The sequence below is a fragment of the Melozone crissalis genome, unplaced genomic scaffold, assembly GCF_028551555.1.
Source record: "Melozone crissalis strain CALT ecotype California unplaced genomic scaffold, PUWL_Pcris_2 ptg000042l_1, whole genome shotgun sequence".
NCBI classification, from domain to species: Eukaryota; Metazoa; Chordata; class Aves; order Passeriformes; family Passerellidae; genus Melozone; species Melozone crissalis.
Window position 1 is genome coordinate 51684290 of NW_026535820.1, and position 144179 is coordinate 51828468.

Sequence of the window (144179 nt, forward strand, 5' to 3'; positions counted from 1 at the left end):
AGGCAAATCATAGAGCTGGAACAAGTGAGGTAGTGTTGTGGGCTCAAGTGTAAAAACCCCCCCCCTATTTAAGTGCATCTCACATTGCAAGTGTAGAAAGGTATGCTTCTGAAAATACACATATTGATTAGCTCAGAAGTGAAACTTTAGGAAGACATTCATGCAGCCTGAATTTTTCAGCTTCATTTGGGGTCTACTTTGGCACTTTTGCATGAAGTGCTTCTCCTGATGTCCATCCCACACCTACAGAGAGGTGCTTCAAACCACCGCTGAAGAAGCTGCTCAGAGCAGAGTGGCCGTCAGGCAGAAGTTTTCTTCCATGAGTCGGCACGAATTCCTTGGGCCAGACTCGTGCATCCATGCTGCCCCACACTTTAACACATACAGGTGTGGGGCATGTGGGACATGCTTAAATGACTGGCCGAAAAGGATCTTTTCTTCTTTCAGGAAGAAAATGCGCAGCGAAGGAAAATAAGGGTTCAATCTGTTTTGCTTATCAGAAAAGAAAGATGAAAAATGACTCCACAATACCTACCAAGGGAGTGTATTAACTGAGAACCAGCTTAATGGAAATGAATGGCTTGAAGCAGGAAAATTAAAAGAACAAACAACACTGATAACCAGTGGGAAAAAATACCAACAAACACAGTGGATTTTTAATTTCTGGTGCTGTTCAGAGCTTTTATAGAAGAAACATCTGTCTGTCTAATACAAGCCACAGACACCAAAGAAACCCAAGGAAACTGGGTGACTTAAAACTGCACACCACTTTGGCGATAAATTCTGCCCTTCCTTTGACAAAAACTGTTTTCAATGAATCTCTCTGGAACAGCACCCATATAGAGCTTCTAATACACCATTTCACAGTAATGGCCACACTGGTATCTTCCTGTCAAAGAAATCCATTAAATTAGACACCAGCCTGACAGAACAAGAAGCTCAGAAAGAAACTAAACTTGTTAATGTAAACTACATGTACATTCTCTAGAAAACCTGCCATTCTCTTGCTTCATAATTATCTTCTCCTTCAAGTCTTATAACAGTGATTAAAAAAAAAACCTACTCAATCTTCCACACACATCTGCGCCACATTTCAGATGTGACATCCATTGTTCAAAGCAAAACTGAGTACCTCCTTTTAATTACTGCACCATTTTCTGTAAAAAGGGCCTGAACTTTAAAGCTCTGGTTTAGCAGACTCAAGAAATAAATTTAGCTGCAAAACTTAAGCAAGGTACATGCTTAAGTGCTCAACTGAATCAGTTTTTCATAATACTTTCGTCCCCCTTACAGCAGAGTTCATGCAATAACTTGGCTGATCACTGACAACACAGCACTTAGACATAGGAGACAATTGTTAAACAGCCTTTCCTCCTATTAGCTTTGGAAATTAATACTTTATTACTTCATACAAGACAGTAAAAAGAATAAAAATAATCAACAACTTTTCATAAAAATTAAAAGGATTTAAACCCAAATCTTATTAAAAAGCCAAACTTAAAACCAAACTAAAGAAATACTGTATTTGCACACACTTTTAAAGGAAGATATTACAATTTTTTTTTTTTTTTTTATATCAACAGGCACTCTTCATTCATCTGCAAGAAACTAGGTTAGGTCTCCATAGGCCATAGTCAGAGTTATTAAGTAAGTAAATATGCCACTGCTTCTGTGCCCTCCTTTTATTTCCTTGCTTCTTCAGTCTCCTCTGACTCTCTCTCTTGATGCTCTCTTTCCCACCTCAATTCTTTCAACTCTTGTCTGTACTTCCGTTCAATGAACCGTTTCTGATGGGCCATCTGGGGAAAGTTATCTGACACAAGGAGAAATATTTTACATTAATAAACAAACTGGTAACAGAGAAAGCCTCAACTTGTATTGTTTTAAACTTTGATGTTATTAGAGGTAGGGGGGGAACAATGCTGTTCCCATTTTTACTCATTTATTTCTTATAATACATAGTAAACCAGGACTGTTTCATAAGACTTTGGTTTCTTTGTGATTTCTTTACATCTGTTTCTCTTGCTACAAAGCACCACCAAATCTAATATACTCACAAAAACAAAATATAAAATCCTGGTATGGCAATATGGCCAGGTATTACCTGGATGTTACACTCTGTTCCCTTAGCAACAGGTGGTTGATACTGAAAAATGAATGTGAAACTACTGTCAATGCTGTCAGGGTTTTTTGTCTTGCTCTCACTCTGAAAAGCATGAGCCACTGGTTTCAAGCATTGCACAGATGTTTCCATTATTTTCATTATTGTTTTATACCATGCAGAATCAACTACACGCCCCACACTATGGCAGGGATCCTAATGGGAAAGTAATAGTGTAGCAAGATGGAATGCAGTTGAGTCTGCTCCTGAAGAAGTTAATGCTTGGCTATGGACCACAAGGCAGCCTTAGAGCAGTCTAAGAGCATGGATGAGTGAAGACTGCCTGAAACAGACTGGACAGGGCTGAGGTGATGGAGAAGTAGCTGAGGGGATGGATGCTTCTGCTTTCAGGCACTTGTCCATTGGCTGATGTGTAGGTACACATTAGCGCTGAGACTGCAAGAACAGCTTATGTAAGTGAACAGAATTGCTCTCACTTTAGTGCACGGCTCACAGAATGTGATGTTTTCTGCATGACCAGGGTGCTGACATCCTCATGTGTCTGTGCTGTGAGACCTGCACCCTCCAGCCAGTCAGAAAGCAAAGGGGTGGCAGAGTATGTGACAGGCTGCAGCTGATGGTGAATCCTGCTGGGATCACACAGAGCTCTGGGATCAGCACTGGCTCCCTGATCAGTCTGAGATGAATCGAAAAGGTTACTGCACTGATCTTTAAAGCCATAAATTTGGTAGATGTCTCAGCAAAGGACTGCTCTCTCTCTTGCTGGCTATTGAGAGAGAATTCAGCTGAGGCTTCTCAGGGAGGAGTACCATGGCACCAAGCTTTTTCCTCCTTGGCACCAAGCTTTTTCCTCCTTTTCCTGGGTCCCAGGCAGCACGGATTCTCAGCTAGAGAATGCAGTGCAGAAGCCACAAAAACTGCAGGAGTTTGTGGCAGAGCAGAATAACTTTCTACTGCTTTGTTTTACTGGCCAGTGAAATTTGTGCCCTTTATTATACATACTACAGGAATAAAAGGTTTATTCATCAGTTATTTACAACTTGAGCACAGGACAGTATATTTATTTAAACCAGAAGGCAATCTAAACAAAATTGGTTTTAAATTGCTGTTGTTTTTAAAAGCACTAGTGCTTTGTTTAATGGAGTTCTGGGATATTTTGTTGCTCATGTGCCCAATAAAATGAAAATCAGATTTTCAGCACTGCCTGTAACATGATTCTTTAAGAACTCAGCTTGGTAGCAACCTGTTCTAATATGTTTAGAAGGATAAGGAGGAAACTCATATAATAAATTCATCAGGGCTATCATATAAATAGGTATATGAAAACCACTTTCACTTGAAGTTAACTACTTATGCATTAAAAAACCCAACAAACAAACCAAACCAAACAACTCTACTGCACCACCATATACATAATACAACAGGACCCTTGAAGGGCCCCTAAGGGTTGTGTAACCTCCATCCCAAAAGACAATTAAAACTTGACTGGCAAGGCACAGAGAAACTAACTTGAAAGTTCGCTCTGTTTTGAATTGAAGGGCAGCAGGAGCACAGACCTCTAGAGTTCTATGGTATTTAAACAAATATATATGTCAGAAGATAGCTGTGAAGTCCTTGGATTGATAGGCCATGAAACTCACAGCTCTCTTGAGTGGTGATACTGTCACAAGAAAACTCATTCAAAGAAAACTTCAGTAACATCTTGCAGATACTCAGCGGAGAAGGGAAGTTACATTTTTCTACTTGTCAAATTTACTGGTGGTGAGAAGTATATGCTTAGCAGATGGATACAAAAACATATCTGAGCTACACAGATTCATTGCCTTCTGAAATATTTAAGCCCTGAAATTTCCAAATGCAGAGATAACAGATTAAAAACCTTTGACATCTGAGGAACTGCATGTGTCTCCTTTGAATGAAATGCAAAAAATGGACTTCCCATGTTCTTCTCAATAGAGAATTTCTGCTGCACAAAATGGTTATAATCTATTTGCTTGCACGTTACCCACACCTGAAACTTTAACCCAACTGACCAAAGTTACTTAATATAAGAAGCTTGCCCACACATTCATATCTGAGACTACATTTCAATGAAGGACTGCTCCCATGCTGGCTATGCAGCATGTAATTTAGAGAGATGTATACACAGATCCCTGGATCTGCAGCTGATATTAACCCTTCCTGAGAGATAAATATCAATTTAAATTGTTGGGGACCCGCCTCTTAGATTTTAACCTAGTCTACTGATAATCTGGGATCAAATTTTATTTTCTAAGGTCACACTTGGCTCCCCCCTGAAATAAAGGGCAAGCATCAGAGACTATGCAGTCTAATCTCACTGAATGCATAAGCATGGAAAACCTCAATGAAACACTACTGCACAGGGCTCCCTTGAAGTTGCATCCCCTGTAGCTGATCAGTTCCCTTTAACAAATACCTGTTGAGATTGTATTAACTTCAACTGCTACAAAACTGTCTTGAAAGTACTAAGAGAAAATCCTGCTGCTTAGAAGCAGACAGCACTCAACATATGTGTTCTGTTCAAAACTTATCCCCCACAAAATATGTACCTGGCCTCACTAAAGAACAAGGAAATAAACTATGAATTCTCTGTTGCCCAATATCTTACATTTTTCAAGTGCGTCCATTGCAGCTCCCATTTCTGCTTGCTGAATACTGAAAGCCAAACAAAAACATGTTACGTGAGATCTAAGCTGTACAGAATAAACTAAAGTTTCTGACAAAGTGGACGACTAGTTATGCTTTTGCAATGAAACTTTTTGGAAAACCAGCAGCTTGTAAGTCCCAGAGTGCATGATACATCAGCCATTCCATAAATATGTGGGCAATAGCATTACAGCTCCAGTAGAATATTTTTTGACTTAGACCATTAATATTAACAAAATATTCCAGTCCATTCTTCATTAAAGCATTTGCTTTTACTTGCAAGAAAAAAAGGAACAAGATCACAGATGTGCGAATGTTAAAAAAAAAAAAATTATATTTTTATAACCACCATCAGATTTGATAGCATAAAATTAGGTTTCTGGGGTTCATGGTTGAAGTCTTTGAATTCTTAGAACCATTCCAAAATGCCTAGAAAAAAAAAAGTGTAATAGTGTGGCACTCTTAACTTGCCACGGTAAGCTGCATAGTAATCCAATAGCAAATACCAAGATAAAGACACTATTTCCTAGAAGCTGTTCTGCAGTTACAAGAGCCACAAATAGTTAGCATTGCCAGCCACCTTGAAGGCAAATTCACCAAAAAGAGCATAAGATCCAAAATTATATCAACATTGAACCCTTCAGGTATGCCTAAAGCAGAGAAGTTTGAAGAAGGGTCTACAGCTTTCCTTTCCTATGGCAGACCATACAACAGTCTACCTCCATTGCTACTAATTTTGGACACCACCACACTCTAACACCATGTGATTAATTTTTTACTATACCTTGGACCTTTACCACATCCTATTCTTTCCCCTTTGAAGTAGACAGCTACTGTGTATGTCCTGGCATGAGAAGGTCCCACTGTCTGCAGGGTCCTGAAAGAAGAAATATTTTATTCAAGCAGGGAAGATTAAAACACAGAATCTGTTTGTGGCACATAGCTCACCAAACTTACAGTCTGGTCAATACATATAGTACAATTAATGCAAAACACAGAGCAAGGATGTCTGTATAGATCACACTAACCCAGAGATTACCAGAACAGTATTTATATCGATCCCATGACTTGTAATAAAGTAATAAATTATGCACAGCTGTGCAATTGCAAGTAAACACACCCATACAATTATGTGTGCACTAGAAGTTTAGTCCCTGAGAGTTTTGCAGGTAGCAAGGTTTTGTAAGGACTTTGTATTAGACATGGTAGTTCTCTACACTGAGTTATCACAGTACAAAGAAATTTTCCATCAGCTTTGAAAAGTTACTTTGTGACAAAACAAACTTTCCATTTGACCTGAAGTCTAGGACATACATCAACAACCATCTGAAAGGGAAAAACTAATTCCCTAGATGTGCAATGAATTGCTTCTTTTGCAGTTTCTCACGGCTGTCCCAAAGCTCTCCCCACTTTCAGATCAAGTTCTGTCTGCTACCTTGTTTCTTTTCAGAAAGAGCACAAATTTCACATCAATTTTTAAAGTATCTAACTAAAGCACTCTATCCTTCCATGCACTGTGACAAGAGCAAATAAAACCTACCCTAAATTTAAAAGCAATAGTACTGACTGCAGTGAAACAGATAACCCCAAGAAAAGGAATTTAACAAGATAATAGGAAGATAACAGTGTAATACTAGGTCTGAGCTGTACTATAAAAATCAATTTATCATCACAGCAAAACAAAACAAACATTTGGTACTTGATATTAAGTGGTTTTTACAAAAATGGGAAATTGTTTTTTATTGAATTCATTCCCCTCAGCCTAGACAAAGCCCTGAACCCTCACACAGAGAGACAGAGGAGTCAGACCTGCAGAGCACTGGCTGCAGTGTTAAGGGGATGGCACTTATAATTGCAGTGTGTGTCACTGTCACTAAACTGCTACACTGCATTGGAAACCTTACTTCAGTACCTGGGACAGATGCACTTATACTTTCATTCTTCATATATTTTTGATATAATAATCCCAACAACACAAACCTTGAATTTTCACAGCCTTTATCTCTTATTTTGGGGCTAACATTGCACACTTTCCTACAGTAATTGAATGGATATGGATGCAATATACAGCCTAAGGTTTATTATCTTTTTTAAGCAGCTATTACACTATTTAGCAACTGGAAGTAAAAAGGGAGATCAATCCCATCCAGTTTCAGGTAGCTAAGTTAGGTGTTCAAGTTAAAAGGTTCACTGCCCTGATCTCTTTGTCATTGAACACAGGAACATTTGCCAGCTGAACCACACAGCAAAAATGTCCAAAACTTGTGCTGCCCTTCAGTGCCTGACTGTGAATGAGAAACAGTGCCTATAATCAGCAAGTGTAACATAAGGCATTATTATTTTTGTATAATAATATCAAGAAACTTCATATGTTAGTGAAAATGGAGATATCTTGACCTCATAATAAAACAGTCATTTCTTTAACTCTTTTCATTTAATACTACCATTCCTTACATTAAAAGAAAAACAAATAAAGAATTATGCCAATTAAATACTCCACTCCAAAATAAAAACTCTATTTTTCTCTTACAACTGTAAAGGTAAAATGCTCAGTAACTCTTCCTTGTAATGGCTTAAACAACTAAGGCTTAGAAAACAGTATTATCTATCTTCAGACAAAGAAATACTATAGGGCTTGGGTAACAACAAGAAAAACTATGGGGAAAATGTAGGGTGACTGATCACATCTTGCTCCATATACAAGGAAGATTTATAATTAGCTGGTGTCCATAAGGAGCCTGTTCTTACTTGTAGAGAGGAATGTCCGGCTCTTTTCCTTCTGTTCTGAGAGTCAAGCAGCACTGCTGAAGCTGAGATTTAGGATCATTCCAATCTTGATTTAAAATAAACTCCTGCAGGAAGTCCACAAATATGCTTTTATGATTCAGAGATTGCAATAAGGGTTTCAAATACTACAATGTGTTAAAATACAGTAGCAGGAAAGGAGGAAATCAACTGATCTTACCTTTAGCCGTGGAAAAAAGCAAACATTCATGAACGTGTGAACATATTCCAAATCTTTATCAATATACAGGGCAGCAATAAAGGCTGAGGGAAAAAAAAGTTACTGTCACTCTTCCAAGGAGAGCATTATTGGCTTGCACTTTTAGAAACAAGTATCACTGGGTACTTTAAAGCCATATTCAATTACGTTTCTGAGCAGTGATCTGATGAGGGTATTATCCTGCATACTTGGAAAAAAAAAATCAAGTTGACCAAGAGATTAAGTGATTTACCCAAATCCACCCAGTCATTTAAAGTGCTAGAAACAACACTCTGCTTCTAATCTCGCATTTTAACCAGGAGACCATGAATACTTACAAATAAATCACTACTGAGTACCATAAAATAATTTAGATATAAATCTCTCCTGTTTGTGGGCTATTTCCATTTGTTTATGGGATTTTGCAAAAGCCAAGTGGTCTGAATTGCTTGCAAAACACATCAAAATATACAAGACAGGGATTAACTTTCTTTGTCGAATATTTATCACTGTTTCCACTTCATGAGAAAGAAGGCAGCACAAACTTCCAAAAATTGACTAAAAATAATTTCATTTCCATGCAGTCTTTCCTCTTGTGGAATGACCATTTTAAAACTTCCTCAAATGCAGACAAATGAAACACAGAACTATTCACCTGCTTAACTATTTTGTCTTCCAACAGTGTCAAGAACATACTAATGAAACACTGAAACTGCTGTTAAATAGCTCAATTCAGAGTATAAGCTTTAACTTTGAAGACATGCTTTTGACCTGGTCATCCTGAACCCTCAATTTCTAAGCTTTTAAATTTCTATCTGCAATTATGCCTTCTTCATGCTTTTATACAGACTTCAAAAATCTAGGTTACTCTTCAAAAATCTGGCTTTCAGAGGTATAGACATAAATCATTTGGAAACCTGAACATACATTTTTAATAGCGATTTAGGGGATTTCTAATGGCTTTCTTAAACAAGCCCCAAGGAAAAGGAAGTCATTAAGTATGAAGTTATTATAACCAAATTAACTCACATTCCAAGAGATCAGCCAAAGTCTTAGTTCGAAGAGTTACAGGCCTTTTTGTCTTGTCGTTAGTGATGGCAAACTCTTGCATGCCCAGCTCCTCTGCCACCTTGGCCTGTGTCCTGTTGTTCACCAAAGAACTTCTCAACAGCTGCAAAAGAAAGAAGTTCCATTCCTTAATAAAAATCACCAATAACAAACTACAAAACCTAGGAGAGCTGGGGAGAAAAAGTTACTTTTATCCTTGAGGTTTCTCACTTCTCTCAGTTTACTGACATTTAGATTCAGGGCATCTCAAGTGATTTATATAGAGACACACTCTGTCACTCTTTCTGCTGGTGATTTTTCTCTCTGTTTCAATTCTTCTCACCAATCTTTACTTATTCTATGGACACATTACTTCTGTATATATGTCACACATTTAAAATGCTTGCTTGTGAGCTTCCTTCCATGTCTTCATGAGTCCTGTACTTTCTCAGCTAATCTGCAATTTTCTAGTTTAAGTATTACACAGTTGTATACATTTTCCCACATAAAGAGTAAGCAAAAAAAATATTCTGGAGTCCATGGAACAGCTCCCGGTATCCACCAAATAATGAATAAATAGGTGGTGACTCAAACAAATACACATTAAAGCAAGATAGCTCAGTGTTTCAGAATGAGCAGAGGAGGAAGCTGCTCCATTCCTTTGGCCAAAGACAAAAATACACAGATGGACAGCCTGTATGCACTATTTGCTCTGCTAGAAGGCAGCACAGCTGAGCCGATGCATCCCGGACACGGGTCTGCCCTAATGTATTCCACATATGAAAAGGTCAAGGATGTGTCATGAAAAAACCTTGTCTCCAGACAGATTACTTAAACATACAGCTCTAACAAAGAGACAGAGCTCCCACACAGCTTAAAGGAGTATTCTGGAACTTTAGGGAGAATTTCTGAACCTTTGGAGAGGTCAGAATTTTTCCTGCTTGTTTGCTTTTTTGCTTTAAATGGAACAGCATTAAAGAAGTTACAGCTACTACAAGAGGTAGGAATGAGAAGTAAAGAATGTCTCTCTTTTCCACAGTTTATGTGCAATCTGGAGTTGAGATGCTGCACACACATTTTTCCCTTTTTTTGTCTTCCATATCACATTTGCTCAGCTTATTAGATACAAGTTATATGCTACCTGGCTCCAGCACATCAATTGAGCTTATGAAAAATCAAGATTTATTTGCTGCACTTGATACTTCATCTCTCAGAACAGATAAACAAAGAACAGTATGTTCATAATTTGTTTGTCAATGATGTATGAAGCAGACACTCATAACCTGATCTTCGTAAACTAGGCAAACTGCACATAGTACTATTACCCCACTCCCTAACCTTTGCTTAAACTCATTTACTACTTGTTCTATTTCAAAATTCTTTCCTTTTATGTCCTTATGATAAATAAACTATACTTTCCCCAACGATATCCTAAGTACAGCATCCTAATATGTACCCTATGAGACAGAAGTGCAGTGTCCCATGACAAAAATCTGTTTCTTGTAATGGAAGAAGAAGGATTTCTTTTGTTTTGTTTACAGACTATTTATTTTGATGGGATCCATAATCATGATTAGTAGTATCATAAAACAAAGAGCAACACATACACTACCCTGTGAATTAGAGATAGAAAAAAAAGCCCAGTTATCCTCTTAGCACTGTGGTTATCAACTTGCTCCATATTAGAATTTGCCTCCTCTACAAGTGTGATCAGGCAAGAAATTCAATTCCTCCTCATGATACAGAGAACACACAGTCCCTGTGCCTTTCCAGCAGCTTTTTTAGAGTTAGTCTCCACACTGGTAACACACAGATCACTGCAGATCCTGTGATACATGATATGCTCAACTGGAGCCTGGCTTTATTTACAAAGCAATTCTTTTCCTAATTCTTCCACCTTCACCCAACGTACCACTACTCATGACTGTACCAAAGAATGTATCCATAACTCAGCACTGGAGAAGCTTATCTTCCAACATTCAACAAAATGTCAACTTCTCTTCTGGTACATTATTTGGCTATCTCCAAGTATGTAGATGAGACTACGTTCTCCTTTCTTTTTCTTAAACATAATTATTTTACAGACATCTCTCCACAAGCAATTACTCCACACTGGGAAGCCACTGCATTGCCAGTCAAGTAGAATCCTTGACCAAAATTGCCCTCAACACACCAGACACCATTTAGTTGATGTTCTATTACTACTTCAAATTTCAGTGTGTCCCCAGATGACAGGAGAAAGAGCTTAGTGTTTGCAGTTTCTCTTCAGATTACACTTTATCAGCCTCCTTTCTCAGACGTCTCATTTCATTTGTCATCAAATTTAAAAACATTTAAGATCATTTTCTCTACACATGAACACACCTCCACAGTTCAAATTTCATTTTAGGCATTGCCCGCTTCTTTGTATTTTTAAGTGTTTTCAGCATCCACTCCACTCTTAACTTTGCAGTTTTGCCTAAAAACTGAAGTGCGCAACTTGTACTTTCCAACTCACTAATCATTACACTGAGCAACAAAAAGACATTCTAACCATTGTTCTGAGCATTTACACCCATTAACAGCAACATCCCATATTCTTCTGGCCAAACAGTTCTTGCAAGAGTTATAAGAGCACAGATGCCTACATTCTTAAAAGTCATGCAGAAAGCAAAAAATCCCACCAGGCTTTATATCTGTCTCCTCAATGGTGCAGAAGAATCCATAAAAATATAACTGAAACTTAAGAAATGAAGAAAAACTCAAGTAACTTTTAGTCACAGCCTGTCCTTTTTTCTTCCTCAAACAGCTTTAGCCCAAAAGATTCAAGAATCATATTCTTGATAACACATTGCCTGCTAGAGACTTAGCATTGTCATGCCTTTATTGATCTGAGGGAACCACTCTAAAATTAGGCTACTTCCTAACTTTACCTAGAAAACTTGACTAACATTCCTGATATATGTATTGCTTTGCTGATCAAGTAAACTAAGAACATTTAGTAAGCCAAACAAAATTTGTTACTTTCAAACAAAGCCACAACTCAACAGCTGCAGAGCTAATCAGGAAAAATCTAATACTATCATGCCGTATTTGAAGTACTGTAAATTATTGAAAGGTCTCCAAACTTAGTTGTTCAAAGTCCAGATAAGAGAGGCTAAAAGACTATAGCAATCAACAGATGACTATAACTATATTAAAATTAAATTCAAAAGCTACCTCAGGAAGTTCAGATTGAAGACGAGGAAAAGCAGACTAAAATAAATAGTAAAAACTTTTTTATCAGGATGTATAAACCTGCCTGTATGCATGTTCAACAGACTAGAAGACAGGAATCAAAAAAAGTCACATGATACATCTATTTAAATAAATGGTTTAAGACACCCATCTTTAAACAAGAACTAGTCTTGGCCCTCAATTTTATCACTGACATCTTCAAAATTTTTGATCCACTTCACAGACTGAACAGAAATTATTGCAGTGGAGTCATAAATCACCATTTTCGATTCATTGCAGTGCTCATGACTTAAAATTAACAAAGCCTTATTAAGAGCAGTGGTTGCTGAGGCTTCTTCTATTAATCAAACTCAGAACAATTCACTGGCTGCTCCAATAATTTCGGTCTCCATCCCACTCTTGCTCTTATGGAGAATATGATTGATGGCAGTCTCACCGTTAAGTGCCCTTCATGATGATCCGGGAAATGTATGAATAAATACTCTGTGGCTACCAACTGCATTATGGAGTCACCCAGGAATTCCATCCTCTGGTTGTGGCCTCTGAAAAATGAGACATCAGTGCAGCAAAATCAATAAGCACTCATGAGGAAAAAACCAAAACCAGCATGCACACACAAATTAAAATGAAGAGTGATCTGAAAGTGAGCCTTGCTCATTTTCCAAACACATTTAAGACAATTTTTCAGTGTTAATCAGGTGAGATGAAAACACAGCTCATTACTGTAGTAACATCAACTTACAGGCAAAAAGGAAATCGGGATAGCTACAAATAAATGCAATCATTAGATTACAGATCACAGACTAAATGAAGGAGAAGAGCAGTTAACATCAAATCTGTATTGAGATAAGATCTCTATCTCAAACTTGTTTTAAGAAAACGAACTAATGAATGCAATACTTCAACAGACAAAAATGTCCACTCACAAGAAAGGAAAGGATCAGGGTTTAAACTCATACAAGATCCTGGAGAGGATGAGCACTGATATGAAGTTTAACAAGGGCAAGTGCCAGATTCTCTGTCTGGGACAGCTCCAGTTGTGGTATAAAGTGGAGAATGAGATGCTGGAGAGCTGCATTGTGGAAATGGACCTGGGGGTCCTGGTTGATGGCAAGTTGAACACGAGCCAGCAGTGCCCTGGCAGCCAGGAGGGCCAACCCTGTCCTGGGGGACATCAGGCACAGCATGGCCAGGCATGCAAGGGAGGGGATTGTCCTGCTCTGCTCTGAGCTGGGGCAGCCTCACCTCCAGTGCTGGGGGCAGTTTTAGGAACCACAGAATAAAGACAACATGAAGTTGTTAGAGAGTGTCCAAAGGTAAGCAAATGTGAGGGGATGCCAAATGAGGAGCAGTTGAGGTCACTTTGTTCAGCCTGGAGGGGACTGAGGGGAGACCTCACTGCAGAGGGGAATGGAGGGGTGGGTACTGATCTCTTCACTTTCATGACCAGAGACAGGGCTCAAGGAAACAGCATGGAGCCAAGTCAGGAGAGGTTTGGGTTAGGTATCAGGAAGAGGTTTTTTATCCAGAGAGTGGTTTAACACTGGAAAGGCTCACAGGGAAGTGGTCACAGCACCAAGCCTGTTTGAGTTCAGGAAATGTGAGACAACACTCTCAGGCACATGGTGTAATTCCTGGGGTGTTCTATGCAGGGCCAGGAGTTGGATTTGATGATCCCAATGGGTTCCTTCCAACTCAGCATATTCTGCAATACTGTTTGCTTGAAAACACAGCTGGAAGCTTTGCAAGTAACAGAACACAAGGGCAGTGCTTGGATCAAAGAATGTAATTCTTTTCTCTGCCCAAATGTACCTCTAGGTATGTTTTGCTAAGGTCTCAGGAGTGATGCATAAATATCAGTCATGCAAAAAGCATAAAATAAACACGAGGATAGGTCTCTAACACCTTCTACAGTCTTTCCCAAGGTACTTGCTACTGACTACTGTCACAGGTGGCACACTGAGCCAGGCGGGCATGTGAACAAAGCTGCTCTATTCCAGGAAATAAATGTAACATGGTTTGCTTACAAACCAGACAATCTGGAATACTCTAACAGAAGGGCCAACAGAGCTACATGAGGACTCTTGCTATGTACTCACAGAGTCAGATGGTTAAAGCCTACTGTCCTCAGAGTGAATGCACGTGCTAGAAGTCGAACGTGAGTAAAGATGACTCCAATTGCCTCCTCAAACTCTGTAAGCTTTTGAAGAACTGGAGAGGTCTCAATGAGTTGCCTGTCAGTATTGGACTCCTGCAGCTGCAAGAAAAATGTTGTGTAAGTAACGACAAGCTGCAGAAATTTTCAGAGAAAAGCAAACATTCTTTAAATCAAGAGCAAAGAATACAATGAACAAGTTCCACGGACAGCTGAACTGAGAAAACCACGTTTCCTCTGCCTTTTGGTCTTGAGTAATTACCAGTCAAGGAAAAGACGAGCTCTGATGTATGCTCAGACATTTAAACTCATCCACTTGCATGTCTCTACATGTGGATGCATTGCAGCATAATACAAACTTTCACAAAATATGTACAATTTTGTATTTTTGCATTTTCTAACATTATCACATTGTTTACAACTGAGCAACACATTCAAAAATTATTAGAATAGGACTGGAAGACTGACAGCATGCCAAGATGAAACAAAATCCAAATCAATTTCTTCCACTTCCCTTAAGTATCAAAAATCAAGAATAAATACTTTAAATATGAAATCCAAAAGGGCACACTAACACAAGAAAATTAAAATTATTGCTTTGGGTCAATATCTTTTCTTATCAGTTTCTTGTCTGATGTCATTATTGTGATGACACCGTTAAATGCCTTTGTGGAGCTGAGAAATGGCTTAAGCATTTCCTCCACCCATTCTGAGCATCTCTTTGGTATAGTAATGCTTTAGAGGATGAATTATCAAGAAGGATGCCTAAAAGAAAAGTAAGAATAACCACAGCTTTTTAAACTGGCATTGAGATAATTTTTGGTTTGTTGTCTGCCCCTTTTCTATTAATCGATTACATTCAATTTGTCTTTTTTCTGTACAGAGCATTCAGTTCACACTTTCATAGAGCTACATACCCTTGCACCAAAATTCCACACTTGGGTGATAATTGTCATTTTGGAGTTCAGCTGCATGTGGAGCTGAGACTTTTTGCTTCATCATGCACAGCCCCTTCTATTTACCTACACTGTTTTTTAAAACTCCACAGTGAGTCACCCTTGCATTCTCACAACCAGAGTGCAATTCTTCAGTCTGCTGTTGTCCCTGCTACTTGAAATAATTTGGTACTGTCAACAAACTGCCACCTCACTGCTCATCCTCTTCCCTAGGCTGTCAATGAGAACAGCCTGTACTTGAGCAAAGATCCCGAGGGAAATCTGCCAGTGATCACCATTCCTTGCAAGATGTGGTCATTTCACTCCTGTTCTCCCTTTCTTATGTTTCAGCCATTCCTTTTAATCTGGTAGGGACTGACATTTTTCATTGAAGTTGCTTTTTTTTATTGCTTCTTAATAAAAAAATAAAATTTTAAAAGCCTTTCTTGACTGTCTTTCCAACAGCCTCTCAGGAAAGCCAGCAGACAGAATCATCTGCATTATCACCTGCTGTTTTTTCTCCTAAAACTTCACATACATCTGTGAGGCAGGCTTTGTCTTTACATGTTGATTCTTTCTAGAGTCCATATGTATCCAGATGATCACTAATTATTTTTTAGACCATTTCTACAGACTTGGCTACTGCCAAATACACAGAACTGAAGACCTGTAACTGTGTTATCTTACCCAGGGTTCTTTTGTTGTTTTTTTTTAATTGATTGGGATCTCATTTGGCATATCATTACAGTGATTTTTAGCAGTTTTTAAAAACACCATTTTTCAGGCTAGCTGTGCCAAAAGGCCAGCCCAAGCTGCCTGTGTTTCACCTACTGGCAAAACTCCCCAAGATGGTTTTGGGATGTGGAAGAAAACAATTTTTATCACAGAAGTCAAGGTAGTAGTAAGAAACTATAAGCTTCCTACACTGACTTGCTGATTTCTAAGCAGAGTGCAAGTCTATGTGAAAGCAGGGATGAAATGGTTAAAATAAAGTAAGAGAAAAGAAAGAAATTCACAGTAAGAACAATCTTCTTTGGAGCTGCGTGTGCCACCACACAGGACAGCTAGTGCTGAATCTCAAAATGTTATCTTCCATTAAGAGTATTTTGTATTTATACTCAGTGGTTGTAAAAATTCTTCACATGCACTGATTTGTTACTGAAGATTTTGTCTGTGCATACACTGCTCTTTTAGCAGTAACCTTGCACACTCCTGCTTGCACTGAAGACAAGGAGGCACAGTGCAGAGAGGCTCTGACACTTGCTCAATGTCTGCCCAAGAATTCAGTAAGGGAGAATGGACTGGGACATCAATCTCCCAACTTCCAGCCTCATAAACCAACAGCTTGTGAACTTGTATCCTTGGATACATGGAGGATAAGTTAGCCTTTAGACACCTTTGTAATTTTAGTGTTTATGTGGTATTAAAGTTACTGGAATCACTGCAACAACCACACTATCATTGCATGGGCACAAACACACAAAATCAAAACAGAATCAAATCAAAACTTTTATGGCATTCAATTAATATGCCTTCCTACTATTAAGGTTTCAGTCCTAATTTTAGGTTAAGAAAACACATTCATAGATTGTTTCTCACCCTTTTCCTCCAATTTTGAGAAAACAAACAAGAAGCTGTCAAAACATTATCTCTCATTTTATTTACTGTACAGGCACAGTTATACAACAAACATGAGCCAAGGAAAGGTGAATGATTAATTCTCAGAGAGGCAAAAACTCACTACTTATTTAAAAAAACCAACCAAACAAATCACCAGCCAAACACAAAGGAAAACATATATATATTCCTTTGGCTACTCTTTAGCACAATTTCTGAGATGTCATCACAATGGAAACCTATGGAAAAGCATCCCTGAAAATAGAACAGTGAAATTTATTACAGAAAGGGATACACTTACTTGGAGTGGGTGTAGTGGATAATTAAGCCATACATCCCGCAGGTCCTGCAAACATTGAGAGATGCCTTTAATGCTCAAGGGAGTCATTTAACAAATTCCACAGTACTAAATAAAATGTCATTACTTGAAATACTGAACTATTTCAGATGCTGACTCTGCTTATTGCAAATTCAATAGTGCTGGCAAACTAATTTTTAAAATCGTGTATTTGCTGTTCAAACTGCCTGTAGTTCTCCCAATTAGCTTGTGTCAAAGAGGTGGAAAAATCCTTGAACCACATAAAAAGTGGTTAAAGAAGAAAAAGATTTGTTTAAGCCTCAGGACTAACTTTATTTGCAAGTACTCCTCAATAGCAAGTTTGACTTCTCCAAAGGAAAGGACTGAAAGAGGAAAAAAAAAAAATCCCACTTATTTTCTTCTACTTCATAAAGGCTTCCTTCGCTATAGCCACCAAGCAGCAAATAAACAGCGAGTTACAATAGGCTTCCAAACACTTTTATTTCTAATAAGCTTTGTAATTTTACAGACTTAAAGGAAGGAAAATAATATACAATTCATCCTCTCACCACTGCCATCTGTGTTGCCCCAGCAGTGGGTACTTTCCTTCACCTTTACACAGAACATGTTCTAACTAACAGCCATCTAAGATACAGCCTGATCTATTCCTGCACACTGTAATTGTGCAATTGGGTAAATGCTGAATGAAACACCCTCCTTTTTTTTTCTCTCCAAACATATGTTTCAAGCTTTTAGGGAAGGATGATTTAATTGATGAAACAGAATAGTTGCTCAACAAGCGCATCATTCCCTCTGAGCCAAACACCTGGATCTGCAGCACCCATTTATGCTTTCAGAGCAGCACTTTGAATGGAAGCTGTCAGGTTTCCCTCACCAGCCACCCTTTCCCTACCCAAGTCAAGCAACTCAAAGCACACCTGAGAAAATACCATAATTTTTTTGCCTGGATCAGTAGGGTTTGCTCTCTTAATTCAATTTCCAGGAACTGCATAAAACAGTATTTCTGTTCATTTGTGATCCTTAAGTAAAACAATGGAGACAAAAGCACACCAAGTTCTTTTTGAACTGGAAATCAAATCATGTAAGTACATAAATACCTTTTCATTGAAGAGCAAACGTCCAAATAATTGTTTTGCTTCTTCTAGGCTTCCCTCTAGATAAACAGCTCCTACATGAGGGGAACAATATGTCAAAGGTCAATAATGCAATTAGTACTCAGAAAATTACTAAGCATGAGAAAGTCAAAGATCTTGGACTTCTTCATCTCCAACACATTCATTTTTAAAAGCATGCTTTCTGTAGCAACACGTTTTTTTGAGAAATTTAAAGCACGTTAAACACCAGTGTAAATCAACAGTCATAAAATGCAAAGAAAACCTGAAATAATTATATCAATGATAGAAAATTATACATCCAAAGAGCAAAGTTTATACAAATTAACCTATATTTCCAGAAGTACTTTCCAGTAAATAGCTAACCAGACAATTGTGCCAGTTTTAGCTGGGATGGAGTTCATTTTCTTTGTAGTGATTAGTACAGGGATTTATTTTCCATTTTTTTCTGGACAGAGGTTGATAAAACAGAGATGTTTTTGTTATTGCTGATTAGGGCTCACACAGAGTCAAGGGCTTTTCTCCTTCTGGTATTGCCACACTGGAGAGGAGACTAAGGGGTGCTTGGGACGCTGGGAAGAGACACAGTCAGGACAGGTGACCCAAACTGACCAAAGGGATATTCCAGACTGTTTGACATCAAGCTCAATATATAAATTGCAGGGAAGAGGGAGGAAAGGGGTACGTTGGGAGTGATCATGTTTGTCTTCCCATGTTTGTCTTCACTATTATGTGTGACAGGGCCCTGCTTTCCTGGAGATGGCTGAACAGCTGCCTGCCCATGAGAAGCAATGAAATGATTTCTTGTTTTGCTTTGCTTGTGTGCACAGCTTTTGTTTTCCCCATGAAACTGTCTTTATCTCAACCCATGACTTTTCCAGCTTTTATCCTTCTGATTCTCTCCTCAATCCCACTGGTGGAGGAGTGAGCAAGCACTGCATAGGGCTTGGCTGCTGGCTGGGGATAAACCACAACAACATTTGCAGATAGGGAAACCCATGAAATACATTTCAATAACTAGCAAACAATTACCATTTATTCTATACTTGCAATAAGATTTCACTCTGCATATAAGTGATGTGTTGGGACTATTGCAAAGCTCAAGTTCTTCCTTGAGCCTCCTTCCTTATTGGTACCACAATAATTTATTGTCTGACCTGGAAAGGGCATCTCTGCATGTCTCAGTTTCTGAAGATCATGTTTGTTTATTTTTAAACTTCACACACAGCCCTCACTAGCTCTCTCCACATGTCCATCAGTAACAAGCTCTGCAAAAACTTAACATATTTTTTGCGTACCCTATATACTCTATATCTGCACAGGCACTTCTAAAATTAGTATCAACATTTTGTCCTCTAATACATTTTACAGGAGAACTTCTGAAAACCTCAAACTTGTTATTGTAAGCACAAAAGCAAATGGAATACACAGCTACATCAAGAACACAGAGAAAGGGAGTGCATGTTCCCAGACACAGGAAGAACATGACTTGCCTTGCCTTTCCCTTCCCCTTTGATTCCTCACTAGGTCTACTACTTTCTTTGGACTCTTTGAAGAACAGTTTGGGGGTTCATAAGACTAATCCTGAAGAGGTATATTATGAGAGCACAAAATTTTAAACAATTCCTAGGCAACCTGCTCATACTTCTGGTTTTTATGTTCATCACAGGGACTTTATGATGAAGCACCAGAAGAGGCTCTTTGTAGAAGAGCCTTAAATAGGAGCTCCAGACCCTACATGTACTTTTATAGTCCCTTAACAAGCTCCCACATTTTAGCTACAGCACTGAAAAATTAACTTGCTGAACAGCTTTGTATTGGAGGCTAAACAGCAAGCCTGCTCTCTCAGCAAATCTCAATGCTTGCCAAATAGTTCTCATCACTACATCCCAGACAAGCTGAAGCCTATGAACAAAGACACAGATACATATCTAGTGTTCCTCTTCTGTTTGCTTTTTATTTTTAAATTAAAGATCAAAACGTTCATGGAAAGCAAAACAGAGTTAAAAAGAAAACTCTTATTTCTTGATAAGAGGAAATGCAATCTGGCCCAAGGCAGAATGCACAGAACTATTGACAACTAAGCCAACTCTGATCTATTTTTCAAAGCAGGACAAAATGCTTCAGGAGCTCGTGTAGTATATAAAGACCTGTAACAGGGCTAAACCATTCCCATAGCTAGTAACTTGTACAGTACATATCGATGAATATGAAGTCAAACCAGTGAGACTAACTGGCTTTCTGTACTCAAGCAAGTACAGGTTCATAAAACTTTGCCATTTAAAATAGAGCTTGTGCAGATGTAATCAATGAGATTTTCAACCTCCTGGCTTGGTAACTGTGGTCAGGCCCTGGCTTCCTCTGCAATATAAACCTATAGACCAGTGCAGCCAGTCACTAATCTGCATCTTAGTGCCCAACAGCAAATTTGGCACAACTCTCCTTCACCCTCAGCTAGAGGGTAGCTTTATTACACCAGACATATTGCCATGCTTTTTACCTGTAAGAAAAATGCAAAGACTAAAAGACATTTACTTTGCAAATTCACAGAAGGCTAGCATGGCACAGAGAAAGTAGTCTGGTAACTCAGCTGGGAATGCCTGATTCAGAAAGCAAGCTGCTGCTAAAATTCAGGGCTGAGGCTGCAGGTCTGTTCAAGCACTACTGGAAGCTGTGAACCTGCTTATCTTCTGCCAGGCCATGCTGACTGAACAGCTCCCCTGCTCCCAACAGGGGGCAGGTGTCAGGCCACGCTGGCACAGGAGAGGTGGAGCTCTGCAGTGACACGGGACAGCTTCACCTTCAGTGTGTGAAGCCAGGACATGGAAAATGAGATTTTCATGGTTGTACTACACACTCAATGTGTTTATACATGTGGGATATGTGCAGGAGAGGGGAATGGACAAAGATGATACAGGAAGCCTTACTGCTACTGGCACTGCTCAACAGGCCCACATCTCCTCCATCACAGTCAACATGGCACACAGACAGGTATAAAATGTACCTGCCTGCACACACAAATGCAAACACTTTACCTATGAGGGCTTCAAAGCAGTTGGCCATGGCATGGCGGAGATCTGACTCCCTGCAAAGGTCTGGACCATGAGCGTAAAGCATGAATCGTTCCAGTTCCAGCTTCTGCAAAATATGTAGAAAGAGTGAAAACCATGGCTTTAGAAGTACAAGAGTACCAGTTTAGTCATTAAAGTTCAATTACACTGTCACCATGCAGCAACTAGGTTTGAATGAACTATGAAGCTTTTCTCCAAAGTTTCAGTTTAGACACAGGCTAAAATGAAAAAGTTTTCTTTGTTTATGAGAGGTAAAAACTGGAGTGTGAGACCATGGAAAAACTAGAATTATCAAACCAAAAGAAACTAAAGCAGAACAGTGAGGAATAGGAACTCTGGTAGACACAATCCACTGAACATCTGGCTTTTTCCTCTAAGACCATCAACAAGTGGTAGCCTCTGGGCACTACAAGAGAAGGCTCATAATTTAATCTGCAGTGCCACCTAGCTTCCTTTGTCCTTTCAAAAGTGCATCATTAACACTCTTCTGTTGCCTGAACTATACTTCTGCTTGCCAGCCAAAATCTCAGACAGTAAGCCAGATATTTTCTATAATATATGATAATTCTGCTATAGAAATGCAGGCAAGAGCCCCTAAATTCTCTTTACCTATTTGTCTTTTTGACACAAAACCATTATTGGGATTTTTAAAGAAGAGATTTATGCATCTTGCAAAGTTTGTATGAGAACAGGCTCTTCCCAGCTGGGTGTTAAGTTTCTACTGATTAATTTCTTGTTAACTTTTAACTTCATCCTTCTAGAGTATGTTTGAGAGGTAAAGCTGGATACTAAGTTGTTTGAGATGCATGGTTTAGACGTGTTTCAATTGCCAAAAAGTTTTCCATTTTCAATGAATGGCAGCCTGTTCACTGCTCCAGAACACTGTGAATTACGACTGACAGTGTTCCACACACTTCATAATGCACAGCCACACTTGCTAGAGTCAACATAAGAGTAGAATATTAATTGTTTTATATAAAATCTCAACTTCTTATACTCATCATTTGCTTCTTAGTTATGAACAGCATTCCACAAGTTCAAGAGACATTGAGAGGCTGAGAAATATATTAAGTTAACTGAATGCAATATGACATGGCAGGGGAAGAAACTAGGAACATCATATAAGACACATGAGAGGAAAATTTGGAATTTACAGATATCTAATATTTACAGCTGCACCTACAGTTTTTAAAATATTGCAATAAAAATTTTCAAAAATTGTTCTTGTACAATGATAAAGGCTGTGAACAGACTTGAAGAATATATGAGCTTTCCTGATGCAGGTTTAAAAATAGTATCATTTATTCAAATGTCAGGCAATACTGTATTTGTAAACAAGGCCCTGATATGAAATGCTTCAATCAATCCATGCTTATCTAAATTATTAAAAAAAGACATAGAAGAAAATTATTCTGTTCATTGCCTATCCTATGCCTCTCCTGAGAGCTGAGCAAAAACATATGTTAGAAATCCTGCAGTTTTTGCCAAAATCCCAAATTGGATAAGCTTGTTTAGGGCACTGTGTGATTACAGAGAGGAAAGATTAAAAGAGCCTCCTGAAAACTATCAGCAGCACACACTGGACAGTGTGTGCACACGTGTGGCATAATCAATTACATCAGTAAGTCTCAGACTGTTTCTTAAAAAAAAAGCTAACAAAATCAAGAATGAATAAGGGAATACCTACCTATTTATGAATGAACTTTATAGGATTGAATGAACTTTATGTATCATATTACCATGCACAAGTATCATATATGGAAATATAAAAAGCTCCATTGTTCACAGAACTAAATTAAATAAAATTCTAAGGCATCTTAATTTTTCCTAGGAGATAACACAACTCTTCTCCAAAACTTTGTTTAATATCCTGCTGACTATTCTGACAGTCTACAGTGGACCTGAAAACGACTGCAGAGGTTATGGAGTAGATGCCATTTTCCCCCCCATATTTTCTAGCTTCTGTTGCCAAGTTCTCCCTACACAGTCTATCAGAAATTATAAACAACATGTTTATAAGTTTGATTCTTTTTCTTCACTGAAGGTCTACTGTCAGCTTCATTACTTGTGCAAATTAAAGGCAAGTACAGGCACACCTTCAACAAAGACTAAAAACTCATCTCTACGTCTGCAAAAATCACTTTTCCCAAAAGCATGCTTTGGAGAAAACACAAAGTTTTCCTTTATCTTTAAAATCTACTTTCAAACTGAAAAGGGTTCCTGCATCCCCAATCTTGTACACAAAACACAGCAAAGAAATTGATGCTCAAAGCAGGCAGTTCCCTCAAGAAGCAGTCCAGACACTGATAGTATTCTACCCATGGATGTGCAACACAGAGGCACAGAGAGCTGTACCTTAGCCAGCATGGCCAGGTGCTGGTTCTGTACGATGGCAGTGCGGTACGTAGCTAATCCTCCTTCCTCCAGAGTGGGAAACAGGTAGTATAAGTGGACACTGGCAACACAAAAAGCAAACCAGATGCTGTTAGCATGTGAACCACATACACCTGTAGAGAACTGTGCCCTTCCCTCAGACCCTAGGGGGTAATACAGGTGGGTCCCTTCCCAAAGTGGAACTCAGCTTTAAGTAAGGTAAAGATAAAACATTCAAACTATGCCCAATCCTCTCTCATAGGATAGCACTGGCAGCAGGCAGGAAGAGAGCTGCTTCTCTGCTGAGCAGCACATAATGTCTAAATCCCTGCAGCTGCCAGCCTGCAGTTCCCTCATCTCAGGTTTCTGTCTAGCAGCAGCAGCAGCAGAGGGCTCGGCACAGCTGACACCTAGAGGATGCTGAGGAATAAAGCACAAGGGAAGCCTCAGCCTTGAGAAACACCGTGCTGCGGGTACACGGTGCTTTCAGGTGCTGCTGCTGCTGCCAACAGGACACCTATCTGTTTATACATGTTTCTTAAAGTACTTTAACAGATGCTAATGGAAACAAAGAACAGACCTCAACAGCCTGGATTTATCAAATGTGTGAAGTCATTATTCCACCAAAAAAAAAAGTAAAAATCACAAGCTTTTAACAACTTTTAATGGTATTTGTCATCATGCTAGCAAGGTTCTTCATAAAACAGGAACAAAACAAAAGTAATTCACTGATCCCATCAAGATCTGCCTAATAAATAAATGATTTTGGATACTTTCATCTATGACTATCTAACCCACGTCAAAAAAAGTTAACACATAGAGGGTTTTCAACATTCTCTAATTAAGGCACTGTATGGCACTAATTATTAAAACATTTTATTAAGCCAGTACACAGGGAGAAAAATGCAGATAGATGCAAGATTATTTAAGGACAAAAACTGCCATAAAACTTAGAGGCAATCCAATCAAGCATCATAATTCACAACAGCAGACACCTGAAGTTAAGAGAGGTAGAAAAAAAATCAGACTTAAATAGGTGCTTACATGCTCTATTGAACAAAAATGGAGCTCATTTTTTTTCTGAATCGAGACAAAAGTTAGCTCAGCAAGTGAACTGATGGCTGATGAACAATGACAATGAAAAATGCAAGACATTTTAATCAGCTAGTCTTCCATCTTATCAGCCTGTACTGTTGTATGAGAGAAAAGGCCATGAGTTTTAAGGGCAGTGGAGACCTTTATAGGCTAATAGTTTTTAATATCACGTAGCTAATGGCTAGTGGAGAACAGAGATATAAAGGCAGTTTTGTTGTTCATGTAACAAACTGGCTTAAAGAGCAAATTAGCAGTAAACAAGACTACATCTCTATTTGAAACAGTAGAACAAAGCAGGTGAAAATAGATTATAATCTTTACATTGTGCAACCTGTTTGCCTCTAGTAAGGTGAGGTAGAACAATGGAGGTAAGTAATAATATGCCTGTATTTTTCACTGATTTCAGAATACTCAGGCCAGAACTGGAGAATTCTTTGATGAACCATGGAGTTTTTTTCACTACTTTTGAATAGATTGCATTTGTACTTAACTATTTTAAGTTGTTATGGCAGCTACAGCCCTAATTACTGGAAATACAAGAACTGCAACACATTCAACATTACCCATAAATGTTTCTCCCTTGCAACTAGACAAAAAGAACCCATGGAAACAAAATAGCATGCTAGGAAAAACATTTTTCCATTAAAAAAAGGGTAAAAAGTTCAACTTGTCTACAACTGAATAATCTCTAACCCAAATCAATTGCACTCCATGAAAGAGAAACTCTAAGTTTCTATTTTGTAATCTTTCTTGTTTTATCATGACCACTGGAAGAATTATCAAGAGAGCTGTCTGCAGGTGTGCAGGTCTAAATATCAGGCAGGGCTGCAAACATTCACAGTGAAAGTAGACACTGGAAAGTTCAATAAACACAACACTATAATAATAACATACAAAGGTGAAAACTGTTGAAGAATTCCCCATTTACCTTGTTAAGAACTCCACCACAGCATCTCCCAGAAATTCTAAACGCTCATTGTGGTTAATCCTGAAAAAGACATTTTAAAGTTCACCATAACCTAAGTAACACATACTGGTTATTTACACAACACAATTAAAACAGAAAAAAATCAGAGTTGATTGCTAATCAGTCATGATACTAATTTTTGCAGCCTCCCACATCCTTTCTGGATTACAATCCTTTCCAAAACAGAATAATAACTATGTGAATCATGAAACTCAGGACTGACACCACCACCTTCGAAATTTCCCTATGTTCTGTTCTGAGCTATTGTCAAACCTTCACAAAATGGGAAAAGGAAGCAGGACTGCTGCCTGGCACTGAGGTCAGGTTTCTCTGTCCATCAGAGGGCACCAGATGATTGAAACAAAAAGCCTGTTCCAAGTCTTGTGCATGACACTAGGGAGCTCTACCTAATTAACATCAACACCTGCAGGGCAGGATGACCCTGCAGCAGATCGTTGCTATGGCAGAGGGAATAGGAACTTGGATTTTTCATAGCACCTTTAAATGCCTTATTTTCTGTAACTTCCTCTGAGCTCAAAAGAAAGAATGGCTGTAGCAGGAGATGCATCCAAAAATGCCATTAACTTATTAGAATCTTTTATTTCCTGTTTTCTTTCATCACTGCTCCTGATTCACCTTTGTTTTCCATAAAGTTTCATTTCCTTCAAGCTGTCTGCCTGCTTATATTACAAGGACTAATAAGGGCAAGCAGCTGAAAAAGACTGTGAGCTTGTCTTTGAATACATACAAATTTCTGCTCCAGACACCAAAGCAAGTAAGCAGCACCATTTTTGATTTCACGTATGATTGTAACGGAATCAAGGCAATTGCCACAGGATTTTTTTTTTAATCCAGAAGATTCTTGTCAAGTATTTGGCAGCTTTTATTGTAATAGTCACTCCTCCAACAATTATATAATTAGTGTAATTTCTGAAATAGCAGGCCTTTGTTATGGGGTGAAAGAATTCAAGTACTTCTCCTGTATGAAACAGTAGTGTGTGAACAAATCTACAACACCTCTGTGTGGCAACATAACTGAAAACACACCTGTCTCAGAAATGTGACTTTACATTTGTGTGTTATTTCATAAGAATTAATGCAATTTAGCCTTATGTTATCTTTAGAGGATTCAAATAAGCTTGAAAAGGGCATAGTCTAGATGAAACAGCATTTGGGGAACAGTGCCACAATAATTTATGCAGAATTAAATTTCTCCTATTCCCAAGCTTCTTTCAAAATGATGGCTCTTGAGTCCAGCTAGAGCACTGCAGACTAAAATACACACTGCCATCTAGTTCATGCATTTAAGAGATTTCACATGCAACTGCTTCTTGCATTAGCTTTGTGAGCTTTGTGTATTCAACTTCAGCTCAATATGGTGCCTGTGGCTGTAAACCACACCTTAAACTATATTTATACTCACAAAATTCTTAGTGGTCATTTACGGATTATTGCATTAAACATTAATGGGTTTTGCATCTGTCTTTAAATTGGAATAGTAAATCAGCAAAGCCCATGCTCAGCACCATGCTCCTGTTAACAAGGTGCCATGCCAGGAAGGCGCTACTGTGAGAAAACATGATGAAGAATCCAATTTATAGCACTGATAACAACAACAACAAATCTTTATTCTGCAGAAAGCAAAAGGTAGCCTTTTAGTCCTCCTCATTTCAAGGATCAACAAAAATGATAGAATTATCTGTTAAAACCTTCCTCAGACATTTTCTGCAGGCATGACCAAACATTTGCTATGTCACTGCTAATGGAGGTTCAGCACACCTTCATAATATAGAAGTCAATTCAAAATGACTTTTCACTTCAACTATTTGCCAAAGCTGTTGCTGGCAGTTAGTTGGTTGTTTCTATTAAATATCTCCCACTGCAGCAGCTTCCTTACTTGCAAACAACTATTTTCATTACCTGGAAGGAGCTGGATCATCCTGTCCCAAACGGGACATAATATTTATCAGGGTGTTTATCCCTAAAAACATAAACAATGCACTATTAAGTAAACAGACACTAATTCACTTTGAATAAATGTAGAAAACAATTACTCAAAATGTTACTTTGTAATTGCTGTACACAAGATTATCCTGTTATTTACAGGGCTCATTACATAAAGTATAATCCTTACCAATGCTCTCTGCCTAACTGACCACAGTCCCACAACAACATTATTGAATTTCTGCACTCAGAGAGCCAGATAAATACCACCTTTGCATGAAAAGGACATTCTAAACATTACATAAGCAACAAATAATTTACTTCATTATCACTGAATATACTTTAAAGGGGTGAGGAATATTTTGCAGCAGACAGACCACACATTCACATTAGTAAGACACATTTACAAAATATATTCCAGTTCGTTCACCATGTTGAGCAGCAAATTAGGAAAACAGTACTTGCCAAAAATCTAAGCAAATACATCCTCCCATTTATTACCCTTGCTTGTTTTCAGCTCTTCACTTGCTGACTAATTTGCAAAATCCAGTCTTTTAGAAGGACCTCACCAGTGCCTGCATATAATTATTGAAATCCTCTACTAAAGGCATCTCTCAAAAGAAAAATGGCCAAGGAAATGATAATGGAACAAAGGGTGTTCTTACTGATTAAATGTGAGGTAAAAGAAAAATTTAAATGCTAGTGGTGTAAATAGCATACCTTTTTTTCTCATGTGTATATGGTGAACTTTTCTATCTCCATACTTGGGCTGTCGAATCCCACAGTTGGATAAGGAATTTCTGGCATGATCCGGATTCATCCCAAAATTTAAATGATGGCTTGGGTGAGTCATGGCAAGCTATAGTGTAACACATACAGGAGAAAAAAAAGGGTTAAATGTATTTTTGCAAATGAAAGAAAAACATTATTTTAGACCAGTAGCTAGTAATAGTTATTTTTCAGTTTGAAGAAAGGTTACAAAGTGATGCAGTCAATCAGAAACTTGGTTCCAGCAATTTAAATGTAGGGTGAGCTATTACAGATGTCAGAAAGAAGCAACATTTCTGCTTAATCATCAACTTAACTAATTAACTTTCATCATTTTTTTCTTTAAAGAAAAAATAGTTTAGAAGAGAAAAAGTATGAATTCTCAATTTGCCTTAAGACTTTTGCTTACCAGCTTTGCTGACCTGATTTCAATACATTTGCTTACTTAAAAACATATTCACTCTAACACTGAACTATAAATATTCATGTTAAAAAAAAGCAATTAAAAGAGCTTCTCAACCATCCATATTTACATTACTTAAGTATCTATAAAACTCTCCTAGCTCAAAAAATGAAACAACAACAAGTACATTATTCTTGGCAGAGTTAATCACAGAAGAACTCTTTCCCTCATGACTATAGAGGACTCGTTCTTCAAATGGAAGACGAATGACAGGATCAGTCCTCTGTTTTACCTTTGTACCACCAAGGATTACCAAAAGCTTACTCTGCTGCTGACATCACCACTGCAGAAATGGCAGCAGTAAATAGAACTACAGCTTGTTTTTCAGAACTCCATCCTGCAAACTCACACACTTTCTCCTTTACACATACACAGATCAAAATATCGTGCATGTATAGAAGTATGTGCACACAAAACCTGTGTATAAAAAAGAGGAAACACTGGAGAACGCAAGCTGCAGAAAGTTACTTCTGATACACATGCAGGACTGGTGCTGCAGACTGTGAGCAAAGACATTCAGTAATTCATTCAAGCATTGTCTGTTGCCTTCTAAGCACAAAAATTAAATACTAAAATTATATTTAATCAACAATAAGAACCTTCTTTAAGTCCTTTTTAATTCCTTGATAGTATTACTAAGTTTGTTGAAATTGCACATTCTCAAATTCTGCTCCATCTGGACTAGATGACACATTACAGCTTTTCTGAATAGATAATTCAGTGTAATCTTTTTTTAACCTGCCTGTACTTTAAAAAGAATATACCATGATAAAATAGGTAACAATCAATGAAGAATTATACATCAAACATTGCCTATGCCCAAGCAAATTACTGATACTATATACATTTTTAAAAAGCCCTTCCTCCTATGGAAAATAGGTTTTTAGGTTTTAAATAAATGAGTGTAGGGACAACGCATTAAAAAGCACATTTGTTATAACCAAACATGATTAACACTTTATTTTTATGCTCTCATCTCTTTTTGATTAAATTTACTGGTTGGTTTGTGTGTTTGGCCTCAACACTCAGAAAGTTTCCATCACTGCATTTTTATCTTTGACATTAAAACAAAGACAACCTGCCAACAACCAAATCCTAGAAAATGCTCACTGTTTAATGTAACTTGCAGTAGGAAAAGGCCTGTAAAACAAATCCTAGAAACCACAAAAGCTGTGAAAAAAGACATTTCCTTAAAATAATTTGGGAGTAAAATCTGTAAACAAAGACAAAAACTGCCATGTTTAGAAGTTAGCCCAGTCATTGGAGAGAGATGATGCTTACTTTACAAGAAAACTCTGAACAGAAGTCCCCATTTTCCTTCAGTAAACTCAGAAAAGGTCTAAGAGGAAAGGGGCCACCATGCAAAGAACCAGCCTCAGAGGTAATCAGTTCCAAATATGCACTAACATAAAAGGCTGCTTATGTGACATGGATGCATCTAAAACAAGTAAGAACTTCTCCTCTCCAGTTTCTGCTCTTGCTTCTTAATAAAAAAAATTCATCATGTGCTTGCAGAAATCAAGAGCTAAACAGAAGTTGGCAAATTTCTATTCACTAGCTAAAAAATGAAAAAAAGGGCAATGTTTTAACTATTCTCTTTTGGAACTACTGGCTATAAAAACAAGAAGCAGGGCACATCCACTCATCTGCAGAATAACACTGTATTCTCTATAAATACCTGAAAAAAGGAACGTACCCAGAAATGAGTACTTGACACTTTTCAGTAACTGCATTTTTGTCTGGCTACACATTACAAGCAAATCCAGATCTACCATGGGAGCAAAGGTAGGTGTAATATCTATGTGAACAATAGATATCTCTATTCAGAAGTCTCTTGGGAAAAATGAAACTTTCAGATGATCTGCAGTACAAGTAATCAGGTCCATCCAAGCTCTGGCAATGCCATGCACTTCAGCACTATGGATGAGCTCAGTAATATCATGGAGAAACCAGCAAGATGTTGGGGTTTTCTTTTCATCTCTTACCTGCAGCAAGCACCTATCTCGAAAAGTGTAGCCTATCAGTTTGTCCAAGTGCATCAGACACTGATGGTAGCGGACATGGTGGGTGAGCACAGGAAGCATCATTGCATGCTGAAAACACAAATGCAATAAGGAAAATCATTCAGCTTTAATGTACACAAAATTCAGTTGACTGAGCTAAAAATACAAACATTTCCCAATTGTTACAACTCTAGTATACTGTTCTGGTTTAAATGAGAAAAAAAAATCATAGTTTCCCATCCTTCACTTATCAAAGCACTTAATTAATCATATGTTTTCATCTCCACAGCCCTGCCCGGACTAAAGGAATCAATACATAAACCCAGTCTTCAACTTAAGCAACTTCAATGAGGTAAAAAAATGTCTGGTCACCAGTAACAGCAAATTTCAAGAAGCTATGACTGAATACAACACTATATTTGTACCTTTTCATTGAACACCCTGCTTCAAAAATGAAGAAACACCGCTTCCCCTCTGCCTCATTACATTAAGGAAGAAACACTTTACACCACTTTAGCCAGCTTTCACCAAACAACAGTAGGTACTCAATTTTCCAGTATAGTTGTGCCTTGCTTCACTTCCTTTTGAGGAAGAATTATGGGATTTTTGAAATGCTGTAGTCTGGCACATTTAATGTGCTAAAAAAATATAAGAAAGGTTGCTGTTTGTCTAAGAAACAGACAATGTTCTCCTGTTGGGGAAAGTATCAATAAAATTAAAAAAAAACCCCAACAACTCTATTTTGTAACAATGGCAGTCCCCCTCTCTCAGTGTTTCTAAGGAATTCTTCACTAATACTGACTTTGGATGCATCTGGGTTGAAATAAGCAATTAGTATCGTTTATCAGTAAAGTACTCTACAAAGTGTGATATCAACATCACAATTTTTGCATAAAAATGAAGAGAGAAACAGGAGAAATGCAGGATTTGAAGACTTTTATGCATGTGACCATTTGTGAACTAGTTTTTTCTAGTTGTTCCTATTATTGACATAACATGAATATATTCAAAACAAAGGTGTGTTTTAAGGGCATTAAAATTTGAGGGCTGTCACAATTAATTCAGGAAAAGGATTCTGTATGATTAGAGGAAATGAGTGTATAGCATGGAGAGAAGCAAGGAAAACAAGCACATGAAGTGGATGATGTATAATTTACAGAATAAATGCTGCTACAGATTTCTGCAGGTCACTAATGACAGAACAGCACAAAATACAAACTGATGAATGTTACAAGATCAAAAATTAAGACTAACGATTGGCAAGACTTTCTGTTTAAGTAAAAGACCATGAAATTCCTGAGAACTAAACACAGGGCTGGAAGGTAATCACAGAAACATTCAGATTGGAAAAGACCCTTCAGATGATTGAGTCCAACTGCTTAAGTAAATTCCACCAACTAAACCACGTCCCCCAGACCTTTATAAACACCTTCAGGGATGGTGACTTCACCACTTTCCTGGGCAACCTGTTATGATGCTTGATCACCTTATCTGCAAAGAAATTATTCCTAATATCCAATCTTAAACCCCCTGGGTACAGCCTGAGACCATTTCCTTTTGTCCTGTCACTTGCTGCCTGGGAGAACACACCATCTCCCACCTGGCTACACCCTCCTCTCAGGCAGCTGCAGAAAGTGAGAAGGTCTCCCTTGAGCCTTCTTTTCTCTCAGCTCCTTCACTTCTCATCAGACTTGTGCTGCAGACCTTTCACCAGCTCTGTTGTCCTTCTCTGGACGTGCTCCAGCCCCTCAATGTCCTTGTGGCTGTGAGGGGCCCAGAACTGGACACAGCATTCAAGGTGCAGCTTCAGCAGTGCTGGGCACAGGGGACAATCCCGACCCTGCTGCTGCTGGCCCCACAAGTGCTGATACAGCCCAGAATGCCCTTGGCCTTTCTGGCCACCTGGGCATATGCTGGCTCATGTTCAGCCAGCTTTTAACTAGGAACTCTTCCCTGGTCCTTTTCTCTCAGATGAAATAACCAGCCAATATGCAAGAAAAAGACTTCCTGGATCTCCAAATGGCAGAGAAATATAAAATCACTTCAAGTAGAATTAGGAATTGTTATTAGGAAGTTTCATTTTGTTACCATGTCACTCATTTACAGTTTTTTGGGGGTACTTGTAAGAACATCCCTTTTATCTCCATATAAACTGTACAGGTGCGCTTCCTGTGTGTTCCTTCATGGAAGGAATTAATTGAAAAGCACCAAAACAACCAAACCTGAAACTGTTTCACAGGACAACTGTGCTTCCCTGCCTCTACGTTGCACTGTACTCGACAGAAAGAGTCTCCTCAAGCAACGTTTAACATTCTTTTACCAATACATGTGTCCCTGCATTTGAGGACTGAGTTACCAAGTTTCAGACTTTTATCAGCTGTGGTACAGTGAAAAAAGAACTGACAGACCCCTGGGAGCCCACAGAAAGACTTTAATTTGACTCTTGAAGTTATATTGACAAAATGCTGCTTTCCTGGCTCTGATTGATTGACTGATTCAATCAACACCCATCATCTTGGACTATGGCTACAGAATGTTTCTGATGTTTTACGTATTTATCTCTGTAGAAGAGATATTTTTAAAATATGTATGATTTCAAACATTTTGCATGTCCTTTTCCTGCTGCAGCTAGCACAGCAAGGCAGAGACTCTCTCAAGGGCCCTCAGATAGTGCCCTCATCCCCCAGGACAGCAGGTGCTCCTGACCTGAAGCTACTAAGGGGAAGCAGGTGAGCTGAAATATTTTGGAATACATGAGATGCTGAACACTCCACACTGCTGTTGAGAGCTCACCAGCAACAATGGTGTGGGTGGAGAGGGGGAACAGAGGCGGTGTCTTCTCAGCATGGCCAGATCCTGCCACACTGTGTACTACGTGCTGCCCAGCTCAGTGGCCAAGTACTGCGCTTGATATACTGGGTAACTTCAAGTGAGCCTGTCAGAACTCAGACATTTTACACTTTTTTTGAACATTCCACTCACCATTTTTCCTCCCCTTTCAAGCAGTTCATTTTCAAGACAGCAAAGACCAGTGTCATTAGGGCTACACGGAACTCAGAGCAAGTATAAGCTATCACAAGTGACTTAAAAGAGTTTCAATCTTTTAAACTGCAATGCTTTTAAAAGCAGTAATTTTAAATCACTGCACTTGAGCTGTGCCCCCAGAGCTGATTTATGCATGTTTAGTTTTAGTCTTCTTTAATCTGGGGAAAAGCATGTAGCAACAGCAGCAATCTTTCGTTTTACAGACATACAGTTGCCTATTGTTGGCCTCTCTAAGAAATCAAATCAAAGGACCTTCGTACCAGAACTGGCTGATTTAGATGTTACAGCTACAAATGGGCACAAAAATTGTGAAACAGCTTTACTTTTATCATTCTTTGGTGTTTTGCTGTCCTTCAACAAAATGAAAGAGGAATATTCAAGACATTAGAAGATGAATCACAAAAGATATTATCAATAACACAGAACAGTTTCAAAGTGCCTGAACTGGAAACTTACTCTGTTTACTTAAGCTATAAAAACATATACAGCTCACAATAGAAAAATAGGGAATCGATGTGATGTTCCTGAGCTATGTGAGGAGATATTGTGCCACTATTCTCCTTCTACTTCAGAAGCATTAGTAGAATCACAAGAAATGTTTCAGATGGAAGAAAAGCAATTTCAATTACCAGCATTTCTCTCACTCTAGAATTTTCCCTTTTGACTTTTAAGATTATAATGAAATTTCTACCTATACCCTTGCCTAGCAACCCCCCTAATTTATACTCTACATTGTTAAGCTAATATTAAGAAGTTGCATACATTTAACTCTTAAATAACATCATGAAAGCAACAGCTAAAAAAATAATGCAAGTATATCTCTAGCATAATTATTTGGCTGTTACTACTACTCAAATTTTACTAATACAAAATTAAATTAAAATCGCATTTATTCTTACCATATCACAAAGCTGGTTGCTGTCAACTGCTTCAGAATAGGATCTGACAGAGATATGTTCCTTAGAGATGTCATGCATATGAAACAGAGTATCTGAAAGATACTTTTCTACTGAGGCTCACCTCAAAAGGTAATTGTGGCAGGGTTTCAGGTTTTTTTACTTTCTTTTAAGTAAAAAGATACTTCTTCATTCTTTGCTGTAAAACTTGGGGTGTTTTTAAAAGCTATCTAAATAGAAAAATATAATAAAAATATGAATATAATATAATAAAAATATTAAAAATATAATAAATTATATAAAACCTGATGGATTAAGAGTTCCACACTAGACTCAACATTTGGCAAACCTCCAGCCTCAAACTGGTCATTCCTAACCTCTCTCCCTTGCACTAATCAACCTCTGGCAAAGAATTTTAAATTACCTTTTTTGTGTGTATAGAAGGGTTGGACAGAACACTAGAACAGTTCCCTAGATCAATAGATATTACTGAGGTGTTCATTTCCATTTGGTTCCTCAGTCTAGAAGAAACCCTTGCAAAGGTAAATGGCAGCTACCAAGAAAGAAAATGCATCCCTCCGGTTCAGTTACCTGGCAGACATCAGAGCGTATCCCTGTTTTCCAGAAGCCCTGGCTGCTCAACTCCACTGTCACTTCACGTCTCATGGTGTTCTTCTGGCGAATCTTCTGCAGTGCTTCCTAAGCAGGGAGAGAACAGAGCTCCTGTGAAGAGCTTGCTGCAACAAAACACAGCAACGCACACACCAGTGCGTTCACAATACCCCTGTGAGGTTCACTTTTGGTCAGCAGTTTCCAAGGCTGGCACAGATCTGATAACTCCCAGACTGGCAGATGTGCTGCAACACAGTGTAGGCAGGGGATTTTGGTAGAGCAAGGAGAGAACAGAGGTGACTACATTTTCTTTGCTGCAAATGACAAAACAAACCAGTCCAACTCATACATCCTAGATGATACATGAGTAAGAAAGGTAAAGTCCTTATAATAAAAGCACTTTCTTTACCAGATGTACAAAACAACCTCTTCATTCATGTCCATCACTGTGAGTACTCCTGGTCTGAACATTCAGAAGGAGCAAAACAGGCTTTGCTTTGTCATCTTGGCTACTTTGCATCAGTTCCTGTTCAGCTATGTCATTCTGCCCAGTCTGGGAAAGGGGTCAGCATTCACCAGTCCTGGAGACTATGCTGATTGCAATCCACCAATTTTATTTCAATAAAAATTATTAAATATACGTTTTACCTTGACCACTGGCTATTTTGGTGGTGTGTAAACAATCTGTCTTTAGAAAACATGATTTAGAGGGTTTCTAGAGACATTAAATCACTAAAAGATTTTGAGAGTATAATTGAAAGAAAATATTTTCTGTAAAAATGAAATGAAAGAAAAACAGATAAAATAAATCAGCCTGGGACTAGAATCTCTTGGTTCCAATACTATAAAGCCCTGGGGTGTGCAAGCTCCCCACATAGCATGAACTAACCCCTCAGTGCTCTGCCTTCTTCAGAACACAAAGCTCTTCAAAGCTGCAACTTATCCTGTCTCTCCATCTCCTTTTCATTACAGGGCACTTGCTCAAAGCGGTCTCTTTCCAGCTCCCAGTTTGAAGCCTGTGAGCAGGCTGGGCAGAAGAGGCTCTGTTTTCTGATTTGCAGAGACTCAGAGTAGTTCCAACAGGTGCATGTGTCCAGACACAGATTCATCAAACCTCAGACACCTCAGTAAAATGGTGCCTAGGGTAGGATGCTAGATAGCCCTGGTTCCTTTTATATTCAGTGAAGGGGATAAATGGCTTCAAAAATGCATTTCTCCCTCCACTGACTTCAAAGTGAGCCTTCAGGTCCTAATTTATGCACCTGCTGTAAATGCTCAAAGTTAGGTTAGAGGAACAAAGCCCCAGGCATGACCTTGTCACAAATAATATCATTGTACAGCCTCACAGTGGTGGATGACTGATGGCAGAGGGAACAGAGATGCTGCCAGCACTGCACCCCTTGTGCATTGTCAAAGGTGTGTCATTGAGTTTTCCTGAGAAAGGTGCTACAGTGTTTGCCAGACCTGGCTGTATTTCAGTCTGACTGGCTCAGAAGCACTCCAGAATATATGATTCATAATCTTTAAAAACCCATGTACCAGTCAGGTACAGTCGTACGGCTCCTTCTGAATTACTGACACCTCTACTGACAAATATATAGATTATCCTCACATAAAGTTTCTGCTTCAGCCCTGTATGCCTCCCTCTTGGCAAACTGCTTGTAAAACTCGTTATCTGAGATAATACAGCCTAGAAACAAAAATCAGCAGTCCCCAGCAAGTGCTAAATAACAAAGGAACATATTATCTTCTGGAGCAAAATATGATCACTCCCTAACAAACAATCCACTACAATTTTACAAATGAGCTATCCATTACCCCTTAATGAAAATATGCCCAAAAACCAATGATTTTCTGCTTGCTCTGTGTGTAGTTGTGGCAAACAAAATCACCTCTGTAGGGACAAATCTTTTTTTTCCTTTACAACTGTGGCACAGTTCAGTCACAATGTTGTGGGGTTTTTTGGTTTTTTTCTCCATTTACAAGTAAGGAAGGCAAGGGCTTATTTAATATCAGCATAAATAAAATGTTTACCAACACTATTGCTCACACAACAGCATACTATGCTTTGCAACAATGAAATAATAAGGTTCAATATCATATGTATCAAACACTTTCTGCAACCAAAAGCAATTCCAAAAGTGCAATTTCTGAAACTTCCCCAATAAACTGGAGAAGTCTCAGGAACCACACTCCATGATTCTCAAGCATCATTCCCAAGGTAGTCTATGATTTTATGAATAATTAGTGTTTCTAATGAATAAATAAAAATACAATACCACTTAATTAAATACCATCCTGCACTCGAGAAGTTAATCTCTCCTCTGTGTATTCTTTACACAGGTTGTCAAATTAAGAGTGCCCAATAGACATGCACCAGAAATATTCAAAGCTTCAGTCCATGGGTTTATAGAAATAGGTTGGTTTAGGCTATATTTAGGAGTCTTTGTTTTTCTGCTTTTAATTCCCAATTGGTTGAGCATCTGCAGTTAGGAAATGCTTATTGCTCATCACTTTGCAGGAAAAAAACAAAATGAGAAAAATATCTTGTCTATCATACAACAACCAGATGATTTCAAGTCAAAGATCCTAAGCAATGTCACTATACCACCTAATAAATTATGGTTTATGCACACAAGTGTGGCAGCTTTTATTTCAGAAGAGAAATGTTTAAAATTATGAGCCAGTTAAAAGTACATTATGAAATAAAAAGTCCTTCTCTATGCTAATTCTTGAAACCATTAATGGCAACAGCTATAAGGAAGTTATGGTTCCATAACAATAATTTCTATAATTGGGTAAAAAACTTGCAGCAGTCTGACAGCTGAAAAAAGGAAAAAACTTCCATTCAATAACAAGCATAGATAAAAATAAAATCTGTGTTAAGAGTCTGGAAAGGAAATGTTTTGTAAAGGATTTCTATTGTTTCCATAAACAGGGCAGTCATATGGCTTTATTCCATCCCAAATTACAATGTTCAATTATCAGTCATAGGAAGGTCCAGAATACCTCTCTTTGTGATAATTTCTGTTTATCAGCCTGTTTGACTTTGGGACTATTAGCCAGCAGGTGACGCAGCTTCACGTAACTCTTCCACAGCTTTTGGTATCTGAAGAACAAAACCAGAAAACAAGTATTTTGGTCAGTGAACAGAAGTCTCTCTCTCCCTGTTTGTCATTAGGAAAACACCAGCTGCTAATAATGCACACAACATATACGAAGAATGTCTACAAGCATCTCTTTGCTACAGAAATAAAATAATCTCAATGTACTTTCTGATAGGTGGCAGTGCCTGGGTAGCTGCTCCAGCAGGGTGGGCCAGGAAGCAGAGAGGAGGCACTGGTGCTCAGAGTGAGGTAAAGAACAGCCAAGATCCAGGCAGACCCCAGGTCTCCCAGATACCCACCCAACCTCTCCAAAGGGCCACCTCTGCATGCTGAAAAGATGTGCCTGCCCCTTAACTCAATTCAGGCAGGTGAAAACTCCTTCTTCTCCACATGGTTTACCTATCACTCACTGCAGAGGAGTAGCACCCTTCCCCAGGAACTGTGTGTCCTTACACCAGTTCTAGCATTTCTGTGAAGCACATGAGGAAGAGCTCTACAAGTCACAAGCAACATGAAGTTACTCTGTGAAAAGTGAAGTGAAAGTTTTGTTCCCTATGGATTTCTGCTGAATGAAAAGAGCAATTCAAGTTATTTCTGTGATTGGCACATACTTAAGTTTTCTGGTTTTCTCCAACCATCGAGCCTTTTCTTATTTTGGAAGCATCTAATTACACACGAACCCAAATTACAATGTTTTCCTTGGCGGGAGTCCCTCAGTGATCTAGCACAACCTTTCACCAAATTTGTAAGAAATTACTCCATTTGAAGACAACACCCCAACATTATATTCAGCTGCAACTGACCAACAGCTTCAAAAGTTACAGTGGGAGGAGCAACAAAGAGAATTGTGACAGGGACCCTGTGTCCTTAAGAAATGTGGACCCTGTCCTTAGGACCCCGTGTCCTTAGGTTGTCCTTGTATTCAGGACAACCATAAATAAGACTTTGAATAGGAAACAGAATTAGAGGCCAGAGGAAAGAAGTTTACTCAAGTTAATTTTTACACGTATTTACATTATAAAAGACAATCTTCCCCAGCAACAACTTAGAGCAGCTGTTTTGTTAGGAAGTTCTCATGTTAGTGGCTTAGCAGTCAACGAAGCAGCAGCTCTTTTACTATTTCATAATCTTCCCAGCCTCCCACATTCACAGATACATAAACAAATCTTTTCTTATTGGCATTTTTTGCCTAGGTATTTCTCTGCAGCATTCTTGAATGTATACTCTCTGCCTCTGGAGATACTGATATTTTTTCAGTCTACAAATACATCTGAAATAGTCAATACATAGATTTTTCTCATGCTCCATTCACCACACTTTTGCAATCTGCAGAATAGCACATCTATTTTTGACAAATCATCATCCAAAAAAGAAAAATTAGTTAATGAATAAATCAACAAAAAAAAAAAAACCAAAAAAAACCAAAAAAACCAAATGCCTCGAGGAAGTTTCAACCCAAAACCAAGAACCTGAAACTGTGATCTACAATTCACATTTTTCTGCAAGTATTGACAAGGGTGAAACAAGCTTTGTTATTGCAATTAAGTTGGAGAATTAATAGACATATTACCATTACAAAAAAAAGTGTGTATGAGAACATCACAAAGAAAAGACACATTAGAGGAAAATCTGTTCTGGGTGCACATACATCAGAGTTAAGCCTGACATTTATGAGAGCACCACAGAGGTCTTTCACAAAAAAAGCTTTGTTACTTTGATAAAACAAAACATACCTGTGTTCTGTAAGCAGCTCCGAGATTAAAACTCAAAACAAAAAACAAGCCCGCAAGTAAATTTTAAAGAAAAGAAAATAAAAATGTATGGGAAGAACAATTTTTGTCTCTTTATACTATTTTCAGTGAAAATACTAGAACTTTAGAGTTATTAATAAATTCAGCATCAAAGTATAGATAATTCTTATATTTTTGGGTCTAATTATTTCCTTTTTATGGACAAGAAAACTAAAATACATATATTTAAAAGATAAAACTAATGATCAAAACCAAAAAAACCCATTTTGTTATCTGAATTAGCACTCAACATTCCTACTTCCTACCACTTTGGATTTAAAATCCTCAGCCAGCAGCTGCAAAACAATACAAATGTCATACATGCACGTGAGTGTTTGGGCCTCAAAACTGCAGATCTGTTGAGCATTTGCACATAAATTATCCTCTCTTTCTACATTTTTGTTTTTAGTACTGTTGCTGTTACTGTTTATTTTCTTGTCTCATTGCTGTTGCCAGTAAATCTTTTTTCTCTCAGCCTGTGATCTCTGCTTTTTTGGTCTCTCAGTGGAAGGGGAAGGGAGTGGCTTGTGGTTCTCTCATTAGTGGGAGCACTTAATTGGGGAATACCATTTTTAAACTACTGCACTGAGGAAAAAGACAACCTTAACTACACATACACCAGAGACAGGCTTTATACTGTCATCATGCAGAAAGCAGATGCCCCAATCACTGGAAATATTCCCTAAAATAGTCAGAGGTTAAGAAAAGAACTGAGAAAAAAATCCAATAAGCACTTTTGCGTCCTTTCTTCAATCCACAGCAAAGCAGTATTTCTTGGTCTGCCTGAAGTCCTGATTCCCTCTCCACTCCTTCTCTACATTCCTCCCAATTCCCCCTGTATCTTAACAGGATATAAAAAGCACAGAAAAGAGCTTCCAAGCTAGGAAACACTATGTAGACATGATCCTTCAAAGCACAGAAGGAGATGATTAAGTAGGATATAGCAGTATGCAAGAAACAAACATCATGAAGTAATCAAACAGAAAATGGCTATATTATTCCTTATTAGATGTGAGACCTAAAGAGCATCTAATTAAACAATCAAGCAGCAGCTCTGAAATAAAAATCATTACTTTTGCATATGATGCTCAGCAGTACTGGTGAAGTGATTACCTGAAATCTTCTCCCTGCCAGTAGCATAAGACTCAAACAGTGATTTGAGAAATTTTAAAACATCCATTCAGGGCTGTTTAACAAAATTACCTAAATACATCCTCTAGCTCATAAATCTATATGCTGCAGACATTAGGAAGATTGGGTAACTACTTGTCCTTCTCTGCCTTCCTGTTACACTACTCTGTCTCTGAAAACCCGCCACTGGCCTCTCAGAGAAATAACATGGAGCTTGAGGAACCCCCTTTTGCTGGACGCAGAAAAGCTGTTGTCAGCTTAAGAAGTTTCATACCACACATGCATGCATATTTACTTCAGCAGATCCTGAACTATTCCAGAGTAAAAGTTACTCCTCGTATTTTCTAATTTGAAGGAGCTTGTGTCCAATACCATAAGTGCTAAGCTTTATGCTGGACTCAACTAAGCACACAACCAAACCCTATTTAGGGCACAAAAGACAACAGTAATGAGTTCCTGAACAAAAGAAAGAAGGAAAAGCATCTTACTGAGGATCTCCAGCATAACTGAGTTGAGCAGGTCGTATCCCAAAGTGCACAATAATAGGGAAAGTAATTACATCAGGATTGAATTGTTCGCGGTCTAGTTGATCAATACGAACTGAGCTGGGCTTCTAGGAGAAAAAAAAACCAAAATACAACTAAATTGACAGCAGCTCCATGGAAGATTTACTGCCTCAAGCCCACACTATCCAGGAAACATGAAGCAACAACATTCCAAACTTGGTAAGATGCACATTAAACTCATCATTAATACTATTATAAACATTTGGCAACAACAACAACTGAAACAAAGTTAATTGACCTAACACTCAAAGAAAAAAAAAAACCAAAAAGGCCTTTTAATTTAAACGTTCAGAAATTTACTATTTCCAAGAACTTGAAACAACTTTCTCTGGTCAAGCATCACACCAGAAATAAAAATTAGGATTAGCATTCTGGTGTCCAAAAACCCACATGCCTGAGCAGTTTGCTAAGATCAGTTTACCTCTCTAATTTTAGTTCATGATTTCCCAAAGCAAATAAAGGCATTATTAGATCCATTCAATCACACTGACTAAACTGCATCAAAAAAAATCTGTCACACTACTCTCAGAAAAGGCTCCTAGGCTGATGTATACAAGGAGGAATATAGTCTTGTATAATGAGGAGACTTTTGCCCTTTTAACAGTTCAAAACAGAAGTTCTTTTCATTGTTAAAAAGGACAGTGCAAAAGAAGGCAACTTCTGCTTCAGCTCTCTGAACGCAGAGAGTAAGTAATTGCTCGTCACTGTGGCAGACATGCTGCTCACAGAGCTTTTGATCACTTACCCAGCATATTTAAAAACTCAGCTGAAGGTGCACAGTTTGTCTCCAAGTAAACAACTTCTCCATTACCTGTCAAGCTGCTTTGTAATGTGCCTGCTTTCTCCCCCCTTTGCAATCAGCTGGATGGGGCCAATATATTTTGCTTGTCTTAGGTTTCAGAAAAAGGGCATTACTTCTAGTTACCTGCATCTCAGAACTTCTCATTTAGCACTGTAAAGATGCACTCAAAGATGAGTTTCGGTGTTACAGAAACAGCTCTCACCATTCTCTTCACAAAACAATAAAAACTGTGTCAAGAACAAAGCTTTTACCCTCCAAACCACCTTGGTAGAACTGTTCACAGGAATAATTTTCTGCAGGGAAAAGCAAAGTCAATTCTATATATGGCCACACTTCAACCCATTCCAAAAAAAAAAAAAAACCAACTTACTTAAATGCTTGGCTTTCAGATAAAGAAATATTTTCCAAGGGAAAATGCTTATCAGCTTCCCTTCAGACAAGATGACTGAACATAAAGTTACATCTCCCCAGCAAAAAAAAAAAAAAAAAAACAAGGAAAAAAATAAAAAAATACATTTATGTTAGTTAATAGTTAACTTACTTAAATTAGTTAATTAAAGATGATAGTTTCACAAAAAAAAAAAAAAAAAAAGAGAAAAAAGGTCTTCCCCACAACACTTCTTATAAAAAAGGATTAGAACAAAAAAAGCCCTAAAGAAAATAATGGGTAAGATTTGTACCAGACAGAATGTTGTCCTCTAAACAAGAGCTTAAAAGTCCTGCTTTTTAAGGACTAGGTTAATTTTATTTTTAGGGGGTTGTTTTTCATTTTTTTTGGAGATTGCACAAAACCAGCTTGAGAAGTTTTTGTCTCCTCATAAGTTGTTTGTTGGTTCTCCCTACTCTTAATATTAAATTAAGGAAATTCTCCCATCTCTGTACCCCTTAAAAAAGCAGCCTTGATACACCACTCCTCTGAGAACCAGGTCATCAAAATACAACTAACAGAATATTAAACAATAATTGTACTCAACATATCAATTATAATCAATACAATTAAAAAAATACAGACACAATTAGATACTTCAACAGAGGCAATGAACTACTCATAAGAGCAAAAAGGACATCTTTCCCTATGCATGTAGCAGGGTCTGTGTTAAATGTGTGACCTCAGGACTACTCAAAACCAGATTCCTCTTCATTTCCATGACAGTTCCTTGCAGTTGTCAATCAGTTACACAGCTGTTCACAGAGAGCTGACAGCAACCAGACAAAAGAACTTCTCCAAGACCAAATCACAACTGCTCCCTCACTGACAGCTATGAGAGGGGTGTAGCTGGGTTATGCTTTTTTATTTCATCATGAACACCAGCCTCCTCTCCTGTGCCCTTTCTGAAGGTTAAATGAACAAACAGCAACATACAGAAACATCAAGTAGAAATTGCACACCAGCAGACAGGATGCAAGCAAATTAGATGTTATTCTTCCAGAGCTTTCTCCCTGTGCTCTTTTAAAAGTGCTTTGATAGACTATCCAATAATCACAACCTTCTCTTTAAAGTCACATCAAAACCAAAGAAATTCTAACAGAACAGAGGCCTGTTATTTTTGTTTCCTACTCCAAATCTCATCAATCAAGTCTCTGCTGACATTAGAACAAAACATGAAATAGCATGCAGACAGTACGGAAGTATATTAATATATACATATATCTACGTAGTAGCGAGAAAACCATCAATATTTTAGGAAGAATGAAGTATGAAAGATGACTAAAATTTGTGAACTTCTAAATCTATTCCAACACAAAGTTACACTGAACTAATGAAACACCACAAATAAGCAAAATAATTTTAAATAATGCTGAAATACTGTTAGTTGTTTAAGTGGGACTCATATCCTATTATAAGTTTTTTCCCTTCTCCATATTGCACATATAAACATCTCACACTAAAAAAAAAAAAACACATAAAATCTAGATTTGATCACAAGAGGAATTATTATTTCTGAAAAGATGCTGTGCAACAAAACAAAATTCAGTGTTTTTACTTTGTTGTTTCAAGTGGATATAATTGAATTGAAGAGCTGTCATTTTCTAAAACAGTTTCATATTGTCTCTCCAACAGAACTGTTTTATCTTCAAATGCCATAAAATGCATAGGTAATAGTTTCATACTCTGTTTTTCACTTACATTCATAATCAGTCCAGTATGCTGCAATGTACAGGAAAAAATCCACAAACTAAGAAGAATGTCATTGCAATCTTGAGAGAAAAGACACGTTCTAATGATGCCATTATAACATGACACTTCAAAGCGCTACAGATTTCTTTTATGCTTACATATTTTGATGTCCACATGTCTCTAAAGACACTGCCTTGTAGAATGCAAGGTATGCCAGTAAAAAAATCACACAAGATCTCAGAATTAACGCTATGGCTCACAAATCACACTGCTTTGTACATACAGACACTGAGAGTTCTGTGACACAAGCAAGGAACACATATGCGTTCCTCCATGCTAAACAAAAAAGGGCGTTTTCAGCTAGCTGAAATCAGCATATCTTCAGCAAAATAACTGAAGTTATGTGACTGCATAGCATTCACACACTGACAATTGTGGAAAGGCTTGTACCTTGTATCACAGAAACCATAGGCAAGTTAAGGCTGTTCAGGTTTTCTAACAATTTCTATTATGGGATTCTGGTTTAGCAACCATTTTAAGCAGCTGAGGTAGAATTTTCCATAGTGAGGGTTCACGTGTGTTTCTGTATTTCATGTTTCCAGAAACAGCCTAATTTTCTTGTTGTTTCAAAAGTTTTATTTCACCCAGAATGAAATCAAGGAGAAAATTATCTGACCCACGTTATTATTAGCTTATTAAGTAGTTTAGTAATTGTATGCTGCCATACTTAAAAATGTGAACTGGAAAAATGTATTTAGCATGTCACCCTGACTGTAGTTTGGGGACAGGTTTTTCAGTTGAAAAACTAGATTCCTTCTTAGGCATGGTACCAAGTTACACTTTTTCTTCAGAAACTAAGAAGTTGTGCTATGAGCAAAGTAGGAAAATGAAGTCAAAAAAAGAAAGGTATTACTACTGAAAAAGCTGCATGTTGGTCTCAAATATTAGGTCCAAAATATGCCTCTAAGATACTCTTTTGCAAACTATACAAATACAATCCTGCAGTTTTTAGTGGACATTCATCTATTCTTGTGACCCACATTTCTTAAAAGAATAATGGGCTGAATTCACATACACACCGGAGTTGAAAGGAGCTGTGTTCAGAAAACAAGCGCTTTAAAATACCAATTGTTCCAAAAATAATAAGGCCACAGGGGTTTCAAACTAGGTACTGAAAATTATTACATGCATTAATTAACATACACAAAATTCCTCAGTGTGAGTGAGAGCAGCACAGAAACAACGTGGAAAAAACTATACGGGCAGAAAACACCTTTTCCATATTCAAGCCAGTGTTTGGACAGCACACATTAAACAGAGTTGTCAATAGGGGGTCAAAAGAGGAAGAGAAAAGTAAATAGCAAATAGTTACTATTTCTCTGGTGCTGTGTCTGGGAAAAGAGAATGAGATCATGCACATCAAAACTGTCTGAGAAACCAGGAAAGTTTTACACACATAAAATACAGCTCTTCCTTTTAACATGCACATTGAAACAGTGCCATCTGAAAATATACCCTTCAGTACAGCAGCAATTCAGGGATGGAACCACTCAATAAATTATTCTTACTGCAATCTGCAACTGCCACTGGTCACCTTTTCCTGCTCTATTTTATCCTGTAACAAACTCTCTGAAAGAAGACATGTACATGTCAGTGGACTGTTCAAAAAACCAAAAAAATTTTTATTTGTTCTACCATGCCAGGGCTGGTAACGATCATCCCTTTGCATTCTTCTGCATATTTCTGCCATTCCAGTTCTTCCCACTGAAGCATGTTGGCAATCTCCTCTTCAGGCACCAGAGCCTTACTGCATCGTAACAAGTAGAGAAGAATCTGATGCATTGAGAGTACTTCTTTTCCTCCATCTTAAAACCATAAATGAAAAAATACATATTAGAGATTCATTCCTAAAGCATGAGCATAAGAGAAAATACGCAGAACACAAAGCATTTGTATGAACAAAATAAAATGCAAAATGCTTATATGATTTGACAAATATGAAGGCAAATGTTTTACTGATGAATACTGCTCACACATAAACATAATTGCTAAATTAAAGCAGTAACAGGAATGGTGGCAAGAGGAACAGTTCCATAATACTGTAAACTTGAAGTTCCTAACTTGCCTGAATAAACTTTAAAATGAGTAAGCAGAACAATCAGATATGCTGTCCAGTTATACCTTCCTTTTCACAATTTTATCATTCTTTTCACAACAGCAGTTAAAAAGCCTTTAGGCGTTAGGCAGCTTTTTTTAAGTACACTCAAAATTTTACAGGATACTTCTGGATGGATGTAGTAAGCTATCCCTGCACGTTAAACTCATCTGTAGTGCTTACATGCCATAACTGCAGTAATGAAGACTAAAGAGCCTCATGCTGTCTTCTGTCACTAAATGAATCAAGGGCATGTGAAAATTACTTAACACCTCTGAGTTCCCAGGAAAAATGCACAGCAAAGGCTGCTTGTAATAAAAGAAGACACTGTAATCTGCCTGGCTATCTGAAGCCAGGTATAGATGTGAATATGCAAACAGGGAAGGTGAGTGATGGTTCTGACAAATCACCACTCAGTGATCATTCAGACCACTGACTATTCAAATCCACTAAGTCTGCTCATGTCAGTGAAAAGTCACTGCATGTTCCCACAATGCTTTAATTTTTGACATACATCTCTCTAATTCCCTCCCTTAATAACAGGGCTAATTTGCAGGCATTTCAGCCCCACAGAACACAAATGCTGATTTCCCTCCCTCAAGGAGCAGACACAATCGAGTCCAGTCACTGAGAATGTTCTCTCTATCACTACACCCACGCAGAGAAACGGTGACAAACCAGGAGTAAAACCTTAGAGCAATATGGGGGATGACACCACAGCACAAGGAGTGTGATCCCAGGCATGATGGAGAAGCCTTGCAGAGCTGCTGCACAACAGCAGCACTGTGTAAAATGATGTCCTCTACAAGGCATGTGAGGGACCAAGCCCTTCTCTTACTTCTGCTGGGAGTACAGCACTACTGCACAGAAATGATGACAGGCAATGGTGTAACTTGGCCTCTCAGAACAGCTAACTCACCCAAACTCCAAGATGGAATCTTAAGTGGGGAAAATACACCCCAAACCTCACTGGAAATAGAAAATACTTCTAAATAGCTACAGGAACAGATTTTTAAATGTGCAAAGTTTTCCTTCAAATTAAAGGGGGATGCCACTTACAAGACTGTTCCTTGTCAACAACTGGATTATACTCTTATGCAAGAGTAGCCCCCACACACCAATCACTACAATATAAGTTTATCCTTATCCATGGAACAGTATGTACAGGTTGCTATAGATGGCTGTGCTAAGTAAAAGTCAGAGACTCTTTCTAAATCAGAAGATGCAGTACTTGGGACCTCAAATGTGTTTTTCCTAGGCTTTTTTTCTCTGAATATATTTATCATCATAAAGACCTATGAAAATGAATACAATACAGCAACTGCTCTGCATGCTGTGAATCTCAGTAAACTGGATATGACTAGGTCAGAGCTACTCCAAGGCCTGTGTCTAAGAAAATCCACACAGAAAACCTGACACCCCAAACCTCATTATTTTTAGACAATGTTAGGAAAGTAAGAAAGAAAAAGTAGAAGGGATGGGAAATCAGCAATTCATTCCTATCTTTAAAGGGAGAGCGGATGGATGTGTGGAGATCTGATGCACCAACATCATCTTTGATTAGACTTAAGAAGTGTTCTGCAAACACACCTGAAGGAAATAGATTTCTACTCTCTGAAAATTAAAAATCTCCAAGGATACTTCAAAAAATAATCAATAAAAAATGAAAGCTTGATTAAAAAAAAACCTGTCAAAAAGATGCTAAAAGGCAACTACATATCCAGGAATATCAGAAAAAAGACATTTTTTAAAAAGAGTTAGAAGGCTGGGGACCTTAAAGAAGAAGGAGCACACATACACAGGAATACATATTACAGAGACTTATCTCTCCCTGTCAGTAAACAACCCAACAGCACAGAAAGAGCTAACTTCTAATCTAAAATAAAAAAAAAAAAATCAGAATATTAAACCCTGAACAGGAAAGCACCTTCAAGCTACACAAACTAGGCAGGACAAACTTGTTCTCATTTTGTGATGAGGTCAAGTTAATCAGCCACATGTGGCTTGATGGCTTATTTTGTAAATTGCTTCAGCAAAACCAAATCAATGTTTGCTAGCAAGCCTCAGAGCTCTGCTTCTGATTGAGTACTGTGTATCCAGGAAGGAACAACAATTAGAAATAGTCATCTAGCCATCAGTACTCTCCACAGTAACAAGCCAAAATTCATTTTGCACCAGCTATAATTAATATCCCAATAAAATTTCAAAGCCCAGACCAGAAAGCACCTCCAGGTCACAGCCCCCTTGACGAAGGCTGTTCCTTATTTCATCTGCACCCTAAATCCCACAGCCAAAACACATCCTTCTGTCCACACAACCCTCCTGGAGCAATCACCACCGGCAGGATCTCAGCAGGACATTTCCAATGGAGCCATGACATTTACATCAACTGAAAGCCTGTCCTGGTGTCTTAGGACGCGTTAAATGCCTACGTAAGCTGTCCGCTCAAAATGAGCGCACTGCTCCACATGGAATCTTGTCCTCTGCTGCCAGGCCAGGGCTGAACTGCACAGGAATGATGGCTTTTGTCTTTCACTATTTGCTACAAGGTCTAAGCTTGCATTAGGATAAAGAAACTATCAGAAAAACATGCTTGGGGGTGCCAGTGATGCTGACCCTTGCACATCAAGAACTGTGATCTAACCACATGGTACCCTGATGAGCTGGGGCCACATGAAATGTGCAAGATTAGGTAACAGCACTCCTCAAATGTCACAGCTCCATCACAAAGCATGCCAAGGAGACCCAGCACTGCCTAAAATGACTACACACACAAAAGCTGGAAGCAGGACTTAGCCTGCCCATCTGAATCCCAGTTCTGAGTAAACCATCCACATTGCCAGCAAGCATTAAAGACTTCAGGTAGAAGAACCAGATCTCTGCACTGACTGAAATATTTGACTTGCAAGAAAGGTTTTTTTGTGCAAGTTTTTCTTCTGGGGGATAGGGTTGTTTTCTGTTTTGTTTTTGGTTTTTTTATATGATTTTTAGATCTAATTTGTATAAAGCTATACAATAGAAACATTACCTGGGAGAAATCTCACAAACCGTGGCATGAAGTGGTATCTGGGACAGGAAACAGAATCATTTTCAAGTGAAGGACCTTAAATATGAAAAATATACAGAAAATTCATGACCAGCAATATATTTGCAAAAGGAGAAGAGAGGCAAGTTTGCTGCAGAAAAAAATCAATGAATGGTGATTACATTTGATAGGGCTTAAGTTTCAATCCAAAAAGTAACAAAAAAAAAAAAAAGAACAGAGAAACAACTTGTAGTGAAAGCTTCCAGAATGACAATTTAAAAGAAATGGAAATAATTTAAAAATAATACGAACCTAACAAAAAAACCCCATTATTTTAAATAAAACAGTAATAGAAAAAGATTGGTTATATAATCAATTATTATTACACTTAAGCCTTACAGGTACAAGCACATGTTTATCTTCTCCCAATTAGTGGGGTGGTTTTTGTTCACCATAACAAAGAGAACATGGAAATTTCCACAGTACTGTTTTGTGAGGTTTTGGGTTTTTTTACTTTCCTATTCATTATTTAAAGCTTTGCAAGAAAATAAAAACTAAACCTGTAAGTACCTGGTGTTAAAAAAAGAAAGAACAATCAGAAGCAGTGACAGGAGAGACAATATTGATATTAGAATATATTTAGTATATATATTTAGTATCAAACCAAAGGCTGCACAAAATCTATTAAACCTGTGTTCTCCTCTGCTTAACTACATAAAGTGCAGAGTGAAACTCCACAGACAAAGTCAAGACACCCTACAGATACTGAAATGCAATTCCTTAATACTCTCATTTCTCTTTTAGACCATTCTCCTTTGTTGCGGTCTTCGCAGAAAGAAGCATTTTCATCTTGTCAAAAGACACAAACATTCAGCTGTAGTGATAACCTTAATTCTCCACAGCTGTCTGTAGGACACTGCTTTCTGAGTTGACTGCCAAAAAGTACTGTATGAGCAACTTGTTGTTAGCTTGTAAGATAAGAGAATACTCTACCTGACACATTGACTTTCAAAATACCATGCACATGATACTCTGTAATATTAAACATGCAGTAATATTCACTGTTTGATTAAATATAAAAGTTCTTGATCAAGGCAGAAATTCAGTTTATTTGTGAGACTACAGCGCCAAGTTTGTGCATTTTCATTGCAACAGCTCACACTACTGAACTCAAATTTCATCTTCTTGAAGAATAGATGAAGTTTGTCCTTCTCATGGAAAACAAGTTACATTGCTATTTTGAGGACCCTCTCAAAGAGAACACTACCTTTAAGATTCCAGTCATACAATTCCAAAATATCTTTGAATAGATATGAAGAGAACAGTTCAAGGCCTCTCACACAAAAATTCTGGGGAAACAAAAAAATAGAATAAAACTATAAATATATAATACTGTAATACAAATAATGCCATTCATATATAGTTAAATAAAACACAATAAAAAAACCCCAGTGTCTTCATATCTGCCAACCACTAGTTACTGGGCTCTGGAATATTGCTGAGTACTGATTTATTTGTGATCATCTACTCTAATGTAGCACAGTGGTCTCTTCAAGAAAGCATTGTCAAGAAAGAATGGTATTGAACCCTTTTTACTCAATGTCCAAATCAACAGTATAGGCAAAAATTATAAATCTGCAATAATATGCCAAGCACTAAAAATTATAAATCTGCAATAATATGTCAAGCACTAAAATCCCTTCCACCTGAGCAAGCTAAGCAGAAGAAACATTTCTGAGAAATATTCTTTTTCATAGTTCACTTTTTCCCACATGCTCATAATAAATATTTATAAATCATGATCTGTGGTATCACGATCACTTCCATAGCAAGTACAACACAAACTGAGGATTATGGCCTAAACAGCCAACAGAAGAAAAAGAAAAAAGATGAAATGGGGAAAAAAACCCCAAAACCAGATTATTTTCATCAAGTGAAGAAGTGGCTCCTTCAGCGAATGAACATATAAACTTTCCTGAACAAACAGAATCAGGCCAGATTGACATAAAGTGTGCATGTATGATATCGGCTGTAAATTCCAAACTCCACATCATATTCTCTTTCAAAAATCATTAGTAAAGACAGTCTGCAAATAATGCTGTAGCCATTTACCTAGAAGTCCTCCCAAATGGTGACTTCCCTATTTTGCTTGGTGGCCATTTGTTGTTTCAGTTCAACAAGATCTGCAGACAACATAATACATCCACTAACAAGAAATTAATTCTTTGATCACATTGTTCTTTCTGAGGCATTTCAGGGCTGTTGCACAAATTTAGATGTCATTGAGCAACAGAAAAGGGGATAACTAGAAAGAAAAATGTAAATATATCTGACTAAATTAAATACTGATCCAATCTTTGTAGTAAATATGCAGGGGTGCCTCTGTACACACTGTTCCACTGCAGCAATTTACTTCTCAAACTGGCTCCACCAGGCATTAATTAGTAATAAAAAACCCACCACAAACAGATTATAAACTCAATGTGCTTTGTTTGTATCCACAGGAAATTTGTTTTGGCAACAGCTTATATTAAGTACTGATAAGCAATCTTCAGAGCTTCAAACTTCTGATTAAGCTTCAGCTCTGCCATTGTCTCATGCAGTCCTGGCAAAGGAGTACCTCCACAGGCCTTATTTTTGTCAGATGTAAGAGAAGGGTAATGCCTACTTCAATTTACAGATTTTGCATATAACTTAAAATGAAAGGAACCTATGATATAAGCACTTCTTATTGTTTGATTTTAATATATGATAGCCCAGGCAGATGGATTTATGCTAGTACTTATAAATTCAAGTTCTGTTTCAGCCACTCGCTCAGAACAAAGCCAGTCTCTTAAGATCTCACAAGGTGGGACATTACCAACAACTCATAACCTACTCTCACTTTTAGACTAATTTTCCATCTTACCTCAGGCATCATCTCCTCAATGAAATGAATTGTATAGTCAATGTTAAACCTGATTACTTTGCATAGAGGAATCTGGATGAAAAGAGAAAATTTTCAGCATTAAAAACTATACAGCAACAAATGTGTTGTTAACACAATTTTGTATGCAAAGGTACTACTGTCTGCTGAAAAGGGCCCTTACTAAAACAGCTGCTCTGGGGGATCATGCAAAGACAAGAACACAAGCACACGTAAAGGGAGCACTAGCTCCAGCCTTCACCTCAATAATGAAACACAGGAGTGATGGTGAAGGAAAGTTAAATAATGCCATCTGCTGGAGATGAAATTTTCTTTGGGAGGAAAAGTACACATGTAAACCTCAGTAAACCTCTATCTTCTCTCAACTGGATATTTGCAAGTGAATTTGTTTGTGACACGGCATGTCAGATTGATAGAGTGTTCTGAAAGCAAGGTGTTTTTAGCACACTGTCAATTGTGTCAGCTGTACTGTCTTAAAATGCAGTTTCAAGTCAAACGTTATAGCTTAGGAATGAATTGCAGTTTTATACTAAATTCATGCCATAAATATTCTCAACTTCTTCTGACTAGCTAGCAAGACAAACATTTAATTCCTTTTTCACCTTTTTACAGTCCATAATTTGATGAAGGTGCTTCATTTTTTTAATGGGATTTTCTGAGGAAAAAAGCTAAATTCCTAAAAGAGTACAAAAATGCTTAATTTTCCCTTACACATCTACAGCTCTCACTGGCCTCAAAAGTATGAAAGAATGTTAGAACAATTCCATGATCTGCGAAAGTGAAGCAACCCAAGGTTATTTTACATTTATAAGCACACAAATAAATATCTGAACAGTGCTGGGGTTGCAATAAAATCAATGTACATAGCTTAAGTGCAATATTCTGCTTGCATCTTCTTACAGCCCACTGTCAAACATTACACTATTTTGTCTACAAACATATATTGATATCTAAAAAAATCTATTGACAGATTGAGAAATTACAAAGCTGCACCAAACAAAATTGTATTTCTTACAATTTGATAGAGTATTATATGTGAATACAAAACCCTCCTAAAACCTTGGAAGCTAAATATACCATTTAGAATCTGAGCAGATGAAAACCTGTCACACTTAAATCAGTGAGGCTTTAAAAAAAGCACAGATTGTTTACTTAGTTCCTAACACATAATTTAAACTAGAAGCTGAATACTTTAGAGAAGTGACCACAACTAAGATCCCCTTGAACTGGAGTTCCATGTACACAAGCAAATACACATTAAAGGAGCACATGGTTGGTACTGTAAAACTGGTTTGGTATTTAAATATAAAAATTTTTTTTTCTACGACTGTACTAACCATTTTCCTAATACCTGAGCTGCTCAATTATTACTCAGTAACAACAGTAGAAATTCAGTAATAACCCTAATTATGCAAACTTAAGATTACATACTACAGATATTGATGTTGGTGTTCAGATCTCTATTTTTACTACCTTTTGCTCTATTTTACCAAATATGTTCTGAAGTGTCCCTCAAAGAGCAGGTTTTATGTTGTATGCCAAAATCATCTCATGTCATCAAGGGATTCCTTCCAAAGGGCTTTATATCTGTTATTAACAGGAACTGGCACCACAGTGTGGCTTTGTATTCAACTCTGTCAAAAAGAATCATTTGTAGCTGATCACTTCCCCTATCTGGAAATGCATGTGAACATGCATTTCACAGTAAGCTTAACAGCTTCACCAACTACTCATATCAAAGAAGAGTTTTCCTTGTTGCCTCTGTATTGAAGATTTCCATAACTATCTGCCTTCCTGTCATACAGTAGACACAAAAATTTTAAAGATAAGGGGATCTCTTTATTATTTAATGTGAGTAAAACAAAACTGCTCCTTTTTGCTCATTTGCAAAGTGAAAACATAAAGCCTTGAGATAAATTTGCCTTGAATCCCGAGGCTGAGTTAATGCTACTGGGTAGCAGTGCTTCCCATTGCCATGCCAGAGGCTGAACTCCACTCCCTCATTGACTTCTCAGCAAGACTCCCTTCCCCTGACCACCAGAAGTGAAGGGTTATCATATCCATTGTGTAAGCAAACTGTTCCATCCTGTGTTCGTAACCATTCTTACACTGAGTTGTGGCATTGGTGATGTAGCTAGTAATAGGTATAACAACTACAGAAACTAACACACTCTGAACTTTTTGAGAAAACCTTGAAATTACCAAGATGACAAAAAAATCTTCAAGTGTACTGAAATTAAGAATCTGCATATTTTCCATTCATGTTTGGCTAACTCAGCTTATATTGAAAGCAAGGCAGTTGGGTACCAATTTTCTTGTTACATGTGCTTTCAAAAGACAAAATTAAAAACCTGTACATATCTACAACTTTTACAAAAGATTGTAACTTGCTAGATCCCGAAGAAGCTGAACAGCTGTTACAAAGTATTGGATACATCTCAGTAAGTTTTTTAAGAGAGAAAACCCTTTAGAGTGGATGTCTGAAAAATTTCATTTGTCACTTAAAAGGAAAACCTTTTTTTGTTGCTATTGCTATTTTTTTAAACTTTGCCTACTTAATAAACCCACTCAGCCAATTTAAATCCAATTAGCAGTCTTGGAAAGTTCTCCCATGGTTTAGTTCACTTCCAAACTGTGAAACACATAAAAACATTTCTTCGATGCACATCACAGCTTCAGTCACAGTTCAAAGACACTGCCTACCACAATCAGTCAAGACAAAACCTGAGATTCATTAGCACAAGTATCTTTCCCCTGTACCCAGTGCTAGTAAGATGTTTGTAGCATACATGTATTGTTGTTAGAGAGATGTTTTGCTTCAGGAGAGAATGAGCACCTTCTAAAGAAATCCCCTGTTTGAAACTTGAAGTATGTAGCAATGGCCATACTTACGTTTGTCAGGGGGGCATGTGCAAACATGGAGAACCCTTCAAAGATATATTCATGGTCATCATACTCAATAACAGTAGGTCTGTCTGTCTTAAAAAAGCAAACAAAACCACCAGGGAGTAAGCAAGAAGCAGTATGACTTTTGTCACAGAAAACAAAATCAAAGTCCTAGTTTGAATTATTTATAAAGTACTTACTAAGAAATTTGTGGGAGGTGACACAGTAATTCGGTAGTGGTACAGCCTTCCAGCATTGTTGGTCATGGGACGACATGGTTTAATGGGCTTAAAGAAAGAGATAAGTAGAATTATGTGTAGAGTCAAGGCAAATTTAGATTAAAAGAGAGAATAAAGCATTTCTAATAACCATGAAATATGCATTAGGAAAAATTAAATAAAAGCAGGTAGTCATAATTAAGCATTCTGGGAAGGAGGAAAGTGTGGCCTTTTCTCCATTTTCACATTAACAAATATTTTTAAAGTTATTCAAAAGCAAAAAAGGTTTTTGTTTTTTTTTTTCATTTAACTCTCCATCTCTCTTACACAGAACAGTTAGCTGTTCCAGACTGATTTCCCCTCCTATATAAATCTTTTTCAGGAAACACATTTTAAAAGCGCACAAAGAGGAGCCTGGACATCACATGAGAAGATCTCAAAGTACATCATCAAGATAGACAGGTATCAGCTCATCTGCTTGGGGGAAATCTGAGACCTGAAGAGATTAGTCTATCATCACAGAGGTGGCTCTGGTAATGCCACTCTTATCTCCCAGGTTGTAATGCTTCACTTTGAGATCCAAAGGCAGCCAGACACTTGTGATTTCGTGTTTCCTTCCAGCTTGTTCTGAAACAGTCCTGTGTAAAAGACCTAAACCCCTCAACAGTCAGACAAAATCACTTTTTCATATGCCCTACATACATCTTGTGGTTCAGAGGCTGCCACCAGCCTGTTTGGAATACACTAGGAAAAAGAATAAAACGACTGCAGTGAGCAGGGTGCTCTTCTGAACTGCAGGACAAAAGCTGGCCGGTGGTGATGGCAAGACAGCTACACCACTACGCTGCTCTGGCAGTAAGGAAGGTGGTTCTTAAGCCCCAAAAAAAGCTTCTCACAGCTTCAACAAGGCAGCTGCAAACAAGCTAGCTCAAAAGTAGGCAGTTCCACCTACTGGACACTGTGAAAAGCAGTATATCCAAGAAGATTTTGTGAAACCTGGGATTCTCAGATGGCATTGTTCCAGGGAGCAGCTGCCTTCATGCAGCAAGTTTTATATATAGTAGTTTTCGCCTCCTAAATTTTGTTCCTTTTCTGCAAGAACCCTAGATGCAACATGGGGAGGAACAGATCCTGAACTGGAGAAATTTATAGTAAGCTTCAGACCAAAGTGAATTTTCTGAATTCAAATAATTCACAGAAACGTTCATAACTCCTTAACTGCAGACAAACAAACAATTGTTTCAGTAAATATATGTAAGAAGGCCAACTGAAAAATAAAATTTTTCAAGAAAAACTATGAAGATAAGCAGTAAAGCCTACATGCTAAGGCAAGAATTCCTCCTGACAAGCCTCCTGCTTCTTTCAGCAGCAGAATTACTATTTACTTTTCTTTTAAAGCAATCACTTCACAAAGTGGGCCCTTCACAACACATTCATCCATTTGAAGATAGCAGATCTTTGATCACAATTCTTTTCTATTAACACAATCATGTTTCAGAAACTCAAAAAAAAAACCCCAAACAAACCTAAAACTAAACAAACACAGGCAAAAGTTTTCTGTATTTCCAGGTGGATTTCATTACCAGTATTATATTATAAATATGAGGTTATGCAACTAAGTGATTTGAAGCTGCATAAGAGGTTTTTTTCACTCAGCCCATAAATCGTGGGAAAACCCCCTCAAATCAACCCAAGCAGGAGTATACAGCTGCAAGTTTGTATTCATAATTGCAATCCTTAGAATTACTAATACCTCTTCACCAGGATAAATGCCATGTCTTATTCCTGTTCGCCGGGCTTTAGCACTGCATTTGCACAAAGGTCCATCATTCATCTGTCAAAAACAAAATAGGATTCTGGTTTATTGAAAAGTGGTTTTGGAAAAGTATGTTGGTTTTAATGCCCTGAGTGCTGATGCTTCTAAAAGCCTGTCATGCTTAGATTAAGTGGATGTTCTTAAGCCAATAAAACCAAAAACACTGAGGTATAATACACAGCAGCATCAGAACTCCATCACTGTTTCAGAAGCACAAGATGGGAAAACATTCACAGCAGAATTCTACCACCCTGCTATAATATACCTCTTTTCCATTGCTTATACACAAACAGCATGCTGACTGCCTAAAACAGAATTCAGGTCCTAAACATGCATGTGTCAATATTTACATGCTGAATTCTCCCTATTTAAACAGTTCCACTGAGTTCTCTGATGGAAAAACCAATCCTCGACTAAGCCCTCTGCCATGGAACATGGCTATCCTCTAAAATGCAGGCCATTCAAGTATTTCACTTGGTGCTTTAAAGAACTGATGGGAACACTTCAAATCCATCCTGTGAAAAGATCAGTAAAAAAGATAAAAGAGGAAAAAATACCACTTGAGTATTCTGTATGGGTGCATCAAGTGCCTATACCAAAAAGGGCCAATGCAATACATCATAAAGCTGGTGTCTTTCTTTTCACTTTTATGACAAAGATCAATGCAGACTATCAACTACTGCAACAGCCTTAAGCTTTCTGCTCTAACATTATGCTCATTGCAGAAATCCAACATAAGAAGCCCAGAAACAAACCAGAAAAGCAAATTAAGTTCCCAACCCCAGTTTTTAATCAAAGCCTGAATCCAAGAAGTTAAACTTTGTTGCACACATCTTTTCATTAAAAATCCTTCCTTAGGATTTTTTCCTTCTGAGAAGCTGAGAGGCCTCAGAAACAAAATGTAAACAATGACTATCTGCTGCTATGGAATGCAACAGGTGGATCTGTGATTGGCCTCATGTGGATGTTTGGAATTAATGGCCAATCACGGCAGAGCTGGCTCTCTTTCTCTTCAAGCCACAGACCCTTGTTATTCATTCCTTTCTATTCTTAGCTTAGTTGGCCTTCTGAGATGAAACCTTTTCTTCTATTCTTTTAGTATAGTTTTAATGTAATATATATCATAAAATAATAAATCAAGCCTTCTGAAATATGGAGTCAAATTCTCATCTCTTCCCTCATCTCAAAAACCCTGTGAACGCACAGTCACAAAACTTCTTTTAGCCTTAGAGAAAAAAAAAACCAAACAAACAATAAACTTGCAATGCAATAGAAAAACCAGCAGAACTTTCCATTCAGACAAGTAGTCTGAAAACATAAACAGCATCCACAGTGGGGCTAAATGGCATCATCACATGTTAGATATAACATGAAGATACCACAGGAAGGAAGAATCACAAAACCACTGTCATTGTTAGCTTTAGGCAGCTGGGATACGGATGCAACATTTAAGTTTTGATGTTAACGTCAGTTTCTTCAGACTGGCACAATGCATATGTGCAAAGGAGTATAAGAAGCAGGACACTTCCCTACTCCTTTGAAAACTTAGTCACACAATCTTAACAATGGGGTGACGTGACAAGTTGCTGTTCACACAGTTTTTCCCATACTCTGAGACCCTCGAGGAAAGAACAGGTTCAAAGAAATAGAGTCATGCTCATAGGCAGAGGCATCTTTCTCACTGGCTTGTACTGCAACACGACAGAAGAGAATTAAAAAAGCAGTCAACAGCTAATTGCTCATCATTGCTCCAAAACCAAGCACCCACTGAGGCTATTTAAAAAATCATCACATATTTCTGAAAATTGTCATCCTTAATTCTTAGAACTGCTCCGCACAAATACAGCCTCTGTTATTTCAAATGCACAGGTCAACACTGAGAGAGATGTGAAGCACCTGTAAAGCCCAAGACTTGAGAAGCAATCAGATACATATCTATCTTGTCCCCAACAACACTGCTCATAGAAAAAAAAATGCAGAGATTGCAGAGGGTCATCATGAATTGATGGTAAAATGATGGTGAGAGATCACAAATTTACATAGGCAATGCCTTCTCTGACCAACAGAGCAACACAAACAAGCAGATCACATTTGTAAGGCAAAAGCCACTGTGGAGGCATTGAATTTAACAATTTATTTTCTGGAAACTCTCAGCACTGCTGGAGATTATCCAAGTTAACAAACAAGCTTCTCAGATTGAAGGGTTGGGAAGATCCATCCCACAAATCTAGTTCCATGTCAGATGGTGTACCTGTACATGTCAGAGTGCATGGCAATCATTCCTGTTTTATTTATTGACAGAAAGCAGACAAATACCTATGAAAACTTCATAAAATGTTTTCAAATAACATCTACACAGAAATAGTACAGCACTGACAGGCTCACCATGATTGATTTTAGCCTTTTCAAGAAAGATCAAGAGTCAGTCTCAAGAAAGTTTTTGGTAAAGTACGTTTTTCAGCAGGAAATTCATATACCAAACATTCCTGTATCTATTCCTTCTACAGCCATTTCCCTTTTTTTCTGCTAATATTCTTCACAGAACATTACTTTCAAGTGTGCCCAAGAGCTACGTAATTTTTTCTGTTAAATATCTGAACAGTTTGCTAATTTTGTTTTCCATACAAATAAAAACAGCTAGCTATGCTCAATCATTTTTCTAACTAGAAGCATAAATATGAATCTGTAATAGAATATTCAACAGACTTTTGAATTACCACAGTGGCAATATGCATTCCAGTATCTCTTCACATTATGATTTGTTGCATGCTAAACTCATACATCCCACAAAGTGACAGAAAAATAAATTTCCTGAGGTGCCACATGAAATAAGAGAATAGATTGTAAAATACTTAAGTAAGAAAGATGAAGAGAGTGGATTTGCAAACAAAAACTACTCTTCTATGCAATGTGTACATTCAAAACAGCACTTCATGAGCTCAGCAATTACATTTAATGAGAACTACAATCTCCATGCAATTACAAAAGAACCATTAGACAAGAAATTAGAAGCATTAACTGCATATTTAAAACATTATTTATCATTATGAGCCAAGAGCTTAAGGTGAAAAATTTGTAAAGGATGTAAACACATTGCCTTTTCTCCAGTTGTGTACCTTTATCTCAAGGCTAAAAGGACAGCATTAGCACATTGTTAGCATTCAGCTTTTATTAACGCTGTCAGACATAATTCCAACTGAATAATCCCCAGGATTAATTAGCTGGAACCACACTGTTGAAATCAAAAGTGAAGTGCTTTGAAGATGAGAGAGAAAAGGGAAAACAGGGGTAAAGAAAGCATTTTGAAATGCACTCTGCATGTTTGACAACAAAATTTTCAATGTATTGGGAGAATGACCTTTGGACACCCAGTACTTTTCACTCACACCCTACCTGTCCTGGATCATTGTACCACAATTCCTCATGGAGACGATCAGGGTGTGCTTTTTTACGCTTAATTTCTGCAATGACGTCAATAACATCCGAATCTGAACTGCTGGAGCAGCTGCTGTCATCTTCGGAGTCACACTCTGACTCACTGGAGCTCTCTGATTCACACAGAAGAAAGAAAGATGGCTGAAAAACACTTCCACATGCCCTCTTCTCCATAGCAATGTACTCTCTATCACGAATTAAAGTCTGGAGTTAACATTAAAAAAAAAAAAAGAAACAAAAAAAAAAAAAAAAACCTACCCAAAAACCTTGAACTCAATATCTCTAATCTCCTGTGGTACCGTGGAATGACTCCCTTTCTTTTGCATGTAATTGTAGTCACTCATTTCCACAGATATCCTCAGCTACAATTTAAATAAATGCCTTCCTAGCAAAGACATTTACCAGTATGCAAGTAAAGCTTATTTTATTCTTGGAATAAAATGCAAAGTTTCTTCCATTTTTTAAGTTTTGACATCAGAGCAAATATATTACTATTCAAATACTGTGAAACTGTGGTTTCAAAGTACACATTTTTACTGAACATAAGACTCTCCTTAGTTGAAAGAAAAAGGAGAGAGAGAAAATGAAAGAGCATCACTAGGAAAATGTGTCCCTTTTTTGTTTTCAAAATGTATTTTTACAGTTCATAATTTGGCATAAAATACATCCTTGGAACACATGGTCTACATAGGCCATCTATGCCCAGCTGAAATAGGTTCCTCACGAAGTGCGCACGTATATTCATACAAATAACTTAAATTTCAAAAGTTTCTGATATACATCTGATTAATACTGATGTCTATTTTCAGGTGCAAAATATGCATGGAACCTGTGAGAGTAAGGTGGAGTTTCAAAAGACTAACACAGAACTTTTCAATGTAATGTATGGAAATTATGCAATCATAGTATGGTTTGGGTTGGGAGGAGCCTTAAAGACTGTTCAATTCCAATCCCTTTGCCATGGAGAGGGATACCACCCCCTAGACAAGGCTGCTCAGTGCCCCATCCAGCCTGGCTTTGAACATTGCTAGGGACAGGACACCCATAACTTCTCTGGACAACCTGTTCCACTGCCTCACTGTCCTCATAGGAAAGAATTTGTTCCATCATCAGCCTTTCATGATCCAAATGCGTTCTTGAAGGGCACTGCTATCCCACTGCAACACATGATTGCTGCTAACACAAGCCAGAACAGAGACAGCCTTTAATGAAGTACAAAATAAGACAAACTACTAGACACGACATGGCTGTAGGAGAAGCTGGCATCGACACCAACTCAGCCCAGGGGAACAGCGAAGACATAGAGCCTGAGGGTTCTCCAGAAAGAGAGGAAAAAGAAAATGCAGAAGTTGCCCTTGGCTCTATCATATTTTAGCCTGGAGCAGCAGGCTTTCTTCCTCAGAGATCTAAGGAATAAGGGATTTACACAGGTATGTTGAGTGTAGCAGCCATATCCTTGATTCATCCACACATAAAAAAACACCTAAAAAACCCTACAGCTAACTTTGCTAGAGATTCTTGAAGGAGTTTAAATATACGCAAATTCACTCTTCAAAAAGATGTGAAGAACTCCTTTACAAAAGTAAGTCCACATTTTATTTCATCTGTATTTAGTTTTTTTCTGTCCTCTTCACTGCATCTTTTTATACCATCAGCATGTAACCATGTAATTATGCCTGTATTTTAGCTTTGGAATTTTTGATATGCAACTTTTTAATGAGTTACTAAGATGAGACCTGAGAGTTTGAAGCAGCTCACCTGGCCAACATGAAGCAATACCTAAAAAACAAACCCAACAGAGCATCTAAATTATCATGATATGCCTACAAATTTCTTGAACTAAAGCAACTGACTAAAAAACACACTATGAAACACTAAAATGCTGGAAGTATGAAAAGAACAACAATTTTCACAAAACAAAGCAAGAAAAATAGCTTTCACTGATTTCTGAGGAGACAAATTGCTATAAAAACCTCTGGCCTGCTAATTCAACCAGTACTTCCTCAGTACTTGATGCTGCTGGATTTTCACTGTCAGAAGATCCATACAGGATCTTCACTGTATTTCACTGTCAGAAGATCCATATAGGTGGAACAAGATAATGCAGATGATGTATGTTATGAAAAGTGATACTTCTGCAGATGTCTGACCATACTAAGCAGAGTTGCACAACAAAAATACAATACTGAAGAAAATCTCAGATGTTTGCTTCTACAGCACAGAGTCTATCACCACTGCTCTTGCTCGCTCTTTAGAAATGTAAAACCAGGAGCTCCTTAAAGCCTCTCAAGTGCCATTCTCTGGACTATCTGATCATGCTCGGGGTGTTTCATGCCATGGAAGAAACTAGCATTTGGTAGTGCTCAGTGCTCCTTATTTCCCCCTAGGCTTTCTGGGTAAAGAATCTAGCCCTACTTCCATCAAAAGCTACAGTAAAACTCCCATGGATATGATATACAAAGGGGAGATTTAAAATGACTTACCAATGTTATTAAACACACAAAGCTGCCAAAACAGGTTAACTACAGATTAGTCAATTTCAGACCTTTGTCACCATTTCAGCCTACCTAAATCTTCATCCAGCTTGGTTTTTGGTGGCTCCCATGGTGGCCTGGCTGCTTTGGCCTTTGCCTGTCGCTTTCCTAACTCCTCGTCAAACTTCTCATACAGATCCCGGAGCTTGCTTGTTCCTACCACAGTAGAGTCCCCCTGTTAATAAAAAAAATTAGAACAACAACAGAACAAGAAAAGGACAGTGTTAAAATAGCACAAGAAGTCAACATCTATCAGCATTTCATGAAAAAACCCAAAAAGGTGGGAAAGACAGATCTTTCAGTGAAACATGGGAATACCTAATAAAGCTCTAGCATATTATTACATTTCTTCACCAGGTGAACTAGCAGAGAAATTATTTCATTTGCTGGTATAGCACTTCTAGCAAATTTGCAGGAATATATGGTGCTTGAGGCATTTTTGCTCACAGGTTAAACACAGGGTATAACAGGGAAAAAATAGATCTCTCCCCCGTGAAGACAAGAAAAAAGGTATGCCTCTTCCATGTACCACTTATCTGAATGCCAACAGACAGAAGGAACTGACAAAAACAAAGAACAACAACAAATGAAGCCCTAACAGGATTAAAAGACTGAGATGATTGGGAAGAGAGAAGAATTAAATGACACAAAATTATGATCCTGCTGAGAGGTTCATATTATAAAGGACTGTCTGCAGTCATTTTAGAGTTCTCGCTGACATACCACTTGATCCATAGGGTCATTGGAATAATAGTTTTCAGAATGGGTACAGCGAACCCAGACTGGCTTGAGCAATTCCTCATCTTCCTCTTCATTTTTTTCAGATGCATTCTCTTCTGATTCTTTGTCTTTGACAGCAGTGTAATTTTTCTCTTTACTGGAGCTCTGGTTCTCAGACCACCTTTCTCTGTCCTCCTCCCACCGGGTTCTCTTTCTCTCTCTGCTTGGAGACCGGCTTAGTGGGAGAAAGCAAACAAAAGCAATTCTCTTTATTATTTTAAAATGAAAACCAGTTTGCTTCAGATCAGTAAGTCATTCTATCATATACATTGTAGCAAAATCCAGTTGCCGCTCCAGTTTTTAAAGTTTTTTACTTTTGCACCATAAAGAGTACAAGAGTAATTTGTAGTTTTGAACTACTATAAAAATGACTTAAAATTTGATGTGCTTTTTATTTTAAGACATGTTCAATAAATAAAATAAAAAATATATGCCATTTTAAATTAAAATTCCTACTTGCACTCTAGGTGAATTCCTTTTAAGTTAGGAACTCATTGGTAAAAACTAAGTCACATCAGTCATAACTGGAAGTTACAGCAAGAAATTTCAAAGCACAGCCCACAAACTATTGGTATGACAAAAGAACTTGAGTTTTATTAAAAGGACTCTACAGAATCAACACTTTTGTTATTTTAACACACCTTTGAACAACACAAAGTGCATCACAAGAGTAATGCTTTTGAAAGAGGAGTAAGGAAACTACCTACTTTTTTTCATCTCCTCTGCCTACAAAACGAATAATGTTGCAAAATTTTCACCTTTCAGAAAGGAAAGCAATATAAGAAAAGCCTCTAAAAGATAATCTAGAATGACTCTAAATAATTTTGGTACTTTACAGACTAGAAGACTTAAGAGAAAGTCTTTAGGACACAGCAATGAAACTCCCTGTCTCCAGAGATTAATCCTGTTTCTAACTCTACAAGGTCTTGAGATAACTGGCATGTATCAGTAGATGATTATGAATTTAAGACACTCATCTTTTCTGGGTTTCACATGCATACACAAAACCTCACGTGAGTGGATGCACAGAGCCTCAAATGCTCATGAGACCACATGCAGCCTTCCTTACCTTCCTGCTCTCTTGTAATCCTTTTTGTAGGATCTGTCTGGTGATGGTGATCTTCTGCTGTCACGGTGCCGATGCCTCTCCCTCTCCCGCTCCCTTGAAAAGTTCAAAAAATGAGTTAAATGAGAAATCTGGCATTTCATACATTCTACACCTGAAAGGAACAGAACAGCAGCCTACGATCATGTTATACAAAATGACATCCACATGCCGACTGCTAAAAACCCAGATGTTCTTAACACTGACCTTCAAGAAACTTGTAAAAGACAGCCAAGCGTCCGTGTCCTCCCCCTTTGTCACAAAGCCAGCTCTCTCAATACTAGGGTTAATTCACACCATGCAGAGGTGACATCTATGAATTCCCCACGGGACTTCTTACCATTTTTCCTCTTCCCCTGTTATAAATGGCAAAGCAGCTGAGGGAGCTGGGGTTGTATTCCCTGGAGAAAAGGAGGCTCAGGGAAGACCTTGTTGCTCTCTACAGCTGCCTGAAAGGGGCATGTAGCCAGGTGAGGGTCAGCCTCTTCTGCCAAGTAACAAGCACAGAATGAGACAGCCTCAAGCTGCACTAGGGGAGATTTTATTTGGACAGCAGGAAAAATTTCTTCACCCAAAGGGTTATCAAGCAATGGAACAGCTGCCCAGGAAAGTGGTGGTATCATCATCCCTGAAGGCACTTTAAAGAAATGTAGGTGTGGCACTTAGGGACACAATTAAGTGGAGGAGTTAGCAGCATTAGGTCACCGGTTGGACTTGATGATCTTAAAGATGTTTTCCAACCTAAATGATTCCATGAAATTACTGTATTTATTAGGCAGGAAAGACCACACAGGCAGCTTTATACTCTGCTAACAGCTGGTAAGTCATTGTGCATCTGTTAAAACTTCTAGTCTGCTGATACACTAAGAATTATAAACAGGTGCCTCAAGTGGCTTGGTAGGTTAACAGAATATGTAAAAATTATTTATGGACATGTATATATGTTTGTTTCCACACTCATAATAGGAAACAATGCAAATTTACAAAGCAGAAAGTTCAGATAAATCATCTATAGTTTTTCCCCAGCCCCATTTATCCTTGTTTGTTGGTGTCTTGTTCAGGCATGGATTTCCATCTTCAGAGAGAGCGTACTCTATGCCATCTAATTTGCTTGAGAGACAGATGCTGCACAAAAAAATCAACCTCAAGTCTGGCAAACAGTTCTGAATCAAAATAAGTGGATACATTATCAAGTAGGTCTGGAAGCTGTTGGCCTAAAGCCGCAATCCAAAAGTGTTTGAGAAAGAAGCTACTGAAAACATGCATTTTTAAAACTTAAAACTGAAGTTTGAAATTATGCAGAAAAAAGGAGAAAACTCCACAAGCATGTCATACAGAAAAGGACAGTGTCTTAATGCCAGTTGCATTCAGTTCTACAAAAATCCTTTTTCAAAAATCAAAGTAAACTTACTGAGTGTAAGGCTGGTGTGGTTTTTTTTGAACACAGGTGTCTTAAAGTTCTGTAATTAAGTCGCTGCATATCTAAATCAAAAGGGCTTCACTAACGCAGGCTTTATGTGCAAATTCATGTTTTACAGGTGGTATAAAAAAATTCTGAGCTTTTAAAATTAAGAGCATGTGATCCAGGAACCCTGATAAATACTTTACTTTCCAGTAGCTCTTTGAATATTTTGGCAAAGCTCATTAGACACATAAAGGGCTACACACAGAACAAATCTAAGACATGAGAAAGATTTAACTGATGATGGTTTGCTCTAAAACACACCACAGCAGATTACATCAGGTCAGCGCATAATTTCCAAGCTATTTGTGTCCATGAAGAAGAGGGAGAGACATTTCGTGATAAATCCCAAAAGAAGTAGTGCACAGTCTGAATGACATCAGTGAAATCTACAACTCACCCATACCCATTTTCACCTCAGTCCTCTTGAGATCATGGGTTGGCTTGCTGAGGTTTTTACTCTGAACATAGCATGCTCTTCACTAAAACACCTTACTGAAAGGATTAGCTATGGGCCCCTATCAGACTATAAACCTCACTAAGTCAGTATTCTCTGCAAATACAAGGCTTACTGAAAGAAAGTATCACCTGGCACCCTAACTCTGGTTTCTAAATCTTGAAATCTGAAGTGCTGGGGGTTAATTGTTTGGAAGACTCAACCTTCCATAGTTTTAGAGTACCAACTCTATTTTCCTGCCACATGTGCATAAATTTCTAAGGTAAATATGTTGAGCACTGTTGCAGTGTGAGCCTACTTCCTGTTTTACTTCCCAGGTGTGGCAATACCTCTCTCCCTTCCCCCTCACCTCCTTGCTGAGTGAGTTCTGTCAATCAGTCTTAACATTACAGCAAGGCCATCATGTAGTTGGTCAAGTTTGAAAGATGCCCCCAGGCCTGGGGTCATAGGCCCGTCTATGTGTCCCTAGTTCCCTGAGAACCTCCTCCTCCCACCTGGTTGGTGCTCACCTGTCCCTTCCCCTCTCCCTGTTCCTGGGCTTAAATTCAGCCAGGACCATGCGGTGAGTATTCTGTTGGAGCTGTTACCAAGATTCAGATGTCTGTGACCATGGAATAAAACTCTGGATCAAACCCTCTGCAGAATCCATCTCCTTTTCCTCTTCACCATCGCCTGAAGCCCTTCCACCTGAGGTAAACTAAGTTTCTACAAGCCTGGGTTTGTTTCAGTGCCCAGCTGCAACATCCAGCCAGCCAAAAGTGTATCTGAGGTGAAACACCACAGTTGCCGCCTTTGGCCCAGAAGCAAAGGTCAGATGAGCCCAGGCACAATCTACCTGCTAATACTGGGATCTTATTCCAATAGAGCACTACTCAACAATCCACTCAGTGGGATGCAACAAAGCTCTTGTTTGAAAACTATCTTTGTGGACAAGAGCAACAAGTCTGCCAGCTCACAGCCGTGAGGCAAAGCAGTGCACCTGGAAGGTGTCTAAACAGTAATTTTGCCATGAGACCTGACTACTGGCTACTTCCCGAGCTAGAGGGACGAACAAGGGTAAGGCAAGAACACTGATGCAAACACATACCGCTGATGACATCTCCCCCCTGCAGGCAGAGGCAGATAAGAGTTACCTGTTTCGCTCATAACTTCTGTGATGAGGCGATATCCTTCCTCTGTCATAATCCGCGCGGTGCCGACTGCTCTCCTGCCTCCTCCTATCCGGGCTGCGGCCGCGATCCCGACGATCGCCGTGGTTGGCGGAGCGGTGCCTGTCGCCGTGCATGTGCCCGTGCTCGCGGTGCCGGTGCTCATCGTAGTGCTTGCTCCTGTCCGGGGAGCGCCGCTCGCTCTGGGCCTTCTCTGCCTGGTACTGCCCCGTGTGCCGGAAGTGGCTGCTGCCGGCACTGCTGCTGGCAGCGCTGCTCGGGAAGGAGCCGGAGCTGTGCTGGTAGCTGCTGAAGCTGGGCGGCGGGAAGGACTGCTGCGAGTACCCCGCCGAGTACACGGGCTGGTAGCTGACCTGCTGCGGCATGACCGGTGGCGGGGGAGGGTGCGGTACTGTGGGGGGAGGCATCATGTAAGGAAAGGTGCTTTGTCCAGCAGGTGTTCCTGGCACAGGAGTGTTGCTAGGGTTTGGCACTGGTGGAGGAGCGGGAGGGAAACACGGAGGCACTGGGAAGCTCTGCCGCATCTGGTGGTTTGGAAACGGTGGCCTCATGGGACATTGGCTGATGGGATTTTGCGTGGAAGGGGGCACTGGAGGAGGATAGGGCACAAAGTCTGGCCTGGGAGGCATGTACCCGGTGGCAGGAGGGTTGGAGTAGGTTGTCGGAGGGGCGGTTTGCTGCTCATACTGGTACTGCACGGAGGGCTGCTGTGGGTGAAGCTGCCGCAGGTTCTGAGGGCGGTAGGTCTGTGTTGAAGTTCTTGCTCCTGGTCCCCCCTGGCCACGGGGACATCCTCGCCCAGAATGGAAAGACATGGCTCACCTTTATTGAGGAGAATAAAAATCCAGAGTCACATAATTTTTCTAATATGTCCTCAATGCATCTGCAGGAGCTACTCCTGAAGTGCTGAAACTGCAGTTTCCTTTAACAGAAGCAGTAAATGATATCCACTTCCACTGGGAGCTTTGTGCTCCTCAGACCTTTAGTGCAGGCCTTTTATGCCCCCTTTGATTCCTTCAAGCCTCTAATCCATGAAAGCACTTACTGTCTTCAAGCCAGAACCCAAGCTGGATCATGCTTTACGAGTAAGGGCAATGTAATTTCAACAAATTCTTGTTTTGATGACAGGTCAAGGATACAAGCACCTCCACCAGTACTTCGACACTTTGATATAAAACCTCTGGATACCCCACACCAAAGAAATCACTCATTACTAATAGCTGCAGTAGTCATCCAAAGTTGCATAACAAAGAGTTCTCCCTAGAACACAATTCTAAACTTTGGGCAGAATGACTTGACTAATGCCTCACTGCATGCCACCTGGCCCAACAAATCATGTAAATTTTTAAATTAAATACTAGCAATTTACACTCACTATTGAGTCTCCAATGTACTAAAGGACTGAATTCAACAGACTCTTAAAATTGTTTTAAGTGAACTAGTTATATTTTTATAGAAAAACAGGTTACACATCTTATAGGTTATGAAAAGAAATCATGTAGACTGTGCTATTCTTTAATTTCTGTTGAAATAAATGATTCCAAATAAATCCCCCAACGGCCTTCTTGGCCCTGCTACCCTTGAGAAACTATCACTGCTTAAAGTAGGCTTAAGTGTTGTGGAAAACTAGGCATGTATTTAAGGCATTAACATTTATAAATGAAAGCACTGTGCTTCATTAAAGTTTAAATTGATTCTTTAATAACAATGTTAAGTTTCAAAACATGAAAACAGGGGAAAAACACTAAAGGAAATCTACGGTTGGAATGGAAGGAGAGGTGAAAAAAATGACCCAAGCACTTCCAGAAGTCAAATCCTGTTTTCTGTAATGGAAAGTGAGAAAGAAAGGGGAGACATACATACACACAATTGGAAAGATGACCAGAAAAAGGAAATAAAGCCTCCCTTTTACTGAGGCTTTGCTGATGCTGAAGTACATGCACAGAACATTCTCCCACCTGCTATAGTGCAACATGGCCAACCTGGACTGCTCAGAGCACTGCTCTCAGCTGCATCCTGGTGACACTGCAATAAAAGAAGCATTTTCTGAGCATTTTCTCTCAGCACTTGCTGAGAGAAAGCAGACAGCTGCTGGTGCACTGGAGGGAGAAAGGAAAAGAAACACAGAGGAAAAGGACTGATATCAAAGAGGAGGAACCAAGAGGACTCTTACGCATGCAGGGCTTAGTGGAAGTAACTGGAATTTGTAGGGGTCTTTCCCCCTGCAGAACAACCAAGGGCAAATGTGAGTGAGAATCCCACACTTTGAGGAGACAGCAGCCATGATGGTATAAAGCCACTTGTTCCTTCCAGTCAGCCTGTACCTGCTCAGTACCCTCCGATATTGTAAGGGCTCTCAAAAAAAAAAAAAAAAAAGCCACTGCAAACCAGGGGAGCAAAAAAGAAAGTCAATGTCCATTTTGTGTGGCAATAGGGCACCCCTTTGGTATCACTAATTATAATCCATCAGATGCTGAATTACTTTTGCTTTGGTTCTCCTGTTGTGCTCTTACACAGCTCAGGCTTGCAACAGAAGACTGTTCTAGGCTTTGCTAACGTTCACATACACATTTTATTTAAACAGGCTGTACCACAGTGCTTTGTCTTTAGGTGTGCTCCTTTCTAACTCGTCACAGCATTCAAACAAAGGGTCTTGTTTATCAGCTCTCAGGTCTGCCTGACACCAGAGAACTGCACTTGTTCTACCACTTCAATTTCAGTCCTTCAGGAATGCACAGAATCACAACTGTGATCGAAGAAGAAAAAAGATTCAAGAAGACAAGAAACTATTTTACATGCCCAAATTATTTTAAAGCTCCATCTGCTGCAAACTCAAGTCCCATTCAACTTTCATTTAAAGTTAAGTAAGTTCGAAAACACAGAAAAGGGCAAATTCCCCTTCCCCTGTCACCTAAAGAGGAATTTTATTGCACTGACGGGAGCCATTGCATTCTAAAGCAGCACCGGTCCCCTAAAAAACACTGAATAAACTCGCCTCTCCCTGCAGATGCCCTGCTGAGAGGAACAGGGCACTGACACATGGAGAAGAAAGCACTGCAGGTGACATCATCAACGTCTGCAAGTGTCTAAGAGAGGGAATCAAAGAGGATGGAGGCCGGCTTGAGTGAATGGGCACAAGAGCGAATGGGCAGAAACTGATGCACAGGAAGTTCCACCTGAAGCTGAGGAAGAACTTCTCTAAGTGTGCGGCTGCCCGCGCACCGAACGGATTCCACAGAGAGGCAGCGGAGTCTCCCTCACCGGAGATATTCAAGAGCTGTCTGGACACAATCCTATGCCATGTGCTCTGGGATGACCCTGCTGGAGCAGGGAGATTGGACCCGATGACCACTGTGGTCCCTTCCGATCTGACCCATCCAGCGCCACCCGGCCTCACCCCACCGCCGCCCCTCGACGGCCCGGGGGCCGGGGGCACGGAGCCGCTGAGCCGCCCCCGGCCGGGCCCCACTCCGGGCTCTGCTCGGCCGCACGGCCCCACCAGCCCGACCCCGCCAGCCCCGCGGAGCCGCCGCGCTCCGACCCCGGGACCGCGCTCCCGACCCCGGGACCGCGCCCCCGCCACACCACGGCCGCGACCCCTGCGGAGCCCCGCGAGCAGCGCGGAGCGGCCCCAAGGCGGCCCCGCCGCCCCTCGCCGCGCAGCCCGGCACGCCGAGCCCACCTGGCGCCCCCGCCGCCGCCGAGGCCAGCGCCGCCCGCAGCGCCCCGGCTCCGGAACAGGAAAGCGGTGGGAGGCGCTGCGGGCGGAAGCGCCGCCCGCCCGAGGGGAGCGGCGGCATGAGCGGAGCGGAGCCGGGCCCGGGGCCCGGCGGTGCCGCCCTGCCCGGCGCGGCCTCTCGGCGGCATTACCCGGCCCTGCCCGTGTGGGTGGTGGAGGACCACCAGGACGTGAGTGCCCCGCGCTGGGCTGCCGAGCGATGGGGAGTCCCCCGGGTGGGGCATGGGGAGCGGTTTCGTTTCCTCCTGTTTGTGTGAGTTTGTTGGTGGGTTTCTCCGCGGCGCGGATGGAAGCCAAGAGAAGTGCCCGGTGCGCTCACCGGCGGCCTCTCCGGGAATTGCGCTTTCCCGTCTTGTGTGCGGGTTCTCCGGGCGCTTCCTTGGGAACGGCCCTCCCCTCCGCAGCCGCGCACAAACCCTAGCTAGAACTGCCTTCCCTTCCGCTGCTGAAACATCAATGAACTTCAGCGCCCAGCTGACCTGATTTTCCTTCCCGATTCAGCGACTGAGCTACTTATTGCCATGATCGCATTTTGGCATCTTTTAAAGCCAACATTGTTGAATGGTATTTTGTCTTCTTTGTATCATAGATTGCTGTGATTTAAAGGAGATAATACCTACGTTATACTGCTGTTATAATTTGCCATCTATTAGTGGAGTGCTTGGAAACTCAACCCTACCCAGTGTATGGCATGTCAGCAGAGGATAAGTAAATATAATCCCATCCCAGCTAGTAGATTGACTCCCACTTGACGAGAAATGTTAAAAATAAGGAGCTATGCTTTTTTTTCGTGGAGTCTTTGAAAAAGGAAGTGAAAGAGGAATTGCTTTTGGACTGCTGCATCTGGTTTCTCATGAGGTTTTTTATAATAGCATAAACTGAGGCTTTAATCCTAAAATAACAGATTCTTTACTAGATTCTTTCCAAAGATAAAATGTTAGTGTAGTAAAGTTTATTAAAGACAATAATTTTACAGATTTGAAGTACTTTAATACAATTCATTTTTGCTAAGACTCAGTGACTATGTGATGCTGTGACAGCTGGTTTTTCTTGGTAGCCAAGGACTTGGAGTGTCACTGTGATACGAATTCTGACATAATGCTTCTTAATGGTCCTTCTTTGTTTTAGTCTCTATATTTCTTTTTTTAATTAGCTTAAAGTTCTATTAATACTATATATTTAATTTAAAATGTTTTCATTGTAGGAATGTGGATGAATTGGTCTATCTTGCATAAAACATAAATGGCTTTTTGTCCCAAAGTGTAAGAACTTCACAGAAAATTTTATACTTTATATCAGCCTTGCTGACAGTGATGTTCCTCCAGAGCAAGTTGTCAGTAGCTTCATCATGCATGGATTAATACTAACAGCAATTTGTTCTAATCCAAATCAGGAGAGCTTGCAAGGTTAGAGAACTTACAAGTCTCTCTTGTCTCTTGCAGTCGGTAGTTGCACTTACCTGAGGTAAAGCTTCAATTTTAATTGTAAATACTGTAGGTTGTTTAGTAGGCCAGATTGCTTCTTTTTTACAAAGAAGTAAAAGCCATGGGTCAGGGAACCCATGTTGGTTTTAGTCTTTTCTTATCTACTATTGCAATAATATTAATATGTTTTATGGTTATGCCTATGCAGTATGCAGGGTTTGTCATCTTAATCAGTTTTATGCCAAAAAAGTAGATCAGTTGCTGTGGTAATGCAGAGGTCACACATAATTTTTGTTGCTTTTTACAGTCTTCACATTCCCTGTATAATAGGGCTGTGATTCACAACCCTTGATGAATTTGCTCTGGTAGCCAAGGCAGTTGATGCCTTCTAACTGTGGAAGAGACTCTGTGTACTGCAGCTCCAAGAGGAATCAGCCATCAGTTTTCTCATTTTTACCACCCTATGTTATTGCAGTGCAGTGGTTTGCTGTGCTGTAAATTGGTGAGTTGCCTCATCTGTTTTTCACACTTCTGAGTGAAGAACTTCAGCAGGGAATAAAGTTGGGCAGTTGAGAAAGGTGGTCTCTATTGCAAACAGTCATGGAGGGATTAGGAATTAATTCTTCAAGAGGAGTAGGTTTAATGGTCAGCTAAATTTTAAATCATGGTGGGGTCAGTTTTCAATCTGTATCACTTAACTTATAAGGAGCAAACTGTTTTTATCTCCATAGCACCAGTGCATGGTGAGGAAGCTTTATATAATGGAGAAAGAAGTACACAGTCAATGATCTGCAGAAGAGGAAAGGCATTCCTGAGTCTTAGTTGTAAATGGAAAAATAACCTCAAACATCTAGGAATTGAGTTGAATGGCTAGTGAGAAGAGCTGCTGCAAGCAAGACATCCTATAAAGAAGGGAAAAGGGTGTAAAGCTGTGACTCTTCAGCAATTTTTCATCTGGAACACTTGGACTTAAATAATGATTACTGTTCATGAGTTGTCTTGCCACTGGAGTTATTTCCCCTTTGTATTGTATTCTGTTTCCTCCTCCCTCTAATCCAAATTTAAAGGAACTAAAGTGGTACTGGTGGTTTTGCTGCTAAAGCTGTTGCATTTTTCAGCCCACTGGCTATCATTAAAATGTTTTTGTTTCTGTTGCTTTAGGTGCTGCCTTTCATTTATCGTGCCATTGGCTCAAAGCATCTTCCTGCCAGTAACATCAGTTTTGTTCATCTTGATTCCCATCCAGACCTTCTTATTCCTGTGAATATGCCTGCAGACACAGTATTTGACAAAGAAGCTCTTTTTAGGTATGTCCTGGGTACTGCATCAGAGTAGACTTTAATTCTTGCTGCCTTTGATTCACACTGAATATTGCTATGGCTGCCTAGGAAGGAACAAAAGAGATATAAGTCAAATTCAAGTTGTATCTTCTTTCTTTTCATTTTTGCTGAAACTTTATTTTTAATGGCAAAAGTTTCCTTGCATATCAAGCAATTTAAGATATATGAGTTTGCTTTGTGTATTGGCTCAGCAGTGTATGATGGTATTATCCCAAGTAGTTCCTCTGGATAACAGGAAAGCACTTTGCATGGATGCTTTGTCTGAAAAGCTCTAGCTATTAAACAGTCTTTCTCTCTTCACACTGAATAACTGACTTTGAGATTGAAATAACACATCCTTTGTTGGTAAGCTGAATATGTGAAGTAGAACAAGATGTTCCTATTGCAATCATAAAGAACACTATTTTCCCCACCTAAGGTAGATAGGTAATAAGCCACTATGGTCTCTGCTATTTTCTTGCTCTTCCTGTTTTAAAATAAATAAATGTTTATTTTAAAATTTATATTTTTAAATAAAATTTAAAAATAAATAAACAGTATTTAAAATACTGTTTGCATCAGTATTATGGTGATTTACAGCAATTACAAGCTGATGCATTTGATATACTTGAATCACCTTAGCCAGAGTCAATATTTTGTTCTCTTTATTGGATGAATAAAAGGTTTTGTGGACTCTATCACAAAATCATTGAATGCTTTGGGTTGGAAGGAACCTTAAAGATCATTTAGTTCCAACTCCCCTTCCATGGGCAAGGACACTTTCCACTAGACCTGGTTGCTTAGTCCCCATCCCACCTGGCCTTGAACACTTCTGGCCATGGGTTACCTACAACCGTTTGGACAGCCCGTGTGTCTCACCACACTCACAATGAAGAATTTCTTCCTAATATCTAATCTAAACACACTCTCTTTCAGTTTAAACCTTTGTCCTATGACTGCATACCCTTGTAAAAAGTCCCTGTCCAGCTTTCTTGTAGTTCCTTTTGAGGTATTGGAAGGTACTATAAGGTCTCTGTGCAGCCTTCAGGCTGAACAACCCCAACCCTCTCAACCTGTCCTCACAGGAAAGGCATTCCAGCCCTCTGATCATCTTGGTGGTTCTCTGGACCATGTAATTGTTATGTGGGGGGCCCAGGCCTGGATGCAGCACTCCAGGTGTGTGGTTTCACAAGAGCAGAATATGGGGGAAGAATCCCCTCCTGTGACCTGCTCATCATGCTTCTTTTGCTGCAGCCCAGGATACAGCTGGCATCATACACCTAAAAAAATAGGGTCTTGATAATGAGGAAAGATATTAATCCTGTGGATATGGATTGACTCACTTTAATTATTGGGATGATATTTAAAATACACTTGGAGCAGTTTACAATAAAACAGTCGTGAGGTCAGTTTGAGGTTATTTACAACAAAGTTGATGATGTTCCTTGCACTTTCCTCTGTCTGATGTATCAAGAGATAAAGGGCATAGAATCACAGAATCAGTAAGGTTGGAAAGGCCTTTAAGATTATCAAGTCCAGCCATTAACCTAACACTGCCAGGTCCACCACTAAGGAGTTTATAATCAAAGTGCCACTCCAAGAGTGAAGCAAATTCCACTGTAGGTCTGAACTTCTTTATACCTACTACAGACATTCTTGTTTTGTCTCATGAATAAAGATTTCCGTCTTTTTCTTTCTTTGTTGATGTTACCCTTACATTGGAGTACTAGTTTTAGATGATTTGCATGGAGGCCTTCAAGATGTGGAAGATGTTTGTGGTGTTGTTGACCATTTTTATTCATAGGGAAAGTAACATTGCTATCTTCTGTCTTTCTCTACTGATTACAGTGAATTAAGTATTGAAAACTGGATTATGCCTGCTGTTTATGCTGGCCATATTTCTCAAGTAGTGTGGCTTCACCCACGCTGGGCTCAGCAGATCTCAGAAGGGAAACACAGTTTTCTGGTTGGGAAAGATGTATCAACAACAACTATCAGGTAAATTGTCTGATGACATATACTAGTAATATAAAAGCCATCTCCATTGCTTTTCACTGGATTTTTTTTTGTTTTCTTGGATAAAGATGAACATTTAATTTGTATTTGTAATTTCCTTAGAACCTAATGCAGTTACTCTTGTATCAACTTAGTCTTTGGTCTAACTAGTAAAATTGTTATTTGGTATCAGCCATGACTGTTTTTCTGGTGTGGAGCGGGTTTTTTTGTTTGTTTGGAGTTTTTTTGGTTTTGGAAGTTGATCTAGTTAAGCACTGAAACAGGCACTCAGATAGTGAATTCTCCATCATTTGATAAAGGACAATTCACCTGAGCAGCTTCACCTAGCTTTGAAGTCAGTTCTGCTTTGATCAGATGATTGACTAGAAACCTCCAGTTGTCTCTTTGAATCTTAATTATTCTGTGATTCAAGTTTGAATCAGAGCCCCTTATCATTCTACAGGATGCAGTCCATAATAATTTTGCACTCACCATATTCACAGTGTTGGGATTTTGTGCAGCTTTAGGGGATATTTGTAAGTCATGTCTCTTGTGAGCATAGCAAAATAAATCTTTTGAAGCAAGTTTAACAGAAAACAGCAGAGAAATGCTTTGTTTTACCACCTTAAATAAAACACTTAAAGCTCTACAATTCTGAGTCTGAAGCCTAAAGGGAACCTAAATGAGTTTTTTTAAATAGCTAGTGCTTTCTGTTACGTTTAATCATTTAGCCTATATTTAAGCATAAGTCACGATGGCTCTCTCACTGGTGGCCTTAGCAGGCATGGAAACAACATTTCAGACTTCCTTTTGAACACATTTTCTTCAAGGTTCTAGGCTTACCAAAACCATGAAGGAAGAAAGGGAAAGAGTCCTCATAAATAGAAATGTCCTAAAAGTTTTGACGAGAAGAGATGGATAGGCAATAGATACAGCCTCATCATTAGTGGACACTAACGTACTATGAGCTCATGGTGAACCCTGCAGAATTTCTGGGAAGATGTACTGATTGCCTAGTCAACAAGATGGGGTTGTAATCCAGCCCCTGACCTTGACAAACTGAGGGTAATCCATCCACAAGACATTGGGGAACTGAACTTCAAATTTCTCCTGCTTAGGAAATGATTTGTCTTTGTGGTTGATTGATGGTGATACCCTCTACTCAAATAAGGCCTCATCACAAGCGAGCAGTTCACACTTCCTAATCTTATTTGTGATTTGAGTTTATGATGATTAAGGCTTAATGTACTGCAATGCAGGTTGAAAATCCTGTTCTTCAAATTTTCACTGTAAGCAGAAGTTTTAGTGTTGCTTTTGGCTGGTTAGTTGTTTTGTGGGATTTTGAAGTGGATTCAATTGATAGCTAGCTACTTATCCTCTAGTTACCATGTTTGTCACTTAGGGAATGTGTTGGGGTAAAAAAAAGTTAAATTCTACTTATGGATTTATAATATTGTACTTTCACTAAGTGTAAATATTTATGCATTTCAGGGCACTTCACAAACCCAACTATCATAATTTTCCCAGAAAATTACAAAACAAGACAAAAGCTTTGCAATCTTATGTGCCATAGTATCTTGTCAATTCTGGATGTTGTCTTTAAAATGCAATTCGATTTCAAATTAATCTCAGTAGCACATAAGGCATTATCTTTTTCTTATCCATTAAAACTTTGTAGGGCTATTATAATAAATATAGAGTGAATTTTAAATATTCCACAATAAAGAAGTAGAAAAAACTTTAATATAATTTAAACCTGAAGATTAAAAGAAATAATTTTGTCTACACAGTTTTATGGCTTTCATTAGCCATCAAACATCTTTTCATTCTTCTCTGGGTCCCTAAAGTATAAAATGCTTTTTCCTATGCTCTTTGCCAAAATGTGTATTAACTGGGATTTATTGTCAATTGTAGGGTTACAGGCACAGATAATTACTTCTTAAGTGATGGTCTTTATGTTCCTGCTGATCAGCTGGAAAACCAGAAGCCTTTAAATTTGCACGTCGTTCTCATCAATCCTACTGAATCATCAAACAGCAGTGAAGGAAGTGACGAAGTAGCCTCTGCTAAAAGACTGAAGCTAAATACAGATGACACAGCAAGTGCCACTTCTGCCTCTTCAGTGGCTCCTGCTGACTTTGATCACATCACCCAGAGTGTGAAAAAAAAGGAAATGCAAAATACAGGTGCCCTGAATGGGGCAGAAACTTCGGCAGAAGACTCATCTTCAAGCCATCTTAAAAACAGTGAATGCCCAATAAGGGACATTGCTAAAGATGTCTGCCAAGTACTGCAGAAGGGGGATGCATATGTTTTGGACATTGACTTAGATTTTTTTTCAGTTAAAAATCCATTTAAAGAAATGTACACACAGGTAAGTATGGAAATTGAGTAGCCTCATACCACTCACTAAAGAGTCCCAGCCCTAATATTTATGTCTATGGAGAAACTCTCATCTAAGCTAAATTAACAGATTAGCTGATCATGGTTAATGATTCATGGTAATATTTTAAAGAGGTATTTCCATTTTAAAGAAGTATTTCTAAGGGAATGTATGTGGTAAAAAATTTCAACCACCAAACAGGAGGAGTTTCTTATACTTGGTATCAATATTGAGTGTATGTTCAAACTCAGGGATATATTCAACTTCTGCTGTTTGCTTGGGACATAAAAGCTATGCTTGGGTTCCCAGAGATTACCTTCCAAATACCAACTGCAAGATTCATCGGGGGAGATGAGAGCCTTTGTCATTTTTTACCCTCTATAACCTGTGCTCAGAAAGCCATGATGGTATCAGGAGACTGCCTTTCAAAAGGCACAGTAGTGTTGATTATCCGAAGAGTGGTACCTTGTCCCGATGAAAGGCTGTTATTCTCATTATTGTCTGCCATACTAGAGTAGGGAAGTGATCTCTTTTGAAGGCTTTGAGGATTGGTTTTCTCATTTGAAGAGTCATTTTCTTACTGTTTTTTTTCTTTTTCAAAGACAGAATATGAGCTTTTGCAAGAGTTGTACAATTTCAAGAAGCCACATAAAAATGCAACAGAGGTATGATGCTTCCTTGTGGAACGTATGAAGGAATGATTCTTTTTGTTTACCCAATGAAAATGAGTTATGACAACAGGAAGGAACCTATCAAAGGTGCTTAATGAAGTGGGTTCACATTAAGCTATGCAGCCAAATGCTAATCAGCAGCATCTTAGATTTTTTTTTCTATTAAATGTTTTGTTTGAATATGTGAATTGCATAAATATTTAGTATGAGTGTCAAAAATTGTTTCTGTAAACAAAATGGTAATTGGCATGAAAGGAATGAAAACCTAATAAGTCACCAGCAAACTTGTTCTTTTTATAGTTTAACTGGGGTGGGGTGTTTCTTTTTGGGTTTTTTGGTGGCTGGTTCTTTTTTTCTTTTTTTTTATACCTCCCTCCAGGCTCTCCCATTCCTTCCCTTCTTGCTCGTTCTTGATAATCAGTGCTGTGATGAGTGTGTAATTGGTATTTCACCTTTTTGTTCAGATGTGGAAAGCATGGTATTATGCTAAGTACTGTAATGTACTTTTAATTTTATGTGCTGTGTACTTCTAAAACATGGAAATACAGCCTTTCATAATCTTGTCTGAACACTAAATACTGAGAGATTCAGCACATTTAATTATCACAAATAAGTGAAACCTAATTAATATGTGTGAATAAAAAAATAAAGAGACGTTGAATATTGGCAGATTGATTTTTATATTGCTTAGTTAACCAGGAATAAAAACAGGTACAGATTTAAAAGGTGGCTTTTTTAAATTTGTAGTGAGAAAATCAGGACAAAGTGAGATGATTTATTCTGAAGGTGTAAGAGTTTCTGCAGGCCTTTGTTATGATCCTCTTGAAAAGATGTGCTGTAGGAATGAGTCTGTTGTTTCTGATTCCCCACTTCCAGTAGGTCAATCATTACAGAAATTAAATCATAGGATAAGTCATGATGTTCTTACCTCTTTCTTTTCCCTAACATACTTTTGTGTATGCTTATTTAAAGGAAGACTTGCTGGATTGTGTTGAAAACCGTGTTCATCAGCTGGAAGATCTGGAAGCAGCATTTGCGGATTTGTGTGACACTGATGACGAAGAAACTCTACAGAAATGGGCTTCATATCCTGGGTAGGAGGTTTCTAAGAGGCCTAAATTGCAAATAGAAGCTTGAGAACTGATTAGTCCAGCATTTTGATAAGAGAGAAGGATAGGATCTGTGCAAGTATACGCTTTTTTCTTTAGTCCTAGAGGAGAAAGAGACAAAACAAAAGGAAAGGCAGTCTACTGTCTTCAGCACTATTGTAAGCTTTGGAAGCTCAGTCTTGTACAGCTTCATGCAAGTTTTGTTGTCTATGGGTGGAGGCATATTTGGTGACTAAAACCTTGGTCATCAGTGTGTAGCACAGCTCTCAAAAAAGGCAACAAACCGAGGAGGACATGGAGAAGCAGTTCTTTAGTGCTCCCAAAGGTTCTGCTTTCTTTGGAAAAATGGAAATTCATGGAACTGTACCTGAGCAACAGTCTCCACTAAACGTCTGAACTGCATCACTCCACTTTTAAACTAGATGTTTTCACATGAAAAGTTTTCAGGTGGAAAGAGACAGGGAAAGTCTGAGCTTTTCCTTGATAGGAAAATCACTAATTTTCCACATCAAATGCAGCAGTTACTGTACAACCTCTGTAACAGTGACAAGAAGTATTTTCTATAAAGTTCATATGACTTTTCAGCTGCAACAGCTTCTCTGCTCTGCAGATATACCCTAAAAGAAGCACAAGGAAGACTTGCCAGAGGCAGGTATAAATATAGGGGCTTTATAAGGAAGACCTGGTGAAACAGTACAATAATACTGATAATTTCTTTTTTTGCAAGTGCAGATGACAGAGGAGCAAATATCCTTTTCAAATCCTAGGCCTTCATTTTTTCTTCCTTCTTTTTTCCTCACCTTTTTCTTTTTCCTAGCCATTTAAGGTATATAAATGTTTCCAGCTGTTTGTAACAAATTTTGGTTTTGTTTTAACTCCAGAATGAAGCCACTTGTTCAACTAGTTCACAGTTTGAAAACCAGGATGGAAAGCCCAGACTATGAAATGGTAGGTGACAAAAGCAGAAAGCAGGCAGATGTCAAAAGCATGGCTTCAGCAGAGAGGGAGAGAGTCATACTTCCTTCCAGACTTGCTTCTTGATTCAGAACTTCCTGAGATTTTGGTAATTTTCCTCAGGTTTTATGTCTTATTACTCAGACCAGCTTTTCCTTTCAAAGCTGCTAAAATTCTAGCCTGCTTGTCTGTCTATATTTAGGCAGCTTTAGTGTGATCTCCCAGGACTGTGAAGACTTGGGCTGCATGCTGTGAGTGGAGGCTAAATTTCACCAGTCTGTTGGTCTCCTTTGTAGAACTTAAAATAAGGTACCTATTTTTAAAGTATCACAGCTATATTACCTTCAAGGACTGTAGCATACTCTGAATTCATTAGAAGAGGTACAGGGTGCTGGAGATAATGAAATAATCCATACAACCTCCAAAATTTTACTTGTTTAAGAGGTGCAAGTTACCTGATGGGCTAGGGATTGTATCCTAAAGACTTTCTTCATGCATAAGCTATATTGATAATTCATCAACAGAAATGAAATCTCTCTTTAATTTACCCACAGGTCCATCAGGCTGGTCTGACCTGTGATTACGTGGAGCTTCCTCACCATGTTAGCACTGAGGACGAAATTGAAGGCCTCATACAATCCATTAAAGTTCTACTCACAGATCTGCCCAAACCCACGCTGGTGACAGTTGCTCGGTAAGACTGTGCAGATATTTTGACTTCAAAATGTCTGGACTATGCTAAGGAAGCTAAATGATCCTGTCTGCATAGCACTAGTTCTGTTAAAGTGGAAGCCTGACAGTGCTTCAGCACAGGTTATATAAAGGCTGTGTTGAGGCCTTGTGTGTGTTGGGATTGATAGCTGTCACTGGAGTTCATACATCTCTACTTGTGGTACTTGAGCTAATTAGGATAAAGGTGGCTTGTGCTGAAACCCCACCTTCCTTACTCTCTTACTCTAGGGTTTGTTGCACTACACATAGGATTTCTTTTTTTCAGTGAAACTTTTGTTGGAATGAGTTTTCATCTAGTAGACTAAAAAGCATTTATATTCTTCAAAGTTCTAGTAAAACTTTATTATGGGGTAAAAGTTGGGCTTCCAGAACTGTAAAGGTTTTATTTAGAATAACAGAATGGAGTTTGAAGCCAGAGACCTGGGAGAACCAAAAACTGGCCTGAAAAAATCTAATTTGAAGACCACAGTGTGCCTCTTGACAAATTATTGCAATTTAATCAGTCAGAAATACTAATTGTGCTCTTAAAGCACCAGCAACAATAGCAGAAGCTGATATGAAGCTGGTTTTGGCAACAAAAACTAATATGGCTAATGCCTGCAAAAAAATAAAGTCTATTCCCTGGGCCAATTGCCGGGTTATTATCCACTGCTGTGGAGAAACCAGAATCATCTCTGTAGATCTTAACAGATAAAAAATTCAGGAAACCAGTTTTTACTTGTATCTGTTTGAAGTTCATTAATAGATACTGTAAAAAATGCTATATGCCAGGTATTGTGAAGATGTTTTTCAAGTTTTTCTGCCTACTTTACCAGTAGCATTTCAATTTCTTAATCTAAATTTTCTATGTGTCCTTTAATTGGATAATTTCTTTGAACTTTGACTGCCAGAGTGTTCTGTACCAGGTTCAGGAAGAGAGTAGAAGGAACAGGAAAGATTAGATCATGTTCCTGATCTGCTGCAGACTTTCTATTAAACTTAACATGTAGTGCTAAGAAGCACAGCACTATGCTTCAAAGGGATACTGGGAGGCAAAACTTGTTACAGTTTGAAAGAAGCTTCAGCCTAGCCACAGGGCATTGCAGGAGTACACAGTGTGGTTATGGTTGTGATATCTATATTCCCATGATTTTTCAATTTTTTTTTACAGATCAAGTTTGGATGATTACTGCCCTTCAGAGCAGGTTGACATCATTCAAGAGAAGGTTCTTGATTTACTGCGTTCTGTGTATGGCTCACTGGATGTGCACTTAGATTACTCAAGCACTTCATCTTCTTCGTGACCTTTCTTTGTGTGTTGCTGTCTATATAGAGGATTAATTTAAATTGTTCATTAGCTGTGATTGCAGGGTGAAGACTGCTGTTATTTCAGCAGGTGGCACTAGAACCCAAGCTGACCAAGCTAGGGTTTGAGTTGCATTGCTTTCTCCACTTTGGCTGCATCTGAACTGTTACCTGTTTGGCTTTGTAATTCTTATTTTTACTGTCTTGTTTCTTAAAATTGGTGCAAGAGAAACAACTTTTTGTCTATAAATTGAGGGGTTATGTCCCATTTCTTTGTGTCTGTAAAAGAAATAAAGTACATAATTTCTTAAAATCATTTTCTGTTATGTATGTTTTTTGTAATTTGTAACAGATTTGCTCCTGAGTTGTATTATGTCTTTTAAAAACTGGTCTTAAAAATGCCCTTAAAACTGTTGGTCTATGTAGTGATCTTTCCTATCTGTTGTGCTGGGATGACCCTCTCATTTCTCTAGAGCAGCTCATAGCTTCTGCCCCATCCATAGAATATCATTTATGTTTATTTTCTGTTTCACTAATGTCTTATTTTGCCTTAGAATATTGGTGGCTTAGGTAATACCCCTAATGTACAGACATTGGGCTTGGTATTTTCACTTTTACATTATTTTGAGGATAAAAAGTATGTGTGCATGTGCATGCTTTTATGTTTTAAATCCTGCAAGGAATTGATGGCTTCTTCAGAAACAAGGATTTTGCTTCACTGAAATCAGCAGCAAAACATTCTGTACCAGGTTTTCACTCATTTTGGTATTGCTATTTAGGAAGTAATAGTTTCAGAACTACTTAATTTTGAAATCAATATAGTTGCAGAGAAAACTGGCACTGTCAGAGGAAAAACCCCCACAGGATTTATTTGGAATGAAACTGAAAGAGGAAAGAAAATGCTACCTAGAATATGGTATTTTATTATGAATAAATTTTGCTTGTAATTTCTTCTGAAATAATGGAGTTAATTTGCTAGCTTTACTCTTTGCTTTACAGAGACTTTGTGCACTTTTAGAGTTTTTTACTGCTTCTTTTGTTGGTAAAAATGATTATATTATAGATTGTAACTATATCATTCCTTTAAAATATTTGTTCTAGTAGAATACATTCCATGACCATGGATCTGTTTTATTTGTGGTTTTGTGACATGCCTGTCAGAAGGAGCCTTGGAGCCAATATCCTTAATACTTCATCAATTGTAAACAGCCATACATCACATGCAGCAATGAAGTGCAGTCAGATATGTGCTGCTTGTGGAAAGATTGGGTTTTTTTAAAGTTAAAGATCCTTCGTGCTGGGCTTTTCTAAGGTTGTAGAAAACAAAAAACCCATGTGCGGCGTGGCTGAGACCCTCCTGGGTGGGCAGGTAAGAACCAGTTTTCCTTGGGGAAAGCCTGGGCAAGGGAGGGCAAAATGCTGCCTGGCAGCCAGGGCTGAGGGATCCAGGTGGGGGAACTTTTAGTATGGACCAAATGCAACAGTGCCTGCATCTCTGCCTGGATGCTGCTCTGGAGTGCCTTGTTTGGTGGGGTAACAAAATTAAACTCACTTCTTTGCATTTTATCTGTGGTCCTGAGGTTGTTCCTGTGCCCTGCCTATCCTGGTTCATGCACACGTGTTCACAGTTTTGCAGAATCAAAATAGCATCTTGAATTGTCTATTTGTTTTTCAAGTTAATTAAGAAATCTTCCTTTCAAGATAGTTTTTGTTAATGAATGTCAAATTGTTATAATCTGAAATCTCTGACTAATAGTCTGTGTATATGGCAGAAAATGCCAGTCTCACATAATAGCAAAACATTAATTTCTACATTAAGGACATTTGCAAGGTTGTTTTTTACTTTGGTGAAAGGTAATCAAGCCAAGCCAGAAACAGGTGTCTTTATTTCTTGCTTTTGCCCTATAGGGCTTCTTTATTAACCAGATGCACAAATCCTCCATTCCCTGTGTCTGCCTCATTTTCTTCTCAGCCTATTTCAGAATAATGTATTATGCAGAACAAGACAGTGAAATGCAGTGCATAACTCCTCTAATCAGCGCTGCAAGGATGGGACATGAAGGCCCATTAGAAATAAACCCACCTGAGGATATTTGCCTAGCAGCACTGTCTAAGTCAGCAGCTTCATATTGTCTCTTGTGTCTAGATGCCTCTGGCAGCATGGAGGAGTAGGGATGCCCACTTTGGAGGGCATTTGCAGATATTCCTCAGTGGTAGAGATAGTTCTGTTGTAATTGTGGCTCAGCTTCCAAGATGCACCATCAACCTGAGCAACCACACACGCACATTTGTGTGCAGAATGAAATAGGGCCTTAAACCAGATATGCTGAGCAGCCTCTGCCTTCCCTGTGCATCACCAGCTCTGCACCCCAGCCACACTGTGGATTCCCAGCTTGTCACTGTGGAACAAAGTGAGCTTTTCCAAGAAGAATGAACAGGGGATGAGTCAGATGGTGGAGGTTACTGTGTTCTCTGTTATCATTTCTTCCCTTCCTTGAGGCTTCTGTCTCAGTGTCTGTGGCAGCTCTGTCCCTTCCTGTCTTTGGTAATGATGCTGTGAGTCAGTCACCCTAGACTTGGTCAGAGCTGGACTGTGGGGGCTGAACAGTCAACTCCATAAATACCTTCTTTCTGCTGCTACTGAGGAAGAAGAAGAAAATTCTCCAGCAAGATCAGTCTTGGGGGATGAGACCCTTTGCTGGAGGTATCTAAAAGATCTGCATATGTGGCACTTAGGGCTATGGTTTATTTATGGCAGTGTGGGGTTAATGATTTGACTCAATGATCTTAGAGGTATTTTCCAACCTGAACAGTTCTATATTTCTAGGAGACCCAGAATATGGGTCCTCTCTCCTTATCCAAGGAACATCCAAGGAACAGCACTGGAAGGTCCCCTCCTGTCCTGCTTGATGGCACCTGTTGTCCCCATCAGTGTCACAAACCCTTTGTAAGTTCCAACCACTCTCAGGAGGAAGGATGAAAGACCTTAATTTTCTGCCTTCAGCTTTCAATGTCTCTTGCAAGAGGAAATCTTCTGTCCTCACAGCAGAGGTGCAGCTCCCACTCCTCAGTGTAGATAGTCGGGGACCCAGTAAACGCAGTCCCAACTCTTGCTTTGGCACCAATTCCCTCACTGTCATCAGGTTCAGCCACAGACCAGTCTCAGGAGAGAGGCAGTCTAGCTTAGTTTTACAATAACCCCAAGGGAGAATCATATCAGCCTCCCAAAACTGTTTTTGTTCCTTACTTGCCTTTGAGGCTGTGGATCACTGTCTGTCCTGTTTCTCTGTCACAAGCACAGCACTGGAAGGTGCTGGGTCCCTTCAATGGTGCTCACAACTCCCCCCTCTCTCAGATAAGGGAGCTCTCATCTGCAAAGAAAGCTTTACACACTGTAGTCCCAAGCATTCAAGAAGTGGCTCTGGTCTGAATTTTTGTCTGGTTTTGTGTAGCAGTTGGGTATTATTTTTACAGTTTTATTGCAATTTCCTTTGAGCTTAAATAATTTCAAACAGGAGTACTTACCTTCTCAAGGAAGGAGCCATCTTATTGGAGAGAGAAAAATCATTCCAGTGTTCCCTTGCAAATGCTAATTATGTATTTTCAGCAGCTTCCATGAACATCCTGATGGTTTTGCATATCCTCTACCACAGGGGATTGCGCTGTCTGCTGGGCTACATTCTTAGGGATTTCATGCCTTTAGCAGATGTGTTAGCATACTGTTTTACTCAAGGTCCTTGCCAAAGCAAATAAGTACTAATTTGTGTTTGTCTTTCACTGCTTTACAGAATGAGGTCCATTGCAAACTTAGGGCTAGGTCTCCCAAAACAAGTCTAAAATATGTCCATCTCTTGCCTGCCCTAGGCAATACTAAATCTTCTTTAATGTATGATGTCACAATGTACGGTTAATAAATATCTCCCAGCAGAGTTACTAATACAAATATTATACTGAATATCGCTGTACTACATTTTCTAATGTTTATGTCCTTTGTACTCTGCTTGCTACCCAGCATCTCTTCCAGGATTTCTTGTAATTGCTTCTAAACATGCTTTGGAAAACTCAAATTTAATAAGACTCCAAGGTGTACAAAAGCCTTCTGGAACACTGTGCCCTGCACCAGGTGGTCCTTCCCCACTGCTTGATTTTGCTCAGCTCTGAATACTAATGGCCAAGCTAACTCAAATCCCTGACTTTAATGTATCAAAGCCTGCCTTGGGACTTTCTTCTTTTTACTTCAACTTTATTTATTTTCTGACTCTAAGTACAAGTCACCAGCTACCCAATTCCTACTGACGCTGAATGTCTGATACCATTTGTGTAATTCCAGTTGCCCAGACTCAGATGCCCCTTGTTCCAGTAAGACCACTGGCTTCTCTGAGTCACTCCCTACCTTAGCTCTAGGCCAGTCATTAAAATGAGACCTGGCTGATCCTCCTTAGTAAATCCTGATTTATTTTAAGTGGCTTTTAGGTAAGTCTGTAACTAAAGTCAGAATATGGATGCATTTTTGTTTCTGTACCTGTAGGTGCTATTTTATTTAAATTAATATGGCACTGCTCAAAGCTAGCTCACAAAAGTTCCTTAGAAGTACAAGTCAAAAGCTGATGCATTAGTGAATTCCATTTCCCAGATAGCCCAAAAGTGTTAGTGAATGTAACAATATCATATCAGACAAAAATACTTCACTGATAAGGCTTTTAGTTTCCTTGTTTATAAGTTGCAGTAATAGAAATACTTTTGTGAAATACATTTGTAAAATACTTACGGTACTCTGGTTTTTACAGGAAATTTGACAGAATGAAATCTGCAGATTAAAAGTTCTGCCTTTGATGAGGTTATGGATGCTGCTTCTTTTCTAATACGTCACTCCATGTATCATTAGTCAGTACAGGAATCCAGAAGTAGTTCCCTTTTCTCCCTTCTTCTCAGATTTCAAAGAGGCTAGCAATTCTAGTAACAAAACTCTATTCCCTCCCCCCCCAGCAACTCATTCTTGGATTTTTTAGATCTACTTCCTTGCCTTGGTTCTCTCCTTTTTTTCTTCTAAGCCTTTAATTCTTTTGATATTTTCTCGCTCTAGACAGCAGATCAATACTAAACTTTAAAAACACGTAAGGCACAGAACACTCCTATGCCCTGAATGCCTCATTCTTTAAGCCATAACCTTGTGCACAATGCAGAGCAAGTGACACTAAAATCATCCACAAGAAATCTTACTAAGAAATTATTTATACAGCCATGCTGCTCAAGCCTGTCACCAAAATATCCTCATAATTAGGTCCAACAGCTGAAATGAAGGACAATTCAGTGAACAAAATACCAGGGACTGGCCTCATGGAGAAGAAACACTTTTGAATCACTGAATGCTATTGGGGATAAATTCTCATTATTATTTATTTTTGCTGCTGCCTGTGATTCATCAGGTTTCTGAGGAAATCCTGGTAAATGCCTGCCACAGGCCAATAAATGCTTGAAATGTGACTGGAAACAGAAGAGAGTCTGATTACTTAAAGATTTTTTAGGAGAAAATTCCAAATATAAATGTGATTTATAATCCCTTTCTCTTGTGTCTTACATATTTTCCCAACCTGCCAAAGATACTTCGTCAAGTTTCCATTTCTCCTTTTTGTAGTTTGCAGTTGTATTTTTGGTGCCTAATTTTATAATTAATAATTTGTAATTATTGTTTAGGTAACTAGAAAAATTCACCTCTTCTTTGATTCACCGGCGATAGTGAAACGTTCACATTTTTATCTGTAATTTTAATAATCTGTAAGAATTTTTCATACTGGGTTGGTCAAAATTGTTTATGTTTTAAATGTATTTACTTCAATGTGGAGTCTAATTTTTTGTATGATTAAAGAAATGTATTAATATAAGTATTTTCATCTGAAAAATTTACTATATTAATTGAAATAAGATCAAAATGTTACAACTTGCATACTTCAGAAGAAAAATAAATTTAAAAAAAAATATCCTAGCAGTAGCTAAGAATAAGAATATTCCTGGGACAGCTGACCTGAAATGGCCAAGGGCCTATTCCTTAACACAGAATGTCATGCCCAGGATATAAACTGGAGGAGTTACACAGAAAGGAGTCTGACTGATGCTAGGGGACAGGCTGGGTATCAGCAAGCAGGTGCTGAGCAATTGGATTGTATATAATTTGTTTCAATTGGGTTTTAGCTCGCCCTCTTCCTCTCCCTTAGTATTATTGTTGTTGTCGTGATCATTATTATTATCATCATTATATTATCCTTTGTTATAATTATTAAACTGTTTTTATCTCAACACAGGATTTAATTTTTTTTTCCAGACTCTCCTTCCCATCCTATCATGGGCAAATGACAGCACATTTTATACCTAGATATACAAAGAAAATTATCATTGTATTGTATGGCATATTACTAATCAATTAAGACAAGTAAATATGCAATTTAACTTGTAAACCTAGGGTAGGTATGACAAGTATGTCATCAATGTCTTTAGATATTTGGCCATAGAAAGCATTTTAAAGAGTTATCAACAGCTTATTGCTCTCCCATCCCAGAAGAATCTGTAGCTAAATTCCATAGCTGGAATCCATACAATGCAGTCCCTGATGAGTACATCAATGTGTCCCTACAACTGTACTCACAATCTGTAATGAAACAGTGCACAGCTGTGCATCTTTTATTAAGACTAATTTTAGACATACATCAATCTTCATCAACCTATACTTCACTGAACCTTCACAATCACAGTGAGTGTTCCACTGAGTAAAGGAGAAAAGGTAGAGGGAAATGTAATTCCATTATTTGTCATGTTTGTTACTAGAAAATGTTTGTGTCTGTGGTTCTTTGTACTTGTGATTTAGCAGTGAAAACACAGGATCTAGTGAAAGATGACGACTAAGTGCCTTTGACATTAGCTCAAATTTGTTTATGCTTTTAGAGTTCTCCCCATGGCCACTAGGACCAATGCTGTGGCTATGCTTTGATGGTACAATTTTGATTTTCAGAATTATGTATTTCCTGAGGCTGGAATAATACTAGGTGCAATCAGTCTGCTAGTAAAGGTCAAGTTGTATATGTATTTCTTTTTAAACAATGATAGCTATAGAGAGGGAAAACATATTTGTTTTCTTTGGATTATAAGAATGTAAAATGAAACACAAAGTGAAAACAATGTGTTGTTTGTATTTGGCACGTTGGGAAAACTGATTTTCCGGTTGCAAAGCACAAGCCTGAGAAGAAATTTCTGGACAAAACAATTTTCTATGTTTTCCCAGGAGCAAGAATTCTATGTAGTCACGCACACAAGTCACATTGATATTTGAAGAGGCAGAAAAATAATCTCAGCTTTAGTCTAGAAGCTTTAGTTACATCATAAACTGAGGAAGATTTCAGGACAACAAAAGATGGTGGTGGCGATTCTCCAGTCCTGCAAGGAAAAGACAATGACCTGCCCTGTGTAATAAACCATCATGTGAAAGGATGTGAATTAACACTTTAAACCCTGTTCATCCATAGATGGAAGACAAGAGAAACAATTTGGTCTGTAGCAGAGCTAGAGAAGTTCTCAAAAATGTGTAACCTTCTAAAGGAACGAGACATCTATCACCACCATATGGTGGGACTGAGTGTGACTGTTGTTCTCCACCTTCCCTTTCCCCAGATGAGTGCTGGCTGGCCCTTTTCATCTTCTTCCAGCAAATTCTGGGGTGGATTAGCAGAGGTGAAAGGGAAATTCATGGATCAGCAAACCAGAGTATTTTGAAACCAAAGACCGCTCCAGAATATCTGCAGTGGGAAAACACAGTTAAGGTCAGGATCAGCAGCAACACATGCAATGGACACAGCTGTTCTCTGAAACACAGGTTGACCAAGATAAGACATTTCCATGCAACACTGAGCCTGTGAAAAGTACATGCCTTGATGACGCTTATCTGTGAATACACTTTTACTATGTTTGAAGGTTTTCCTAACAATTTGATAGAGAGATGACAGAAAAAGATGTGGGCTCTTACACAATGTTTTCCAGGTAATCTGAAATTGATGAGTTTCACATTGCTGGAGATTGAGAATAAATTGTCTGACTGTCTGAGGAGAATCTTGGGCAATTTAGCAACAGCAGCAGCAAAGGCAAAACCATCCGAATCAGCTCTTTACTGAAGGCAAGCTATTTTCTTTGGGTTAAATGAAGGTCATGACCAGCATGATCCTTTTGCAAATTGAACCATTTTTTTACTTTATAAGACTATTTTATTGGCAAATAAAACAGCTGCTAAATGTTTTCTCACCAATTTGCCTTGCAAAGTGAAACCTGGGACTTCAAGAAATTTAAAAGGGCTGGACATTACCTCCTACAAAATTAAGTAATCAGTAATATGTATGTACAGCAAATTTCATTTCCACTAGTTTTTAATTGCACACTGAGACAAAACTTGGGAAGAGATCACAAAAAAAGCCCAAAAAAACAACAATCTTTTTTTTTTATTCCGCTGGAGTATTAAATTGTTGTGCTAATTTATGTCATGCTTTCCTCTTTCAGCCATCTGCAAGCTTCTGGATCTGTAAATAAAATTACTTTCTTTGGTCTCACGTGATCTTATACCTCTTTGCTGACTTGAGGAAATGAAAGGCTTTTCAATGGCTACCTTAATGCTTCATTTACTTTTGCTTGCAGTGCTCAGTGTGCCACTTAGCAATGTCTAGGTATGAAGTAATTGCAGTCATTAAATCACCTGCTGTAAGGGCAACAGCTGCTTCACCCAGGGTGCATAAATTTTTTTCTTTCTGTTTCCCCAGCTTAGTGTAACTAGTTATAGCTCTCTTTTTAGTTTTTTGCTCTTCATTAAATGTGTATATAGTCTAACATTTCTCTGATAAAAAGGAAATAGCATATTAAGAATGGCGACAGACCTTTCAAAGGAGATCCCCCAAGGTCTGCTTCTGCTGGGTAAATCATATAATTGAGGGTCTAGGGAGTTCAGTGGGTGAATTGGGAGTTACACAAGGCAGAAGTGGTTTTTAGTGGCTGTAACAAGTGGTAGCTGATGAGGAGGATGTGTGACAGTGAGAAGGGAAAAGCAGAAGAGGGTGAAGAAGCTGTGGTGTGGGTCTCAGGAGCTGCTTGGAAGTCAGCCTCCTCTCTGGTTGAGTGCAGTGAGGGGCAGAAAAGACCCTGACACTGTGTAAGCTTAGGTGTCCCCTACCAGGAAAAGTTCAAGGTCAGACTGGATGTGGCTTTGAGCAACATGAACAAGTTGAAGGTGTCCTGGTCTTTCCAGGGATGTTGAACTAGAAAACTTTTAAAGGCTCTTCCTAACCCAAAGTATTTTATCATTCTATTCCATGAGGGAAATTAACATGAGGCTGTTTCACAAAAGTTTTTTCCTGTATTTGATACTTAAGACACTCGATATCATGTACCACTAAATTCCTGGTAGAAAGGAAAAATGAGCTATTGTTTGCAAAATGTGTGCATTGTGCCCTTGTCACTGAGATCTTTCTCATATTAATTATATCTGAGCGAGGTTTTATTTCCTGTACTACTTCATCATTGTTGGTCATAAATTGCTCTGCCTGCTTTTCATGTCCTTGAACAATGGCATATACTCTTCTACTGATCACTAGTTAGGGAGATTGGCCACTATTTCTGAAGTAAAAGAACTTCAATCATGCAGAGACTTGGCATATGAAATCTTCTGATTCCTGATGAGGTTAAATGGTACTTAATGTCTGTCTTCTCAGGCAGAAGCACTTTACTGTACAGTGTATAGCAGGGTAACACAGCCTGGAAGCCCAGTGTGACTCCAGACTCTCCCTACATGAGTTTTCAGGAACAAAGAAATCCCAAACACTGAACAGATAGAATCAAGTTGTTTCACTGAGTCTCGAAGGAGAGGGAGAACTGTTAGGTCCTCTAACCCAAAGTTTTTTGGGGAACTAGCCTATTGCTAACAAGAATTGGTTCAACAGGGACCTAGTGCAAGTTCCTACATGTGGGCTGGGGCAATGCCAAGAAAAGATGTAGGCTGGGTGGAGAACAGATTGAGAGCAGCCATGGGGGAAAGGAATAGGGGGTGTTTGTGGAGTAGAAGTTCAAGGGAAATTTCATGTAAGTTCCATGTAAGTTCCATGAACTAAAAGTTCAAAAAACATCCCATGTAAGTTCCATGTCTTAGTTCCCTCTGCTGACAGCTGTCCAGGTGGTGCTCCTAAGCTACGAATTGAAATCCCAGCGAAGTAATAAAGGTGAGGCCCAGAATATCTATTTCAGATCAGACAGAAACCTCCACAGGTCTGCAAAAATATATTGCACGTTGAAGTCTTTACTTACTAGGTCTTACAGACTTTTCTAGGGGACCTGGAATTTCTTTAATTTTTTTGAAAATTAGGATGCTTACCTTGAGAAAACGTATATTCATCTTGTTTCCTCTCATTGCTCATTTCCCTCTGGATGTAAATGTCAGTGAAATACATTTAAGGGAGATTATTCTGAGTGAAATTTCAGGATGTTTTTAGAAAGCATTATCTCTTACTAAGTATACCAGAATTCTTTGAAAGATCTCAGGACATGCCTCATTATCCCAAGAAATTTTGTCTTGGATTAATCTATCCTGTTGCATCTGTGTAAAATGGTGAAACTTTGAGAGTTTTGAACCCACCAAAATGGACAAGGAAACTCACCAGGATACATGGTAGCTTTCTTATTTTTTAAATATGTGTAAGTACTGGTTCATACTGTGTTTAGCTGAAATGGCTCAAGAATTGGGAAAGAACTGTCATGATGTAAAAACATTTTGCCAGGAAACATTTCTCCTGGTACCCACTTATTGAGGCAATTGTCCCTGCAGGAAGTAATGTCTTCAGATACAATTTTAACATTCCAGGTTAAACAGTTCTTGTTATCTTTGCTCACTGCTCAAGAGGTTCTCATCTGAATGCTTTTGAGAATAAAACTATACTAGAATAACAGTGGCATATTGCATTCAAATAGGAATATTAAGAGTGTAGAGTAGCTTGAGATTGCACACAAAAAGTGAATTGCTCTTTAACATTCATTTAATTTTCATTGTTATTTTGAAATTCATCTGTACTGAATGTCTCCTGTGGAGACAGGTTGAATGAAGCTGGCATTTCTCAATTCTACAGTTACTGTACGAACTTATTCTCTTCTCCAAGATAAATTATTCTTCAAGATGAAAAGTGCCTTTAATGCTTACCAATTGTTCCTCAGTTTCAAGAAAAAGCAATTTAAAACTACCGTTACATTTTGACACAGAACAAGTACAAAAATGTTACTGGAACCCATAAACTTTATAGAGTAGGATTAAATTTTCACAAGAGAAAGAGAAATTCAGATCTGTGTTGCTTGTTTGAAAAGTTATAACATCCAGCAAAAGGCTATAGCAATTAAATAAAAGAATAAAAATAGAGGTGGGTTTTCTTTCTAGAAATATTTGGAAGGGAATAATGTTTTTAAGATGTGCTTTTGGGCTATAGAAATAGAGAAAGAAGAGTGTACTGTAGAGAAAAACTAAAAATGGTCTATTTTCATCTCTTATTTTTGTAAAACTGCTGCTGCATGTGAATTGTCTATTTAATTGGCATTAAATTCAGCAGTGAACTTTGATTTCTCCAAGGTATAAATTACCATAGTTCTTGTCCTGGACAAAACAGCTTTATGGATTTTGTTCTCTATGTGGTTGTACATACTGTCTTAAAATGTGATATGCTTTCTGAGTTTTGGAGCAGGGCAGCAAGCAGGAGCCATGTTGGCTAAATCAGAATTTGCTGCCACGTGGAGAGGAGTTGACTCTGGTGTCACTAGCGCCAAAGGAAAAGCAGTCAGATGTCCTGGAGCTGAAGGCTGTTTCCCAGGCTAGAGGAAGTTCCCAAGTGCCATGGTACAGTGTTAAACCCTCAGGATGGTTCTGATCTCTATCCATACAGCCTCGATTGAGATTAACGATTTCTGACCCTGCGATTCTTGTTTCATGAAACAAAAAATGAAAAGAAGGAGGGTTAAACCAAAATCTTTTGAAGTTGTCTTTGTCTTACTATGCCTGGGGAAAAGCTGCTCAAAAAAATTCCTGTTCAGACTCAGATCTCCCAGTATCCAACCTGCCAGGAGGGCTATGATAACTGGCTACAGTTATCTTTGGTGAACAGGGTTTTCTTCATTTCTTTCTGCTTAAAAGGTTCTTCAAAATATATCTGTCCACTGTTGCATATCCATGAAACATGTGTGATAAACATTATCTTGCTTTAACAGTTAGTTAAGCAGTAGCTGTTGCTCTTGAAGATAACATGGCGTATATAAATCTGGAATCTCAACATTTCTGTGCATGTCCTTTCATTACTGTAAATATCTTCCTCTCTCAAATCTATGAAGTTTCCCTCTTCAGTTAATATTCTGTCTTCATTTCAGGAGTTGGAATTCATTATCCTTTTGGGTCCCTTCCAACTCAGGATGTTCTATGATTCTTTCATAAGTAAGGAGAAATTACAGAGTTCAGAAAACTGTCTCCACAAAATCTGAGTTTGTCTGTGCAGATCTCTAGCCTACAGTCACAGATACAGTGTCACATTTCTTCATCTAATTTTATCCTCTGTCCACAAGGAACTACTCTCTACTTTATAGTAGTTTATCTGAGCTGAAACTCTGCCCATGGTACCTTTCTGTTTAAAAGCATCTTCGCAAATTATCATCTCTTAACTGCTACTTCTGGTATTTTTTTTTTTTCAGAGTACATTTTAGAAAATTTTTCAACTATTTTAATTCTAGTCCTCACAATAAAGCATATGGTTCAGCTGACTAAAAACCATTCTGCTCTTCAAGCTGCATTTCTTATCCCTAAGTGCATTTTTTTAAGATGTGTAGTCTGTGCATGTTGAGAGGTCTACCAACTGCAATATGCAGGACTAAGAGCAGTAAGTGATGGATAAAAGTTGTAAAATGGTAAATTTGCTTATATGAAAGGAAATGTCACATTTACTATCTGTAGCCAGCACTCTCACTATTGCAGTATAATAATTTTTTTAGTTATTGCATAGAACTTAAAACTCAAAGTCAATCTGCAGGCAGTAGGTGCACTGAATATAGGAATGTAATATACATGGCATTAGCAGTGACCTGTAAGTGGTCTCATTAAAAAATTACTAGGTATGAAATGGATTGTTCTTTCTTAGGTATAGTGTTCAAGTAATAGAGTGGTATTAACATTCACTTTGGAGGACAAGACATGACTCAAAAGTTAATTGACTGTTTAGTAGCCTGTTGTATTTGAAAATCTGAAATGAATTTTCCCTCACACTTAATGAGCTAGAGGTTTTTAATTGGAAAAATATTAGTTCTCCAGCTGTTTATATTATAAATGCCTAGGGCCTGCTCTTGTTTAATTTGTTGTGCTCTCATTTAAAGTTCACCAGAATGCATTTTAAATAGTGACATCTGAATCAGGGGGGAAATAAATCACCTCTTGCAGCAGCGTCTTCAATGACTGAACAAAACCAAACTGCAAGCCCTGACAAAACTATAAAGCAGACACTAAGGGCAGATTATTGCCTATGGAGGGAGACAGGTCTTTTGTCAGAGACAAACACCACAGTTTGAAAAAGTTTATTTATTCTCTACAGAATCTCTCTGAATGTTTTCTTGCAACAGAAAGCATATCTTTGGGATGCTGCAGTTGTTATTATGTTGGAAGGGCAAGGGAAAAATTTGCATTTTGGTTGTATTCCAGTGTATTTCAGTTATAAGTCTAAAACATCTCTTTGCTTCTGTTTGTCTTGTAAGATAAAAATGTCTGCAAAGTTTCTTTTTTCATTGTCTTAACTTTGCAAATGTTCAGTCAGGGTTTAAATCTGAAGGTAGCTAAAATATATGTGAAATGCTGTTGAGAGGAATTGATTTTTTGCCACCTGTCATCCAGTTCTTTCCAAACATCATTATTAATTACAAAAATAATTATTTACTACAAAAATAATTATTTACAAGCACACCTCAAAATTCTTCTTGGGTAGGACAGACACCTGTAATTGAAACTTATTTCACATTTTTGGCTCTTGATAAAAAGTGGTGGCATAACTAAAGAAATAATCAAAGTTGTCAGAACTCTAATTCATCTAAATTTATGAATTGTGTTTCATAATTAGAAACTTCAGTGCAGGCTTTCTCAATGTAATCAGGGTATTTACTTGATCACAGACTAAATGCATGGCTTTGATTAAATATTCACATTGCTGTTCAACATGTGTGCTTACAGCAGAAATTTCTGAATCTTTAAATTTCTGCATCTTGTTTTATGCCCACGTGTTCCTTTAAAGGAAATGTACACTGTTAGTCACAGGGTACATCACGAAGGAGTGACTGTGTTACTCTCTTCAGTAGAACTCCCAAGACATATAAGTCCAGAAAAGTGTTCTTATGACTTTTCAATGTATTCTTATGACTTTCCAGAGAAAGTCATAAGAACACATTGAGTAAAAGCATACTTCATGCCATTTGCTGTTTCTGTCAACAACACAGTAACAATGTGTGTCCATTCATGGCCCTGATAACATTTATAACCTTCCTAAATCAGATGATACATGCAGTGAAGAGACTGCATAATCCCTTCCTTTTTACGGCATTACCTGCCTTAATGTGGAGATTTTTGAGCAGCAAACATGGATGTGATTTTGATGGGCTGGAGTATGAGTTGTTCACCACACATTAAAATGTAGAATAATAGATATCTGACTTCAATGAACAAGATTATTAAGTTAGAGGTCATCTGTTTTGTAATATATTCATTCCCTTTAAAATTACTGTGCTTTGTTATGCTTTGCTTGTAGCTGTTCAGTTTTTGACTTAGCATCATTATTTGTTTTGGAGGGAGTAGGACTCCTGCCTGAAGCTAATTTAATCAAGTGTCACTTCAAACCTCTTGGCAGAAGTGATGGCACCATTTTGTAGCCAGTGCATTTCCTTGAAATGTACAGAGCATCCTTCAATTCCCAACTATGCTATCATTTGATTTATAGCAGAACCACATATACTCATGAGAAACAAAATTAGCAGTAATCCTCAGAAGCAGCTCAATATGAATTTGTAATTTTTTTTTTTTTTTGGTGAGAAGATGATGGCATGAGTTCAAGAGCCTGTTTCTAGAAAATAATAAATTGATTGTGGTATTTGTGCATAATGGAGCATAACTTTTCACCCATCATCTCCTTGACAGAAAGAGCTGTGTTGTCCTTACTCAGTCAGATGTCAGAAGCCTGAAGCAAGAGGTTCTAATCTACTTGGTATAATTTATTTATTCAGAAGTAAGACTCTGCATTACAGTACTTCAGTGTGAACAGACTGAGACAGGTCATTCTGTTGATTTGTTTTTCTAATGGAGAAGAAATAACTGCAGGTCAATATACTTCAGCAATGGATGAGCTGACTTCTTACTGAAAGAAACTACTCAGAAATGAGAACCTGAGGCTTGTTGAATAGATGAGTCTGAAACCTATCTATTATTTCTGCAGGAAAATACAGGCCCCTAGCCGTTGTATTTGATGTTCTGCTGTGTGGTGATTTGTCAATGCCATGACAATTGCTGAACACTTTTTGGATCATCAGATGTAATGTATGTATTTCATCATTGCATACAATGTGCATTGAAAAGGAAATTGTGATATTACAATGCATTGAGCATGTCCAATTTCTGGCAAAACAAATTACTCTAAACATACTTGCATCCCCTTGTAATCTAATTCTACAGCTAAACTGAAAAGTATCATTAAAAGAAAAGGTAAGAAAGTGTTCAGCTCTCACAAAGTTCTCACATTTCAAACAGTCTTTTACAGGGACACAAGGAGAGTGTGTGATATGTTGCTGAACTTAAAAAAACCCCTAATATTTCCAAGATTGCTTAAATAAATAATAAACTGTAAATCTATTTAAACATAATATCGCTTGGCATAAAAGCAAGCATTAAACAGATATAAACCAAAACTATGAACAGATACAAAATATAGCAGAAATAATAAATTCTATCTAAAATTGACAGAGATAATGAATTGACAGAGATAATGAATATATTAGAGCTTCTTTTCCATGTCCTGTGGCACTTGGAATTAATAGTATCTCTTGCTGGTCTCTGAGAATCTGAAATATTAATGAAATGTGTGCTACATGTCATGTGGCAATAGTGTAAATTCTGCAAATCTCATGATATATTGACTAGAAGATGTAACCCCAAGCAATTATCATGATTGTCAAAATGTCACAAAGGAGCTTAAAATTTATAATCTATAAGTGCAAGTTTATCTGACCTTGAAAAGTTGAAGTATGTTTGGACTGAGAACTTAACAGATCAGTTAACTAAAATTTTCAACATAAAAATGTTGTTGCCGTATTTTCCAAGTGTCTTCATGTGGCGTGTTGTGGCAAGCAAGGGAAAAAGGCTCACCCCAAAAGTCTATTCATCAAGTATCTCAAATGTACTGAGATAGGGTATTGTAATTTTTGTTTCTAACTTCCTGTCTGAACTCTTGAGGTATGTGTCACTCTCTCAAAAGAGTAAAAAAATGCTGTAGTTTGTTTCATGTTGTCATCAAAACATCCAAAACCAGTAGGAATTTCTAGAGCTTCATGGAAAAGAGAAAAATCCGGTGTTGATGTCTCTTTGCCAAACACCTTAGATCTAGATATTTTTTTGCCTCAGGTGAAACTCCCTGCCAAGGCTGGAGAAGAAGAGCGTGACTGACAATTGACCCTATTATTCATTAAATATGGAAAGTTCCATCATCGTGCCCTTTGTATTCTCAGGTTTCTGACCAGAGGTGGTAGAAAAGAAGCCATATCAACAACTTCAAAATAAAGGCTTTAAGAACCAGTACTGACATTTTAAAATTGAATCTTACTGTTACTGTCTTTGGCAAGGAGTTCTCCTCTCAAACTTTAGTTGTCTGTACCATACTTCTGAAGGTTCAGGGTCAAAACCTGATTGAAATGGGGCTTTGAAGTCAGGAAGGAGGTTTTATAACTGCATCAGAAGACATAACCTTTGAAGAGATGAAAGCAGAATATAGTTGCTTCTCATATACCCTGACAACCCTTCACAAGTGGTATTGAGTCTTTTTTTGTGTAGGGCTGTGAAGGAAGGACATGTACCTCCCACCACTAGAAGAGAGCAGTGCTGTGAGTGTTCATAGTTATGCATTTTTTAAAAGTCTGGGATTTTTCCCAGCAGCAACTTCTGATAAATCAAGGCTAAATAGAGGTATAAGAGCCTAGTGACTAGACTTTTACCAAAGTGACATTTGAAGAAAAGCACGTGATATGATTAAACTATCTGAGGCATGAATGGCTGTAAAAGGCAACCTTTGGCAAGTCATCAAAACTGGTCTTGTTTTCTCTGCATTTCTGAGGGTGTAGCTGTGATGATGAGGAATCAAGATTCTGAAGGTTCAATTTCCTTCTGCATATTCCTCTTGCAGCTCTGAAAACTGGCAGTAAAATGCTCTCTGTTAACACCTCACTCAGTTCCACTAATGAACAGACTCCCTACTTCCCAATAATGGTTGCTTAAGAATCAATTGATTGGGCTTCACAGCGATGCATTGTGCTATTGCAAATTCTACCAGCCAAGAGGTTTTTGGCAGCTCCAGCCTGAAAATCTAGATACCTTTGTAGGACTTCCTTGACAGTTCAGAGTGCCTCAGTGAAATGTAACAAGTTCTTAAGGATTGTTTAAATGTCACACCTCTGTACAGTAAGTTAGAAGTCCAGTGGAGCTGGATATAGAGCTGTCAGTTTACCACAAGAAATAATATCTAAGATTTATCTTTACTGTTAAGACCCAGGTGAACTATAGAGTAAAATACTTCTTAACCACAAATTAACACGACTTCAAATTCAGCTAAACCTGTGTGCTCATACATTTGAATACATTTCCTGTACAGCTGTAATAATCTGTTTTCTTGGTTTTAGTAGCATTAAAGTCAGGTTGTCACGTTTAACTTTTCTGTACAGTGTTATCCTTATATGTGTGTGATAGGTTGATTTTAAAACCTCTGCCAAAATTACTTTACTGTAATGAATGAATTCATAATGATCTAAAAAATCAGTAAATGTTACACAATTAATGTCCTACAATTGTAGATTCTTATGTCTCCCATTCAAAAAAAGTTTATTTTAATACATCAAAATAACGCATATTGAGAAGACTATGTAAAATTGTAACATTAGTGACATAGCAAACCTAATAACAGGTGGTAATTGTAGTGGAAACATGATTTTTAATGCTGAGGGATATGATAAACAAAGAGTCAAAGCCTCTAGTTGAATACTAACTACCACTTTGGTTAAATGGTCAAGTGGGGGTATTAACACAGAAGACAAGACTTGGGAAAAGATTGTGAGCAATGGTGTATAGCACAAACCAGATTCAACTGTACTGGAGATTTATGGCTTCCATTAGATACAATTTCTCAAGAAATAAAAGCTCTCAGTCACATGGCAACAGTGGAGCCAGTGACTTTCAGGATTCTGCTATGGGCTGTGTTTTTGTCAACAGTGTTATGGTTCAAACCCAACCAGCAGCTCAGCAATATGCTGCTGCCTTCCCATTCTCCCACCAGTGGGATGGGGGAGAGAAACAGTGAGATAAAAGTGAGAAAACTTGTAGTTTGAGATAAAGACAGTTTAATAGGCAAAGCAAAAGCCACATACGCAAACAAAGCAGAACAATGAGTTCATTCAACAGTTTCCTTGGTGTTCAGTCATCTCCAGGAAAGCAGGGATTCCCCTCTGGTAGTAGTGACTTAGGAAGACGAACACCATAATTCCAAAATCTCCTCCTTTCTTCTTCTTTCCCCAGCTTTATATTTTGAGCATGATGATGTATGTTCTAGAATATCCCTTTGATCATTAGGGATGATCACAACTGTCCCAGCTGTGGCCCCTTCCAACCCTTTTGCACCCTCAGCCTCTTCACTGGTGAGGTGGGGTGAAAAGCAGAAAAGGCCTTGGCTCTGCGTAAGCCCTGATCAGCAAGAACAGAAACACATCTAGATTAGCAACTCTGTTTTTAGCACAAATCCAAAACACGGCTTCATATCATCTACTGTGGGGAAAATGAACTCTGTCCCAGCCAAACCCAGCATAAACACCCACTGTGTAAATGCTTACTCTTAGTTATTTCACCAGATGTACATCTCTCAGATTAATCCAGGCAACCTGTATTATAAACACACAGATATTGATAAACCAGAAAACTGTGTTGCTCTTTGTCATTATTAGCTTCTGTCTGTCTGCTCAGCTTCCAAAGGCACAGACACATGGATCACAAAAATATACTGTAGCAGAGCTACAGTTTGATAGCTGAAAATCACTTGAGATAAAATAACTTGAAGTCTTCAGATCATAGTCCTTTGACACTCTGAATCACATGGTTATAGTCAACAGGTAGCATTTCAGCTGCTTTATAACTTCAGAAAGATGTGAATTTTTTCTGCCTAGCCTGTACATCACTGCCCCCAGCCACCGTTGCTTTGTTGCTCTAAAACTTCTATTTATGGAAGTAAATGTACCTTATACCTTTCTGACACAGCTAGAAACAACAGGCAGTTGGGTTTTTTTATTTGTGGTTAGTTTGGTTTTTTAATATTTATCTTCATTTCAAAAGACCTTACATTGTTCAAGAAAAGCTTTGTATCAAATCTTCAGGAAACTGAATTTTCATTATTATTCTTTCCTGTCTGTTGTTACTTGTAGAGCTTGATGAAAAGAGAAACAGGGTGAGGAAAACACTTTATATTCAAACTTCAAACACCACTCTGAATGCAAAACTATGAGAATTTTCTTCAAACATCTACAGAATTTGGGCTAGCCATTTATCTAATAGATTCAAAAGAATTTCCTAGCTAGGGCTTAAACATGCTCAGCTGAGATACCAAGTAAACCATTACTCTCAGAAAAGATAAGGAGTACTTGGTAATTCTTCAAGCCTATGAAGAAGATTTTGACATATCAGGAAAGCACAAAGCTTCTTTCACAATGAACAAAAACGAAAATCAATTGTCACAGGGCAGTTATGGAAGTGCAGCTGCATCTGGGAAAGTACAAAACCAGAAAGGCCGCATTGCAGGAGAAAGAAATTATATGCAAGTAAGATGGACTTCACTTTAAAGTCTGGTAAGTTCAAATGTGAAAAATGGTGTTGGTTCTCCAAGCTAGTTCTACATATTTACCTTGAATAGATATTCTAAGTGAACCTTAGAAATTAACATTATAGATTAGTCTAAACAGAGAAATGGAGACCCCACCAATAGCTGACTTTTCAGTCTCTGCACAATGAGTTTCCTGTGTGCATCCTACTGACCTTTCAGTAAACATGAAGATCTGGGAACGAAAGCTGCCTTCGTTACAAAAGCTTTGTTACTGTGCATCTTCACTGCACTGCAGCATGGATGATTCCAACTACTTCTTTTATTTCTGGCAGTCAAAGTTTATCTGGTTTATATTGAGAAACCCTGGTGATGGTGGTGAACTCTCATTGAGACCAACATTTGCTGGAGTTTAGTTCTAAAAGCTAAATTCTCTTGCCTGCATTATACTTAGAATCTGTATACCTGTTCACATGGCAACATAGGTCAGTTCACAAGAGCTAATTATTTCAGGTTCAGTGAGATGTCAATAGTCATGCAGGGCTATGGGTGATTTGCTCCTTATCACATAGGCTGAAAAGCAGGAGGAGAGATTGAAATGAATACATCAGCAACTGAATTGTTAAGTTCTTCTGAAGAGTCACCCAGAAGCTGCAACTAAATCTATGAAATATTAATCTTGTGAGACTTTGCATGTTCTTCCTACCCCAAAGGCACCACTGGAATTTTGACATCCTTCACACAAGTCTCTTGCTGAGTGGTTGCTGAGGTTTAGTGCAGCCTACACAAATCTCCAGTGGATTTTGTGGCACCAAGCTGGTAAACAAGGTTAGAAGCTGAAGTGCACACATTTCCTAAACTGTCTACCTTAAAATTATCAGTTATCTAAGCAAACAGAAAGATATAGAGGTAATGCAGGGTGGGTAGGTGTATATTTTATATGGAGATTTTGTGGTGTGGTTTTTGTGGGCTTTATTGTTTGGTTGTTTGGTTGGTTTTTTGTTTTATTTTGTTTTGGTGTGGGGGTTCTGTTGTTTTTCTTTTTTTTCTTTGGGTAGTTTTGGTTGATTTTGTTTTGACTTGTTTTGGTTTCTTGTTACGTTTTCTGGGGTGCTTGTGCCTTTTTGTTGTGGCTTTGTGGGGTTTTTTGTTTGTTTTGGTTTTTTTCTCCTTTCCTTTTCCTTTCCTTCCCCTTCCCCTTCCCCTTCCCCTTCCCCTTCCCCTTCCCCTTCCCCTTCCCCTTCCCCTTCCCCTTCCCCTTCCCCTTCCCTTCCCTCTTCCCCTTTTCCCCTTTCCCCTTTCCCCTTATCCTTTTTTTTTTTTTTTTTTGTAGCAACTAAAATTAACAAGACTTGTTTCAAAAAGAATACAAGCTTTGTATTTTATGTTGAGATGCAGTGCTGGCCACAGCCCTACCCACGAATTGTGAGTTCATAGCTGAGGCACCCTGGTATTTCCAGCTGGTGCTTCTCCCCACTGCTACAGCACATCCCAGGAGATGGCAAGACATCCACCGCAGGAGAGGACCCATTTGCTTCCATCTGGCATCATTCTGGATGTGCACCCTTGCCTTGTGCCTGCAACAGGGTGGTGAGTGCAGGTCTGGCCGACACACTGCACACTGCAAGACCCTGCAAAACAGCTTTTACAAGCCTGCTTTGTTAGGTTCTTAGTTAAGTAGAAAATTGTTCTTCCTTTATCTCAGTCCCTTGGAACAGTTGATGTTTAATGCTCTAACTCTAGCTGTATAGAGTTGGCTTTATAAAGGCCTGGCTTTATGAAGCACACAGTACAATCACATTTCCCTCACTGAACTGCACACTGGGAACTCGTGCAGGCATTCATCCTGTAGGGACCAGCAGCAAGACAGAGGTGACTGCATCATTGGCTGGGCTTCCTGAGGCAGGGAAGGCACGTCATGCTTGGGAGTTGCCTTGGAGCCCCAAGCCCTGTTCCTGTGCCAGCCACTGGCCTCCCTGACTGCCGAGCCTGGCCGGGCACCCACCACACCATCATCTCACCAGGACATTGGGAGCCCTGCATGTAGGAAAGGCCAATGTGACAGCTACAGGGGAGAAGGTGCTGAACTGCATCCCACTGAAAAGGACTTTCAGGAGAAAGAGCACATCCTTTTTTTCTGACACCTCCCATTCTCAGCAGGTAGGAGTCTTGTTAAATTTTCCTAAGCAAGTCAACTGTCCTAGCTCACCATCTTTTCCTTCCTCCTGCCTGGATAATACTCACAGGGACCATAATAGGCAACTCATCATCCCATTGGAAAATACACTCAGATGGCTGTGGTTGGCTGCTTTGTTTCCCTGCTTTCTCAGAGTGGGAATGACTGTGCTTTCTCCTTATAATTCAGAGGGAAAACCAGAACTGGGGGAAAATACCATCCTAAGAGCTTTCCATGCCAGCCTGGGGAGTGGGAGGATCTCAGCTTCAGCACATCTGGGCTGCTGCTCTAAATCCCCATGTGGGAAACACATGAGTTGTTTGATCCACAAGAGAAGTCTGATACACAAAGTTATGGGTCTGATTTTAAAATCAGGATGATGGAACTCGTTGCTGTTGTATTTCATTATCAATTATTTCAATTACTGTTTTCTCTCCATGTGGGTTGTCTTTTCAAATGAATTGCAGTCACTGAAAACATACATACACAAGTATTAAAAAAAAATAATAATTTTCAACTACTGGCAGAAGGATTTTTATATTAGATAATAATCCTTGATTATCCTGAGATTAAATACTGTGCTTGGTGCATGCTGATGCAAGTTGAACAAAACAGACTGTTTCACTGCAGTGGGAGAAAAAGGCCAGTAATTAGACTTCCTAAATGAAGTGCTGTCAGCCCAAGTTACAGCTTTGCAGCTCTCCCAAAATCCTCAGACTCAAATTTCCAGATACTATTGACTCTTTGATATTCTGGGTCTGCATTCCAGAGTGCCCAAACTGCTGAAAAGTAATTGCTCTGCTTTTTGAACTGTCTCGAAACCACTCTACTAAAACCTCTGTTTACTTCTAGCTAGTATTTAGAATCATCAGGTAGCTCAACTAGGAAAACAACCAGAGGAAAAATGTTAAGCAGCCCCTATTTTACAGAAAGATATTGAGAAATACTCTGAGATGAGATTCTATCAGTTTTATGTTCCACTATGAGAAAAAATATGCATGATTGACCATGTTCCTTGTAGTTTCTCCAAAAAAGGTTTCAGGCTCACTTAATAGGACTAAATTTTCAAGCCTAGTGATCAGAAAGTCAAATATCACTTCTCATAGTAAAAAAAGTAGAAAACTGATGGATTGCCTTCTCTCATTTTCCAGTAAGTATCCTTCCAGTGAAGAGTAAACTTCAATGGACTTTTTCCCAATTCTGAAATTTTTTGCAAAAGAGCCACTTGGAGAGATCTGTTGGAGCTGTTCCTTAAAGGAGTATTGCATATTAAAAGTTGACTTTATAAATAGCATTAATGTATGCTTGTAACATTTCAGTCAGGCTGAACAAACTGAACTATTGCAAAATGATTACAAGAGTTCACAAAAGTGGGGGATTTTTTTGTCATTTATGGACTCAAAGTATAATTTTGTTCATGTATTCCTTTTGCTTTTAAAAGTTTGGACATGACTGGACATGGATCATTGTAATACCACAATGATATTGTCTATGAGATAATTATAGAAAATCCAACTCCCATTGCTGATAAGCCTCCTCCAAGCTTCTACTGTGACACCCTGTTGGGCAGAAATGTGTTAAATTGCATGTTTCTCTTCTTATTTCATCCATTTTGGAGCATTACATCAAATAGTTCTGGAAACTACAACGTCTGCTCTTGGGCCTGAAATGAATTTTTTAGCTCTGCTGCTAGAGCAAAAGTTGAAAAGGAGGAAAGAAGGAAGTAGAGGGGGAGAAATTAAATGTATTATATGTATGTAAAATGTATTTTTGTCCTTACTGAAATTCATAATGACTTTACAAGGATAAATTTACTTTCATTTATTATGCAATTTTATATAGTTGACACAGATTTACCAACAGTAAATGGATATATCCTTTTTTATCATAAGCATAAAATTTTATGTGATAAATAAATGGAAGGGACAAGAATTAATCAAAGCCGTAAAAATGAAATGAGCATGTGTGTGATGCACATTTTATCATTTCTAGACAGTTATTGTTTGATATGGTTATTATAATTCTACATTGTACTGGGAAATTCAGTTTCTTCTACCAAAGATCATGAAAATCTGTTAATAGTATCATGTACCAACAGACCAAAAAGATTCTTTTCTGCTCAGCCACTAAATATGTTTGAAATGAGTTGCCTGTAATTGTAAAACTTGATATCAGACTGTTGAGAAGGCAGTATATGGTGAATTGAAGGAATATATGGTGAGGACATTGATTCTTTGAATAATTGGACTTCAGCCTTTGCAGTAGTTTGTAAGGCTACATGTAGAAAATCCATTGACTGTATTGCCTCAGTTAAGGTTATATAGTTACTACTGTTCATAGAAAGTTACTACTGTGTGTACAGCTAATGGGTAGCTATTCTACAGCCTTTTTCACTGTTGCTGAAACATGAAAATCAAGAGAAAGATAACTTGCTGATGAAAATATAGGTCCCATTTACTGATACTTTGATAGAGCAATGTCCCATATCCTTTATTACCCTCATTTGATCTGTACTGCATCAGATATACCAGATTTTTTAAAAATGCAGTTGCTTCTGTCAACCATCCTGAAGTCTTTCATAATCTTCTTCCCTACCTTCTGTTCTTCTTCATTGCATTTTAAGAAGAAAGGTATAAGTACCATATTGATTTTAAAGGATTGCAAATATCCATTTTTGACAGTTTTAAACTGAAGTTAGCTCAGTAAAAACCCTCATTTGTATTATGTCTTAGTCTTCATTATGATTCCTTCCATTGTTTTCACCCAATAAAATATATTTTTAATACATTCCTGTATAATAGAGAAGTCTGTCACACCAGTTTAAACAGTTTACAAAGCATCTTACAAAGCAAACATAATGGTGAAGAATGACTTTAGGCTGAATATGTGAGTATTTTACTTCAAGCAAAACTCTCAAAGGGCTCCAAAATTCCACTTTCCTAACCACAGAAGCAGAGAGTCTGACTCACCTAAGGTGTTGGCAGAGAACAAAGCACATGAGCAGCAGTATGAATGGCAATAACAATTCCCAGCTGATTCCATTCACTGCCAATGGAAAGATGGACATGATAAAGCATTAGCAATTTTCATCTGTTAGCATATCTAGTGTTTAATTCAGAATTTTTCTCTGGGGAGGGAAAATGTGCTGGAAATTTTCTATCATTTGCTCACTTGCCTTGCTACACACTGATTGCAACTGCCTGATTGACATTCAGCTTGGCAGCAAACAGAAATGGCCATTTATGTGTGTGTCTCATCTGTTTGCAGATGTGACCCTTAGCTATGGCTTTACTTGCAGGTTAATGTCATGCTGATGTAATGGAAAATGTTCATGCAGCCCAAAGCTCAGCATTCAGGCCAGGACAAAATAGCAGCTGCTCATGTTTGGAAAGGTAGTTTTTGCAACCAGAACAGACAAGCAGTTTTCTCTCTCATACTTGCATATTAGGAAGATTTATACAACATGATATAAGATTTATACAAGATTTATACAACATGAGGGAATTTTAAATTGAGAGTAACAAAAATCAGATTGCTCATGCAATTCCAATTAATATCTACTTTCAATTCCTACACAAACTGATTGTATCCTACCTTCAGCAGGACCACTGGCTTGCTGTGGCTCTTGTTTAGAATATTAAAAAATAAGTTACAGTGAAAAAATCTGTTGGACATAGTTCCTATTTGATGCTTGTTTTGGAATCCATCGACAGTAAGACAATAAGGAAAAAGTTTTTGTTAAAGGCCCCTCTGAAGGTCCTCATTTTGCAGCAGAGTTCCTATAAGGTGTTTGGAAATTTCTTCAAGTATATGTATTTTTGTGAATATTCACTAACCCTGTATTCTATATGACTAAGCTGATCCAGCTACATTAATGCTAATCTGAGATTCTCTAGAATTAAGATGATTTTGAGCAAACACAAAATATATTTTGCATATTATAAGTGTTCATAACAGCACCAGAAGTATAGTTCCTTAGCTGGAAGACAGTTGCAATTGTTCATAGACTTCACCTTCAAGTCCTGTTAAGTAAATAAAATGTGTAAAAAGTGTAACAAATTAAATTTTGCACTGACAGGGATAAAAGATGCACAATATTTTTAATACTTATTATTCTAGCCGGTTCTTTCTGGATGTTCTGCATCAATACTGATGGGTGCTTGAGGACATATCATACAGAAAATTCTATTCTTAATAGCAAAATCATACAGCTCCCTTATTATCAAATCTGTTCAACAAAGAGCTTGTGGCTGTCCTCCCAGTAAAAAGGAACAAACCTGATATAAACAAAATAAATAGGCTGACATTTCCCACAAGTGTTATCATAAGGTGCTTTAGAATTTGATTATGCCCAGCACCGAGGATAGCAAGAGCTTCTCTATCAATATATTATCCACCTACTCAACTGCCACCCTCCCCTGGAATGCTTATTACATTTCTATGGTGTATCAGCTGTAAAGCACAAATTATCCTGATTTCCCTTATTTGCCTTTAAGTTTCTTTTAATTATATATATATATTTAAAATACTAGTCTCTTTTATACAGCAGTCCTTTTTAAAATACTACCTGAAATAGAAGATAATTGAAAATACATCAGGAAGTTGAAGAAACACGAAGATTACCAAATATTATTTTTTCTATGTGCTGCTAGGGTTTAAAGTGAGATTTGGTTCAGAATATTAGCAACTGAGAAAGCCAAACTTCCAAGATGAACTTCCCCATTGCAGCAGCTCTGTGTATGTTACCATGGAAGCATATTTGGGCGGGAAAAGGCAGCTGGGGACAGGGAACTAACTCTCTCAATATAGTGGAAAATAACTGTTACAATGCTGATCTCCTTCCTCTGTAAATCGCTTTGCAAGATGGTGAATCCAGACCAATAACCGCTTCGTGATTAGCCCCACTCATGAGGGCAATAATCAACCAGCTGTCTATAGAATTGAGCTCATTCTATAAAATGGATCCCAGACAAAAGGCTCACATTGGGCCAAATAGGAAAAACCACTCTGGCAGAAAAGTGCAATGCCATATCACAGCAAGAAAACAACATGAAATGACAATTTAATTGGTGAGGCACTCTGGGCAGGGGTCGGTGGAGGACAACATCTGTACAAGACAGGAGAAAAAGGTGCTTTTGTCATTTGATTCTCCTGAGACTCCTCATGGTTTCAGTCAGCTTTGATCTTGGAAAATTTCTCATACATGAAATTATATAATTACACACACACACACACGCACACAAACACACACATATATATATACATATATATATATATCAGTATTTCAGTAGTGTCTTAATGTTCTGGGGACTTCATACTTGAGATAAACTAAATTTAACCTGACAATTAAGTGGGTACTATATAGTTAAAGGTGCAGAAGTACACTTTGCATATTTTCTTCAAAAATATAGCAGCACTTAGGCTTTTATGCGCTTTGAGGTGACTCCACTCCCAGTCCAATGGAACTTTGAAAAGAGTTAAAAAACACTTGAATTACTGCTCCATAAAAATGTTACTGAAAAATTCAGTTTTGATTTGTGCTGGTGTATCACATTTCTCATGTATCACTAAATACTCACTTATGCTTGAAAGGTGCTAAGTATATTTTTTTTAGCGTGGCTATCTTAGCTTAGTGGTAAACCTTACCACTGCTAATCTCTCATTTGATAATCCATTATCTGAGCATTTAGTCAAGGGGCTTGAAAATGAGCCTTACTTATTGGAAACTACTTTTTAAAAGCCCTTTCCAATACATTCCTGTTGTTTGGAAGTTGCAAAATAAGTCCATTTTTGATTGGCTGTGTATGTTATCAGTCAGATAAAAGTGACAATGGTATGTCAGGGCTGAAATCGAAGCAAAAGCTGAAGAATTTATGGGAAAGGACAGAAGTCTAATGCTTAATTTCCATCAATTAATCCAGAGTGTAAGTAGTATCACCCTGTGCCAGCAGAGACTGATACATATTCCGCAGTAAATCTAATCACCCATTCTAATTAAAAAAAAAAAAAATTCTCCTGTCTGAAAACAAGACAGAACTAAAATAACGATGAGGAATTACTTAATCACCTTTGTAGCTTCATCAAAAGGAACCAACCTGGGCAGCCCCTTTAGCAAAGACAAACGAATAACAAGCCAAAACTTAAAAGAACTGAAATAAAAAATGATTAAAAGAAAATTACACATTTGTCTCCCTACCTATAATAAGCATAAGAGTGAATAGCTGATGAAGTTTTGAGATGTTTGCTAACTCAGAATATCTTTCTACCTTAATTATTGTCTCTGTTCTGAGGTTTTGTTCCACCAATTCTGAGTCTATCACTGAAGCTGAGTTCGGGGTCCTTGTGGCTCACAGTATTATCTGCTCCTTAGGAATTGAGAATGAACTTTCTAGTTGGTGGCTGATGCTGACATAGCTTAATCAAATCTCAGGTCACAAACTGAGTACTGGGGGTCATCTAAATCAACCTCCTGCTCAAAGCCAGGACTGCTGCTGAATCTGGACCAGTGGTGGCTATGCATAACCAGGTGTTCCAAAGCTTGGAATGGAAAATGCCACAGTCTCTGCATAACCTCTTTTTGTGCTGAACTACTCTGTCACTGAAAAGGTTTTTCAAATCTGAGCCTGTGAAGTAACAGTTTGTGACTGCTGCTTCCTAGTGTATCATTTGGTGCTGCCAGGAGACATTTGGCCCCAAAATCTTGGTTTGGCTCTATAAATAGAACAACATGTCGCTTAGCTCCCTCTCAACAAGCTTAACCAATTCAGGTCTCTCCAGCTGTCCCTACAGGACACTTGCCCACAGTCTCTATCCATCATTCTTGTTCCCTGCAGGACCTTTTCCTATTTCTCCATATCCCTTTTGAGGAGGGAGGCACATGACTGGTTTGCACTCTGCCAGGGCACTCTCACCAGCGCTGAGCAGAGTGGGGATAAAAGCTTTCCTAAGCCTGCTGGTCATCTTTCTCCTAAAAGAGCCTGGGGTTTGGCTTACATAATTTGCACTGAGCTTAATGTAATACATAATAAACTGAATAGATTCAGAAAAATTTTGTATCAATAACAAGAAAGGAACTGTAAGCGGCTGTGTGAAAAATAACTGGGATAGCAGTTCAAGGACAAGAGACGTGTTTGGCAGGAGTTTCAGCTAGATGGAGTAACAGTGGCATCTGTGCTCAGAAAGTGACAGGGAAGGTATGAAACAGAAGTGAGGAGACTGAGGAATACACTGAGATGTGTTAATAGAGTTCTTTTGATAAAAATTTGCAAGAGGCAACTGTTTAATTTGAGTGATTCCTGTTCAAATCATGAAAAGGTAAACAAAACAAAGATTAGTCAACACATTCTCAGTACAGGAGGTTCAGCTTTTTTTTAACAGACCACTGAAATAAATGTCTTCAGTACTTTGCCTTCTATAAGGTCACTAACTACATGATTGATTTTAGGTTGGGCTCCATTTGATGCCTTCTATTCCTGCACTCTCCTGTGAAGTAGTGGAAATAAGGACAGAGAGAGAAAACTCACCAATTAACATCAGCAAAACAGACTCAACTTCAAGGAAATTAATTTAATTTATTACCAATCAATTCAGTGTAGGGTAGTGAAAAATTAAATCTTAAAATACCTTCTCTCCCAACTTTCCCCCTTCTTGCTGAAGTCAACTCATTCAGAATTTTCTGTGTCCTCCTCCTCAGTGGGAGAGGACTACAGGGAATGAGGGCTCTGATAAGTTCATCACATGTTCTCTCTGCTGCTCTTTCCTCCTCACAGGGAGGTTTCCTCACACTGTTTCTCTGCTCCAAGGTGGGGCCCTCACTGGGCTGCAGTGGGTATCTGACCCACCATGGACTTGCATGGGCTGCAGGGGCACAGCTGCCTCACCACGGTCCGTACCACGGGCTGCAGGGCAATCTCAGCTCTGGCACCAGCAGCACCCCTCCCTCCACCCCTTCTACATTCACCTGGGTGTCTGCAGAGCTGTTCCTGTCACATATTCTCACTCTTTTCTCTGGCTGTAGCTACTCTGTGTTACCTTTCTCCTTCTTCAATACATTGTCCTGAAGTGTAACCACGATCAGGCCTTGGCCTTGGCCAAGTGGCTCTTCCTTGGAGCCAGCAAGCATTGGCTCTGTCAGAAATAGGGAAAACTTCTGGCAGCTCCTTACAGAACCCAGCCCTGTAGTCTTACTGTCCCCTCACTATCAAAACCTTGCCATGCATCCTACTGTGATGTAAAATTAACAAAATATATGAAAATATACACTCCTCCTCTCTTTTCCATTACTACATAACCAAAGATGAAATGAGCAATGCACAGATTAATAAAAGTCCGGAAAAGGAAAGGGAAAAAAATTGAACCCTTGAAGTGTGAATGTGGGATGATTTTTTATCCATAGTTTCTGTTTAGTGTTATGCCTAAGGTTTGTGCTGAGCAGAAATCCGCCCAAGGCCATGGGTGACACGGGTATTGGTAAGATTCATGTTTTCTGTTTAACTGCACTGAAGGGTTCTTCTACCAGAAAAGTGTAGAAAGTGTTTTCTGGGTTATAGTTTACCACGCATCTCTACTCTCTTAACAGAGCCATATTTACATAACTACTTACCCCACAGGAGAAAAATATTCAAATAAGCAGTCATTGACACTGTGAGTAGCCTGATCCCACTGAATGCTGTAACTAAAGAGGGAGCTGATAACACAAAATATTTGCATTTTTGCTCTGTTGTTGTTGCTGCAACAATTTTTTCACCCACCTGAAGCCTCTTGCATATTAATCAAATGCTTTTGCTGGACAAATTCAGTGTTGAGTTATTTGAGCTGATTATACAGAGCTGATTAATCTTCATTTCCATTTAGTCAAGAGTTGTAGCTAATGGCAACTGTGGCATTGAGATTATTAATTCATGTTTACAAAATATGAATCAGCTTGATTTTACTACCAAATCTCATACTTTGGAGATTGTTGCTTGATACTGACAACAGCTGAAGCCAGTCAGGTAGAGATGCTATTATTTTGCTTCTTTTTATCAAGATTTTTTTCTTTTGCTACTCTCTAAGTCTTCTTGCCTCTTGATGCAAAATACCATCTGAATAAAGAAAAGGTAGTTGAAAGTCCATGTGTAGAGTCTAAGACAAGACAGCAAATAAACACTTAGAAAGAGATTGCTCAGGAGAAGTGAGACGAGACAGCTGCTTCATTCCCACTTGTATGGAAGCCCATAGATTCCAAGAAGAATATGAGGCAGGTTATGAGTGAGGCCAGTGAAATGGAACTAGAGTCTTAGAGGGTTTCTTCCACTCCATGGTGCCAGTGCAGAGACAGAAGATTGAAAATGAAGAAAATTTGGTAATAATAAAACCTTCCTGGTGGTAGAGAAGACTGGGTGATTTTCAATATTTCTCTGTATAACATCATTTCCACTTAAGTTAGCCTGTGTCTCTGCACTGTTATATGAAGTATGAGTGTTTATTTGAATCAGGTCATATAAAGTTCAACAGTTCTCTTTCAACAGAAGAAAAACACAAGTGGGTAGAACTGTATCATTACAGCAAATGAAGCAAGAGCAAGACTAACAATGAATACCTAAAACAGGAGCAGGATGTGGGTTTCACATAAATGGCACAGACTGAGAGCATGTTGTAATGAGTTGTATTTCAGCAGAAGCATTCTGCAGGTGAAACAGCACAGTCCTTTACAGTCCCACATTATCTTCTTTTCCAGTTGCTTATATGGATGGCAGTGTACCAGGACAGAAATTCATCTGCACTTTCACAAATACACAAATATTACATTCTGCATGCAGAGTCATGGAAGTACTTGTCTGAGCACTGCTGACAAGCCGCACACCATATCTAATACTGTAAATGTTGTAAAGAGTCCAAATTCATTTGGTACTTGCAGATTTCAGGAGATTGTGCTAGCTGAATTAATTTGAAAGGGAAACTCCTTTTTACCTGGATACAGCTTGCTGAAGAGGCACTGGGGATGAGACTTGGGCAAAGAAGCAAAGCCTATTAAAAATCATTAAAATAAGCAGACTTGATGAGGAACATATTGCTTCTATGAGCTGATGAGAATTCACTGCGTGAGAAGAAATCTGATAATGCAGAAGATGATGTGTTCTTAAATGAGAGATCAGGAGTCTGCCTAGGGGAACAGGTGATCAACAAAAATTGGCTATTAACCTTTGAAACTCTTCTCACTTTGAGAACAGTTTTCCACATGTGAAAATGCTTCTCTGCATGGACCACAAAGGTGTAAGTTAAACCCTTTGCCCTCACTATGATAGGGAACACTGCAAATTTCTGTCCTAGTTTCAACTAGGATAGAGGTAGTTTTCCTCTTAGTAGCTGGTGCAGTGCTGTAGTTTGGGGCTAGGATGACAGTAGATTTGATAACATTCTGATGCTTTGGCAGAGCTCACCCTAAGCTGGGGATTTTCAGTTTCCCGTGATCTGCCAGTGAGGAGCTGCACAAGAAGCTGGGAGGGAGCATGGCCAGGACCCCAGCTGGCCAAAGGGATATTCCATACCACGGAATGCCATGCATAGTGTCTAAACTGGGGGAGTTATCCAGATAGGGGTCTGATTGATGCTCAGGGCTAGGCTGGGTATCGGTCAGCGGGTGGCAAACAGTTGGGTTGTGCATCACTTGCTTTTCTTGAGCTTTATTTCTCACTCCTTTTCATTAAAAATATTAGTGTCATTTGTAACAGTAGTAATAGTAGTACTTTATTTTAAAGCATTCTTATCTTTACACACAAAATTTCCCCTTTTCTTTCCTATTCTACTCCCCACCATGAGTGTGGTGGGGGGTGCTTGAGTGAGTGAGAGGCTGTGGTGCTTACTGCTGACTGGCATTGAACCACAACAGTTTCTCACCTTGCTTCTTGAAAGTGCAATCGGGGAGAAAATTTACAGGGAAGAAGCACAGTTGGGCAAATCAAATCCATTCTGTATTGGATCCTACTGCACAGCAGGATCCTTTTGCCTTCTGCTTATTTATCACACTGCTCTAACAAGAAAAAGATATGTTTCCCTCAGGCTGTATATGTTTGGGAAGGAAGGTCAGATTGGTTCAAGACCTGAGATTTGGCCATAGACAGTTCTTGTTACTCTCTCTGCTGCCTGTCAGCCTCCCTTACCCACGCTTTCTTGCAGGAATGCCCAGGCCCTGCCTTTGCATTGCTGACCCCAACTTTGTTCTGCCCTCTTTGTTTTCTCTCTTGAGAACTCATGCCTGCAGCTTAACCTGGAAATTGCTGGGCTGCAATCAACCCTGGGCCCCAGCCATGGTACCAGCCCTCCTTAACCTTGGCTTACTGGGGCATGGTGGGGCTGTGTCTCATGAGAGACGAAAGTATGGTCCTGCTGTCACATTTTGGCATCTGCTGTCACAGCTGGCCTGTGCCCCACAGCTTGCACTAAACACTGACGCCCACCTGCTAGCTGAGATATTTGTGTGAGCCTGTTTTAACTGACCTAAGCAAAAAACAGAGGAATTGTTTCAAATGGGAAGTGTCTGGTCATTTGGTTTTTCCTGACTCATCTAGCTTAGGGGAGCAGTGAGCTCATCCTATGGAGAGCACTGTTCCCTTGGATGAGAAAGTAGGTGAGCAGCTGGTGGGACACTTGAGATGGTGATGTCTTCACTGGCACATCCATGCCAAGAAGATGCATCCATGCCCTTCTGCTTTCCTGGCATGGTGCGGCTTCTCAACTGCTGATTAACCCGGGGCACTCAAAGCCAGCTGGGTGCACGGATGGGTGTGTTCCCCAAGTACCAAAATCCCTGTAAGCATGTCCAGAGCTGCTCTCAAGAGAGCCTCTTGATGCTCTTGTATTTAGACCTGGCATGGTGATTCTCTTGTAGTGTTTAGACCTGGAGCTAAAGGTCCTAGTACAGGTCGTAGGTGTTCCTCCGTATCTCCCCTCAGGGTGCTTGTCTGGATATTATGTCTGATATATCAACTCATTACTACGTCTAAGATATCAACTAGAACACACAGTTCCTCAAATGGAGTTGTGGCTCATTCTTTTTCAAATAACCTTTTTTAAGCATAGCACTAGAGCATTAGGTCATGAGGTTGAAACTTGCCTATATTCCAGTGAGAATTTTTTATTCCTGGCCCTCCAAAAAGTGATATACAAAGGGTATGCAACTGTGTCACTTTCTATTAATTACCATTCAGTATAAAAACAATGTTGTTTTTTTTTCCTTTTCTACCATCTTTACTACACCAAATAAGATTTGTTCTGGCAAATCTGAACGTAGGCTCTCTTTCCTGGTACTGAGAAAGAGTTTCAGAAGCTCTCAAACAGGAATAGGCAGAGTGCTTGCTCTTGGTGATGCAAAAATGCTGTGAAGTGTGAGAATTGTGTCTCTATCCCCAAAGGAATTTGTATAAACATCTTTAAGCAGAGTTTGTGATGTATCATCTACTGGTGTACAGAAAAAATAAATTACTTTCATTTAAGCTTTTTATCACCATAGAGATGTAACAGTGCTCCAGTGTACATTCTGAAAGAAACATGTTGAGAAACTTTATTTTGTTCAGGGATGAAACTCATATGCTACTTTATTTTGAATATCTAGTTCAAAATAAAGTAGTATATGAATATCTAATAAAAAGTGTATTTCCCCACCTTATTCCATTTTAATATCTTTCAAAAAATTTTCACTGTTTTGAATTTTGGCACTGATGTTTTGGCCAAGTTTCATAATAAAATACAAGTCACAATGAAATATTTCTCCAGATAAACAGGAATTGAAGACAAGTCTTCTCTGTTGCACTAGTACTGCATGCTGTCATTGGCATAACTACTGTGTTTAGATGTTGTTCAGTAAGGTGAGAAGTCTAAAGGGAATATTGTCATTTCTATTAATGATAATTTCCAACTGTGCAGAACTGTGAGCAGTTTTTCAGCTGTCTCACCAGTAACAAAGGAACTATCAAAGTAAAGCTACCTCAGTGAAAATAAAACACAACAAAGGTCTACTGAATCAAAGTCAGTCACGTCTCTGGAACCTTTGTGCATACTTGGAAGTTTCCACATTATTAGCACCCACTGTCCTTCATTCTTTGGCGTACAATTTACGTAACTGAAGTACAAATGAAAATTTGTTGTCGATACTATGCGCTGTTTCCAGCTGTTTTTTACAAAAGAACACCTACAAACATATTAGCCTTCTTCAGCTTTTTATAAATTCAGGTAGAAAACAAGATTATTTTGTTTACACTCCAGTGGATGAGCTATTGCTGTGTGATAGCTGGCCAATGTACAGGAAATAAAAATACTGGTTCCCTTTCAGCTCATTGGTGTAAATGGTGAGTGCATTGCTATAGCAACCCAAAATTAAGAATTCATTAGTTCCTCCCACTGGCATCTCTTAAATTACTCGCTGTTTTGGAGAGAAAGGAAATGGATTTTATTGGTTTTCCTCAGCAGCAGGTTATTAGCCCTTTTGATATGATCCAACACAGGCTTGTGCACATTGCTGCTACCAGACTTCAAACTAAGACACCTGAAAGGCAATCAAGAGCCCTGTGACTACTGGGCCAATGCCTAACCCCAGAGAAGTCCAAAGCTTGTTAAAGTCTGTATTTGGTAAATGCATGAATAGATGAAGATTTGCAGCCCTGAAGGAAGAGATGTAGCTTTCCCATTGGCACTGCCCAGGGTGATGGGGCAGCTCTGGGTCATAGAGTTATTTATACAACAGTATTGGTGCAAATACACCTTTTCCCCTGGCCTGGCACAGTCCCCCCTCTTGCTTATGAGGATGCCCCAGGAGCTTTGTGATGAAATGCTCTGCTGTGCTGAGTTGAACCACTCCTCTCTAGAGAACTCATCTGTTTGGTTCACCAGGAAAATTAAATACCTGACGTGGTTTGACTAGACTCTTCCAGACAATTTTCTCAGTCTAGCATAGTCCCTTAGTGGATACTTGGAGATCTCCATCAAAATGAGAAGCAGTTGGAAAACACAAGCATCTGCTGATTAATCAATCACATCTTTTTCCTCACTTCTTTTTAAAATGCCCATTAGCAAGATTGTGGTAAGAAGGCGCCTAGTTTAGAAAGGAAAAGAGAGGGGACAAGATTGTTAACCTGGAAAGAAATTACACTGCTATAGCTCAGAATTAATATTTAAGTCTGATTGACTTGTGTCATATCTCTGCTCTTTGTCAGGAACACAGATGTCAGGTTCTTGAACAAATATTGACTTTGAAGATTAGCTAAAGTTATCTTGTTCCACTATCCACAACTTCAAGGTCGAATCTAAATCAATAGTGTAATAGTGGGACCAGAAGATTCCTGTCTTTCCATCCTCATTGGAGAAAAGATCTAGAATCCAAGAATCAAGATCTTGGATTTAGAACTCCAAGCAGGAGCTTCTTTAAAAGCACCTGATGAATTGGATTCAAGCCTGGACATCAGGTTTTTAAAGACATATATTCTAGTTTCAATTTAGTATAAAGCATTGACTCCAAAAGCATGACAGTGGCAAGGACAGCAGAAATCCTTGTTTGACTAATCCCTGGAGAGTAGGAAACTGCTAAGAGTTAAATGAGCAGTTGCAAATTTGTTGCAGTGCTGGAAGTTGATTTGCAAGGAGACTGTGACAGTAGGAGTGAGATTTTCAGTTTCAAAATATGAGGCTCTATACTTCAGGGGACACCAGGGCAAGAATCTATTTCCTGTTCTGTTAATTGCCTAATGTTTAGATCAAATCAGCAGTGTGTAAGATCTGAGCTTTCTGTGGTTTCTCTTACATTCTTCTGAAATAATAGCAGTTCTCATGCTGGTGGGGAAATTGGTGCTTTAGCCTGTGTCAGGGTTCTTCCACCAGAAGAGAGATAAGAAATTTTATCAACATGTTCAGTGATGCTGTGATAAAGGAAGAGATCAGAAAATGCTTCATTAGATGTACCTTTTTTTGGAGAATGGGAAAAATGAGTGTTTTATTTTAGCAGTTCAAAATCTCTAAAACTTACAATTCTGGGGAAAAACTGAATGAAGGCCCCTCATTTTGAAGAGTCTATTGGAAGAGTATTCCTCATACCTACTCTGCAGTCCAGCCAGTAGGTTCCTCTACACTCATCACCTGGTGCAAAGCATGTGGAAAGTTAGATGCCTCTGGAAAGATTTGCAGTATGAGCAGCAAGTTAAAAGACTTTTAATGCATGATAAAATATCTCCAAACAAATCTATTGAAGATATGAATGAAAACAAAACTGTTCCTCTACACTCATCACCTGCTGCAAAGCATGTGGAAAGTTAGATGCCTCTGGAAGGACTTGCAGTATGAGCAGCAAGTCAAATGGCTTTTAATGAATGATAAAATATCTCCAAATAAATCTATTAAAGATATAAATGTAAACAAAACTGAAACAGATACTCAGGAAATAAGGGTTCTTTTCTATCCAGAATGCTTTCCCTCACCTCCATGACGTGAATACACTGGAGTTATATTCTTTCCCACTTTCCAGCATGTTCTTCATGAGATAGATCTAATTACAGACACTTTATCCCTTCACTGAAACTCCAGTCAATGTTAGTTTAAAGCAGAAATACAAGCGTCTCCTTAGGATTTATTAGCAATTTATGTATTAAGAAGGATTTTGAACACAGTGGGAAAAAGGGGGCTTCCTGCTGTCCTCACCAGCCAACTCACCATACTGAAAAGAGTTGCCTTGCTTGCTCAGTCTTTAATCCATGTTAGCAGAAGATCTGAAAATGAACAGCTTTGCTTCTGGAATGATTGACATAAGGGCATGTTTACTGCTTTGCCTAATGTCCTTAACTTATGTTATCTACTGAGCGTTTATTTAACTCTCCTCTTTTTCACTGAGACACTGCAGTTTCACTCTAGATTCAAAAGAACTGTTTTGAAGTTCTTGTTGAGGAGAAAAAAAAGCCGGACATCAGTATTTTATTTCTTTCAGTAACTCTTTGTAATATAAATGCTATACACTTTCCTCTTAGCCTTGACAAGCGCTTTTTGTAGAAAGGAGGGAGAAATTCTGTTTTTAATTTACAGCTTCCAAAGAGTGAGTTTTATTAGATTATCACACAGGTTGAGATAATCTATATATTGTCAGTGTGACTGTTTGTTGGATCTGCAGTAAGGTGTGAGGAAGAAACTTGATAGATATACTGTTGTGGTTTATCTTCAGCCAGCAAGTAAGTACCGTGCAGCTGACTGCTACTCTCCCCTGCTGTGGGGTGGGTAGGAGAATCAGAAAAGTGTAAAAATACATGGGTCAAGATAAGAGCAGTTTAAAAAATTGAAATGAAGTAAAATATTTTTGAATTATTATTATTATTATTATTATTACTACTACTGCTACTACTGCTACTACTGCTACTACTGCTACTACTGCTACTACTACTACTACTACTGTTTAAAGGGAGATAAAGAGAGATAAAATATTAAAACCCATGAAAAACAAGTGATGGTCAATACAATTGCTCACTATGCACTGACTGATGGCCAGCCCTCCCTGTGATGTGATCAGCCACTCCTGTACAACTCCTCTCCATGGGAGACAGTGGGCATGTCACTCTATGAGATGGAAAATCTCTGTTTTGCCCATCATTGCTAACAAGATAATGAAAGAAATCTACTGTTTGCATTTCAGCTGTGGTTTAGTGGTCATGCTGGTTACCAGTATATGTCTATTTATGCAATGACCACATTTGGAAATAACTATTACACGTGGTAGACTCTCAAAACCCAAAATTTTCCAGAGAAAAAAGCAAATACTACAACCTTGGACAGGCAAAAAAGGACTCCAACGCATTGTATATGGTCAAATGGAGGAAAAGAGAGAGAGAGAGAGAGATGTAATATTAATATTTAATATTCTGAAATACTAGTTTTATGCTCAAAGCATCTTTCACGGCATTTATTCAGAGAAACTGATGTGCAGGAAAAGGCATCAAATTTTACTCAGTATCTGAGCTTGGGAGACAAGTCTTTTGTTAAGAAATATGTTCATTATTGTGGAAAATGAAAGTGTTAGTGGAGAAAGAGGACTAAACAACTGAAGGGTGGCGAAAGATGGAATGCAAGAAGTTGTAATGAGTTACTAGGCCTTTGAAATTCAGGTCAGTAATTGTGATCTGGGCTAACTTTTTATTGATAAGAAAGTAATTACTCTATGACACATCTGAGGGGTCTGTGGAGATATTAATTAAAGGTCTGTGCCAAAACCCAGGGGAAAACACTACATGCTACAACAACTTCAAATATCAATTTAAACAAAAGGCTGAGAATATCTATTAAAATGTGCAAAATTGATTTTACAGAGAGAAAATAGCAAATCTGGTACATGCCCTAGTCCTGTCAGGAACGCAGGTGTTTCTCTCAATGTCTGATATAATGAACTCTGTGTTCAAGACCAAGTGCTTTATTTTCCTCTGCTCCCCCTTAATTCCTAACACAGACCCCTACCCAAAAGATCTGGTTCGAAATCTCCAAAATGTAACAGGGAAGAAAAACAACTTCACAATCACCAATTTTGTTGGATTTAGTTACTTGCCCAATTAGGACTGGCCATTTGATTCAGCACTTTTAACCACTGACTCACTAAGGATGAGCCACAGAAACATGAGCATTGAATATGCCTTCTGTACCTCCCACTCCTTGGTTTCTTCCCCTTCACAGATTTTCTTCCACCAAAGGCTCTTTGACCAGACTGATTAACAGTGTAGCATCTGGAGGGGCTTTGTACATTCTATGTGCTTTGCTTAAACATGTCTCTTCTCCACCTACTTAGAGAGAATGACTGAGGAAAATCTGACAGCAAGATAAACTGCAGTTACAGAAATCAATGAACTGTGAGATAATTGTCTGCGTTTTACAATTGGTGATTTCGACCAGTCAACAAGTATTTAATTATATTTTTAGGTCAAAATTAAATGGGGCAGGAGAAGGAAGGAAAATTATGCTTTTGATATTTGTTTCCTATGGTATGATTTTACCTTTGCATCAAATGGAAAGAAATTTCCCCCCAAATTGTATTTCTTTATGATTTCTCAGCATCAACACTTGGAAATATTGTACAAAAGTATAAGAAGAATTATAGGGCTGGATGCATTCATTGCTCCTGGGTTACGGGACAGAGTTCTTCCTTTTTCTCAAAAAAAAGAGAACATCATAACTACTTTCCTAAAATGTGAATGAAAATTGCCATCCTGATTTTGTAATGGAAGTTTGTATTGAAAGATAAAGAGATTTACTGCACAAGGAAAACAAATTGAAGGTAATCCAACTATGACAGTCTGCTCCCAGATTTGTGTCCTATTCACTGATCTCTTGTGCCTATTCTCTGGTTCTGAATGGAGTAGAGTTCATTTTGTTCACAGTGTTGGTACAGGGCTGTGGTTTGGATCTGTGTTGAACACAGTGTCAATAACACAGGGATGGTTTTGTCACTGCTGGGCAGAGTTAAGGCCTTTTCTGCTTCTCACCCTGCTCCTACAGCATGGAGACTGGGGGTGCACAAGTGTTTGAGATGGGACATGGCTGGGACAGCTGACCACAGCTGATAAAAAGGGTATTTCATGTCATAGATATTTCATTCATGCTCAGCAGATAAAGATGGGGGAAGAAGGAGGAAGAGCGTTCTGAGGAGGAAGTTCTGAGTAATGGCATTTGTCTTACCAAGTCACCGTTACATGTGATGAATCTCTGTTTTCCTGGAGATGAACACCTGCCTGCCCATGGAGAATGATGAATTAATTCCTTTTTTTTGCTTTGTGTTTGCTTTTGATTTCCCCATTAAACTGTCTTAATCTCAGCCCCTGAATTTTCTCACTTTTCCAATTTTGTCCCCCATCCCGCTGGTGGGGGAGTGAATGAGTGGCTGTGTGGTGCTTACCAACTGGCTGGAGTTAAGCCACAGTCACAGTCTTATTATCCAGAGTCCCATACACTGCAGTTAAAGCCTGTTTGTATGTTTTGGCAGAACATGTACATAGGAGTTGCTTTTAGACTTTTTGCAGCAGTACCAGCAAACCAGCAAGGCTGAATCATAAGCCAGGGAAATCACTGAGCTAGAAAAGTCAACATGTTATCTTGCATAATCTTGTGGAAAAGGGTGTGTTGAGTTGGTTTCATTTGTGGCTTATAGTGGATGGGGTTTTTCATAAATTCAAATTAAAAGTAATTCATGTGAATCATTGGATCTGGAACTCTTGCAGTTCAGTCTAATTTGTGGGGGATAATTTCAGTCTTCTAAGAAACAGATACTGGAAGTAATAAAAATCCCAAATATGTGACATTAAATCGATGGTACTGGGTAGATAGCATTAGATGAGTGACTGATTAAAATATAGCTACTTGAATTATGATCTGGCATGATCTGGCAGGAACCTATTCAATCCATTAGCAGTTACACTATTGAGATGTCTCCTGAGATGAAAGCCAGCAGGTTTTGGTTTTTTTTGAAGCTGCACAGTTTTGTGGTTTGGCATTAATAGAACTAAATTGTAGCAAGTACTCAATTTCAGTTACCTGTCCAAAAGGCTATCTTTCAGCCAAAGAAAAACTAGCGAAAAAAGTACTGCAGTAGTTGCAGGAAGGAGATGGAAAAGTGGGAAAATTATTTTTAAGCACAACTTCTCAGATAGAATAGTGACTGAAAATGCTCTTAGATTTAGTGAGTGGCACAGGATTCGAAGTTGTGAAGAGCTTCCCATCAACCCCATTATCCTGTGGGCATGTTTGGACCATTAAAAGTCAGCTCCTTACAGCAAGGAATTGCCTTCTTATTTAAGGAGCTATTATTTGCCTTTTCAAAAGATAATGTATCTTCTTGAAAAGGCAAAAGATATGCTGCCAATGATCATACCTTGGTCAAACACAATTGCCTAGAGCCCATATTTAAGTCAAGTGAAGAGATGAATGTAACTGAAAATGCTTGGGTATATATACAGACGTGGCTTTAAGTGCCTTAGCTTTTGTGTGGGTTGCTAGGTGGTTCCACAGATGCCCCTACAGATACTTGACATTTTGTTCTCCAGGCAGATCCCCTCCTTTCTCTTTGAAGCCACATTCAGTATCTGGCAGAACCTAGCACAAAGGGCCCTGGAGTTCTGTAGATACTCATACACCACAGTGGTAAACACGCTGGTTCACCTAGTGCACTTTAAGAGAAACTGAAATGTTTCAGAAATTTACTTTTTCTGGAACTAGAAGCACAAAGCAGGAATAAAAAGCATTTAATCAGCCATGCATAGACTACCAGCAGCCAGCATAAAAAGAGCCAAGAAAAGCCATTGTTGCATCAGAAATAGTAACTGGGGAAAAAAAAAAAAAAACCAGAAAAAATCCCACCTGCATTTACCACAGAATAAAACAACATAAAAAACCCCAAAAAAACTCAAACACAAACCCTCCCAAACTTTGCAGGAACTACAAATCTAAAGGATCCTGAACAAGAAATGAGGAGAAGGGCAACAGATCATGGCCTGTGATGGAAGCCAGCATGCTTCCCAGACTCCAACAAACTGCCTTCCATGCAATAGAGAAATCCACAGATCAATGAGATCCTTCTTCTCAGCTTACTACAGTCCTTCTAATTTAGTGACTAAATTCTTTTCAGGAGCTGCAGTTGTAAGCTGGGCCACTGAGTCTTCCACCAGCTGAACACAACTTCTGACATGGCAAAGTCTCCTATGCCAGAATCACATATCCCCATTCAGTACCGCATTCACCAGAGCTGGAATACTGCTATTGCCTGACATCAAGAGAAAGCAGCGTACTAGCTCCAGTTAAGGAGAGAAAACAAATGCAAAGAAATCTGTATTTAAATCAAATCAGACTTTAAATTAAAGATTTTGCTCAGTTGTTCCCTCAGGAAACTACTGCAAGCTACCACGTAAAGGATGCCTCTCTAGCGGGAAATTATGTCAGTGGCATAATGTGCTTCTGATTAGCTACTGTATTTAGTGAATTGAATGCAAGGACACTACCTGAGTCTTCAGTAAACCAGCTAGGTGCAGTCTAGCTCTGTCAGGATTTAAAAAAAAAAATAGTATCTGTTCTGGTTTTCCTACCCCCATCTTCACTTCCTAGTTTATAATGAATCAATTTCTACTTGCATTTGTAAACTAGAAGCAGTGCACTAAACAGCAGAGGAAAAGAAAAGAGTAATCATTCCTAATCTAGTCACAGCTGCACTCAAATAAAGAATAATCATGCAGATTAGGTCCTCAAGAGATGGATAGATTAATGACTAGATTTATAACAAATACAAGGCAATTAACAAAATAGTACAAGGTCAGCTATTTACAATGAAACCTCAGCAGCAGCTTGAAACAGGTCCAAGTTTCAGTTCACATAATTAAATTGTTTAAATGCTATGCTTTTTGTCTCATTATTGCATATTCTTTTTGTACTTTTCTTAACTCAAACAACAAAAGCCATTATTTATCATGTTTGATATTGTTTCTTGTTGATTCCTGTACCTATTTTATCACCCAAGGACAGGGAGCACTGAATCTGTGACTTGAGTCTCCTAGGTAGTCCAGGTAATATTAAGAAACACAATTGATTTGACTACATTTGCCTTTTAAGTGTATAGATGCCTAACAGTGGCACAGAACTGCCTCTTTTCATTCCAAACAGAAATGAAGATAAAAAGTTTCTTTGTGCAGTCTTAGAAGAAAAAGATAACCATGTCCATGGCTATCACTAAGACAAGCATTAGGATTCAGCTACAAGCTTCTTCCACTACACATTTTCTGTATCACTCTCTGTTAGTGTTTTTACAGCAGTGCATACAAGAATCAGTTCAGTGAATTATGCCTATCCCTTATTCATGCTTTTATTACTTCTTACTCTAAGTACTATTATAAAATCCCTTCTTAATATTTTGCAGAAAGTCTCCCTTTAAAATTCCAGTGATAAAGGAATGCTCTCACCTAACTGTTCTCTCATTTCTCATAAATTATCTGCATCAAGCCTCAATAACTCCTATCTTTTTCTTCCATTTCTAATATTTCCCTTGTAGTTCTGAAGTGCTATGAGAACTTTGCTCGCCCTCAATTTGCTTCTGAAATCTCATCTCCATCTCCATCTCCATTGCACCTCCATGGCACTCCACAGCTGAGGTAAAAGTGTTAAGAGCTAGAAAGAGGGATATCAACTCAAGATGTCAGCAAGAATTCTCTTCAAAGCTCTCATTTAATTTGGAATGAAATGGCAGTTTTGTATGAATGGCTTAACAATAAGGGAAAGTAACTTTCTCCCTTGACTTTAGTAAAGCTCTGAAAATATTAGGGCCTATGGATTAATTGGAAATATTGTGCTACATTTGATTGTGCTTTAATTGTGCTTAAGGCATTGGTGCGAGTGCTTACTTTTGCCTTGGGTTTTCTTTTGTATTCTTTGGCATGACTTTCTATTTGGATTGCTGTACATGACTCCTGGTTTGGGATTTTATAGGTAGTCAAGAGGCAAATTATTACTGTTTACAAATAGTATTATAAATCCTCACATTTCTGAGTCACTTTTGCTTGGGCGTCTGTTTACTGTGTGTGCAGACTTCAAAATAGAAATATACTCATGACCTACTAGTATCCAACAATTTTCCTGGCTATCTCCCTAGTGTGTTGAGAGCAGCATGCCTCAAGGCCAGACATCTGTATGCTTGCCTTCCCTCATATCTGCTGTCCAAGCTATGCCCAAGTAGATGAAGGTGTGCCATCCTTTGTTCCTGTCAGCAAGCCGATCCCTTGAGCTTCCTGAGTTGCCATCTTCTGACCTTCCCCTTTCTTTTCATGTGGGTGCTTCACTTCTCAATTCTGGAGTTACCAGCTTGTTATTAATTCAGCACACTCATTCTTGTGCTCTGTGCTCTTTTCTTCTTTCTCACCTTGCCTGATGTAATACAGTCTGGTCTCCGTACTTATAAACTAGTGGAAATAGCCATAGCTCAACAACAATTTTTTTTTTTTTTTCAGTAAGACAGGAGCAACGTAACAAAATTTGGTATCACAGAATGTATGCTTGGACACAGGCTGCAACATGAAATGACAAATAATAGCACAACCATTTCCAGTGTAGAATCTAGGAAAAATTTTAAAGGAGTAGAAATGAGGGTCAGTAGCTATGTCAGATTGATAGCATGGATATTTGTCAAATTATAGTGTGCTTATGGAAATTCATACCTTCTTCTGAAACTACAAATTAATTTCTCTGAATTTTGTAGCAAATCTATTTTCTAAGAAATAGTTAATTTCTTTTTCACTGCAGTAGTCTGTGACTTTGAATGGTTTTGTTTACTGCCCAATGCTGCAATACTGTGTGCTTTGTGAGCTTAGTAGAAGAGCTAAAATCTGAAAATGTTAAGATCATTGAAAACCCTAAACACATCAAAATTTCCAGCTTTTAAAGAAATGTACTTTATTCAGGCCCATTGGAAAACTACTAAGTGTTATTCTTACTATTTTGTTTCTGATGTGTGTTGAATGGTTTCTCATATGAATTTAATGCAAATTTTCTTCTGTTATGTGAATCTTCTTCAATGCACTGGAAGAGGTGAAAACTAGAATTAACGTTATAAACATATGCATGAATTTCCAAAGCACTTATTAATAAAGTAACTTCTAAAAGCAAAGTGTTCAAGAAAATTAAGTTAACACAGAAGAATTTTTCTATCAAAAGAATAAACACAACACTTCTGCCAAACAGCATACAATTTTCACAAATTGAGATATCTTTTATCATTTCAAGTGTGGTCAAAATATGTGATAATTAAACATAAAGCTGAGGAAATAGAGAACTTGTAAGGTTTAAAACAAATTATATTTAAAAAAATAGAAAGAAAAGCCAATGTAGTAGAATAAAACTAAATAACAAATTTTTTTCTAGACAAGTCAGAAAAGCACCACTGCAGAATACTAAATAGTACACAATAGAAAGTACATTTATGTAGGAATACATCATGGTGTTCCATAAAATGCGTGAGTTAGCAAGCATATTATGTGCTAGTCTGTCCAAGCTAATGTACCTTGAACACTGTTCAGAAATACTGTTTTGGCATGAATACTGTAATATTCATGCATCCAACTGAAAGTGATGAACATGTCAAAATCTACACCTTGATTTGTATGAACTTGCATAAATAATGCAAATTTGTTTTCACTGTGACAATGGTAGAGGACAAAGCCACCAATAAATACAAGGATAACTATCCTCTTTTAGTAGATGAGGACAGTGCTCAGTAGCATGCGATTTAGCAGGGCATTCTGAAACTACCCGGTAGAAAAATCTGCTGAGTGGACTGCCAAGCTTCTGAAGGCTATCGAAAATAATTTAATTAATTATTTTAATTCAAAATTTATTCATCTTGTTGAATACTGCAAGTTTGGAATTTCTGTTGCATGCACTTGGGATACTTAAATTCTTCATCTTCACAACTGCATCTGAAAGAAATTTCCATGAACCTCCCTACAACTGCCAGAAGACAAGTAAAAAACAGGTCCCCATATCAAGCGCCTGTGGGACTGAAATTAGTAATTTACCTTTATCCTAGCTTCTCCAAGCAGCCACTATGACTTTGGTGGGATGATAAAATGGCATTTAAGTTTAGAACAATTTCTTTTTTTTCCTTATAAATCACATACAAGTTATTTTCTAGGAGACTCGCAATGGTCAAAGAGATACACAATTACCCCAGCTGTCCTCATGTAATTTTATGTTTTTGAATGCCCTGTGGTATGCTTTGGCTCTTAGGGAAGAACCTCTGCAAAAGATGTTCAACATAATTTGAAGTGTTCCTATTTCACATCATGTAAAGAAAAAGTAATTTACCTACTATTGATGTTTGCATTTATTTATTTGAAATACATCATTCAACCGGTTCTTTTTGCATGTTCCATTCATTGTTCATTTATCTGAGCACAAGAACTTTAATAGAGAAGATTTCTGTAATTTTTTTTTTTCAGGAAATAAACTCTTTCTCCTTCTGCACCTAAAGCAAAAACAAAGTGATATATTTGGTGCACAATTTTGTCAAGAAAAAGGAATTAAAATTAACATTCCTTGAACTTTCTTTGCAATTCCAAGGGACATTTTCCCTCAAAGAACAGATTACTTACTTATAATTACTTAAGAAAAAATACAGCTTGAGAAAGAATATGTTTTGTAGCGCAAGAAATTTCTCTTTCAGGAACACAGTCTTCAAAGCAGTGAAAACACACACATATAAGATTGCCTCTTCAAAAAAGTGCTCCTGATATCTGATGCATCCTTTCAATGAAATTTTTTTGCTCAATCTCATATGATATATGAAAGAAAGAAGAAAGAGAAAATGGTCTTATACAAATGGATGAAGAGTATGTTTATCAATTATTTTAACAAAATGAAAGGGGATTCACAATTTAACAATATGAAGTTTTCTAATAAAACTGAAGACAGTGGAAGGTTTTTTATTTTTGTAATGGGCTTTTCTCTTCCACATGAAATCAACACTATATTTCTCTGTTACTGGAAGGCATCCAACCAAGTTTGCTCTGTTGTACTTATTTTAAATACTTCCTACTGAAGGGAATTGCAACAGGTTTTCAAAAGCAGACTAACAGTCATGCCTCCGGGATTCCTCTGTCTAGTAACTTGGTCTGCTGGAGTTCTGACAGGGAATCGTGTTTATTTTGTTTTTAATTAAAATCCTTGATATTTACAAAAGGTTTTAGAATTTTGTCTTCAGAAGCAAAGAAAAAAGTAGCTAATTGTTTTTTAAAAAGAGACTGTTTGGTGCTAACACATAAAGAACTGATTTTTTTTTAGCCTTGGGACTCAAAGTTTTAGCAGAAAGAGGAACTAAGAAGGATAGTGTACAGAACTGTGAAGAGATGAAGTACACAGACTGCGGCAACACACTTTAGGGGTGGCCAAACAGTTGTTATTAGTCTCCATGAAAGTAGGTGCCAATCCTTTTATGCTAAGAGTCAAAGTTAAAATGGTAGCATTTGATTTTCATATTCATTATAATATTTGACTGAGACTTAGTAACCCATCCTTGTGGGGAAGTAGTTCTGTCAGTCTAGACAAAAGCTTTTTACTTAAACATTAGATAATTAAATCCTTAAATTCTCAAATTTAACTTTAATTTTTTGGAATATCTCAAACACCTCTGGTTTTAGGCGACATCTGAAAGTCTTCTGTGTTCTTTGTATGACAGTAGTCATTCAAAATGTCAGGCAATCCAAATTTCTGTTAATTTTCTGAAAATGCAGCTCAAATGCTTTCAGGCAAAAGGCTGATGGGTTGGTTAACCTAAGCTGAGATCAAATCCTTAATATGGATTAGTATACTGGAATAGTACTATATTGGAATACTGTGTCAATATGCTAAGGATTAGCTTCATATTGAACAGTTTGGTAGTATTTAAGTAAAGGCTGACAAGAAAAGTTATTCCAAAACCCCACTTACATGTTTTTGGGTCCCTATAGGTTACACAGAAAGACCCTGACTGGTGAAAAATATTTATTTTTTCTCTTTCTCTACCATGCAATGTGTTTGACTCCAGCACTCTGAGTCAGGCAATGGCACTGATCCCAGAGGTACAATGAAAAATGGATGGGTTTGTTCCTATTGTTGAGGAAAAAGCTCCCAACATGGTAAGCAATTAGTCTGAATTTACATCATTGCAACTCGAGTTCAAATCTAGTCTGAAAGCTTATAAATTAGGAAATCTGAAAAATTAAAGTATAACTATTGTTTCAGCAAACAAAATTCTCTTCTGCGTAAAGCTTTGACTCTGCAATGCAGGTGTGTGCATCTTTATGTAATACTTTCAAAATCCAAAATTTCATTTTGAGGCTTGTACTGTGCTCACTTCATGTTAATCCTTTCTTCACAGGACACAGCCTTGTAAATCGGTGAACAGAACACAGGTTAAATGTGGCTATGGAATCACATATTGATTTCAGAGAAAACAGACTTTATAAGAGTGAAGAACAAGTTAAAAACAACTTGGGTTCAATAATGCTTGAAGGATTCACAACAGGAAAAAAAAGTGAGGTAATTAAAATAGCTCTTTCATGAGACTTCAGTCCAAGATGCCTTCTGGCAAAATAAGATGGAAAACAAAATCAATACGGTTAGGATGGGAGATAATGAGTAACCTGAAAAAAACCCTCCACCACACAATTCCCCATGGACTTCAATAATATATAGGAATATATTGAGTGCCCAACAGGAAACACCACTTCAATTTCCGCAAAAAGCCTGTAGTGTCCTGCCTACTAATCTGAGTAATATAAACTACAGTACATGACATGTCTGAGGCACGAGCTCTGCAGGTCAAGAGACACTGAGCTGTGCTAAAAACATCCACTTGGTGAGCACTGCAAACAAGGGTAGGGATCCTTCGCCTCTCCCTCTCCACTGACAAACCCTCCAAGGGGAGCTCACCCTGTACTCCCAAGAAGAGAGCTATTTCTGCACAGACAGATCCAGTCACATCTGGCTTTCTCTGCCTATACTACTAAGTGGTCTGATATAAACTGGAAATTGCAAAACTCTCCTGATAGATTTCTCTGCCTGAGCTCAGCTTCGAAGCTAAGAGTTTTGGCCTGAGCACAGCATGATGCCAATATGGTTGTTCATACAATTTCCAGCACGGAAATAGCTCTCACTGTTGGGAACGCGGATGGAGTGAGCTGTGGGAACATGATGTTGCTTATTTCAGCCACCCAGAGAGACCATGCTAGGGAAAATTTGAATGATAATTTAGTGAGTCAAGACCCTGTACTTTCAGAAGAATATTCCTACAAAACTTCTCTTCTTATGAGTTTATTTATGTACTTTTTGTTCAGAAATACTTTACTACAAGTGTTGTGTGGTAGGTACTTTTCACTAATGTATTTTGCAGCCCAGCACTTGAAGTTCTGCTATGATTCCACATCATGTGTTTCTCTGCCCTTTGGAAAACTTTTTAATGAGTTATCATGGAAGCCCATGAGAAGCCCATTTAAAGCTTGTCCTCCACAAGAGAAGCAATGTGTTTCTCCAATGTTGGCTCGTGTAAAAAAAAAGGACAAGTAGAAATAAGCAGCGCTAAGCCAACCAGTTAAAACAAATGAAACTTATGTTTCACCCATAGTGTCTTTTGGGGGACATAGGAGGAAGTACTTTTGAGAATGGCTTGCTTTCATTTCCTTCCTAAAGAGTAATGAAAAAAAATAAAAGGAAGGAATATTTGCAATTCCAACATCTTTAGAACAGAAACCATGGAATTTTTTCCCTTGATTAACTTGAAGCCAACTCTAATCTTGGCTTCAAATTTTAGAACTTATTTGCACAGAAAAAATAGTTTGCATGTTTCTTACATGTAAAAAGATGTTTAACACTGGATATACAAAGGTCACATTTAAAATGTCTGCTATTTTGTGCTTTACTTATAGATTGACTGTGAGAGCTCATGTGACACTTTGCAGCTACACTATGTTAAATCTGATGTAATCATGTTCTAGTGAAAAAATGATAACATTCAAACTAGTGCTGTTTTGTACAAATCCACCTAAGGATATCTATGGTAATAGGCAGTTCTGTCTACAAATATCCATTGATCTCTTGTTTGAAATTCCAGGTCGGCACTTATTCTCAAATCTTCCTTCCTAGCCCTCTTGATGCTATGAATGATTGTTGGACTACGCTATAGGGAAGAATTGCATTAATTTATTTCTGGAATGCACCCCTTAAAATATTTTAGAAGAACATTGAAATGGAATGACATTTCAAATTTTATGCAGAAGCACTTTCCCGCATTTCTAGAAGACTTATGAAGACAAATGCCCAGCTGGATCAGGGTAGCAGTCTGTCTAGCCCAGTAGCCAACATAAAAATCTCTTTTCTTGGTTGCAGCTTTCAGTTGTGAATTTTTTCTTCTGAGTGTGGATGGCTTCTCTCAAAGTGTATGTCCTTACATTAATCTACGCTGATGTGATTGTTATGAGGTTTCTCTTCACTACTGAACTCAGCAGGTAAAGGCTCTGTCATCTCAATGATGTAACAGTTCCATTATTTAAATGTAACACTCCAGGGTGCATGTTTATCTGAGGAAAATGTTAGAAACAGCTTCTCACCAGTGCAGTTAGTTCAGAAAAAAATGTTTTCCATGGCCTTATAAGAAAATGCATTTGACAAACCTTGGCTTGGTTTGAAATGGAGACAATATCGAAGAAAACACTTGTGTGACTCTGGAAATATACCAAACAAATTTGTTGCATGTGGATCATGCAGAAAAGTAGACTGCTGAATTTCGCAGACCTTTTAAGGAGTTTTTTGAGTTTTGTATTTAGATTGTTGCAGCTGGTACCCAATTATATGTATTTAACAAACTTAAAACTGAAGCCAGTAAGCAAGCTATAGGGATTCAGTACATGCATCGATATTACACTTTGAAGTTTATGAATAAGGAAGGGCAAGTCAGGATCTCTGGTTTCACCTCAACAGGAGGAAAAGGAGTTGCCAAAGCCAGAGCTTCAGAGTCACCACCTAGCCAGTGATGGTTCTGCCATCCCACCCAACAGGTGATGATCAACAGTGAGTAATCAGTGGATAAGGGTTCAACTGGATGTGCAGACCAGACTTGTATTCTGGTAACTGATCTCTGTCTTAGCATGTGGGCTGTCATCTTATCCCTCTTGAAACCAAGAGTCAAATTTAAATTTTTTTCTTGAAGAAACAGCACAATCATGTGAAGATAGCATGTTCATAATGCCAAAGCTACCTTCTGGACCACCAGAAGGTACCCTCTTCATTTTTCAGTCAAGCAGCAGTATTTATTGCGCATTTTCACCTGAAGGGATGAAATGTCTTTTTATTCCCTTGTTTACTTATGCATATTCCTTTGGGGGTCTTAAAGCAGTAGAGCAATACATGCAACATAGGCACTACAGCATGCCGCACTAATGCTGTATTAAAGTGTGCTGCCTCTGTTGTGGGCTTTTGTAGCCCACAGAATGCAGGCAGAACTTTTTGTCAGCCTAAACAGGTTCCAGCAGTAAACTTTACATACGCGCACACACCCACATACACACCCCCCCAAAAAAAGCAGATTTTTTCTTCATGGAAAAACCCACATGTTCTTTAAGCAGGATAGCACTCTGCCTTTCTGTTTTCATTGTGAAAACTTCCTGGGAATAATACTTTCCTGTACTGAATATGATGGAAATACACTGCTGAAAAGAAACAGAAAGGCACAAAGAATTTTGCATGTAGAAAAATGTGACTGCACACTGATAATGTAAACATTTATGCATAAATGTGTTCAAGGCTGCAGATCACCACAGGTTTGACTATGCTGAGAAACTGCATTGTAGGGCATGGATCACAAGGCTTATTCTAACACCAGGTAGCAGGTAAATAGGTAGTATTTTAAAGACTACATTCAAATCAATTACAGCAATCAGCTGTGAATTTTAATTTTGCTGTACATGTCTAAAATATTTTAAGTGTATGTATGGGTGAAAAAAAGATTTAATAAATTTTGATTGCATTTTCATTACTTGCGATGTGCAAAGTGTTTTCACTGTGGGAAACAGCATATTCTGGCATTTCAGTTTTCAGCAGGACTCCTTCCTCCTGTTCCAGACTTGTTATGTCATCAGACAGCCTAGCATATCTCATCACGTGTTTCAAAGTCCCTGTCACCTGAAATAGCCAGGAAGCAAGTAGCATGAATTAAAGTTGTGTTTCTAAGTAACAAAGAACTAAATAATTGATCAAGCAACAGTAAGACTTGTAACTGAGCACAACTGCCTCTTTCCACACAGGACATTAGATTGTTTCTTTGATAATTTTACCCTCAAGGATAAAGAGGATAACTGAGACTACAAGAGAGACTTGTTCAAGGACATGAAAGGAAACTAAAACAGAATTATTCACCCTATCTTTTATTTAACACGTGGATTAAATATAAAATATATGATATGCAATGAACAAGAGCTATTAAATTATACATATATTTGACATGATTTTCATGTGATTCAAAACCAATAGTCTTCATTGTATTTTTTTCCCTTCTTCCCATTCCGTATCAATTAATTTTCTAAGTTAGAGTAATTGTGCATCTGGTTCACATGATTAATTATGTAATATAAATACTTAGATTATTCTGTAACTTTTTATATTCTTTTTTGTAAATATCCAGTATGAAGCAAAGAGACAATGGTATTTTTCTACAACATTTTTCATGAAGATCATCACTTCCCTTAATTCAATAGCTTAATTCTGTTTATTGGTCTCAAACACCTGCACCCAATGCAATGAGCAGACCTCTTTGCTTCAAGAGGGATGCTCAGGAAAGAGTTCAAGGAGCTGAGCCATTTCTTTTGCATCCCCATAGCAAGAAATGAGAAACAAATTGTCAAGGCCTTCCAGTGTGAAGGACTGAATGTTGCAGAGTTTGGCAGCAGAGGTGTCCTCTCTTTCTGCCATGGGCCTCCTCCTCTGAGCTTAGCCATGGAGACACAAAGCCAGAGCACAGAAAGGGTAGTGCAGAGCCAGGCACAAGGTTTAAACAGCCTGTTTGGGGGCCCAGTGGAAATCTCTGCTCAGTCCCTTGCCTTTGTAGAGGAGGATGGGAAGGAGAGGCTGGGTGAATTTAGTTGCTGGTAGGAGAGCAAGACCTGCAGCTCCTGAATGAGCATTGTGAGTGCAAAAGCTCTCACACCAGGTGCATGGACCTGTTGCATCTCTCATAAATACTCACTCTTGTTTGAGGACTGAAAGCAGTAAACAAACCTTTTCAAATGACACCTCTGTGTTGGTTATCAGAGTTATGTCATGCATCTGTGAAGATGAAATCTGTCCTTTCCTGTTTTGTTTACTCTGTGCCTCAGAAGTAGTACTAAAAGCATAACCCAGGTCCCATCTGGCAAAAAAAAATGTTATAAATGAACTTTGAACTTCTTTCCCACGGGCTAAGGAGGTTTTGTGAACTAACTGCTTCGTTCAGCAGTGACACTCGGAATTTCTGTCAAGCCTCAGTGCTACAGTATGCTATGAAGCCATCCCAAGAGGACAATGCTAGCGTTAGTATTGTTCATTTTTCAGTTTTGGGTAGAGAGTTTGTTCATTTTCTTATTTTAATGAAGAGATTAAATGTCATCTTTTTTCCTTTAGAGTGCCTATTTCCAAATTACTGTCTTGCTTTTTATATACAAGAGAAAAAAAGACAAGTAATGAACCACTGAGCATCTTCCTGTCTGTTTTGAAAGTGAAGGCAGAAGAATGTACAAAGCTGAAGCAGCTGGTTATATGTTGTTTGTATTTTGTCAGAGTGCCTGTGTCTTGTGCTGCTGCTGCTGGTGGGTGTGAAGGATCAGGCAGAGCCCTTCTTAAAATTACTATTGACAATACGATCCAGGTATGATCCAGTTGAGAGGATGACTCAGAAAGCACCATCCTCATTTCCTGGTGCTGAAACCCCCACAAAGTAGTTGTTATATAAGGGTCAGGCTTTAGATAGAATAGATTAGTTCAAAGAGGCAAGGTGAACCCATTACCTTTGTCTGGGAGAGAAGGGATTCCAGGCCCCATATTTACCTCAATGTAGGAACAAATCTCTTCTTTCTATGTTGGATAATGCCAGCGGCTGTTGTTATTTTTACAGGAACTACCATATCCTCTGTTTCCTACACAATATTTTATGGATCCGCACTTTATGGCTTTGTAGAATATGGTGGTCCCTTGTTGTACAACCTGTAGTATCCTTTGTATTTTATAAGATAACAGTGTTTAGACATCCCGCAAAAAATGAAAACATTACAACCCCCAAACTGGATACTATGGCAGAGACTGTGGTTTAAATAAACTACAATCAATAAACTGTTAATAAAACTGTTAATAGAACTCTTAAAATTATTAAAAATGTGGTTTTATTAAGTTCAGGGAGGATGGCAGACTGCAAAGTCATACTTTTTTTTCTGTAGTAGACACTAAGAAATGTTGCAGGCAAAGCCATTCTTCAACATTTCTTTCTTGATTTTGTCAGTCCAAACACTGATGAGCATGTAGAAGAGAGGTGAAGAGCCAGAATGTTTGATAGCTCAGTGCATAGGAAAAAAAACCTGCTCCTTATTATTTAAAGTACTTTGCACACTCACAAAACAGTTGTTCTAGGTCCCATGAAAAAACACAGTAAATGATGGTATTTATTTCATAAAGCCTATACAATCAAAAATAGGAAGAACGAGCAAAACAGCAGAGAGAAGCAAAAATTGAATTATTTGCTTAAGGAATTTGTCTAGACAGGGGCTTTAAGTAGAGTTTGAGTCTCAAAAACCCAAGTCCCACTGTTGTAGTATAAGAAAATTGAGGTTATGCTCTTGCTGTTTAATGTAATATGTGACCCTGGACTCATTGCATGTGAATCATAGGCAAATCCAGCAGTCACTTAAAATTAAGATTTAGATTTTAATTTTGTAAAGATTTACTACTTGATGCTTATTTATTCTGAAACTTGAGACTTGCATTAGATGGTTCTCTTGTGTGTCCTCGAGATCAATGAGAGCATATATTAGTTAAAATTTTTAATAAATAGAAAGCAGTAATCTACAGAGTAAGAAAAGAGGGTTTTTGCATTTCAAGAGGAAAAGGAATGAAGCAAAACCATACAGGATTCTTTTGATATTGCTTTTTCCATCATCCTCAATTGATATATTAAGGCAAATACTAAGGCATATCAAGAAACCTTTCATTCCTATACCATCAATTTAGTTTCTTTCTTTCTTTTAAAATCTGTCACAATGTGAACTCTACTTAAAAAACACACCAGGCAGACTTTAAAATTCATATTTACTTAAAATTAATTAATCTGTGATCTTTAGGCAAGGGGAGGTGAATCTCTTTTTCTACACATTGCTAACATCTGATTTAGTCTGATTCACTGATAAAAAATGAATTTATTACAGAGTCATGCAGAAAATGATAGAGCAGTGGGACCATGCATAAACTGAACACAGATGTCTTTGTAATACTCTTGTAATGTTTCAGCTTTGTTTTTCTATGAACTGGAAATTCCACAGTCTTCACTACTTTTGTGATTCAAGTCAGGAACATAAATAAATCTAGACACAATGTTAGAAAATATATGTTTCAGGGTTTCATAGAATTGGATAATTTTGGTAATTTTTAGGATTTTCTAGGATGGCTGATTATGAATTATCATTGATTACCTTTTTCTTGCATGTCTTGGGAATTCTTTCATGAAACATAATAAATTAGTCCTCACACAATAAGAATGGGACAAAGAGAAAGGGACAAAGGGAAAGATACAAAAGAAACATATATTACCCACTTTGTTATCTAAGTTGAAGAGGGATCTATTTTTTTTGAAGGCTGTTCCCTTATTCTTTGCATTTTTTGTTGATGAAAAAAATGTTATCTTGGATATAGATCTCCTTTTCTCCAAAGATTTGCCAGTCCCAACAGAATGGGGCTATATCTACTTCTCTTTGGACCCTTCAGCAACAATTATTCTGCAAAGAAAGAAACCATTGCAATCTTCCTATGTAACCTCTATAAGAAAGCAAAAGCCTTTGTGTCCTGAAATTTTCATTCATTTTTGTTTCTAACAGAACAATTGAAATTCATGACATTTTCTTTTTCTTTTTCCATTTTTTTGGTCAGCTTTTAATATTAACTGCTATAAACAGAATTTTTTTAAAGATGCCAATCTCCTCCTTTTTAACCAGCTATTTAAAGCCATAATGAGAACTGCAAATGAGCAAGATCCAAAGGAATTATGGCTCAATATAATGAATTAAGTGTTTTTTTCTTACTGATTTCCCTAGAAGCTTTACCATATTCCAATCAATTGAGGTGCAAGAAAACTACACCAGACTTTTTTATCTATGAAAGGAGTGGGTGGAGTGTCTGTGAAATGGCTTAATATAGATGGAAAAGTTACCTTGTGCCTGACATGAGTATTCTTAAAGTGAATTCCCATTGTGTGGTTTTGGTTTGCTTTACCTGTTAAAGTGTTTCAAGACTCTATTACAGGGAATACTGAGTTCCTAAATGTTGTCTAGCCAATCTCATTGACCTGCAGCAAAATGAAAGCTGATCCTCACTATAAAACTGCAAGTTTCTTTGTTGGCAAAGTAAAGAGTCGAGTAGCTTCATTTTAACTGGTACATACTTTCCAACCTGAAATAAAATAAGCCTATGGTTCTGAGAAAGGATGAGAATTTTTCAAACAAGTGATTACTTGGTAAATAGCAAAAGTTAGAAGATTTGTACAAAAAGATCGAATCAGGGATATGGGTGGGGATGAACTGTACTACTTGAAGGGAAAAATATATATTCTGACAATGTCATAAAAGGAAAGCTTTTCATAGTATCTTCTAGTGAAGAACATTCATTCTCTCCTTCAGATTATGTGATAACCACACTAAGTTATGACACGGATTCAAAAATATGTTCAAAAATAGTTCTAGGCAAGACAGTGAGGACAGTCTAGTCTGAAGCATAGAAAATTGTGAATTTTTGTTACTTGCGTCTTGTTGAAAGTCTGGTTACTGTTGCAGGTGAGAAATTAGTACTATTTACTTTGCTTACATCATCTAACCTATTTAGAAGCACAAGCTACATGAAGGACAGACATGCAGTGGACCCTCTGGGTAAATTGAGTCAGAGAGAGCAATAAACAACTCTATCCTTAATTAGGGAACAGAAAATGAAACATTTTTCACACACTCCTAATTTGGCAAATTTCTTGGGCAGTAATGACTGAACTCATCAGAGATGGGTCAGAAGTAAAAACCAGGACAAAACCCATTACCTCTGAGATGATCATAAGCATCTCTAAACAGCAGCAGCAGCATGAAGACAGGTGAAAATTAAATGCCATTAAGTGTCACAGTCTTCTTGTGACATGGATTGGTTTTTTTCAATTACTTTTAGAGAGTCATGCTTTTTTTTTTATGCTGGAGAGTGTGGTATATTTTGTTCAAAGACATCTAGTCTGTTTTGAGCCTTGAAATGGGAAAAAAAAAAGGGAAACAAGAAGAAAAAAGGTTTATGACTGATAACCAAGAAGTAAATGAGCCCTCTTTCAAAACACACAGCAGTAATAAAGGAAACATAATAAGCTTAATGCTTAGTAAAAACATATTGAGTCTTAGGCAGAAGAGTGCTAGGATTCTTTTAGGAGAAACAGTATGGTTCAGTTCAATGGCTATTTTGGGAAAGGAATATTTATAATATTATTTTAAAACTGAGCACTCTTGGAACCTCTACTTAAAAGGAATCAAGAGCTATCTCTTAAAAAGAAATAATAAAGCATATGGATGCTCATTTTAATGCTCTTTGGTTTTGGAAATCCCTAAGAACTAAAATGAGAAACAATCCACATGTCATTTGAATTTCAAATGTGATTTTAGTAGAGTCTCTTACACTAAAGTGTAAGATACCCAATATAAATTTTACTGATTAGGGAAATAACTTTCTGAAATGCTGCTTGTTGATCAGAAAGCAAAGGTTGTAGATATTGAAACAAACTGAAACACCACATTTACAATGGGATGCTCTCAACATATGCCTATTGTTCAACATGTTCCTATTTGGATTAATTTTTCTCCTTGCACAGTGAAATATGGACCATGGCCATGATAACTTGACACAAACCCCACAGATTTAGAAAGCCTAAATTAGGAAATAACAAATAACCAGGGAAGAGTTCTTTGATAAAACATTTGTGAATTTATAGGTTTTCATGAATTATGACTGTATAAGAAAGAATAGCTCTCTCAATTTCAAGCTGCTAACCTATGCCCTTTTGTGCTTAGGCTGAGAAAAGTATTTTTCATGAGTGATAAACCAAAACCTTGTCCTTCTAGTTGACATCTAGACATAAATTTAGTAGTGAAGATAAATTGCCTACTCTGTTTCCAGATAATAGTTATATTTTGTATTTAAAACACTCAGAATTATTCAGGAAAATAACACAAAATTTAGTAATCAACTAGTATGCTATTTGTTAGAATAATTCCAAGCAGTGTTCCTGGATAATATTTTTACTTTAAGTCTGAGTTGTGTGTTTTGTGTTTAGCATGTAGAAGTCGTTCCTGTATATTGTTTTTAAGTTTTAGTTATCTGAAATATAGTGGCTTTGCTTATAGTACTTCGATCTTATCACTTAAATTCAACTTATTTGAAGAGAAGGTGAGCCACTGAGGTAATTTAGGGTATGTTATCTCACAATTTCCTTGTATTTAAAACCATTTTTATGAACTGAAATTTCTGGGAGAAAAAAAAAGTGTACTGAACAGGATTCTGTAAATATGTTGAAATACGAGGAAGGCAAATTCCTAAATTTTTATATTTGTTAAAGTTACTAAA

The 144179-nt window shown here is 38.3% G+C and overlaps 2 protein-coding genes across 3 annotated transcripts; one reads left to right on the top strand and one right to left on the bottom strand.

Annotated features, from left to right (window-relative positions):
* Positions 1-403: 403 nt before the first annotated feature.
* On the bottom strand, positions 404-72617 carry DROSHA (drosha ribonuclease III). 2 transcript variants are annotated; one of them, XM_054284941.1, is made up of 32 exons: positions 72576-72617; positions 68858-69715; positions 65770-65862; positions 64644-64875; positions 63954-64095; positions 61345-61499; positions 57889-57969; positions 56118-56204; positions 55924-56010; positions 53014-53085; positions 51373-51454; positions 50109-50183; positions 46621-46790; positions 41927-42051; positions 38420-38519; positions 35390-35497; positions 30840-30947; positions 28344-28482; positions 27600-27660; positions 25641-25700; positions 23600-23699; positions 21209-21311; positions 18159-18229; positions 17044-17088; positions 14135-14292; positions 12472-12577; positions 8802-8943; positions 7755-7837; positions 7538-7641; positions 5574-5666; positions 4752-4798; positions 404-1813 (listed from the first exon to the last, which is right to left on the bottom strand). In XM_054284941.1, the coding sequence occupies exons 2-32, from the start codon at positions 69706-69708 to the stop codon at positions 1683-1685; spliced, it is 4011 nt and encodes a 1336-aa protein (XP_054140916.1). In that variant the 5' UTR covers positions 69709-69715; positions 72576-72617; the 3' UTR covers positions 404-1682. The 2 variants fall into 2 exon arrangements, with proteins under 2 accessions (XP_054140916.1, XP_054140917.1); XM_054284942.1 differs by lacking the exon at positions 72576-72617 and adding an exon at positions 70852-70905.
* A 74-nt stretch (positions 72618-72691) lies between these two features.
* On the top strand, positions 72692-84816 carry CUNH5orf22 (chromosome unknown C5orf22 homolog). Its single transcript, XM_054284782.1, has 9 exons — positions 72692-72802; positions 75218-75363; positions 77224-77373; positions 79285-79744; positions 80356-80418; positions 81397-81518; positions 82415-82481; positions 83042-83181; positions 84370-84816. The coding sequence occupies exons 1-9, from the start codon at positions 72692-72694 to the stop codon at positions 84500-84502; spliced, it is 1392 nt and encodes a 463-aa protein (XP_054140757.1). The 3' UTR covers positions 84503-84816.
* Positions 84817-144179: the final 59363 nt, after the last annotated feature.

Excerpts from the sequence above, each read along its gene's own strand:
- DROSHA (XM_054284941.1), bottom strand. The coding sequence starts at position 69,708 with ATGTCTTTCCATTCTGGGCGAGGATGTCCCCGTGGCCAGGGGGGACCA. Across the intron at positions 56,205-57,888 it reads GCATTTATCCTGGTGAAGAG|CCCATTAAACCATGTCGTCC; the intron begins GTATTAGTAATT and ends TCTTTCTTTAAG. Across the intron at positions 28,483-30,839 it reads GAGATAGGTGCTTGCTGCAG|CTTGCCATGACTCACCCAAG; the intron begins GTAAGAGATGAA and ends GTTACACTATAG.
- CUNH5orf22 (XM_054284782.1), top strand. The coding sequence starts at position 72,692 with ATGAGCGGAGCGGAGCCGGGCCCGGGGCCCGGCGGTGCCGCCCTGCCC. Across the intron at positions 75,364-77,223 it reads GACAAAGAAGCTCTTTTTAG|TGAATTAAGTATTGAAAACT; the intron begins GTATGTCCTGGG and ends TACTGATTACAG. Across the intron at positions 81,519-82,414 it reads AAATGGGCTTCATATCCTGG|AATGAAGCCACTTGTTCAAC; the intron begins GTAGGAGGTTTC and ends TTTTAACTCCAG.